The following is a 119,392-nucleotide window of genomic DNA, read 5'->3' on the forward strand; positions in this document are numbered from 1 at the left end:
CAAGCCAGGGCCTAGCAACTGCTAGCCTGTGTCCACTGGGCTAAAACAACAAAAACAGTAGTAAACGCCAGAATAGCAGATTGATGTCCATTAAGTATCCTGCAATAAATAAGTCTGGTCTAGGTTAAAAGGGGACGTCACAATGTAAACGGGAGAACAGGGGAGAGACTAAGCCACAACAAAAAGAAAAAACTCTCCGTGTAAAATGCAATTTTAACTTGTTGTGAATAATAAGTATCAAAATACAAAATGAATAATATCAGTACATATCACCAAGTTAAAACCTCATACTCAGTGCTCCTACTGTCCTTATGTGGCTGAAAGCCACTAAATAACATTCAGTCCAGTATTAAAAGTAGGTTGTCCAAAGGAGAACCGGTCCGCTTTGCAAGCCGTTTCAGATGCGGGCGCCTGCATTGCTGATAAAGATAGTACTTACTATGGCATTCCCACTATTATGTGTGCTAATTAGAGAAAGCTAGGAATACTTTTGGCGCTACTGGACCTGGGAAATTGTACAGCACTTATAAGAATGGTCCCTGGAAGAAGGATCTGAGATCCGAAATGGCTTGCAAAGCGGACCAGTTCTCCGTTGGACCACCTACTTTTAATACTGGACTGAATGTTATTTAGTGGCATTCAGCCACATAAGGACGGTAGGAGCATTGAGTAACGTATGAGGTTTAACTTGGTGATATGTACTGATATTATTGGTTTTGTATTTTGATACTTATTATTCACAACAATTTAAAATTGCATTTTACACTGAGAGTTTTTTCTTTTTGTTGTGGCCTAGGTTAAAAGGAGGGCATAAGGTTCTCAGAGGCTTAATTTAAACGTGTAACACACATAAAAAACATCATTCGTTTGCTATTTTAAATTTTTTTGTTGGTCTTAAAGGTGCTAGTTGACTCTGCTTTGTTCTACTGCTTCAGACCAACACGGCTGCCCACCTGGATCTATGATTATATGAAATTGTCCCTAGTGGTGTATTTGTTATCATGGCTGTAGAGTGCAGCCTCTATGGAGAACAGCCAGGGATAAGATGCCTGAAAAAGAGGGGAGACTAAGGACTAGAGGTCTAATATTGTTGGCGTAGAAGGTGTTAAAGGTGCATATTGCAAAAATATAAAAATGGGTTGTAATTACAAAGTTGTGAAGACATCAGCATGTGTCACGGTAACAGTGATTAGGATCACAGAAATTAATATTCTTTTACAACATCAGCAATCACATATAAAATTGTGTTGTAAGAAATAGACAGGATCCCAGCTATACTCCTGTTTTGGTGTGAATCTTCATCAGTTGTAAGCAATGTTCCCTCTAAGCTGTGGAGTCGCATAAGCAAAAATTCTATTTGAGCTACTGGTATTAAATCAGTTTACTCTCGAGCCGTTTTTTTCTGAATTTAGACAAACATCTGTGAGCCGGTGGCTAAAAAACTGTGAGCTAGCTCATGCTAACTCAGCTTAGAGGGAACACTGGTTATAAGAAAACTTTTACAATCAATTTGAAAGACAAGATTTAAAAAAAATAAACAGCGGTATACAGTGCAAACATCAAGACTTCCATCGTCATTAGATCCAAATAGGCAGCCGTGTTAGTCTGAAGTAGTAGAACAAAATAGAAGTCAATTGCACCTTTAAGACCAACGTAGTTTTATTCAGAACGTAAGCTTTCGTGTGCATGCACACGTCTTCAGATGGGGAATGAGGTCCAGTAAGCAGAGACACGTATAGCTGGTGGGGTTTGGAATGCCAAGTGATACAAAGTTAAAAACCAATAGCAGAATAGTAAAATTAACAAATTCAGAAAACCTTTGATCTGTTTGCATTAGTGTGGGAAATGTATTTTTAATATATTTAATGTATTTTTTCCTAATGGCAAACTAGAATGATGTATATATTTTTGTTACATGTTAAAAGGTAAATTAGTTGAACAGGAAAAACTTCTGGGAAAGAAATGCCTTCTTTTTGACCCAGGTTTATTAGCAATAGAATAATTAACAGGCGTTCTCACATTCTGACATGTTACTGTTTTATGGTTTCCCATGCTAATGCAACCCAGATCAAAGGTTTTCTGAATTTGTTAATTTTACTATTCTGCTATTGGTTTTTAACTTTGTACCACTTGGCATTCCAAACCCCACCAGCTATATGTGTCTCTGCTTACTGGACCTCATTCCTCGTCTGAAGAAGTGTGCATGCACAGGAAAGCTTACGTTTTGAATAAAACTACGTTGGTCTTAAAGGTGCAGTTGACTCCTATTTTGTTCCATCGTCATTAGTCACGTGAACTTGCATTGGTAAGGTCCGCTCCGTCCTTTTTGCCAGCCTCCAGTGGGCTGGTGCAGACAATGAGAGATGTGTAGCCGTCCATGAGTGCCCCCTCCTGGGAAAAACTGGGCCTGCTGCTGCCCGCTCTGCTGCCCGCGGCTGTCTCCCTGCAGCTGTGTTGAGGGGAACAATGTCTCTCATTGGCTGTTAGACCCAAGCGGGAGCCGTGTTGATCTGAAGCAGTAGAACAAAGTAGGAATCAAGTTCACCTTTAAGACCAACAAAGTTTTATTCAGAACATAAGCTTGGAGCACACGAAAGCTTACGTTCTGAACAAAACCTTGTTGGTCTTTAAAGGTGCACTTGACTCCTACTTCGTTCTCATTGGCTGTGTGAGAACACATCCATGAAATGCAGCCGATGGCACTGTACTGTTCTGTATCAATATGCAGAAAGTAACCTACTGAATGGGTAATGTCCCTTCCAGTGACATCAGGAGGTGTGGCCTAATATGCAAATGAGTTCCTGCTGGGTTTTTTCTACAAAAAGCCATCTATCTATCTATCTATCTATCTATCTATCTATCTAGATATATCTATCTATATAGTTAGATAGATATATGGCTTTTTGTAGAAAAACCCCAGCAGGAACTCATTTGCACCAAAGAAGAGGTACAAGGACTCCTTGAAGAAATCCCTTGGCACCTGTCGCATCAACCATCACCAGTGGTCTGACCTAGCCTCAGATCGCAAAGCATGGAGACACACCATCCACCAGGCTGTCTCTTCCTTTGAGAACGCACGCATAGCTGGTCTTGAGGACAAAAGGAGATTGAGGAAGAATCGCACTGCTACAGCACCAACCCTAAATCAGACTTTTCCCTGCAGCCACTGTGGCCGGACCTGCCTGTCCCGCATTGGTCTTGTCAGCCACCAGCGAGCCTGCAGCAGACGTGGACTATTGCACCCTTCTTAAATCTTCGTTCGCAAAGCCAAGCCGAGATATATATATATATATATATATATATATATATATATATATATATATATATATATATATATATATATATATATATGGGGTGAGTGTGTGGCGACCTCTAGTGGGGCTTGGACGTTTCAGAGAGGTGGCTTCCTTGCCTACCTCTGCATCCCAGCCCTAGTACTCCTTGGTGGGTTCCCATCCACGGCTTTTTTGGAGCAGGAATGCAGTTCTGGCTGGCTTGGCATCAGGGGGTGGGGCCTAATATGCAAATGAGTTCATGCTGGACTTTTTCTACAAAAAATCCCTGAGTGAAACAATAGTGACATCAGGGGGTCTAATATGCACATAAATTCCTGCTGGGCTTTTTCTACAAAAAAAGCCCTGCTCCCATCTAAGTACCTGCCAGGATCAGCCCTGTTTAGCTTCTGAGATCTGAGCAACCACTAATACCAAGGACATATAAGTTTATGAATTACTTATATTTTAATGAGTTGGCAAAGGACTATACTGTTCTTCATTACAAAGTCTAAACAATCACAGGTAAGTTGTAACAAGAAGACATTCCAACTCCAAAACAGAGACAAATAGTAGTCTTTCTTTAGGAGACAGTAGGCCTACACAGTTTTTCCAAAGACACTGGACCCAAGAAATCCAGAAGATGGATGCAGATGACGTTGAGGTCCCTCTGCCCGATGATCATTTTGATGTTCAAAATAAAGATCTTTTTAAAAGGCTGAGAATAATCTTCTCTAAAGGTGAATAGCCTGGAACAGTGAAGCCATCACAATTACAAAACACGAAGTCTGCACCTTGTCCAATCATAAACCAGCTATCTGCTCTGTGGCAGCAAGAAGCAAAGAGCACCCCCCCCCCCCCATTTCTCACTCTTGGGCAGGGCTGAGAGGAGAACCAGACCACAGTGAATTGGAGACAGACCCTGATTTTAAATACCATGCTTCATCATGTTCAACCCCCAGCATCTCCAGTTAGAAGGTCCCACCACTAGGTGATGTGAAAGACACCCTGGAGAGCCGCTGCCAGGCTGAGCAGGCAATACTGACCTAGGTGGTCCAAGAGTCTGCTTTTGGGAGGCGGACTTGATCCAAGTGGGCAGTCGTGTTGGTCTGAAACAGTAGAACAAAGCAGGAGTCAAGTTGCACCTTTAAGTTTTATTCAAAACGTAAGCTTTCATGTGCTAAAAGCACACTTCTTGTTGGGATTTGCAAGTCTGCAACACTTCAGTAATTATAGAGTTAGCCTTGCTGTTACTATTAGTCAACAGGAAGTCACGTGTGTTTACTGTAACCTGTCTGTTAGCTAGAGAGAAAGTCTGCAGGAGGTCTTAGTTAAATGACCAGTAATCGAGTGCTGTGATTGAAAATCAATGTATTGCCTCTTCTGCATTTTGTGGCATCTCTTCCTGCCTTTGTCTAAGTTTGGCGAAGAGAGGCCATTCCTAGCTTTGTACTCAAAATGTAAAGATGAAGGAGTTAGCGTCTGTTATTTTACTCCCAGTTTACCCTTCTCTTGTAGTTTTAAGTAAAGCGATCGTATTCCTTTTTAAACACACAAATGATCTCTGCGTGTTCTCTGCTGTGCTACTCGCTTCTAACTCCGCTAAATAGTATTTTTCTCTAAGAATACCCAATACTTCTTCAGATGAGGGGATCAGGTACAGTGGGCTGAAAGACCTGCAGTTTGTTGATCAAGAGGGCAAACTGATACAGAGCTGGGATCACACGGTGGAACGGTGTGGCAATTTAGAAGGCCATTTGGCCTGGATAGCCATAAAAGGTAATAAAAGTTGCTTGCCAATTGGTGTTTCTGCAAGTCTAGGTAAATTACAAAAGGACATGTATTTCCTTGTTGTCCACCTAATTTACTTCTCAGCATCAATCTATACATTATAAACATCATTCTCGTTTACCATTAGAAAAAAAATACATAAAATGAAAGTGGGTGAAGTATATGTAATGAGATAAACAGCCAATATCCCTATTTGAGTATGTGTGTCAATATAAAACATCATTCTGATACACTATCATTAAAGAGAAATACACTGGAATACTGTGGATGTATAGCTATACTCACTGAGAGTGGGTTTAGCATATGTAATGAGATAAAAACCCAATATCCCTGTTCAGTCCTGGGGAGGTGTGTGTTCCAAGTGTCATAATAATTTGTAATTCAGTTAATGAAACCAATGTCCAGGGGCGCCATAAAGTTCACATTTTTTCACAGCCCTCTTCATCAGAAATTCTAGGGCTGCCAGGTTTGTGTTGGGAAATACCTGGAGAGTTTGGGGGTGGATCCAGGAGAGGGCAGGGTTTGGGGGGGGGGGGGCTCAGCATAGGGCATAGAGCCCACCCTTCCAAGGAGCCCGTTTCTCCAGGGGAGTTGATCTCTGCCAGCTGGAGATCAATTATAAAAGCGGGAGATCTCCAGGCCCCAGCTGGAGGCTGGCAACACTGTGACCTACGGAAGCTCATGTTGAAATAAATGTGGTTCAGTCTTTAACCTGCCGCTAGACTTGTGGGTTCATTTTGCAACCGCAGAATAATACAGCCTTTGCATTAGCAATCAAAGCCCATGCAACGTTACTCCATACCCGAACACGCCGGGCGCGGAGCCCATTGAAAGCCAGCTCAGTCCACAAACGTCTCTGATTGGCCGCCGACTGGATGGGCTTATAATCAGTCCAGCTCGGATGTTGCGCGCTGCATCTTGGGAGTTGTAGTTCTCGTGCAGTAACACAGCGGCGCTCCTTGCCGTCGAGGACTGCTCTACCCGGCATGCCCCGCGCTTTCGGGGCTGTCCCTATCTAGGCAGTCTGGCAGGGGGAGGCGTCCTGCTTGCAAACCCAGCGCTGCTGCAACTTTTTCACCTGGCTGTCCAGCTGCGGGTGCCATCAGGAGCCAGGATGGCCGAGTCGTGAGTAGGGCAGGAGTCGGGCGCTGCAGGGCAAGGGGGGGATTCACAGCATTCACAGCCTGCCAAGTTTCTAGTCCTCTGCGGCTCCTGGAAAGCTGCTAAGCTTCTCACCTGCTTTTGCTCGGGGGGTGTGGATGGGGGGGGGGGGAATCCTTCCTCTGATCATGCTTGAGCATCTTTCTTTTTTTCAGAAGATGGGAAATTAACTGTGGGGTTGGGAGAGAGAGGGTAGGACTAGCACAAGGGTGGACAAACTTGCTTAACATAAGAGCCACATAGAATAAATGTCAGATGTTTGAGAGCCACAAGACATGGACACCAGATGTTTGAGTGTCGCAAGATGGGAGGGAAGGCAGGCAAAAAATGGGAGAGAGGGAGAGGTGGAAAGAAAGCAACTTCAACTTTAAATGCCTTCTCCAAGCTGGCTGATGGAGCAGGAGTGGGGGCTTTGAGAGCCACACAGTATGTGTGAAAGAGCCACATGTGGCTCCTGAGCTGCAGTTTGGCCACCCCTGGACTAGCATCTGGGGGACATGGATTCGAATCCCCGCTTGTACCATGGAAGCTTGCTGGGTGACCTTGGGCTAGTCACTTTCTCTCACAGAGCTGTTGTGGGAGGATAAGATGAAGGGGAGGAGAATGATGTTAAGCTGCCTTCGGTCCCCTCTGAGGAGAAAGGCAGGGTACAAATGAAGTGAAATGATAAATGTTGATTTCCCCACTTCATAAAACCACACACACCCATGTGAAAGCCCTGGAAAGAACCTGCCCAAGAGTTTGGGGAAAGGTGGATCCTTCTGCTCACAGGGGCTCAGGGCTAGCCCTAGACTGTCTGGCACCCTAGGCAAGGCTAACTTCTGGCATCCCCCCCTCCCGCACTGATGGGAGGGACTGTGGCTCAGTGGTAGAGTATCTGCTTGGGAAGCAGACGGTCCCAGGTTCAATCCCTGGCATCTCCAAAAAAGGGTCCAGGCAAATAGGTGTGAAAAACCTCAGCTTGAGACCCTGGAGAGCCGCTGCCAGTCTGAGAAGACAATACTGACTTTGATGGACTGAGGGTCTGATTCAGTATAAGGCAGCTTCATATGTTCATATGATAGCATCACCGAGTCACAATTTGGCACCCCCAGAAGGCTGGCGCCCTAGGCAATTGCCTAGGGGCAGGGCTGTCATTGAAGAGGTTGAAATCCTTAAAGGAATAAGCCTGCCATGCACACACCCATTCACTAGGGTGGCATCTTCTGTTTTATTTCTGCACTTGCACCCTTACTGTCCCCGGTTGATGGAGGTGTAAACTATCATTTATGATGGGCTGAAAGTTGCTTCTGCAGTCTTGGAAGTCTTGGTGTTGCTTGAATGTGCTTCAAGGTTGCATTCTTTTTGGACACCTCTGTTGGGGCTTCACTGGAGACGTCAGGTGTTTTTGTTTATCTACTTATAGCCTGCCTTTCTTGCTGAGACTCAAGGTGGGTTATAAAACTATGCATTTGGATAGCACGAGGTTTCTCCTAAGCCCATGCGATAAAACTAAGAATGGACACTTGTAGAAATAGGTTTGAAAGAAGGCCAACCTGATAGATCATAAACAATGTGAAATATGGAATTGCAACAGAACGAAGAATTGCAGCGGAACAGAACAAAGAAATTGCAACAGAACCAGCCCGTCCACCTTGATCTATGGAATTGCAACTGTAGAAGATAATGCAGACAACAGCCTCTAATCCTGTTCCCAAGGCTTTTTTTGACTGGGAACGCAGTTCCGGCTGACTTGACATCAGGGGTGTGTGGCCTAATATGCAAATGAGTTCCTGATGGGCATTTTCTACAAAAGAAGCCCTGTGTGAAACAATGGTGACATCAGGGGGTGTGGCCTAATATGCAAATAGGCTCTTTCTACAAAAGAAGCCCTGCCTGTTCCCTTTATGAAAGTGCCTATTTGAACTATTCCATTATAAGCAGTCCTGTTTTCTTTATTAAAATGCTCTCCTGAACAATTCTGTTTTACACCAAGTTTTTTAAAAAACTCTTTAAAATGCTTTTTAAAAAAACTATTATGGGTACATGTATAATGTATCTTGTCTGATTTATTGTGCTATTCTTGTTTATTGGTCTATATGTAGAACTTGGAGAGACTATTTTGTTTGTCTTGTCTGGAAGCTGCTAGTAAAATGTGTGTGCATTTCATATGCAGAGAAAGAATGAATGGTTGATCAGGTTTGCTTGGAATTCTAGGTGCTGTGTGATTCAAAGATTACTTTGGGATGCGGCAGCTATGGGTTCCCTTAATCCTTCAGCCATTTAGCAATCCCAGTGTATGAGATTTCAGGTGTGTGCAGTGTTCTTTCTAAACTGAGTTAGCATGAGCTAGCTCACAGATTTTTAGCCTCCAGCTCACACATTTTTGTCTTAGCTCAGGAAGGATGACCCCAGAGCACAATAATTCATGTGGTAGCTCACATGCTAGTAGCTCACAGCTTTAATACCAGTACTCACAAAGTAGAATTTTTGCTCACAAGGCTCTGCAGCTTAGAGGGAACTTTGGTTGTGTGTGATGTTGTGTTTTGCACAAAATCCACACTTTGGACTGTGCTCCGCTGTGGAATGCTTTTGGGTCTCAAATCTCCTGATTCTATGGATAGATTATTTGCTATGATCCAAACCTCATTTTTGGATGTCAGCTGATGATGGTATTTAAATGTTTGATGGCTGGACTGAAGAATTAGGAAACTGGGGACCAATTTCAGCCTTCTTAGCTGCAGTCCCTTCTAAAGCGCCTGTCATTTTCTGCCAGGACTCTTCTCCATGTGAGAGACAATTTTTCTAGCCCTTTTTTTTTTTTATTGTCCAGCAAGGCAGTTCAATAAAGTTCCTTTCTGTCCACTGTGCATTTCATTCCACAAAGTTGTAAGCATTCTGGATACTATGAAAGCCCCAACAAAGAAACAGTGTTCGTTCTCTCTCTCCCCTCCCCTCCCCCTTCGCTTGTCCCCAGACCTTTCCCCTCTACAGATGGAAATTTGAAATAGGCAGCAGCTTCTAGTTGTATCTTCTCTTTATTCTGCAAATATCTGTGTAATCTATTACATTATTAACCCAATTTTTCTCCAAGGAGCTCAGGGCAGTGAATCTAGCTATTCAGTCTCCACTTTATCCCCAGTACAGCCCTGTGAGGTAGGTCAAGTTGAGAGAGAGAGAGAGAGAGAGACTGTGAGGTCTCCCAGTGAGCTTCCTAGCAAAGTGGAAATTTGAACCCAAGTCTCCCTGTAACTACTACATCTGCACTTTACAACTTACAGGCAGGGAACCCCCAAGCGCTTGTGGGAAGGGACACCTTGTTTTCCTCTGTAGTATGAACCAGTACCGCTGTATTTAAAACTGTTCCTTTGGATCACGAAGCCTACATTTCCTACTGCTCAGCGATTTGTAGCCTGAAACATGCTAGGTGTTCATCTCTAAAAACAAAATGGTTTTCTGTGTCACCCCGCTAGGTGTTTGCGGAGGAGAAGAGGGGGTCCCTATAAAACGGAACCTGCTACGGACCTCACCCGCTGGCGCCTGAGTAATGAAGAGGGTCGGCAGCGATGGCATTATCTGGAGGACGGCGAGGATTGTAGCTGGGAACAGAGTGCGCTGGAAGCCCACTCTCTAGGGCTGGACACGGTAGGGGGCAGATGCTGACGGCCTAGCTAGGGGGTAGAGGACACCGAGAAGTACAACAACTGTGTTGCTGCTTCCTCGTTCTTTTTATTTATTTGTTAAAAAACTTATATCCCATCTTTCCTCTTGGTTCAAGGCGGCTTACGATAAAAGTTTAAAACATTTCCAAAATAAAATAGCAAACCCCAGATCTCTTCCTCCCTGGCAAAGATGGCTTCCTGTCAAATCCTGTCAAAGGCCCTGGCAAACTGACAGGCCTTGTGGTGCCTCCTGAAGATCTCCAGGGAGGTGGAGGTTCCTTCTCAAGGATCCCATTCCACAGAGCTGCTCTCAAGAGAGATCTGCTGCTTTCTGGTTCCAAGAGTGGCTATTCAGTGGCTATATCCCTCCTCCCCAGTGGTAGGCCTCAGCGAGGGAGATCTGGGCAATTACTTTGGGGGTGGGTGGGGGCGCAAGACCCTTTCTGCCATCTTCCAGGTGGGGAATGAGGAAGGCACTGCCTCTGTGAAAATTGTCCTTCAACTAAACTTGACAAGGATTTCCCCGCCCAGGAGGTTCCCAACCTGCCGGCTCACATTGGGCCGGTGGGGGGAACTTCCTCCTACATTGCCGGTGCAATGACATCACTTGGAAGTGACATCATTGCGCTGGCAACACTGCGCACAGCCGCTCTAGGCATTTCCAGGAAAACTCTATGGTTTTCCTGGATGTTCTAGCCATTTGGGAGGAAAAACCCTATGATACAATAGGTACCTAGAGTTTTTCTCTCCCAAATGACTAGAGTGTCTGGGAAAACCATAGTTCCCTGGAAATGCCTAGAGTGGCCGCGTGCAGCATCGACAGCATGATGACGTCACTTCTAGGTGATGTCATTGTGTCGCATGCGCTTCACACATGCGAAAGTTTCCTGCTCCGGGATGAAGGGGACTTGGCAACCCTAACTTAACACCTCAAACAAACTCAGAATACTTAGAACCAGGGTGGAATTCTTGCAGGAGCTCCTTTGCATATTGGGCCACACACCCCTGATGTAGCCAATCCTCCAAGAGCTTACAAGGCTCTTTTTTGTAAGCTCTTGGAGGATTGGCTACATCAGAGGGGTGTGGCCTATTATGCAAAGGAGCTCCTGCTAGAATTCCACCCTGCTTAGAACATAAACATACAACACTCATTCGTACAAAAACAGTTGAATAAATAATTCAACTAAGGCAAACTAAGAACCTGCTTGTGTCAGACACTGGATAGCTTTTATGCTATGATATGATGCTGTGTTCAAACTGCAATGTGTTGCTTGACTTAACTGACTCCATTTTCTAACATTTGTTACTAACCCCAAATAGAAACCTTGCATATCAAAGTAGAAGTGAAGCTGTTACTAACTCTACTGTGAATTCCTGTCCTTAATACTAACAAAGGCAGCAATCCTTTGAAGATAAAATGCCCCAGGGAAAGCCAGCAGAGCTGTTCCTGTGAGAATGGGAACCACAACGAGATAAGGGAAAGCAAATGTGTGAAATGTATCACTCTAGTGTGGGAATGTAGATTTGTTTAGAAAACCTTTGATGTGCATCTAGTTAAAACATCTATGCTCTAGGAGAGAGTATCAGTTCCAATGTATCCATGCTCAGAAACTATGAACTATCAAATAAAGTCTTAACATTGTAACAAATGGAAGTCTGCCTAATTTGAAGTTCCATTGTCTGACAGCTTGGAACTTTGAAGTGTGAAAGAGGTGTAGGATCTGTGAGAAGTCTCTTTGTAAAGAATATAGCTTCTTGCTAAAACAGGATTCTAGCTATTCCTGGAAATATTTGTTAGCTGTGTGGCTGTATGCCTGAAGTTTCTAATTTGCCTGGAACAGAATCCTCTCCTTCAGTGGCTGGAACATGAGTGTTGACGTGTTCTTCAGGGACCAGTGTGGTGTAGTGGTTAAGAGCGGCAGATTCAAATCTGGAGAAACGGGTTTGATTCCCCACTCCTCCACCACCTGAAGCCTCCTGGGCCACCTTGGGCCAGTCAGAATTCTTTTCAGAACTCTCTCAGCTCCTCAGAGTGCCTGTTGTGGGGAGAGGAAAGGAAGGGGATTGTAAGCTTGTTTTGAGGCTCCTTAAAAGATAGAGAAAAGCAGTGTTTGAAACCAGCTCTTCTTTTCCTTTATTTTCCTTTGGCAGAGTAAAGTCTTCCTAGTCTTACCTCAGGCCTGTACCGCACAGGAGGCGGCAGCAAACGGAATGAAGTTTTATTCTCGCCTCCAAGCTGAGGATGGCCACTGGGCTGGGGACTATGGTGGGCCTCTCTTCTTGCTGCCAGGTACGGAATGATGAATAAGGAGGTGAATGGATGAGAAGTGTCTGTCCTACCTCTCCACACATTCAAGGCAGTGAACAGCAAAAATGTAATTGAATTACGTTGCTGGCAACTCCCTATTTTCTCCAAAGGTGAAAGAACTCGCCTGCAAAGGCTTACTGGAAACAGGTGGGGAAGAAACTCTGCAGAAAGCAATAGTCAGAACAGCAACCAAAAAAGGTTATTATTCTCACAGCAGAAGACAGCCAGTTTGGTGTTGTGATTAAGCGCTCAGAGAATCGGGTTTGATTCCCCACAGCTGCTGATGTGACCTTGAGTCAGCCACAAGTTCTGCTCAAGAGCAGTTGTGGGAGAGCCTTCTCAGCCCCACCTTCTCAGACAGTTTGGTGTAGTGGTTAAGTGCGCGGACTCTTTATCTGGGAGAACCGGGTTTGATTCCCCACTCCTCCACTTGCAGCTGCTGGAATGGCCTTGGGTCAGCCATAGCTCTTGTAGGAGTTGTCCTTATAAGGTCAGCTTCCATGAGAGCACTCTCAGCCCCACTTACCTCACAGGCTGTCTTCAGCCATCATGGCTAGTAGCCACTGATAGTCTTATCCTTCATGAATCTATCTAATCCTTTTTTAGAATATTCCTGTGGCCATCACTATATCCTTTGGCAGTGAATTCCACGTTTTAACCACTTGCTGTGTAAAGTAGTATTTCCTTGTGTCCATCCTGAACCAACTGCCCATCAGCTTGACTGGATGCCCTTGAGTTCTAGTGTTTGGGGAGAAAGAGAAAAAAAAATGTTTGTCAGCTCTCTCAGTCTCATGCGTAGTTTTATCAATCTCTATCCTTGCCCCCCCCCACCCCCTTTGTTGTCCTTTGAGCGTGTGAGTCCTTGGTCCTAAACTGCTTTGCAGGTGAGAACCAGCACTTGAATTGAACAAGAAACCAACTTAATTTTTTCAAAATAGGAATAATAAGCTTCTGACATCCTGCATCAGCCAACAAGCAAGCAGCAGTTCAAGTTTCCAACACCTTCAAGGGCAGTCCCATAGAGCACATATTACAGTAGTCTAACTCAGAAACTACAGAAGCTTGGATTAGTGCAGGTGGGGCAACTATGTCGAGGAGGGATATGATTTTATTTATTTACTTTATGCTGTCGGTAACTTCTGGTTGTGTGTATGGCACCGTTGTAAGCTCTCTGCCCTTCCCTTGAACACATGCTCCTCGACTTGTTTGTTTTTGCTGACTGAACAAATGGTGTTGTGATGCTCTTGGTCCTGCAGGGCTCCTGATTACGTGCCACGTTGCCAAGATCCCGCTGCCTGAAGAGAGCAGGAAGGAAATGGTGCGCTACTTGCGTTCTGTGCAGCTCCCAGACGGCGGATGGGGCTTGTGAGTGAAAGGAGGGCGCCATTGCTTCTGAAACAGCTGAGGAAGATGTTTCAAGCTGCTTGCAGATCTCACATTTCAAAGTGGATCGGGGGGGGGGGGCAGGGTTGGGATCAATGTTTCCTCTTAGCTGCAGAGTCTTGTGAGCAAAAATTCTACTTGGTGAGCTACTGGCATTAAAGTGGTGAGCTCCTGCATCAATTATTGTCTCCTGGGGTCATCCTTCCTGAGCTAAGACAAAAATATGTGAGCTGGAGGCTAAAGATCTGGGAGCTAGCTCACGCTAACTCAGCTTAGAGTGAACACTGTTTGGGACTGGGATGAGCTGTATCCTTTTGAGGACTTCCAGGACAGTTTGAAGGCAATTCCACCCCAGTCTGTCATTTCCCTTGCAAACGTCAGTTACTGTCTCTTTCGAGAGGTAGTTGAGCGAGACAGAAATTGCAATCCTTGCTCTTTCTCATTTTGGCCTTTTCAGCTTCCGTAGGTGTTGATGAGCACCAGGCTAGTGGGGGGAAAACAGACTTCTGTCCAATAGAGGCAGCATCAGACTTCCTAATTTTCTTCTAATTTGTTTCCGGGTAGGCATATTGAGGACACATCCAAGGTGTTTTGTACCGCTCTCAACTACATTGCCATGCGGCTTCTGGGAGTCAGTCCTGATGATCCGGATGCAGTTCGGGCTCGGAACAACCTCCACAGCAAAGGTGAGTCACTGTCTGGAGACTGTGAAGTGGCAGAGAAGTAAAGGTGAGGTGGCTCTGTTCCTCTCAGACCTTGGTATTGTTCGGAGCAGTGTCATCAGGGCTGGCGTGTGGGATTCAGCAAACTAGGCAATTGCCTAGGGCACTAGCTCCCAGCGGGGGTGGGCGCCCCCTCTCCGCTCACACCCTCCCTGAGCCTCCTGCTCATTTTTTCTCAGCTCTGAGGGGTCGGAGGAGCTCCCCTGATCCCTCAGAGCCCAAAGAGCAGCGTTTCCCTTCCCCAGCATCCTGAGGACGCTGGGGAAGTGAAGGGCCATGATCTGGCCCTGCTTGGCTTTCCCACACTTTGGGAAGATTTTTTTTTTATTTTATTTTTTATTTATTTATGATTTATATCCCGCCCTTCCCACCAAGGTGGCTCAGGGCGGCTTACAACAGATAAGTCAACATAATATTAAATTGGTATTTAAATATATAAACATTCAAAACATTTAAAACCTTAAAAACATTAAGCATTTCGGCAGTATGCATAGCAAGGATCTGATAGAGCTACATTTAATTTCCTATATCAGTTAGATGTAAGCTAGCCGGAAGAGGGTTGTCTTACAGGCCCTGCGGAACTGAATAAGGTCCCGCAGGGCCCTCACCTCTTCCGGCAGCTGGTTCCACCATGTAGGGGCCATAACAGAGAAGGCCCTGTCCCTAGTAGATTTTAGGTGGGCTTCTTTTGGCCCAGGGATAACGAGAAGATTTTGGGTTCCCGATCTCAGTACTCTCTGGGGAACATGTGGGGAGAGATGGTCCTTCAGGTAGGCAGGTCCTAGGCCATATAGGGCTTTAAAGGTATAACCAGCACCTTGTACCGGACTCGGTATGTTATTGGCAGCCAGTGCAGAGCCCGAAGACCCGGCCGAATGTGCCCCCATTCAAGCGGGGGCATTTGCGCAGAGGGCTCCTCAAGAGGAGCCCTCTGTGCAAATGGGGCCATCTGGAGGGCGGGAGGCGGAGCTTTGCCTGGAACAGCAAAAACTCCAACACCAGCCCTGAGTGTCGTATGCTGTGGGTGTGTAGGTGAGAAAGGACAGAGGCCTGTTTGACTCTATAGTGATGATTCTCATGTCAGGTTTACATCTACCCTTTGGGTTATTTTGTTTTCCCTTTCCGCTTTTGGCTATCCATGCAATAACAGAACCCATTTTCACATGCCTCCAAGCCTTGCAGCTGTTTCATTCCATATTTGCAATAAAAAAACCCAAAGACAGGGCAACAGACCAGCTGAAGGCCTCTGACTACAGCCAGGCTTTCTTCCAGATGAAGACATTTCCAGATTTCAGCCAAGAACGTCTTTCCCTTACTGTTCTGGGCTTCACCTGAGGGTTGAGAAGTTGTCCTAGAGATAGGACATAAAAGTTATAAACGTGTGTGCCATATCCGCAGAGCCTGTTTTACTCTTATGACCTCTGTTTCCCTTGCATGGGGTAGATATTTCCGTGTGTTTGGCTTTTCAGGTGGTGCTGTGGGAATCCCTTCTTGGGGTAAATTTTGGCTGTCTGTCTTGAATGTCTATAGCTGGGAAGGCATGAATACACTTCTCCCGGAAATGTGGTAAGTATTTGTTACTGTGGTATTTGTTGTTGTGGTAAGTATTTGTATAGCCACCTTCAAGAGGGGTTTAGATAAAAATATGGAGCACAGGTCCATCAGTGGCTATTAGCCACAGTGTATGTGTGTATATAACATTTTTTGCCACTGTGTGACACAGAGGGTTGGACTTGATGGGCCGTTGGCCTGATCCAACATGGCTTCTCTTATGTTCTTATGTGACACAGAGCGTTGGACTGGATGGGCCATTGGCCTGGTCCAACAGGGCTTCTCTTATGTCCTGATGTTATGTTCTTACTTACTATTAATAGTCACAAATGACTTATTTGAGGCATTTTCTCTCAGAACCCAGTGACAAGAGACCCCCTTGGGCAGGTGGGCTGTCATGGGGGAGGGGGAGGAAGGGTGTTCTGCTTCAATTTTGAGTTCTGGCACATCCAGTCAAAGCACACTTTAAAAAAAAAATGTATCAAAACTGGCACTCGCAGTAATTTTTTCCTCAAGAAAATTCAACACGTATAACATTAGAAGAAAATACTGCGATAGTGCCAAGGTGAATTAAAATAAATTTAACTCTTAAGTGAAAATACTATAAAGTGCATAGGAGCAAAAATACTACTTATACACAAGAGGATAAAGCATTATTCTTTCTGGGAAATCTAAGGAAGAAGCAAGAAAATATTGGGAGAAGTTATATGTGTGGCTAGATACTTAAGATATACTGGTGTGAACTTTTATCTATATCTTATATGACATTTATTACATATACTATATATACTAGAAATACAATCTAAAACAGTCTAAATGAAGACTTACAATTAGGGTTGCCAAGTCCAATTCAAGAAATATCTGGGGACTTTGGGGGGTGGAGCCAGGAGACGTTGAGGGTGGAGCCAGGAGCAAGGGTGTGACAAGCATAACTGAGCTCCAAGGGAGTTCTGGCCATCACATTTAAAGGGACAGCACACCTTTTTACATGCCTTTCTTCCATAGGAAATAATGAAGGATGGGGCACCATTTTTGGGGCTCATAGAATTGGACCCCCTGGTCCAATCATTTTGAAACTTGGGAGGTATTTTAGGGAGAGGCACTAGATGCTATATGAAAAATTTGGTGCCTCTACCTCAAAACATAGCCCCCCCCCCAGAGCCCCCAATACCCGCAGATCAATTCCCCATTATTCCCTATGGGAATCATTCTCCATAGGGAATAATAGAGTGCCAAGTAGACATTTCCCTCCCCCCCTCCCGCTTTCTAAAGCGGGAGGAGGGCCTCCGAACCAGGGAATCCCCTGCCCCCTCCCTCTCTCATACACACAAATACTTACTGGGTCTTGTTCCTGCAGAACTTTACTTGATCTGAAAACAAAAGCAAAACAAAGGGAGGGACCATTCTCCAAAGCCCTTGCTGCTTCCTGCTTCCTGCTCAGCCTTAAAGGCACATTTTAAAAACGTACCTGCAGGAGCTCTAAAACTACATGGTGATTGTGGGGGGCGGGGCTTCCCCCGTCAGCCAGCTGGCTGGGGGCGGGGAGAAGCCTATAAAAACGGGGGATCCCCCACTGGGACCTGGGGATTGGGAAACCTACTTACAATCTTATAACATTTTACATAGACTATGGTGATGAGTGGTAATACAAGTAATAACATTCTAAAAATATCTTATTCTAATGACTTATTGACATGCAGATTGTACTATAATTGTATTGAGAGTTGTATCTTTACTTTTTCTATTTCCACTTTCCCTGTTGCCTCTTTTTTTCTGAAAACTAATAAAATTGATTTCAACAGAAGCATTATTCCTAATAATACAAAAGTATTTGAGAATAGTTAAATACAAAAAATCATTATGTTTACAAGCTAATACAGCATAAATTCATCAGTAAACATTGCATCAACAATATACTTGTCTGTGCATGAGTTCACTAATTGATAAATTCATCTATTAGCAAATCAAGTTCAGTTGTTCAGTTCACACTTAAATAGTTCATACTTAAACAGTTCCATGGTTCACACTTCAACAGTTCACATGAGGAATCCCAGGTAAAAAACCCATTCCGGCCACCTTCATTAGTGAACCCATTTGCGGTAAGCGCATGATAATCAGACCTATTTTGCAGAGTTCTAGGAATGAATCCACAGGAATTTATAATTTCTTTTTGTAGGCGCCATACAAAATTATTTCAAGCATGACTGAAGCAGCATTTCCCCTTTATGGTATAGCCTGGGAGAAGTTTAGCATTGGGGAATTTCAGACTTTGCCTCCCCCTCAGCATTTTAAAATCCAGAACTCAGTCTTGAAAGAAACCAGAACATCTCAGCACGTGTGCCTGCCACAGGCTAGCTCGAGGGAACTTTGACTCTTGAAAGCTTATAGCCCCAAAATCTTGTGGTCTTTAAGGTACTGCTGGTCTCAAATCTGGTTGTTCTACTGTAAGCCAACATGGCTGCTTTCTGAAATTTTGTTCCTAAGATGTCACAAGACTCCTGTTTGCGTTTGCTTGATGCTAGGGCAAGCAGCAACGTTCTGTCCTTAACCTGAGGTAAACTTTTTGTTTCGTGGTAGGCTGTTTCCTTCCTGGATGCCGGGCCATCCTGCCTCTCTCTGGTGCCACTGCCGTCAAGTCTATCTGCCCATGGCCTACTGCTATGCCGTGCGCCTGACCGCAGCAGAGGATGAACTGGTCCTGAGCCTCCGACAAGTACGTCCTGCCTCGCCTCTTCCTTCCTTTCTGCCCTTCTCTCAGCAAGGCTATTGGCCTTCTGTAATTTCATGGCTACCCATGATGTTACTTATTTAGAATAATGTTTTGTTTAGGCATGATCACAAAACCTTGTTAGCTTAGTGTGGATATTCTGCCCACCCCCCACCAACTACGTCCAAAGCAGGATCCAAACGGTGTCACTCTGCCTAGGATTCTCTGCTTTACTCCCCTCTCCCCACCACCTTCCCCATAGGTTTTGTGGATGAATAGGGAGTCTAAGGGGAGAGAAGAAGACTGCAGATTTATACCCCGCCCTTCTCTCTGAATCAGAGACTCAGAGCGGCTCACAATCTCCTATATCTTCTCCCCCCACAACAGACACCCTGTGAGTGGGGGTAGGGCTGAGAGGGCTCTCACAGAAGCTGCCTTTTCAAGGACAACCTCTGCCAGAGCTATGGCTGACCCAAGGCCATTCCACCAGCCGTGAGTGGAGGAGTGGGGAATCAAACACGGTTGTCCCAGATAAGAGTCCGCACACTTAGCCACTACACCAAACTGGCTTTACACCAAACTTCTCCTGTGCTCCCTACATAGCAAGATTTTGGAAGTGCACTCACGTACTCCTAAAAAAATAATTTTCTCGGGGTCAGTTGTAGGGGGGCAAATAGGAGAAGAGTGTGACGGAGCAGAGGACCGTTTTCTCCCCCAGTGGGATTCTCCTGGGAAGGTGTGAATTTCAGACCTTTTCCACAGTAGTGACATTCCCAGCATTGACTTTTTAAAACTGTCGTCGTGTGAAATTTTTGCAGTGGGTTTTTCCTTACTAGACACAAACCTGAAGTTTTCTCCTTCGAACGCTGCGTTTTCAGATTCCCCAGTTTTAGCATTTTTTTAAAGATGCGAGGTAAGGTGAAAACATCAGGTTTGTGCCTGGTGAGGAAAAATGCACCACAAAAATTTCAACATCGCAGTTTTAAAAACGTCAATGTGGGGGATTTCACTAGTGCAGAAATTGTCTCAGTGAACATTGCTGGAGTGAATCTGGAAGAGAAGCTTCAAATCCCAAAATAAGGACAGAGTTTGGAGAACCATTCTCCCTGTTGTATGGAACACCATTATTTTGGTGACATATGAGAGCGTGTATCCACAGACCCATTTCCAAATTTAATTGCTAGTGATAATTCTGCTCATACTGACAGTGTCCTGTGACCTTTTCTTTGTAGGAACTGTATGTACAAGACTATTACAGCATCGACTGGCCATCGCAGAGAAATAACGTGGCTGCATGTGACATTTATACCCCACACAGCTGGCTACTAAACGTTGTCTATGGTGAGTGGGGCATGACCTCTGGTGCCAACAACACAGCATGATGGACTTTTGGTGAGACCCAGTTTGGTGTAGTGGTTAAGAGCAGCAAATTCTAATCTGGAAGAACCGGGTTTGATTCCCCACTCCTCCACATGCAGCTGCTGGAGTGACCTTGGGTCAGCCACAAGTTCTCAGCAGAGCTGTTCACTCAGAGCTGTTTTCGCAAGAGCTTTCTCAGCCCCACCTACCTCACAGGGTGTCTGTTGTGGGGAGAGGAAGGAAAGGAGACTGTAAGCCACTCTGAACGGAGGGCAGGGTATAAATCCAATATCCTCCTCTTCTTCATTATCCCCTGCTCTTGCTTACTTCCATTTCATAATCCCAACAGTGCCATTGGCTAAGCTGGGATCTGCATCGCCCTTGAGATACAGAAGAAACTTTGCAGGTTGCTCTCTGTTGCGATTCCTTGTAGAGGCGTCCCGGTATTGCTGCAGGTGGGAGCGCAAGCAGTTCCGGGTAGTTTTTATGAGAAAGAACAGAATGCCCAGCCCTCTCCTCATTTCCTTGGAAGTAAGCATTCCATTTGCAGAAACTGATCTTTATGCTCCTTGCAAGGAGTTTGGGCTGGCATTTCTTCTCTTCTCCCTGCCCTGCCTACAACGACCCTGCGAGGTACACTAAGCTGCAAGGTAATGACTGGCATGAGTAGTGTTTGCTTATTATAAATGACAAGTGAATGGTCTGATAAAAGGTTCTGCCTGGGGAGGGGCTGTGTGACTCAGTGGCAGAGCCTTTGCTTGGTATGCAGAAGATCCCAGGTTCAATTCCTGGCACCTCCCATTAAAGATCAAGCAGCAGCTGATGTGAGACCCTGGAGAGCCGCTGCTGGTCTGAGTAGACAATACTGACCTTGATGGACTAGAAGAAGAAGAGTTTGGACTTATGCCCCACCCTTTGCTCGGAGTCTCAGAGCAGCTTACAGTCTCCTTTCCCTTCCTCTCCTCACAACAGACACCCGGTGAGGTAGGTGGGGCTAAGAGAGCTCTGACAGAAACTGCGCTTGAGAGGAACAGTTCTGTGAGAATGGTGACTGATCCAAGCTCACTTCAGCAGCTGCAAGTGGAGGAGTGGAGAATCAAACCTGGTTCTCCCAGATAAAAGCCCACGTACTTAGCCACTCTGAGTGGAGGGCAGAGTATAAATCCAATCTCCCTCTTCACCCCCTTCCACCCCTTGCCCCCTTCCCTGGTTCTCTCAATATAAAGCACCTTCATGTGTGTTTGTAGTCAAAGAATTATCACAGCCTGGAGCTTTCTTTATGAAGTTGTGTTGTTCTGCCTGCTCTGCCTTTCTTGGCCTATCAGTTGAATCTGGACTTTTGTGGAGCCTCCTGAACACCTCAACAACTGGCACTGGGAGAAGAATAAATTGGATGTGTGGTGGTTGTCCTAGGAGAGGGATATTCTTAAAATAAAAATGATTATGCTTTCCAAACCTGTGGAGAGGAGACTTTTTTGTGGTTGCTTGTGCTTTTGATGGTAGAGCTCTGAGTTCACAGCCCTTGGGGCTGAACAACTGGGGCGGGGAAGCCTTAAAGCTTAGAATGGGTTTCTTTCCTGCCATGTGACTTTGGACTTCTCTGGTAATATCAAGGCCCTTCTCTCTGTCTCTCTACTTCTACCGCAGAAAAGGGTTCTTAAAAGCCTCCAAAATGATAAAAACAGCACCTGTTTTAAGATATGAAAGCTATTAGTGACTGTTGCTAGGTAACCCCAATGTCTTGAGTTTGCATATAGAGGTAAATGGGGGGGGGGGGCTTCTTGAGACCCAGAACCGTGCTGTTCATTACCCTTGAGTCTGGCTGGGTCCTGTACACCTCACATATTGTTGAGCTTGACTCTGCTTTTTCTTTGTGTGGGGTGTCTATGTTTGGAGATCACAACAGAATCTAGTTTTAAAAATAACTGAGGTGAATAAACAAAGAACTTTTCTCACAGTGGCAGTCCTTTTTTGTTCTTTACCTCTCAACTGTCATTTGCTCTCTTCCTAGTAGAGCCAGTTTGGTGTAGTGGTTAAGTATGCGCACTCTTATCTGGCAGAACCAGGTTTGATTTTCCACTCCTTCACATGCAGCTGCTGATGTGACCTTGAGTCAGCTACAGGTCCTCTCAAGGCTGTTCTGCTCAAGAGCAGTTGTGGAAGAGCCTTCTCGGCCTCACTTGCTCCTGCTGGAATGGCCTTGGGTTAGCCATAGCTCTTATAGGAGCTGTCCTTGAAAGGGCAGCTCCTGTGACAGCCCTCTCAGCCCTACCCACCTCACAAGGTGTCTATTGTGTGTGTGTGTGGGGGGGAGGTAAAGGAGATTGTGACCACTCTGAGATTCAGAGTATAGGGTGGGATATAAATCCAATATCATCATCACCTACCTCATAAGGGTGTCTGTTGTGAGGAGGGGAAGGGAAGAAGATTTGTAAGCCGCTCTGAGACTTCTTTGGTTAGCAAAGGGTGGGGTATAGATCCAATCTCCTCCTCTTATTTTCTCTTCCCTTCCAGCAATATTCAACACTTATGAGAGTTACCACAGCAAAACTCTGAGAAACCAAGCCGTGGAAGAACTCTACGATCACATCAAGGCCGACGACCGATTCACCAAGTGCATCAGCATTGGCCCTGTAGGTTTCATCTGCGGTTTAGGGTTATAACTAAAGCACTGCAGGGCTGGGCTTCACTCTGCACATGCCAGAGACTCTGCCCTGGTTTTCCTTGCCATGGCTCTTGATCGAGATGCCATTCCTTGATGCGATGGTGGCATTTGGGATGTTTGTGATATGGATGAATGCAGGGGGTGCATGGACTCACTCGGAGTAGCCCCTAAGCCAGAAATAGGTGTTGTAATAATTCGCAACTTGCCACCATGTAACAGGCGTAGCTAGCTGATCAGCTGGGAGTGAAACTGACCAGAAGCGGCAGGGCAGCTTCCCTTGCCTTCGCCAGCCTCCACCACCACTGCAGGGGTGAGGTCACGGGGGTGGGGGGTCTGGCATCTTTCTGAGGTAGGGCAGGGCTCATTGGTGGTGGAGCTCTGCCCCCAAATGCCCTCCCATGTCTGTGGGCCTGCTTCAGAGGCATCTCCCTTGTCTTTGCCCAGCATTTGGCTTGGACATACGACCCGCTGAATTCAGTGCTGCTTTCCTTGAAGTGCCAGAAATTGGGCTTAACTTGCAGGGCTCTTTTTCTAGCAGGAGCTCCTCTGCATATTAGGCCATGGCCCCTGATGTAGCCAATCATCTTGGTGTTTACAGTAGACCCTGTACTAAGAGCCCTCTAAGCGCTTGTAAGATTGGCTACATTAGGGGGGGGGCATGACCTAATATGCAGGGGAGCTCCTACTAGAAAAAGAGCCCTGGGCTTAAGTGTCAGGAAGGATAAGGAGAGACTTGGTTCCAAGTAAGCACCAACTGGCCAGTGGAAATTGCTTCTGTGGGCTGGTCCCTGAATCCATGAATCTCCCCATCCTAAGAAGTTTTGTTTGGGTTTTGTTCTCCTGATTCAAGATTTCAGTTTGTCAAGTGGCACAAATACAGGATTCTTTAGCTGTCCAATAGGAAAAGAACTAACTGTTGCCCTTTTGCTGGCCCTCCAGATATCGAAAACCATCAACATGCTAGCTCGCTGGTATGTGGAGGGGGATCAGTCTTCTGCCTTTCGAGAGCACATCTCCAGAATCCCTGACTACCTCTGGTAAGCAAGAAATTTGGATTCAATCGAAGGGGACCAAATAAGTAAAATTATGTTCAGTAGAAGTAAAGTCTCGATTTGGTTGACCGTGGTCAAGGAAAGTATCTTTACAAAAGTTCAAGGCACTGTCACCTTTACAGGCAAAAGCAGAAGCATTTATAGCAGGGGTCATTATGTAGGAAATAAGGTGCTGGAGCTCATTAGCACAACTTATTTGCATATGCCACACACCCCTGACATCACTGGAAGGTGTGCTAAATTATATCAGCTCAGCATCTACCTTTAAATGCTTCTTGAATTATAACGGTCACAATAAAACCTTACTCCCGTCATACTTTTTAAATTACTTTCTCATCTGTGGCCTTAGTGGCATGATGAAGATTTTCCATCTGCCTGCTTGATATATTTTGGTTATTTTCCCATTTTTTGTGGGGAAAATATTAGAAAGTTTGTCAAATCCTAGAGTTCAGCAAAATTCCCACAGGGGGTTTGAACAAAGGAGCCCAGAAGCAAGTGTGTGTGTGTGTGTGTGTTTGTGTGTGTGTGTGTGTATCCAGGGCTTTTTTTGTAGCAGGAACTGCTTTGCATGGTAGGCCACACACCTCTGGTGTAGCCAATCCTCCTGGAGCTTACGGTAGGCCCTGTACTAAGAGCCCTGTCAGCTCTTGGAGGGTTGGCTACATAAGAAGAGTGTGGCCTAATATGCAAAGGAGTTCCTGTTGCAAAAAAGCCCTGTGTGTGTGTGTAAGAAAGAAAGAGTACAATAAAATTTAGAGGTTCCGGAGCGCCACTCCTGTGAGCTTCTGCCCAAAATGAGACCTGGTGGCTAAAACCTGTAAGCTCACACTAACTCAGCTTAGAGGGAACATTGGCTGACCTGCTTAGCTTTCAAGATCGGAAAAGATCAGGACGTACCATGCTGCCTGCCCACCGCTCCATCCATACAGCTGCAGCTATTTTTTGGGAAGGCTCTTGTACTGCTCAAAGGGTGCTTAGATCATGGGCTGCTTAGCTGGAGCGCTGTTGTCTGGAGGCAGTTCCTTCCACAACTGTTCCATGAATGAGGGGAGCTTGCAAGGTTATGTTTTTTTTCTCTGTGCAATTCATGTATCCTTTAGAAGAAGATGATACTGGATTATACTCACCCTTCACTCCGAATCTCAGAGTGGCTTACAATCTCCTTTACTTTCTCCCCCCACACACACACGCACAACAAAGACCCTGTGAGGTCAGTGGGGCTGAGAGGGCTCTCACAGCAGCTGCCCTTTCAAGGACAACCTCTGCCAGAGCTATGGCTGACCCAAGGCCATTCCAGCAGCTGCAAGTGGAGGAGTGGGGAATCAAACCCGGTTCTCCCAGATAAGAGTCTGCACACTTAACCACTAAGAGTCCGCACACTTAACCACTACACCAGACTGGCTCTCTTAAGGCAGGAGGGCAGCCATCTATCTTCACAGTCACCCTGCAACACAAGTTCAGGGGGGAGAGAGAAGTGAGCTTTATTAGCTGAACAGGAATTTCAACCTGAGCATCCCACATTCTGAACCTGGACTCCTGCCATTGCAGCAGCGGGAGCGTTCCCTCAGCGACTTGCAGGGGTACTCATTTATCTCAGGCCCACCAGGAGAATTCCGTTCACGGCCTTCTTGCCTGTATGGCTCTGCAAAGTTCACGGCAGTTGAGTGGAGGGCTGCATTCACCTGTATTTTTTAAATCTCCCTGCAGGCTGGGACTGGATGGCTTGAAGATGCAGGTAAAGCACTGGCGGACAAAGGAAAAGAGCGTCCTCTGTTTCTTCTTCTTCTTTCTCTTCCTTCTGGAAGGGAGATCTGAGTAAGAGAGGTGGGCCAGGGAGGGAGGGGGCTGCATCCTTCTCCCCCTCCATTTCTCTCTACCAAATTTCTGCCTTTTCCTCTGCTGCAAATGTGGGGGGGAGCCTTTGGGAGGGAGCACAGAAAGGCTAAAGCTGGGGTGTCAAACATACAGCATGGGGGCGGAATCAGGCCCTCAAGAGGGCTTCTGTCAGGCCCTTGAAGAACTGGCTGTGATCTGCTTCCTTCTCCCTCTCTGTTTTCCTTCCTTCTGCATCACAGCTTGCTTTGCAAGGCTTGCTGAATCGCACAGCAGCTACAGAGCAAAACCTCTATTTTCACCATTGGCTGAGGCTCTTCCTTTGGGGAGGAAGAGGAGAGAGAGAGAGAGCTTGCTTTGCCAGGCTTTCTTAACTGCATGGCATAGCTACTGAGCCAAGCCTCTCTTCCTTCTATTGGCTGAGGCTCCTCCCCCTCCTGGTCCCCTGGGGAAGGAAGGAAAGAGACAGAGCCCCCTTTGCCCAGTTCCCTAGATCCCATGGGAGAGAGAAAAATAAAACATCTTTAAGACCAACGTGCTAATGTTTTAAGCATGTTTTATTTTAAGTTTTTTTTAAAAAAATCTTTGTGTTTGTCTGTGTCCTTTATAAAGTTTATATCTCTGCTACCTAATCATAAATAGGTGCACACACAGCCTGGCCCAACAAAGTCTCATTTATGTCAGATCTGACCCTCATAACAAATGAGTTCAACACCCCTAGGCTAAAGCCTTTCTGCATCCCCCTCCACTCGCAGCAGGGGATCAACCAGGGAAGTCAAATTGGCCCTGGAAATCCATCCCCCCCTCCAGTCCATGTTGAGCAACTCATCATTTTTTATTTTTTTAAAAATATTTTGTTTCATTTGTACCCTGCCGTTCTCCCCAGCAGAGACCCGAAAGTGAATTACATTGTTCTCAAAGTACCTGAAGTCTTCTTCAAGTACTTGAAGGGCTGTCATATAGGTGCGGAGCTGTTTTCTAAGGCCCCGGATGGTCAGACCAGAACCAGCAGCTTGAAATTAAATCAGAAGAGTTTTCAACTAAACATTAGGAAGAACTTCCTGATGCTTAGAGCCATTCCTCAGTGGAACAGGCTTAAAGAACATAAGAGAAGCCATGTTGGATCAGGCCAATGGCCCATCCAGTCTAACACTCTGTGTCACACAGTGGCCAAAAAAAACAAGCACCATCAGGAGGTCCATCAGTGGGGCCAGGACACTAGAAGCCCTCCCACTGTGCCCCCCCCAAGCACCAAGAATACAGAGCATCACTGCCCCAGACAGAGAGTTTCAGTGGTTTCCTTGTGAGGTGATGGGCTCGCCTCCTTTGGAGGTTTTTAAGGAGAAGCTAGATCGCCATCTGACAGCAATGCTGATTCTGTGAACTGAGGCAGTTAATGAGAAGGAGGGCAGGAAGGGTCGCATCAGTGCTTAGTTCTCGTGACCCCCCTCTTACATGCAGATGGCCACTTTTGGATCAGGCAGCAATTTTTCTCCAGGCCAATTTGGCCAGGGATCCTGGAGGGGTTTTTTGCCATCTTCTGGGCATGGAGCAGGTGTCACTGGGGTGTGTGAATGGGAGGTATGTATGAGTTCCCTGCGTTGTGCAGGGTGTGGACTAGATGACCTTGGAGGACCCTTCCTCTCGTCCATTTTTTCCTGGGCTCACAGGCAGGAGTCAGCTGTAGGAAACAATATCGGGGAAGAAGTCTCTCCTTGTGGGTTCCTCCCCACCCCACCCAGGACAATAATAAAGTTTATTTATCCTTTGCAAAAAATAATTACAAAGTGTCAACAATTTAGCATACATCAAATCTGACATATGAAAATCACAGTAAACAAGGACAAAACAAAAATTAAATGCAGATCAAAAATAGATGAGAATGAATTGCTAGGTACAATGTCATATTCAGTTAAATATTTTTCCAGAGGAAACCAGACAGCTACCACACGATGTTCATATTGCTCACAATCAAAAGACTTGCATGCAGTTTTATTCAGAACAAACAATTCCCACAGCCTGTGAAGCCATTGATCTAATAAAGGTGGAGAAGAGTTTGCTCGATGTGATTACAGTGTTAGTCTTTTGTAGCTGAAAAACCGCAAAAGCTCAGCATCACTTTGAAGACTAAAAGCAGTTATTACAATAGAAGCATTCAGGAATCACAACCCTCTTGGTGTTATTTATTTATTTATTCATTTCATTAATACCCTGCCTTTCTCCCCAATGGGGACTTACAAAGTGGTTTACGTTGTTCTCCGCTCCTCCGTTTTAGCCTCAACAATCCCTGGGAAGTCAGTTAGGCTGAGAGAGTGTGACTGGGCCAAGGTCAGCCAGCCAGCTTCCATGGCAGAGTGGGGATTCGAACCTGGGTCTCGCAGATCTTACTTTGAAACTCACGACCACTGCACCACTGGTTGAGTCTGAAACCACCGATCCTAGTGTGAGCCAGCTTGATGTAGTGTTTAAGAGCGGCGGACTCTAATCTGGGAGAACAGGGTTTGATTTCCCCACTCCTCCACATGCATCTGTCGGAGTGACCTTGGGGCAGTCACAGTTCTTGGAAGAGCTGCTTTCTCAAGAGCAGTTCTGGGAGAACTCTCTCAGCCCCACCTACCTCACAGGGTGTCTGTTGTGGGGCGAGGGAAAGGATTGGAAGCTGCTCTGAGACTCCAAGTGAAGCGTAGGGCATAAATCCAGTCTCCTCCTTCTCTTCTTCACTTCACCACAGATCCTAGTCTGAGACTCTTGACCACTGTACCATGACATTTGTTGGGTATATGTCTTTTGACATATACCCAGCAAATCTCCATTTGACAAATACTCAAATATAAAATGCATTTATGAATTATAAAATAGTACAATTATACCAAAAACCATTGCATTTACCATCCATGATATAATATACAATCAGTCTCTACACCCAGTCATATAAATATATTCCTTCTTACCTACTACTACTAACTATCCCACAATGCATCACAGGTCCATACAAATAGTACAATAGATGACTTTTAAAGATTATTGTCTGCAGGGCTTTTTTGGTAGAAAAAGCCCAGCAGGAACTTATTTGCATATTAGGCCACACCCCCGATGACACCATTGTTTCACATTGGTCTTTCTGTAGAAAAAGCCCAGCAGGAATCATTTACATATGAGGCCAAACCCCCTGACGCCAAGCCAGCCAGAACTGCATTCCTGTGCGTTTCTGCTCAAAAAAAGCCCTGATTGTCTGTATTCTAAAGAGAAACAAGTCAGAATTTTAAGGGGGGGAAAAAGGTGTGTTTCAACTGTGCTTTCCTTCTCTTTCAGGGTACCAATGGATCACAGGTTTGGGATACAGCATTTGCAGTCCAAGCTTTCCTGGAGGTACTTTTTTACAAGATCTTCCTGCCTGTGTCATGCCATAAGGTCTGGCAAGAGCTTGCGAAACCAGTTTCTTTTCTTCACTTTGGTGGGAGAACTGCTTGAAGGGCTTTATGGGTAATTTTAAGGGAGCTAAAATGCAGCGGCTTGAAGATCAGGATGTGGGCTCAAGCATGGAGAGAACCATTGGGATATTACCAGTTAGTAGGCCAAAGAAGAGGTGAGTAAGAGTTAAGGGACTCCTGTGGACAAAAAGGCCTCTAATATCAGTGAGAAATGCATGTGATTGATCCACAAAGGCATTCATGGAACAAAGCTAAGTAAGAACTAACACTGGAGGCATCACAATAGCAGGGATGCAGATGGTAATTTTGTGTTGAGAGGGTCTGGTGCCTGGTCATCAGAAACAGTGCAAAGGATGGACATCCGGGCTTCGTCGCCTTAAGCTCAGTGGGGGTCTGCAGAGCTTGTCTCTAGTGACCCTCCTGAACTGGGCGGTTGGAGAGGTGCCGCAGTCATAGCATCTCTAGAGAGACCCTGGGGGGGTTTCCTGTTAGCATGGAGCTTTGCAGGGAGCCAGGGAAATGGCAGCTGTTCCCTGTCCTTCTTGTGTGCTCTAGTGCTCTGCCGTCATGGTCGCCATTACAGCAGAAAGAGGTGAACACCCGGCCGCTTGCTTTCTTCTTCTAACAAGCTTCTGATGCATCACTTTTCTACCTTAAGCACTGCAATTCTACTTCGCAAGTAGGTTTGCTCTTCAATACCATCGGCTATTAGATCGTTTTACATAACAACAAATGGGACAGTTCAAAGGAAGGGAAAGAGGTGAATCCCCCCCCCCCCACTTTTCTGCGAGTGTGGCTTCAAAAAGACAAAAAACAACTTTGAGCATTTGCAACAATCTGAATTAGACTGAATATAGATACTTAAATCAACTTGGGTTCTGATTGAATAAGTGATAAGGAGACCATTACCCGGTTATAATTTGGTCTGAAGAAAAACAAGATATATTTTAGAGAGATTTGTGTTTGTTGCCTGAGTGGAACTGAAATGACAACAATCAAAACACATGGCTGGAGGAGATTTGGAAGGATAGACTAACTGGGTTTCTGAGTTACTTTTCAACTTTGATTACTAGGCTAAGTTATTCTATGGAGAAAAATGGCATTGCAAAGCGAAATGTTTCATAAAAAAGATATAATGGATATCATAATTTCTCTAAAGCAGGACCTTAGTTCATTAACAGAGTTGATGAAAAAGCAAATGGGAGCTTTTATTCTAAAAAGCAGCGAAACTTTAAACCTACATTAGCAGAGTGTTAAGGAGATCTTGGTGAAGTCTGTGGAGTTGAGACAAATGGAGAAAGATCCGCTGCGGAAGGTGCCGAAGAAAATTAAAATGGAGCCAGATTGCGCAGTTTTTAAGAAGTACCAGAAATCAAGACTGACTAAAGCTTTTCTGAGAGGAACCGATGGCTTGGGAGCCTTATTATTTTTACCAAGAGGGGCGAATGCACTGAGAGAGGAGGCACATTTCAGTAAAAAAATCAAGATGCGGAAAACTTTCAAGAAGAGGGAATTGTTTTTCTTTCTGTAGGTAATTGGCTAATATGGAACTCTTAACAAGAACTGACAAGCGATTTCAAAAGGCCAAGTGATCCTCAGGACATGGATGCTTCTCTTTTGTCTGTTATTTTCTATATTCTTTTTTTAAATAAAGATAATTAGAGCTATGTATTAGAGAGTGAGCTATAGAGATAATACGTTTGACTGGAGAAACTTTATATTGAGACAGATAAACTATTATGTTTTTTGCTCGCCACTTTTTCTCTCTCTCTACGTTTTATGTTATTTTAAATTTGCTTTCTTTCTCTCCATTTGAAATAAGTTAGAAGGATAAAGAGATGATATTTGTTTTTTATGCTTATCCAAATGATGACATCGCTAAAATAACAAGTCAGCTTGTACTTTTAATATGGTTAAGTTTAGCCAGTTAGTTTGTGTTGTGACCTCTCTGACTTTTTATATCTATATGTGCTGAAGAATCGTTTAGAGTCGTATCTTAAGCAACAGATTAGTAAAAAGTGTATAATGGAAAATGATGACGGTAGAATATAAGGGGAAAATTCGTTGCAGGTAGAAAGAATTGGGTATTTAGTTTTGAGGTAGAAATGTAACTGATATATTTGCAGCTTTCTTTGTTTCTGGTTTCTGTATCCACCCCTCCCTCTTGTTTCTGTATCTATGCATATGCTTTCTCTTTATAGCTAAAATCAATAAAAATTATAAAAACTGGAGAAACAATGCAAAGTATGAGCATCCTGAGCATAAGTCATCTACCATTTTTAGTGTGGCTTAGTTTGCTACATTTTTATCTTGTTGTTCCTCTGAGGGTTTATTTTATTTAATCACTGCAAGTAAAATCCCATCTTTCTTCCCACTGGGGGACCCAAAGAGGTTTACATCGTTCTCCTCTTCTCCATTTTGTCCTCACAACAATTATCCTGTGAGGCTGACGGCTTGTCACTGGCCTGAGGCTCCTTGGTAGGTTTCCATGGCAGCGTGGAGATCAGGGCCTGCATCTATTCTAGTCCAGCGTTCTGATCTTCACGCAACACTGGCCTCCCATGTAATTCTGCCCTCTTCCATCACCAGAACATTATGAGGGAGCGGGGACTGGCCCAAGAACACACACAGTGCATTTCTTGGGCAGGGGGAAGCCGAGCCAGCGTGGTGTGGTAGTTAAGAGTGTCAGATCTGGGAGCTCCGGGTTCGACTCCCCACATGTGCCGTGGAAGCTCACTGGGTGACCTTGGCCCAGTCACGCTCTGCCAGCCTAGCCTACTTCACAGGGTTGTTGTGAGGGTAAAATGGAGAAGAGTAGAATGACATACAGGGGTCATTTTGTAGAAAAAGAGGTGCTGGAGCTTATTAGCACAACTCATTGCATATGCCACACACCCCTGACATTACCAGAAGGTGTGCTAAATTGTATCATGTCAGTATCTACCTTACAAGGCTTCTTGAATTATAATAATTGTCAAACTAAAACCTTACTCCCATCATACTTTTAAAATTACTTTCTCCTCTGTGGCCTCTGGCATGATGAAGATTTCCACCTGTTTGCTTTATAGGTTTTGGTTCTTTTCCTGTTTTTTTTGTGAGGAAGAATATGGGAAAGTTTGTCAAATCTTAAGAGTTCAGCAAAATTCTCACAGGCGGTTTGAACAATGGAGCCCAGAAGCAAGGTTTTTTGGGGGGGCGGGGGGTGGTTAAGAAAGAAAGCGCAAGAAAATGTAGAGGTTTCAGAGCTCTGCTCCTGTGAGCTCCTGCCCCAAATGAGGCCTGATGATATAAGCTGCCTTGGGGGTCCACAATGGGAGAAAGGTGGGAATACAACTAAATGAATTCTACAGCCCAGTCTAACTAATGCACCATACACTGGCTTTTGGTTGATCAAATACAGTTAACAAAATCTACTTTTAACTCCACTTACTGATAACTGTTTCACAGATTGCTCTGGATCTTGTGTGGTCTGTTGACTTCCCAAAACACTCTCAAGTGTTTAAAAACAATATATTTTGTCTTTGTAAAGGCTGGTGCTCAAAAGAAGCCTGAATTTACTTCCTGTCTGCAAGATGCACACACGTTCCTCCGAATCACTCAGGTAAGAAACAAAAGTGCCAGTTGTATGCAGACTCGTGAACTAAATTCTCATCCTTCAGTTCTGATGCCATCTCACCCTTCTCTTTAAAGAAGCAAGTACATTTACATTTTGGAATGTCCTCTGTAGTAGTCCCTGTGGACTAGGCAGGCAGACCCAACCATGACCTCATCTGCCATATCCCACATTTTTAATAATTTTCTGCAGGCCCGACTTATCTATTAGGCACAGTGCCTAGGATCCACAATACTTTTAGGAGCCCATAAAAAGTGTTTTAATTTCTTTTAAATCAGAAGGGGGAAGAATGAACTTTTAGGCTCGAAGAAAATGTTATTTTTTTCTTACCTCAGAAAAAAATAAAATTTTAGGGCCCAGGAAAATATACTAAATTTTGCCTACAGCAGGAAAAAAAAGTTGAAGTTTTTAAAGTTATATCAAAAATAATTTTAATATTGATATGATTATGGTTATGTTCATATTATGATCATATTATGATTGTAATTATTAAATGTTGAAGTATTTAAAGTTATATCAAAATAATTATGGTTATGATCAGGTTATGATTATGATTATGGAGGCTGTCAAAAAATTGTGTCTTACGCAGTAACAAAATTCTGTGTATTAGCTCTTAGAAAGTGAAAGTGTCTGACTGAGGAAAATGTCATATGGATTTCCTTTTATCTGTGATACATTTTTGTATCTTTTTTTTTAAACTGCTTTTTTATCTATTTGTAAACTTGCTGGTCTTTCAACTGTAATAAACCTGATTGTTTGGCGGGAGGGACCCATGAAGGCAAAAGTACCTAGGGCCCACAAAAGTCAATGTGGCCTTGATTCTCCATATAAGAACACACAAGGCTTTTTTTGTAGAAAAAGCCCAGCGGGATCTCATTTGCATATTAGGCCACACACCCCTGACACCAAGAACTGTATTCCTGTATATTCTGCTAAAAAGAAAAAGCCCTGAGAACACATGAAGAACCCTGTTGGGTTAAACCAGTGGCCCATCTAGACCAGCATCCTGTTTTACACAGCTGCCAACAAGTTTCTCTGGACATCCAACAACAATGCATAGAGGCTGAAACCTTCCCCTGATGTTGCCTCCAGGCTCCGGGATTCAGAGGTTTTATTGCCTCTAAATGTGGATGTTCCCCTCAGTCACTGTGGCCTGTAGCCACTGATAGGCCTATCTTCCATGAATCTGTCTAATCCTCAGGGAAACCTCCCTGGTGTTGGTCACATGCAGGAACGCATAGGTCAGGGTGGTCAAACTTGCTTTACATAAGAGCCATATAGAATAAATGTCAGATGCTTGAGAGCTGCAAGACATGAACGTTAGATATTTTGAGAGTTGCAAGGAAGGAAAGAAGGTATATGGCAGGAGGGAGGTGGAAAGAAAGCAACTTTAACTTTAAACACATTCTCCAAGCTGCCGACTGGCTTGGCTTGAAGAAGTGATTTAAAGAGACAAATGCCTTCTCCAAGCTAGTCAACGGGGCAGTTGGGGCTTCAAGAGCCACACAATATGTGTGAATGAGCCCGAGCTGCAGTTTGGCCACCCCAGACCTAGGTCATCAACTCATGCCTGTGAGGCAGAGCACTATGTTGCATCTACTGCTTCTCCCAGCTGAGTAAAAACATTGGAGGAGTTCGTTGCCATTGTGGCCCAGCAGCATCCCTGGTCTCTTCTCCCTTGCCTGTGACACCCAGTTCAAACGAAGACTCCGTGCTCAAATCACTGCCACAGGAGGTGGCGGCAGCTACAAGCATAGACAGCTTCAAGAGGGGATTGGATAAAAATATGGAGCAGAGGTCCATCAGTGGCTATTAGACACAGCCTATTGTTGGAACTCTGTCTGGGGCAGTGATGCTCTGTATTCTTGGTGCTTTCGGGGGGGGGCAAAGTGGGAGGGCTTCTAACCCCACTTGTGAACCTCCTGATGGCACTTGGTTGTTTGTTTGTTTTTTGCCACTGTGTGACACAGAGTGTTGGACTGGATGGGCCATTGGCCTGACCCAACATGGCTTCTCTTATGTTCTTATGTGACACAGAGTGTTGGACTGGATGGGCCATTGGCCTGATCCAACAGGGCTTCTCTTATGTTCTTATGTGACACAGAGTGTTGGACTGGATGGGCCATTGGCCTGATCCAACATGGCTTATGTTCTTATGTTCCTATGTCAAAATGTGTTGATCTTCAGGCTAAAACCTGAAAGAACAAAAAGAAGCATGCTGGTATTGTTTCCCCTGAATATCCAAGAGTCCAAGAGTGTGGGGACTGTCCCTTCCCAAGAGCATGTGGACTGTCCCTTTCTTGATATTTGGGATCACTTCTTTCTGCCACTGTTGAATGTATGGCTGAGGACCTGTTTACCTTAGGGACCGTCTCTCCCCACACGTTCCCCAGAGGGTACTTAGATCTGGGATGAAAAATCTATTAGTGATCCCTGGGCTGAGGGAGGCAAGATTGAAGTCCACCAGAGAGAGAGAGAGAGCCTTCTCGATTGCTGCCCCCTATTGGTGGAATCAGATGCCGGAAGAAGTTAGGACCTTGCAGGACCTCGCCCAGTTCCGCAAGGCCTGTAAGATGACACTATTTCCGCTGGCCTTTAATTGATCTGGAATGACTGATAAGGTAGTAGGGAATGACATCTAATATATACTGAACGCCATCTGAAATGAAACAGTGTTAACTGATATTAGCACCAAATTGTTTTAACTGTTTTAATCGTTTAATTTTTAATTTATGATGTAAATAAGGTGGGTGAAGTGTTTTGATTTTACTGGTTGTGAGCCGCCCTGAGCCTGCTTCTGTGGGATTTAAATCCAGTAAACCTTAAACCTTAACGTAGCTTTGTATCTTTTCCAGATTCCCGAAAACCCACCTGATTATGAGAAGTACTACCGCCAAATGAACAAGGTATCCTCTTGCAAAGAAGGTATCCTCTTCTGTAGATGAATGGGAGCTTCTGAAGGGCTGAACGGGGCAGTAAAAAGAAACCTTCCCACCCCCCCCTCCCCTCCCCTGGTCCACTGTCATGACCAGGGTTGGAATTCTAGCAGGAGCTCCTTTGCATATTAGGCCACACACCCCTGATGTAGCCAATCCTCTGAGAGCTTACAAGGTTCTTTTTTGTTAGCTCTTGGAGGATTGGCTACATTGGGGGGGTGCGGCCTAATATGCAAAGGAACTCCTGCTAGAATTCCAGCCCTGCTTGTGACTAAATGCTAGAATAACCTGGAAGGTGCGCTGGGAAGGAATTGTAGTTCTTTTGCTTTTATCACTCAAATCTCTGGCGTCTGATTTATCCTCCAGGGTGGATTTCCCTTTAGCACCCGCGACTGTGGCTGGATCGTGGCTGACTGTACGGCGGAAGGGCTGAAGTCTGTGATGCTGCTTCAGGAAAAATGCCCATTCATAAAGCAGCATATCCCACCAGAGTCCCTCTTCGACGCTGTCAATGTGGTAAGCACAAGGAAGTGGAAGGAGCATCTTTCATGTTCTGCTGCAGAGTCCATTCTGCTTTCCAGCGCTGAATTCTCCTTGGTCCTTCTTGGTTGGTTAGTGGTCATAAATTGCAGAAAGAGACTTCTGGGCACTCTTCCCTCTAAGACAGGGGTGGCCAAACTGTGGCTAGGAAGCCACATGTGACTCTTCCTACAAATATTGTGTAGCTCTCAAAGCCCTCACCACCTCGTTGGTTGGCTTGGGGGAGGCATTTCTCTCTTTAAATCATTCTCCAAGCCAGCTGGCAGCTTGAAGAATACATTGGAAGGTGCTTTCTTTCCACCCCTCCTTCCCTCCTCTTTTTCCCATCTATTTTCCTTCCTTCCTTCCTGTCTTGAGCCTCTCAAACATCTGAGGTTTGTTCTTGTGGCTCTCAAACATCTGATGTTTATTCTATGTGGCTCTTACGTTAAGCAAGTTTGGCCACCCCTGCTTTAAGAGGAGTTAGTGTGAGCTAGCTCACAGATTTTTAGCCTCCAGCTCACACATTGTTGTCTTAGCTCAGGAAAAATGGCCCCAGAGCAAACTAATTTATGCAGTAGCTCACCACTTTAATGCCAGTAGCTCCCAAAGTAGAATTTTTCGCTCACAAGACTCCAAAGCTTAGAGGGAACATTGCTTCTGGGTAAGATCCAGAGCCAACTCAGTTGGTTTGGTGGCCCATGCATTTTTTTTTTACTGTAGGTTAGTGGGCTATTCCATGTGATGCTGGACCTCCATCCCGTGGCTCTTTAGTGGGGGACAGGATTCTGCCTCTCAGCTGTTTGAGAGATGACATCCTCGCCCTCACTTAGCCACCCACCAGAAATTTTCCTGTGACCTTCCAGAGGCTCACATCTCAGGGGTTTGGCCTAGGAAACTTCTGCTACACCCAGAACAGTGTTCCCTCAAAGCTGGGAGTGTGAGTGGCTGCTCATCAACAACCTTGTTAGCCAGGGCTGGATCTAGGAAGGGGCGGAGGGGGTGCTTGCCCTGGGCGCCACACGAGTGGGGGGCACCAAATTTATGGAGTCCATTCTATTCTATGAGCTCATAAGTGGAATGGGCCCACAAGGAGGGATCATTTTTAAATTTTGCCCCCCCCCTCAAAAAACATGTAGATCTGGTCTTGCCGTTAGCAGCAATTTCTTTCTTTCCATTTATATTCCACCCACGAGTGGGTTCAGGGTGGATCACAGAATAGGTTCTTAAAATACATTGAAAACATAAATTAATTAACAAATTGGATAATTGAATGTAGTTTAAAATGACATCATTTAAACCAGGAAACGCTGATGGTTTCCCAAGCTGGTGCAACGGGGTCTCTGAAGTCTTTCTTGATCTGGCCTGTGTAGAAGAGGTGGGCTTCAGCAGGTCAGATTTTATTGGACGTCTGCAGCGTCAACCAAAGGTCTGGCGGAACACCTCCCTTTACAAGCCCTGCAGAGCGTTAAGTCTTGCAGGGCCCTGATCTCTAACAGGAACATGTTCTATCAGGCCAGGGCATAAGAAGCTCTGGCCCTAGTCGAGGCTTGGGCCGGGGACAACAAGTGGATTTTGATCTGCAGAATACAAGGGGACACATATGGGGAGAAAAGTTTTCCGATGGCTTTCTGAATGCCTCCTTTGCCTCTGTCGGGAGGGAAGAGGAGCAGGTGAGATGGGTGGCCAGGCTGTGGGCCGCAGGGCAGTGTACCCCTTTGCAGGCTGTAGGTTGTACACTCGAGGTCAGTGTGGCCAAACTGTGACTTTTTCACACATACGGTGTGGCTCTCAGAACCCCCCTGCCCCATCAACCAACTTGGAAAAGGCATTTCTCTCTTTAAGTCACTTCTTCAAGCCAAGCCAGCCTGTGGCTTGGAGAATGCATTTAAAGTTAAAGTTGCTTTCTTGCCAGCTCTCTCCTCCTCATTTATCTTCCTTCCTTCCTTCCTTCCTTCCTTCTCTTGCGGCTCTCTAACATCTGACATTTATTCTATGTGGCTTTTACATTAAGCAAGTTTGGCCACCCTTGCTCTAGGTCTACAGTTCCGTTCCTTGCATAAAGGAGACAATTTCAATGGGAGTCATATATGGCAGAAACAGTTTCTATTGCATAAGATTTTTGTGTATCTCCTTACCCTTTCAGTTGCTGAACATGCGGAACGCAGATGGTGGCTTTGCTACTTATGAAACGAAGCGTGGGGGCTGGCTGTTGGAACTGCTGAACCCTTCGGAGGTCTTCGGTGAGAGCGAGAGTTCGGTTTCTGGAATTTGTGCGAGGGTTCAGTTTCTGGAATCTGCAAGGGTTCAATTCCTGGAATCTCTGCGAGGATTCGGTTTCTGGAATCTGTGCCAGAATCTGTGCTCTAGAAGCTTTTGTCTGGGGCTCAGGTTGTTGGGCAGCCAGAATGGGTCTTCAGAGACCATTTCAGGGGGGACCTAATCACATGTCTGTTGAGCAGCCATGACCAGCCGATGACCCATTGGCAGATCAGCTGCTCCTCTTCCTTTCCTTCTGACTCTAGGTAGCTGAATTAAAACTATAAAAATGGGGGTTACAAGTTTCACTTGAAAAATGGCAGCAAGTTGCAAGAACTGAGGATACTTTGTACTTAAATGCATCATCACTTGTGGGTTTTGTGATACATACAGGTGCGTCATGGTCAGACATGCTGTGCCTGTGTGTGTGTGTGTGTGAGACAAGACACCAAAGAGGCTGCCAAAATATATGTCAAAATACCCTTCTGGCCCATGGAGAATGATATCTAGAGAATGTAGTAGTTCACGAGGATACAGCAATTGGTTGTCTTTTATGCAAAGCAGGGTTCCCCAACGTGGTTGGGGCTTTTGCCAAGCAAGGCTTCTGATTGGCCATTGGAGATTTGATTGTCTGTGCAGGTTTTTAAGAATGTTTTGGCCTCAGCCGCCACCACCACGCAAGGGTCTTCTCTATGTGAGAAGGGTAAGCTGTGGCAGCACCCACCACACTTGACCCAAAGTCCAAAAGGTGTGTTTGTCCGCAAAAAGGTTTGCCTGATATGGATCAATGACATTTTTCACATGGTCTCTGCCCCCTCCCTCCCCCGCACTTCTGCTTATGGCTGATTTCTTTTCGTCTGCTTTCTTGCCTGTGGTTTGCAGGTGATATCATGATAGACTACACATATGTTGAATGCACCTCGGCAGTGATGCAGGCACTAAAGCATTTCCATGAGAGGTTTCCTGAGCACAGAACGCATGAGATCAGGTAAAAAAAGGAACAAAAAAGAGGACAGAGACAAATCATGGGGGCGGGTGGGCAGTGGCATGCTAAACAGTCTGTTCAATAAAATCAAGATTGTCAGCAGAGTGTACCAGTTGTGTCTTCATGGTGGGGATTTAGGTGGGGACGTGAACGTTACCAGGGCTTTTTTTGGTAGCAGGAGCTCATTTGCATATTAGGCCACACCCCTGCTGTAGCCATTCCTCCTGGAGTTTACAGTATGCCCTGTACTAAGAGCCCTGTAAGCTCTTGGAGGATTGGCTACATCAGGGGTGTGTGGCCTAATAAGCAAAGGAGCTCCTGCTACAAAAAAAATCGTTCGTTTGATTTTCATACAGTCAATGACCAGCACAAATCAGGACAAGTTAACAAAAGCTAAAAGACCAAGCTAGAATACTTACAAAATATTCAAGTATCACTTAAAATAACAATAGAGGAATATTTATAAAATAACAATTAAAATTTAGCTTCAGAACATAATATATCTTTGTGAACTTTACAAGCAATTGAAAAAAAACTTTGCACATGGACCCGTAATCTGTGGGTTCACACCCAAAAGAAACTTCCTCGTGACCTCAGAACAGAATTGCATCTTGGCCTTTTGACTAAGATTGTGTAGTACAAAAAAAGCCCTGAATGTTACAATTCTTTCAGTGGGAGCAATGAAGGAAAGCCGGTTGACCAGGGATGGCAGTCCTCCTAACCAGGGTTTCCTCTAGGCTGAGTTAGTGTGAGCTACCAGCTCACACATTCTTGACTTAGCTCAGGAAGGACGACCCCAGAGCACACTAATGAATGCAGCAGTTCACAACTTCAATCCCAGCGGCTCACAAAGTAGAATTTTTGCTCCCAAGACTCCACAGCTTAGAGGGAGGGCGCATTGGTCCTAACAGCCCCGACTAGGCTGATCTTGGAAGTCCAGCAAGGTCGGTGCTCAGATGGGGGAACATCGAGGAAGCCCACGGTTGCTCTGGCAGTAGCAAACCACCTCTGCTCATCTCTTGCCCTGAAAACCTCATGAAGGGGATCTTTACGGGGCTGCCATGAGTCACTTCCAACTTGGACGGCACACTTGACCTGAGGCCAGGGATGCGGGAGGAGGTTGGTGGTCGCAAGGGTTTCCAATGACTTCCTCTTTTGCTTAGGGAAACGCTACAGAAGGGTTTGCAGTACTGCCGGAATACACAGAGGGCTGACGGCTCCTGGGAAGGGTGAGTGTCTTTAGGCAGTCCAGTGCCACTTGAAGTGGGCAGACGGTGGGGAGAGTGGCTCTCTAGCAGCCCTTGGCAGGGTCCCAAGGAGCAAGACACTGGCAATTTGAGAATGAGAAATGATCAGTAGTTGGAAGGCCTTTAGAAAGCCTTTTTTTGTGGTGGTTTTATGCAGGGGTCAAAGAGTCCTGTGGCGCAGAGTGCTAAAGCTGCAGTACTGCAATCCTAAGCTCTGCTCACGACCTGAGTTCGATCCCAGCGGAAGCTGGTTCAGGTAGCTGGCTCAAGGTTGCCTCAACCTTCCATCCTTCTGAGGTCGGTAAAATGAGTACCCAGCTTGCTGGGGGGAAAGTGTAGATGACTGGGGAAGGCAATGGCAAACCGCCCCGTAAAAAGTCTGCCGTGAAAACGTTGTGAAAGCAACGTCACTCCAGAGTCAGAAATGACTGGTGCTTCCACAGGGGACCTTTCCTTTCCTTTATGCAGGGGTCATTTCATAAAAAAGAGGTTTAAGGTTTATTTGATTTATATCCTGTCCTCCCCACCAAAGCAGACTCAGGGCGGCTCACAACCAATAAAACCACCAAAATTCAGTTAAATTAATTACATCATAATTAAAATTAAATAGTTAAAACAATTAAAACAGTCTGGTGCTAATATCATTTGGTAATTTCATTTCCGATGGCGTTCAGATTTATTAGATGTCATTCCCTATTAGGTGCCAGAGCTTATTAGCACAACTCATTAGCATAACTCATTCGTATATGCCACCCAGCCCTGACATCACTGGAAGGTGCACTAAATTATATCAGCTCAGCATCTACCTTAAAATGCTTTTTGAATTATAGAATTGTCATCATAGAACCTTCCTCTCATCATACCTTTTAAATTACTTTCTCCTACGTGGCCACAGAGATATGAGGAAGATTTCCATCTGTCTGCTTTATACGTTTTGGTTATTTTCCCATTTTTGGTGGGGGAAAATATGAAAACGTTTGTCAAATTTTAAGAGTTCAGCAAAATTTTCACAGGGGGATTGAACAATGGAGCCTAGAAGCAAGTTCTTTTTTTGTGTGTGTGGGGGAGGGGGATAAGAAAGAAAGAGCACACTAAAATTTAGAGCTTCCAAAGCTCCACTTCTGTGAGCTGCTGTCCAAAATGAGACCTGGCCTTTAGAAAGCCTTTTTTTGTGGTATTTTTTTATGTGAAAGATTGTCATTCAGGGTTTGGAAATCCCTGAATGAAATCCCACCTTGGGCAACTGGGTATCTCTCAGCTTCTACCCCAGCTTCCCCAACAATACAGACTTATCTTGTTCTGAGAGTTACTGAAATAGTTTCAGTACCTTCAAGCAGGGCCAGTTCCAGTTTGGGGGAGCCCCTGACCATAAAGTGCTCAGTGCTCACGTCTCTGCTCCTGCCTCATAAGAACATAAGAGAAGCCATGTTGGATCAGGCCAATGGCCCATCCAGTCCATCACTCTGTGTCACACAGTGGCCAAAAAACCCAGATGCCATCAGAAGGTCCACCAGTGGGGCCAGGGCACTAGAAGCCCTCCCACTGTGCCCCCCAAGCACCAAAAATACAGAGCATCACTGCCCCAGACATAAGAACATAAGAGAAGCCATGTTGGATCAGGCCAACGGCCCATCCAGTCCATCACTCTGTGTCACACAGTGGCCAAAAAACCCAAGTGCCATCAGAAGGTCCACCAGTGGAGCCAGGACTACTAGAAGCCCTCCCACTGTGCCCCCCACCCAAGCACCAAGAATACAGAGCATCACTGCCCCAGGCAGAGAGTTCCAACAATACGCTGGGGCTAATAGCCACTGATGAACTTCTAATAGCCACTGATGGCCTCCCTTTGCACCTACCTGCCACCTGCCTGAGCATCCTTCCTCCACACACTCACACGTCTTTTCACAGCCCATGTTCATAGAGGCCTGCACCGCTCACATGTCTTTCCCCTGACTGTGCTGGAAAGGGTGTATGGCTGGGAGTATGCAGGATGGAGTGCTTGCAGGGGGCTACACCAGAAGCCCTGGGCCCCCGGGCAGCTTCCCCCCCTCTCAGGATATGCTAATGCCAGCCCTGCCTCCAAAGAGCCACATAAGTTTAAACGGGGCTTTTTTTGAGCAAGAAGGCACAGGAACTCAGTTCTGGCTGGTTTGGCATCAGGGATGTGGCCTAATATGCAAATGAGTTCCTGCTGGGCTTTTTCTATGAAAAAAGCTCTGGGTTTAAGCATTGTTTGCAATACTACTGCTTCTTAGACATTGGGCTCCCAGTCATTTATTAAAGGAGAGGGAAAGGGCTTGTGGGCTTTCACTTTGAGAAACTTGTTTTTTGCTCGAAGTGGCTTTGCTGACCAGTGAAGACACAAACGTGCAGTCTGCACATTGATTAGGCAGGAGGAGTGCAGTTTGGGGTGGAGAAACAGCATCAGGAAGAAAGCTAAATAATTCTCTGCCAGTTCTGTCTTTTAAATAACACATTTTTGTCCAGAAGGAAACATCTTTACACCTGAGGGGTGGGGGGAGGAAGATGCCCTGAGGCAACATGTAACCCTTGATTGGGCTTTTGAAAGGGAATGGTAGAGAAACCGAAAATGTTGTTCCAGCTCCCTCCTGTATGGTTTTGGGACCAGACTTCCCCAAGGAGCATGGCTGCCGACAACTCCCCAGGGGCCCAATTGTGCTCTCTTTTCTCCTCTGCTTGTGTTTCATGTGCTTCCATTTCTCTCCCCTACTAGGAGCTGGGGGGTTTGCATCACCTATGGCACCTGGTTTGCTTTGGAGGCATTTGCTTGTGTTCAGCACACCTATCAGGACGGGTGAGTGGAAGGGGGATTATTTGCAATGAGGAATGCTTTTTAGCCATCAAAGTATGTCTGGCAATTTGTGCTGGGCCTAGAGCCCAGTTGCCTGGAACCTGAGGGGTGACATGATAGAGGTGTACAAGATTATGGATGTGATAAAGAAGGTGGAGAAAGAAGTACTTTTCTCCCTTTCTCACAATACAAGAACTCGTGGGCACTCATGGGCACTGAAATTGCTGAGCAGTTGGGTTAGAAGGGATAAAAGGAAGAACTTCTTCACCCAGAGGGTGATTCACACATGGAACTCACTGCCACAGGAGGTGGTGGCAGCTACAAGCATTGCCAGCTTCAAGAGGGGATTGGATAAATGTATGGAGCAGAGGTCCATCAGTGGCTATTAGCCACAAGATATAGATGGAACTCTCTGTCTGGGGTAGTGATGCTCTGTATTCTTGGTGCTTAGGGGGAGGGGGTACAGTGGGAGGGCTTCTAGTGTCCTGGCCCCACCGGTGGACCTCCTGATGGCACCTAGTTTTTTTGGCCACTGTGTGACACAGAGTGTTGCACTGGATGGGCCATTGGCCAGATCCAACATGGCTGTTCTTATGTTCTTATCAAGATACTAGCCTAGTCCTGAACAGAGAGGTGGGAGCCCACTTCTTGGATGTCCTTTGTGACCTCACTTGGCTCCAATACAAGGGAGAGAATAGGGCTGCTTTGGGGTTGAAGGTAAAGCTAGAAAGGATCATTGTGTGTGGAAGGGGTCTCCCAGGACAGTGTTCCTTTCTGCTCCTTTCTGCCAACCCTAATATATCTCCTGGAGAGGAGGCAGCTGAAAGGTAATAGGATCACTATCTTCAAGTACTTGAAGGGCTGTCATAGAGAGGATGGTGTGGAATTGTTTTCTGTGGCCCCAGAAGGTAGAAACTCAAGAGTTTCTGGCTCAACATTAGGAAAGAACTTCCTGACCGTTAGAGCGGTTCCTCAGTGGAACAGGCTTCCTCGGGAGGTGGTGGGCTCTCCTTCCTTGGAGGTTTTTAAACACAGGCTAGGTGGCGATCTGACAGCGATGAGGATCCTGTGAATTTAGGGGGAGGTGTTTGTGTGTTTCCTGCATTGTGGAGGGGGTTGGACTAGATGACCCTGGAGGTCCCTTCTAACTCTGTGATTCTGTGATATTCCTCCCACAGGGCCTTGGGATCGTCTCTTAAAACCCCTTCTTCTGTCATTTCCCTTTCAGAGTGGCCTGCAAGGAAGTGTCCCGGGCTTGTGAGTTCTTGGTCTCCAAACAAATGGAGGATGGTGGTTGGGGAGAGGACTTTGAGTCTTGCGAACAGCGCCGATACGTCCAGAGTGCCACCTCCCAGATCCACAACACTTGCTGGGCTCTTCTGGGGCTCATGGCTGTTAGGTAAGAGCTTTTTGTTGGAAGCCACACAGTGCCCCCATTGGCTACTTGACGCTGGTGGCTAGCGGTCCCTGCTTGCGGCATCAATGCAGGTAAAAGTGGCCTCTGTCCTTCGTTTGCACTTTGTCAATGCTTCTATTGGAAATCTCAGTTGGGAACCTCTCCCAACTGGGTCTTGTTGCTGTAGTCCAGTAGAGATTCACTAGTTTAGTTTATTTGATTTATATCCCACCCTCCCTGCCAAAGCAGGCTCAGGGTGGCTCACAAACACAATAGAATAACAATAAAACCAGTTAAATTAAACATTAAATAAACAATTTAAAACAGTTTAAACAATTTGGTGCTAATTCCGTATGATTTAGGATGGCATTCCATGTTCTTGGACATCCAATCTAATATTGCGACGGTCGTCATTCAGTTAAAAGCTAACTGAAATAATATTGTTTTGCAAGCCTTGCAGAACTGGGCAAGGTCTCGCAAGGCTCTGACCTCCTCAGGCAGTTGGTTCCACCAGTGGGGGGCAGCAGTGGAGAAGGCACTGTCACTTTGTAGGAAGGAAAGGTCCCCTGTGCAAGCAGCAGTCGTTTCCGACTCTGAGGTGATGTTGCTTTCACAATGTTTTCACGGCAGACTTTTTACGGGGTGGTTTGCCATTGCCTTCCCCAGTCATCTACGCTGGGTACTCATTTTACCGACCTCAGAAGGATGGAAGGCTGAGTCAATCTGAGCCAGCTACCTGAAACCAGCTTCCTCTGGGATCGAAATCAGGTTGTGAGCAGAGCTTAGGACTGCAGTACTGCAGCTTTAACACTCTGCGCCACGGGGCTCTTAGTCACCTCGTAACACACTGCCAAAAGTGGGAGAAGTCTCCTGGGGAAAGATAAATAAACACCTTTTCCCCAGGGACGTCAAATTGAACCTCCAATTATAGGCCTGGGACTGTGGAAGGAGTTTGCCGGAGACCCTAGAGAGCCAAGCTCCATCAGAACAGGATTGTCACCAGGGGTCCTTTTGTAGAGAAAGAGGCTAGCACAACTCATTAGCATAACTCATTTGCATATGCCACACACCCCTGACATCACTGGAAGGTGTACGGAATTATATCAGCTCAGCATCTACCTTAAAATGCTTCTTCAATTACAATTGTCATCATAAAACCTTACTCCCATCATACTCAAAGAAAATACAGATAAGGTATTGTTCAGATAGATTCTGGGAGTAGATATATTAGAAAGTGCATCCCCAGTGGCAAACGCAACAATGACATCAGTGCTGTATGTGTCAGAACCACTGAATCGTTGTCTTGGTGGATCTCGATTGGTGAGAGTCATCCAGGTGTTCTCAGGGGACCGAGCAAGATGGGACAGCATCCATGGGCACAAAACATGGACTCTTTTGCCGTTCTAAAGGGAGTTAGTTTGGTGAGGCCAGTTTAGTGTTGTGGTTAAGTGTGTGGACTCTTATCTGGAAGAACCGGGTTTGATTCCCCACTCCTCCACTTGCACCTGCTGGAATGGCCTTGGGTCAGCCATAGCTCTTGCAGAGGTTGTCCTTGAAAGGGCAGCTGCTGTGAGAGACCTCTCAGCCCCACCCACCTCACAGGGTGTCTGTTGTGGGGGAGGAAGATATAGGAGATTGTAAGCTGCTCTGAGACTATGATTTAGAGAGAAGGGTGGGGTATAAATCTGCAATTCTTCTTCTTAAAAAGTTGGATTTCTGGACATTGTTGCCATTTTGAAGGGATTTAAAAATGCTACAAAGACCCAATCTGGATCAGACCTGCAGGGTGGTGGGCTGAGGTGCTCTTGTTCCCCCCTGGGTGTTTTTTCAAGGCTGAAATAGAGAGAAAGAGAGAGACACACACACACACACACAGAGGGAGACGGAGAGAGAGAGAGCGTTGTTTTGGCATATGAAATGGTACAGTGGGGAACAAGACCACCTCAACTTACCATATTGTGGGCCTGATCAGGACTGGGTACTTGCAGCATCTTAAAATCCCTTCAAAATGACAGCAGTGTGCATCGGTCCAACCCATAGATGCCGGCACATCTAGTTTGACCCTTAAAACTGACATTTGAGGGTATTTTCCCTATTGGGAAACTGTAGCATTGGGCAGACAGATCTGCTTTCCTAAATTCGGGCATTGCCTGCCATAGCTTTTCCTCTGTATGAACCTATTTTTATAATCCCGCTGAGGCAAAACTACACTTCTTGCTTTTCAGGTATCCAGATGTGCAAGTCCTGGAAAGAGGGATCAAAGTGTTGATTGACAAGCAGCTTCCCAATGGGGACTGGCCACAGGTAAAGGGACACTGGGGGGGGTGTGTCTTCCTGACTTTCTTTTTTTTGCCCTTGGTTCTCACTTAGCCAGTGACTGACGGTTAGAATTATCATACATTTTTGTACATCTCAGTGCCAGTCTCCAAGTGTTTTCTTGGCTAGGTACTTTTTGCATTCTGGGACTGTGTCAGAACTCAAGAACTTCAAACGGATCCCATACTTAGTTAAAAAGCTAGGATTTTATTGAAGAGAACTAGGTGCTGGAAAAGGCAAGATAACAGTAATGGCGAGAGCCAGCATCAGCTTGATTTTATACACGTAAAGCAAACATCTCACAAAGCCACAATTCACATTGTAGGGCGCAGCTGTCTTCTCACCATCACTATCAGTAGAGAGGATGCCTCCCTACTCCGAAGGCCATGCTGTTCGGCTTCAAAGGGTCCCAGTGTGAGAATGTGCAGAGACAAGACATAATTCATTCTACAGCCCCAAATATTTTGGATACCAGTGGGGCAAGGTTAATTACTATTCAGGCACTCTGGGTTAAGCAGAGGTTACAACATGGAGTCAGTCTGGTTCAGTAACAATACAGCTCTAAGTTGCAATAAAACTACCATACAGCATTGGTCACATTATAAAGGACCAGCAGCAAAGATACAAGTTCTGACATACTGCCCCCCCTAAGCGCCCCCTCCCGCGGGGCCGGCCTTGGGCTTGTGCGGGTACAGCAGGTGAAACTTTTTCAGCAGTTGCGGAGCCACTACATTCTGAGACTCGACCCACTCGTCACAGCTCGGGGGGAAGTGTTTCCACCTGATCAAATAATACAGTTTCCCCCGTTTGACTTTGGAGTCCAGGATCTCCTGGACTTCATGGTGACTCTGACCCCTCACTGTCGTCGGAGGGGGCGGTGGGGCCCTGGGATGGAAGGACGTAGCACCAGGGTCTTTCCGAAGCAAGCTGCAATGAAAAACAGGATGGATCTTACTTAGAGATTTGGGTAGTTCGAGTTCCACCGTTACTTTATTTATCACCCTTTTGATTTTGAAAGGTCCGAGGAATTTCAGTGCAAGTTTGCGGCAGGACTGGGGAAGGGGGAGGTTTTTTGTCGACAGGAAAACTGTATCCCCCACCTTTAGATCCCACTCCGGAGAGTGTTTTTTGTCAAATTGTTTTTTGTAGGCTTTTTTCGCTTCCTCCAGGTTTTCTTGAATTCCCTTCCAGCCTTCACGAAGTCCCTCCCACCATTGTTGGCATGATGTTGGCTGGGATGGGCTGGCTGGGAGGGCGAGTGTGGGAAACGGCTTGCCCTCGTAGCCATTGATGATTTGAAAAGGGGAGGTTTTGGTTGAGCTATGCAGGCTATTGTTGTAGCCGTATTCTGCAAAAGGGAGGAGATCAACCCAGTTGGACTGTTGGAAATTAATGAAACAGCGGAGGTATTGTTCTAGAAGGCCATTAACCCTCTCCGTCTGTCCGTCCGACTGGGGGTGGTAGGCAGAACTTAGTCCCTGCTCAATGCCAGCTAGTTTGCAGAACTCCCGCCAGAAGTTGGCAACGAACTGCGTTCCGCGGTCACTAATGACCTTGTCTGGGAATGAGTGTAGGCGTACAATGTGAGTGAAAAAGAGCTGGGCAAGTTTTTTGGCTGTAGGTAACTGTTTGCAAGGAATGAAGTGAGCTTGCTTTGAAAAGGTGTCGACTACGACCAAGATGACTGTTTTGCCCTGTGAAGGCGGGAGCTCTACAATGAAGTCCATGGAGACTACCGACCAAGGCCGGGTGGCCGTAGGGAGGGGAACTAGGTGGCCCGGAGGTTTGCCCCCCCTTCGTTTTGCCATGAGGCAAGTGGGACATGACAGTACAAATTCTGAAACATCTTTTTTCATTCTCGGCCACCAAAATTGGCGGGTGAGCAAGTTGAGTGTTTTGACATAGCCAAAGTGGCCGGCCAAGCGACTTGAGTGGCAGCGGTCCAAAACCTCCTTTCTGAGGGGATCGGGCACATAGATTTTTTCATTATGTAACCAGAGCCCGTTCTCGGCTTTGACCAAGTTGGGGGGGCGGTCAGTTTCTCGTTTGTACTCTGAGAGGAACCGAGAAAGTAATTCTAAGTCCGGAGGGTTGGTCTGTTTACCGGAGCGGGTGGTGACCCCCCCCGCGATGGCCGAGGGGGAAATTAGTGAGTCCACCACCTCCTCTTTGAGACTGTCGTGTTGGGGCATGCGGGAAAGGGCGTCTGCTAAAAAGTTCTTTGAGCCTGGGATGTGTTTCAACACAAAATCAAACTTAGCAAAGAAGCCTGCCCACCGGATCTGTTTTGCAGTCATTTTGCGACGCCCAGTGAGGGCTTCCAGGTTTTTATGATCGGTCCAGATTTCGAAGGGGACTCTCGCTCCTTCAAGCCAGGAGCGCCAGGTTTTTAAGGCAAACATGACTGCAAATGCCTCTTTGTCCCAGACCGACCAGTTCCTCTGTTCATTGGAAAATTTCCTGGAAATATAGGCACAGGGTCGGAGCACCCCATTTTCCCCCCTCTGCATTAATATGGCTCCTACAGCGGCGTCGGAGGCGTCGCATTGGACCACGAAGGGCTTTAGTTCGTCAGGATGAGCCAGCACGGGTTCGGAGGTGAAGAGGCGTTTTAGCTCAGTGAAAGCTTTCTGACAGTCAGGCGTCCACGTTAGGCGTGCGCCGGGTTTTTTAGCCTCGTCACCCTTCCCTTTAGTTTTGAGGAGTTCTGTAAGGGGGAGCATGACCGTGGCGAACCCCTTTATGAAGTCGCGGTAAAAGTTAGCGAACCCGATAAAACTTTGTAACTGCTTGCGGGTTCGAGGGGGTTCCCAGTCTAACACCGCTTGGACCTTTGCGGGGTCCATGGACAATCCCTCCCCCGACACCCGGAAGCCCAAGTAATCCAGTTCGGTCTTGTGGAATTCACATTTCGACAATTTGGCATACAGTTTGTGTTTACAAAGGGTGCTTAACACTTTTCTGACCAAAGGCACATGAGACTTTAGATCTTGCGAATAGATAATGATGTCATCAAGGTACACCACCACCCCCTTGAACAGGAAGTCCCGCAGCACTTCATTAATAAAGTTCATAAAAACACCCGGGGCTCCCTGTAGCCCAAACGGCATGACAAGGTACTCAAATTGTCCCAGTGGGGTGTTGAAGGCTGTCTTCCACTCGTCCCCCTCTTTTAGGGTGGCCAGACCGTCCCGGGCTCCCGGGAATGTCCCGGTTCTGGCCCCCTATTCCCACCTCCCGGGCTGGCTATACCGGGACCATTAGAGATCCCGGTTTAGCCAGCGGGGAGCCGGCGGGCCGAGCGTGGGGTCAGGGAAGGTGGCGAGTGAGGGACCGAGCGTCCCTGCGCGTGCGCACGGCGGTGTGGCGGGCTCTGCGCATGCTTGCTTCCCGCCCCCTCCCCGTCTTCAGGAGCTCTGCCGCCTGCCAGCTGTCCCGCTGCCCGCCGCCGCCACGTGCGCTGAGAGCGGCCATTTGCAAGGAGCAGGCTGGCCCAGCCTGCTCCTTGCAAATGGCCGCTCAGCGCGCGTGGCAGCGGCGGGCAGCGGGCGGCAGAGCTGGGCTTTCACCTCGGCGCCTGCTGCTTTCCGCCCGAGAGCAGCAGCAGCAGCAGCCTCGCGCCTCCTCGCCCACCTACCTGCCGCTGGAGCAGCCGCCGGCCGGCCCCAAAGGGCTGCAGTCGCCCAGCGCCGAGCCTTCTCCTGCCGCCGCCCTGCAGGAGCCTTCTAAGGCAAGTATGAGACCAGAGTAGACAGCGCGTCCCGGCAAACGGGGGGGGGGGGGTAAGATGCAACACCGAAGAGGGGACTTCTCCTTCGTGCTAACATTAGGGTCTGCTTTGTTTAATTCATGCTCCTCCTTAAATTGGGGGCTCAAATCCCCAGTACTTCAGATAGAGTCACACGGCCCTCCAGAGTGGGGGAAAGGCCCTTTCACTACCGCCCCCTGCCCAGCGTGGCCTCCTGGCTGCGCCCCCCCCCCCCAAAAAAACCCGCGCATATCCAGAGAAGGGAGAGAACCCCGCCTTGGGCTGCACTCGGGAGAGGACCCGACATTGCCCCGGCTGGGTAGGATCCGAACCAGACGGCAAAAGGAGACAGGCCACAGCTAGGGATGGAAAAGCAGAGGCGCTCCCCGGCGACAGCCAGCCCAGAGACCACAGGTACTCTTCCTGCCTAGTCGGTACCGTCCGGGCAAGGGCGGCTCTCTCATGCGGGGAGCAGCGATCATGGAACTGATCTGACCCCCCAATTAAGTTCAGCTGGCTGGCCTTCATCCCTTCCCTCCTCCTCCTTCCATTCTGTCTGCGGGTGCGTTTTCTCCCCCTCTTCTTTCCTTCCCTCCCTCCCAATAAGCAGCACCTCGGCCTGTTGACGCGGCTGGAGAGTTTAAGAGGCAATGTGCACCTCTGCGGCCCTGGGCAGGAAGTGGCTGGCGAGCCCTAATGGCAGCTAGTCACTCGAGCGCCGCACAAGCTGAGGCATTTTCATTCAAATTGTGCCCGGCACGAGCGCCAGGCGGGCTTCTTGGGCTGCCGCCGCAATTAGAGCTGGAGGGCCCCATTCAAAGCGAGCAGCGGGAGCTGCTGCAGCCGCCGCCATGGCGACTGCAAGGAGGAGGAAAAGCGCGGGAGAGCCGGGGCTGGTGAGTGAGAGCCTGCGGCGGGTTAGAGAGGCTCCGAGGGCATCTCGAAGGGAGTGCTGCCTCTCGGCCCCTCTTCCCTCCAGCGCCGCCTCTCCCCGCTTTGTGCCCAGGGAGATAAAGAAGTCGAGCGCGTTCGAACTAAGTAACACCCCCAGCAACAAGTCCGAAACTTCTCCTCCTCAGGGGAGCAAAGTGTGGCAAGGAGCAAGGCGAGCGCGGCTGCATCCTGCAGGTGGGGTCCCAATGCCCGCATTTTGCTTTGCCGTGTGTGTGTGGGGGGGGGGGAGAGGTTGAGCTCGAGCCCTTTGGCGCCACCAGCTGGGATCTGCCTGCCTGCTCCCCAGCCAGGCGAGGGGAACAAGTGCGCTAGTAACTTTGCAAGCGGCGGGGGTGGGGTCTCCACAGTACCCACGCTTTGCTTTGCTTTGAGGGGAAGAAGCCCTTTGCCACCCAGCAGCTTAGCTGGGGGAACTGATCCGGGGCTACGCTCTGTGTGTGGGGGTAGGGTGCGTGCCAATGCCTGGGCCGCCAGCCTGTGTGGAAAGCTGCCTCTTAACTCTGCCTGGTAGGGAGGAGAAGATGAGAGGAGCTGGCTGGAGGCAGCTTGTCCAGGTCTAACCCTGGCAACAACAACTCCAGAGAATGGCCCAGGAAGAGGTAGAGCGTGGGTGGGAGAGAGAAGGAACAGACTCCTGTTTGTATGCATGTTCTCTCTCTCATTTTTGTTGCCTTAACTAGCCCAACAAACTAGCTGTTAGGAGAGCCTTGCAATTCCCCCCACCCTATGACACTGGCCCTCCTCCCTTTCAGCTACTGTGATCACATTTTTAGAAGTATTTATTAAGTGGCACCAGGCAACAAATCTCCCTTGCTTCCAAAGTCACAGCCTTTGATCTAGTCTGCTTGTTGTTTTTCTCTCCTCCCGAGCGAGGACTGTGGGGGAGCGGGAGAGGGGATGCAAAGTGTTCCTTTTCACAGAATGCAAGCTTTTATTGCTGTAATAAGAAATGTAAATGCCCCATGGGGAAAAAAAAGTCTTTCTTAAGAGTCTGGTCTGGGGGTTATCCTGGTTTAGTTTTGCGCCCTGTAGCCAACTCCAAACGTCAAGGGTGATCGTCTCTGTGCTGGCTATTCGGTAGACTTGGAGCTTTGTGACTGGTTGCAGTTCTTTATTGCGCCTTTGTTTAAATGGTAATGACAAGGAAAAAGGAAAGGTTCCCTGTGCAAGCACCGGTCGCTTTCCTCCTCCTCCTCCTCGCCCTCCCACTTTTCTCTTCTCCCTCCCTCCCTCCCGCAGGGGCCGGCGCTGCCTGCTTAGGTGTGAAAGAACCTCCGCCTTCCCTGCCTCCCCTGCCGTGCCATCCCTCCCTGACCCCCCCTCCCCCGTCGTCGATGAGTGAGCGAAGGAGCAGAGCGAGGCAGCCCAGGGCTGGGGTGGGGGGCTTGTGAGCGGTGGCGGCAGCGCTGAGGCCAGGCGAGGCTGAGGGAAAGGTGCCCCTATCCTTCATTATTTCCTAGGGAGGGAAGGGATTTAAAAGATGTGCGGTCCCTTTAAATGTGGCCATAACTCCCTTGAAGTTCAATTGTTTGTCACACCCTTGTTCCTGGCTCCACCCCCAAAGTCTCCTGGCTCCACCCCCAAAGTCCCCAGATATTTCTTGAATTGGACTTGGCAACCCTAAGGGGGGTGGGATATTTGGGGTGGATGCGGGTGGGCGGGGAGAAGCTTTCTCCGTGGCGTTGGCACATCAGACCGCGGATTAGACCTCTCAGTTCTGGTAAACACCATTATATAGAAGAAGTGTGTGTGTGGAGGGGGAGAAGCAGAATTGTATGGACTTAAGAAGAGACTGCTTAGTTTGAAGTGCTCCCCCTCCCTCCGTGTGCTTGTTAATGATTTCTGTTCGAAAATGTATAGGCTAGGGCAGCAGGCTTTAGAGTGAGTATTTTATCATTGTTTGTTTTGTAGCTTTTTGCCTTCTTGGTGAGGAGCTGCTACATAGGATACCCAGTGCAGCCTTCCAGGCAACATGCAGTCCTGTATGTTAAAACTTAAGTGTGCGTGCCCCCCCCTCCGGGGGTGTTGTGTGTGTGCATGTTGTTTTGTTTTCTCAAACTCAGGCTTTGGACCGCAAGCTCTTGTCCCTCAATTGTCAACCAACCCTTTCCCCTCCCCACAACACAATTACTTCTGTTAAATACAAAGCCTGCATGGAGGTTATGTATATTTCATAAGATCAACAGCACAGCATGAAAACCTCTCTAACCTAGATTTGTCTGTTTGCTACAGCAAGAAAGTGCACCCTTTTAGAGTGTGTTTGTGTGAGAGAGAAATAGAGGAGGCAAAATGTTTGGGAGTATTTGAGACTACAGCTGCCTTTTAAGATTGTAGTCAACTGAGAGCAGCCAGCAGAAATGGTGCTAATAATGAGGATCATGCATTTTGGGCAACATTTTAATGAAAGAAGAATTTTGTTGAAACTGTAGAATTTGCTGTATTTAATCAGTCTTTTATAGCTAACTGTTTAGTCAGATTCTTAAATTGCAGGGCTTTATCTGCATGGTCTACTGATTTAATTTCTGTGGTTTACAGAGTTTTCTAAAGTAATCTGGTTTTGAAATTTTTAAAGTTCCCTACTTTTAGTAATGTGCACCTTTACACTTTCGCCACTAGTTCAGCAGTTAACACTTACAACTGGTGTGCATAGTGTTTTGTATAAGGAGTTTAAAGCTCTCCAAATTGTCTGATGTGCAGTTTTTGTTCCCAGATGTGAGGTGTATTGAAAGTTCACTGTTTGTTCACAAAACATCTGTTGATCTGAAAAATGAAATTTAATAGAGCCAAATAGAATAGAGCATCAATACATCCCAGCACACTGGGAACTGCCTATATAAATCATGATTGATTTTTTTTACGCAGCATGCTCTTAAGAGCTACATTATACAACTGAGGAAGCAAACAAAATCTATGTTTCTTTATTTAGGCATATTAAAGAATGCACTTTCCACCCACGTTCATTGCACTTTCCAACTGGGCTTTGCCAGTTTGCACAATGAAACCCAACTGGAAAGAGCATTGAAAGAGCATTACTTTGCATGTGTTATTGCAGCCTTATTTTGTTTAACTTATAGCCATTGTTCCTTCTAAGCTGTGGAATCTTGTGAGCAAAAATTCTGCCTCATAAGCTACTGGAATTAAAGTGAGCAAGTGATTTAGCTACTGCATAAATTAGTTTGCTCTTGGACTATATTTCCTGAGCTAATACAAAAATGTGTGAGCAGGAGGCTAAAAAACGGAGCTAGCTCACACTAACTCAGCTTAGAGGGAATATTTCTCAAGAGCTTGATGTCATGTCTGACTGAAATTCAATACCAACTCAAACATGTTACTGTACTGAACTATGAATGACATATTTCACTAGAAGATTAAATGGAGACACCTAAAAGAAGAGTTGGATTTATACCCTGTCCTTCGCTTGTCTCAGAGCAGTTTACAATCTCCTTCCCTTCCTCTTCCCACAACAAGCACAGAGGTAAAGTGAGGCTGAGAGAGCTCTGAGAGAACTGCTCTTGAGAGAGCAACTCTAAGAGCTGTTGCATGTGGAGAAGCAGGGAATCAAACCCAGTTCTCCAGATTAGACTCCACTGCTCTTAACCATTATTCCAAACGGGTTTGTCTGGTTCTGAAGTATCAACTACTATTCATGTTTCCGGCGGTGATATTTGGGGGAAATGACATCACAGGAAGTGCTGTCAAAGGAGGTGATGTCACTTCCTGCTTCTGGCAGGTGGCGCGGGGGAAATGATGTCACAGGAAGTGATGTCACTTCCTGTTTCCGGCAGGTGGCGGCGGGGGGGGGGAATGACGTCACAGGAAGTGATGTCACTTCCTGTTTCCGGCGGTGGCATGCCGTCGCCGGAAGTGACGTCACTTCCTGTTTCCGGCGGTGGCATGACGTCACCGGAAGTGACGTCACTTCCTGTTTCCGGCGGCGCACGCGCTTCGCGCGCGCACACCCCTACCTTCCCCCCCCCCTAAGGTGTCCCTGGCTGGCCTTCAGACATTATGGCCACCCTACCCTCTTTGATGCGGACACGGAAGTATGCGTCTCGGAGGTCGAGTTTGGTAAATATTTTCCCCTTTGCTACGGTGTTTAATAAGTCCTTTATCAACGGGATCGGGTAGGCGTTTGACATGGAAATCCCGTTTATCGCACGAAAATCTGTGCAAAGCCTAAGAGACCCGTCCTTTTTCTTTCGGAATAGGACGGGGGCGGCATGGGGAGCTGTGGCGGGTCGAATAAAGCCACGCTTTAGATTTTTGTCCAAAAACTTTCGGAGTTCAGCCTTCTCCGCCCAACCCATGGAGTACAGTTTCGCTTTGGGAAGCTGCTGCCCAGGGATTAGTTCAATGGCACAGTCTGTAGGGCGGTGGGGCGGTAGCTCATCCGCTTCCTTCTCGCTAAATGCCAGCTTTAAGTCTCGGTACTCCTTGGGGATGGAGGCGACTTCCTCGAGTGTGAGGCACGCCCGCATGTTTTGGGGGGGAGCGTGCGGTCCCCACTCGGGGCGCCAGTGGTGATGCTCGCACCTCCAATCCGGGAACCGGACGATCTGTTCCTCCCACCTTATGTCGGGTTGGTGGCGGGCGAGCCAAGCTGAGCCTACTACCACGTCGAAAGAGCAGGAGGGGGCGATTACGAAAGTCTCAATTCCCCAATGCTCCTCGGTCCCTACCGGGACCGCCTGAGTTTCTAAAGTACATGGTTCCCCTCGCATGGGCCCCCCGTCCATTTGCTGGAACTGCATCGGTTGTGGCAGGGGCGAAGTGGCTAATCCCAGCGCCTCAACTAGGCGGGGGGTGATCAAGTCCCTGTTACACCCTGAGTCGATTAGCGCTCGGGCGTGCATGAATCTCTTTAGGTTCGGGTTAAGGAGGGTGACGGCCATAAAAAGTAAACCCCCAGTTGCTCTCACCGTGAGGAGTGCCGGCTGTTGTTGGACCTGCTTTGCGGCACCCATTAAAGCAGGTCGCTGTCGTTTCCCGCCGACTCGGTGTCGTCCGATTCCTCGGTCGATTCTTCGACTGCCGCCAGGCTGGTGGTAAAATCCTCGTCAGTCGCCAAGGAAGTGGCGACGGAGCCCCGACTGGGCTCCTTCGATCGGCTGCTCTTCTTCTTCTTCGGGCCCGGGGTGGTTGGCCGCGCCGTGGGTGGTGTGGAACCCGCTTTCCCAGGGCAGTTAGCAGCAAGATGATTTGGGTCCCCGCATTGGAAGCACTTGCGGGCGGGAGACGGGGTGGAGGTCGTCGGAGCCTTCTTCCCTTCGGATTTAGTTGGGGTGTGTTTGGCTCCCTTCCTCGCTAGTTGCTGTCTCCTCATCCCCACATGTTGGAGGTTGGTCTCCACCTCCCCGGCCAGTTGGATCCAGCCGACCAACGTGTCGGGCCTTCCCTGACTGTAGCAGCGGTCGAGGATGCTCGGATTCAACCCGTTGATGAACGCGGTGTATTTCATGACCTCGTTCCATCCCCTCGCTGCCGCACAGTACCCCAGGAATTCGGTGGCGTACTCGCGGGTGGAGCGGTTGCCCTGTTCGATGCGTTGAAGGGCAGCGACCGCCTTCTCCTCCCGTAAGGGATCTCCATACTGGCGGAGCATCGCGTGCAGGAACCCTGCCACGGTAGCTAATTCGGGCTTTCTCCCCATGAAAAGCCCCACATACCACTTGCGGGCCGCCCCTCTCAGTCGAGACGCGATGTGGTACACTCGGCTGGCCTCGGTAGGGTAGTCGGCGCCCCAGTGGGTGAAAAACGTGTCGCACTGAATGGTAAAGTATTCCACGTCCTCCGGATTCCCATCGAACGTAATCTTCAACTCTCTTCCCCGTCCCTCGGCCCCTCCTGGCGCTCGCGGCGCCCCAGGTGGCGGTGCTGGGCCCGGCAGGGCCGGCGGGATCGGAACGGGAGGTGCAGGCGGCGCCGGGGCGGCCGGGGCCCCTGGTGCAGGTGGCGCCGGCGGTGCCGGGGCGGCCGGAGCCGGCGGAGCCGGGGGTGCTGGGACCGCTGGGGCCGCTGGGGCCGGCGGCGCCGGGGCAGCTGGAGCCTGCGGGGCGGGGGCCGGCGGGGCGACAGGCGGTTGCCCCAGTGGCAACACTCCATACGGTATCCCCAGGACCGCGGTTTGCAACGTGCGGAGCTGGTCGTGGATAGCTCCCAGGTTCTGCTGCATCTCCTCGGCCATCGTCACACGGGAACGGTGCACATCGCCGTGAATTTCCCGCACCCAATCGAATAATTCGTTGCGGAGGGTCCGGATCGGGTCTTCCCCCCCTCGGGGCTCCGTGCCCTCCGCCTGGCCCTCGTCGTCGTCTCCTGCCCCTCCTTCGCCCAACATGCTTCGGTACCGCTGCTCCGCGGCGTCGATTGCTGCCGTGGACTTCCGCGGGCTCCAGGTTCGCGGGGCCGGGAAGGCGGCGTCGACCGAGAAGGGCGCTGGAACCTTAATTTTGCGTCGGACCCCCGTCACGTTTGGGTCGAGCGGCGGGTCCTCCGATGGGGTGGTGGGCTCTCCGTCGTCTGGTACTTTTGCCGCCATCGGGCCAAGCCTCCAGTACAGATAAGCCACGAACAATGGGATTACTGTTATAATGTCAGAACTCAAGAACTTCAAACGGATCCCATACTTAGTTAAAAAGCTAGGATTTTATTGAAGAGAACTAGGTGCTGGAAAAGGCAAGATAACAGTAATGGCGAGAGCCAGCATCAGCTTGATTTTATACACGTAAAGCAAACATCTCACAAAGCCACAATTCACATTGTAGGGCGCAGCTGTCTTCTCACCATCACTATCAGTAGAGAGGATGCCTCCCTACTCCGAAGGCCATGCTGTTCGGCTTCAAAGGGTCCCAGTGTGAGAATGTGCAGAGACAAGACATAATTCATTCTACAGCCCCAAATATTTTGGATACCAGTGGGGCAAGGTTAATTACTATTCAGGCACTCTGGGTTAAGCAGAGGTTACAACATGGAGTCAGTCTGGTTCAGTAACAATACAGCTCTAAGTTGCAATAAAACTACCATACAGCATTGGTCACATTATAAAGGACCAGCAGCAAAGATACAAGTTCTGACAGACTGTCAGGGAGATGACAGGAAACAAATTAGAGTTATGTCCACTCCAATGTTCCCTCTAAGCTGCAGAGTCTTGTGAGCAAAATTTCTGCTTTGTGAGCTACTGCCATTAAAATTGTAAGCTTTCGTTTGCTTTTAGTTGGTCTTAAAGGTGCACTTGTCTACTTCTTTGTTCTGTTGCTTCAGACCAACACGGCTGCCTGCTGGGATCTATCTGCCATTAAAGTTGTGAGCTACTGCATAAATTATTGTGCTCTGGGGTCATCCTTCCAGAGCTCAGACAAAAATGTGTGAGCTGGAGGCTAAAAATCTGTGAGCTAGCTCGTGCTAATTCGGCTTAGAGGGGAGCACTGGTCCATGCCGAAAAACTGAGAGGTTAGCTTCTGATCTTCTGTTGTTTTGTATCTCCATCCCCCAGGAGAACATCTCTGGAGTATTCAACAAGACCTGCGCTATCAGCTACACTTCGTACCGAAATGTCTTTCCTATTTGGGCCCTTGGACGGTTTTCTCACCTGCATCCTTCCAGCCCACTGGCTGGCAAGTGTTTGACTGAGGAAATGAAGAAACAGCCAATGGGTACAGATGTCCTGCCCGCTCCAACTAAGCTGGCTTCCTGATTAGATCTTTCTGTGAAATTTCTCAACCACAGGACTTTTGAGGATGACTAAAAGGCTCTGCTTGGTTCTTAAAGAATCATTGAGGATAGAGAGCTGATAGAGGACACTGAAGGCTTCTCCAAACGGCTTGTCCTCCCTGCAAGCTGTGTTGTTGTTTTTTCCTGCTGTGTACTTTTTTGTATATATGCAAACGCACAGTAAGAGGGAGCAAAAATAGTTTGTACCTGTTGCCAACTATGCAACCTGCGAGCCAACTGACGTTAAAGGCTTAAATCCAGAGATAGCAACTACAGAGAAACAAGATAGGTGTTTCCTCAAACCTGAAAAAAAACAACTGGGTTTGCAGAAAAATCTGAAATCTTAAAAATAAGAACAAAGCAGGGGTCTTAAGAGTCTCCAAAATGATAGAAACAGCTATTAGTGGCTGTTGCTAGGTAACCTCAGCGTTTCGGGGTTGTGTGTGGCGGTAAGGGGAGTGCTTCTTGAGGTTCAGAACTGTGCCGATCTTCTTCGTAGTCCCTGTGCAATCCCACACTTGGGTTTTTAACCCCTCAGTCAATTTTGTGCACCTCACGTATTGTGGAGCTTGTCTCTTGTGGGGTGTCTCTGTGTGGTGATGGCAACTGAGTCTAGTTTTTAAAATAACTGAGGTAAATAAAGAACTTTTCTCACAGTGGCGGTCTTTTTTATTCTTTACCTTTCAACTGTAATTCTATTGCAAAGTTGTTTGTGTAGCTGTAATTTTAGGAGGTCTCTAAATGGAATAGAAAGAAACCTCTTTGCATACTCTGTTTTCCTATTTATGAGCCTTTTAAAATTGCTGTCTATGAAGATGGAAGTAGATTGAAGGAGTGAGAAAATATGCCATGCTCTGCATTCTTCTGATCTAGTTACCTGTTCCTGACATCCTAACTTCTGTTTATTCTGTGACTTGCCATGCTGAGATTCAGTAAACCTGCCCAGTTTTTGTCCCTCTAAGAAAGTTTTTTTTAATGTAGCCCTCATCAGCATGTAAAAACCAGTGTGCCTAAAAGTGCTCACAGATTGCCTGTTTTATTCACAAGAAATATAAACACACATTGTGATATACTGGCTAACACATTTAGTAAACCTTTTTAAAAGAGTCAATATAAATCTTTTGTACACATTATAAAGAAATACAACTTTACAATATTACAAAGAAAAGTCCATCCAATGAACACCAGGATTTAGGCTCATTTTGTCAAAAGTCTTCCTCTGGAGTATTCCTATTTTCTTCAAAGTTATCAGCCCCTTGTTATAATTCAGTGTTGATATTGGGAACAAGCCAGGCCTTAACCTCTTCTCTAAACAGATGTTTTATTCACAAAGCAAATTCTACAACAAACGTGTAGAGGTAGGCAGGTCTGTATATCCCAACTGAGCTATTCAGTGTCAAGTCACAACCAGAGGATTTATTTTTGTAGCAGGAACTCCTTTGCATATTACGCCACACACCCCTGATGTAGCCAATCCTCCAAGAGCTTACAGGGCCTACTGTAAGCTCTTGGAGGATTGGCTACATCGGAGGTGTGGCTTAATATGCAAAGGAGTTCCTGCTACAAAAAAAGGCCCTGGTTCCCTTAAGAACTGGTGACATCATAAAGGTATAGAAACATTCTAAGCCCGTGAGGCTTTTCAGAGCCTTGGAATCAACTGACTCCTTTCCATCCAAGTCTGCCTCTTAGAGGTTATTAAATTAGCTCTTTCTTGTTAAGAAGAAAGAAGAAGATGACCGATGAGTGGATGAAAAGAATACAGGAAGAAAATGCAGAACTAAAAAGTCAAATCCGGTTACTCAAGGAGAATTACGAATTGCGTGTGTTGTTCAGTCAGCAGCAGTATGAGAACAACATCCCAGGCCAGTCCTCAGCCTTTCCGGTCCCTCCTACGTATCCTGAGGTTTCTTCACTGGCAAAAGGAGGTAAAGGGCAAGCCATGCTATTTTGCTGAGCACTGCTCTTAAGTACGTTTCTGTTTTTAAATTCGCCTGTACAGCTTATCCCTCTCTGAAGCTCTTTTTCTGCAATCCCCTCAGCCCAGGCTGTTGAGTAGAGAGGGAATCAGTATGAATGTGGGAGGCAAGCCAAATGAAAAATACATTTTTGGGACAGGTTGAGACAACTGGGTATCCAAAAGATCTTAGCCCCCGCCCCCTCCCCCCGCCTTTGCTGACAATCAGGGCTTTTTTTGTAGCAGGAACTCCTTTGCATATTAGGCTACACACCCCTGATGTAGCCAATCCTCCAAGAGCTTATAGGGCTCTTAGTACAGGGCCTACTGTAAGCTCCAGGAGGATTGGCTACATCAGGGGTGTGTGTCCCTATATGTAAAGGAGTTAGGCTTCCCAATCCCCAGGTCCCAGCAGGGGATCCCCCGGTTTTACAGGCTTCCCCCCTCCCCCAGCCAGCTGACCGGCGGGGGAAGCCCTGCCCCCACAGCCATCATGCACCTCCATGAATGATTCTCATAGGGAATGATGGGGAATTGATCTGCAGGTATCAGGGGCTCTGGGGGGGCTGTTTTTTGAGGTAGAAGCACCAAATTTTCAGTATAGCATCTAGTGCCTTTCCCCAAAATACCCCCGAAGTTTCAAAAAGATTGGACCAGGGGGTCCAATTCTATGAGCCCCAAAAGAAGGTGCCCCTATCCTTCATTATTTCCTATGGAAGGAAGGCATTTTAAAAGGTGTGCTGTCCCTTTAAATGTGATGGCCAGAACTTCCTTGGAGTTCAGTTATGCTTGTTACGCCTTTGCTCCTGGCTCCACCCCCAAAGTCCCCAGATATTTCTTGAATTGGACTTGGCAACCCTAAAAAGAGTTCCTGCTCCTGAAAAAGCCCTGCTGACAATTAAGTATTATTTTATGCAGCCCAGTTTATGAAGTTTGTGGACTAATGATCCCAGCTGGAAACCCTGTGTTCTATAAATTTATACTGTTTTTATTGGCTTTAAATTGTTATTTTTCTTTGAAATGCAAATAATTTTATTCAGTTAAAGTTACAACAAGGGCAAAGTACACATTAAAGTAAGTAGTCAAATATACTATATTGCTTCATAGGACAACGGTGATATCAAAAGGATATATGAAAGATTACCTCAAAGGCATAAAAAAAAAAATCCCGGAAAAATGCATTTTTAGGAATGACATTTTGCTTTGTTAAATAGTCCACTGCAGGATACCAAAGTGCTTGAAATTTTTGTTGGCATTTCATTATGACATTAGGGAGTTGTGCGTGATCTTACCATATATAAAAGTTTCGCAGGTTTTGTTTTGCCACTGTTGAATCATTGGAAGAGCTTTGCCTCTCCATTTTTGTGACACTAAATTGTTATTTATACAGATTTTTATGTTTTTATTATTGCGTTGTGATCTGTCCTGAGCCCACTTGCGAGGAGGGCAGAATATAAATTTGAATAATAAAAATAAAATAAATAAATAATAGGTTCCTGATGCCCAAAACTAATGCGCAGGGTTAACTTGCTTTGTTGTTCATTTATCAAGGTTTGGGCACTTTGTGTGGAGGTACCATCCTCAAGGCTGATCGTCATGAACATAACACTATTTTCATTATGATTTAAAAAAAAATCATTGCCAGCCATTTTCTTTGTTGGCGACTAAGGAGAAGCAGGAGACCTTTGAAAGGGCGGCAACCATGTTGCTCCCCACAATACATCCAGCCTTTTTAATGATGTTATCAGTGTGGAATTTAACAGGAGCTCCTTTGCATATTAGGCCACACACCCCTGATGTAGCCAATCCTCCAAGAGTTTACAAAGCTCTTTTTTTGTAAGCTCTTGGAGGATTGGCTACATTAGGGGTATGTGACCTAATATGCAAAGGAGCTCCTGCTAGAATTCCACCTCTGGATGCTATGATGTTATAACATTACCACACATATGCAAAAAATACAGGAGGTTCTGTCACTGACAAAATACATGACAACACAGCCGCACAACTCCTTTTCAAAGGAAGTGTGCAACGCAAGGGAAAGGCTGGATCTGAATTCAAGATAAAATCCCCCCAAACAAATACACTTTTGCAGAAGGAGTGATGCAAAGTTGGAGCATCAGCTAGGGATTCAACAGCAGCAATACTAAGGTGCAGGAAAGGTCCTTGTCTGTTTCCTGATTGCTACTCTCAGGGCAATTTCCCCCTTCTTCTCAGAAGTGCCATGCCTAGTTTTACCCTCTCAGCTAGAGATGTAGATCAAAGTTTGAGACCAGTGGCACCTGGAACTTCTCTCCCTCCCTCCCTCTTTCCTATCAAGTACATTAGTATCTAAATAAAACTTTATCGACTCTTTAATCAGGTTGTGCACCGTTGCTGTGTTAATTACTCTGCCAACAGGGACCCACTCCATTTGTAAATCACCAGTAGACAGAACATAAGAGCATAAGAGAAGCCATGTTGGATCAGGCCAATGGCCCATCCAGTCCAACCCCCTCTGTCACACAGTGGCCAAAAACCCCAGGTGCCCTCAGAAGGTCCATCAGTGGGGCCACGACACCAGAAGTCCTCACACTGTTGCCCCTCCCAAGCAATTACAAATATAGAGCATCACTTGACAAATACAAGACAAATACACAGTATCACTTGCCCCAGTCAGAGAGTTGCAACAATACGCTCTGGCTAATAGCCACTGATGGACCTCTGCTCCATTTATTTATCCAATCCCCACTTGGAACAGAGGTTCCACAGGAGTAGCTGTGTTGGTCTGTTGTAGCAAAATTAAACAGCAGTCCAATGATGCTCACCGAATTTATCCCAACAGAAGCGTTTATGACCAAAAGTTCAGTTCAAGCATTCATAGAAGCTGTATTTATTCCTAAAACTACAAGCGACAGAAAGGTATAGTCCAATCTCATCCAATCTGAAAAGCTAAGCAGGATTTGTACTTGGATGGGAGACCACCAAGGTAGACTATGCAAAGGAAGGCAATGGCAAACCACCTCTGCTTCTCACTTGCCATGAAAGCACCATAAATCTAGGGTCACCATAAATCACCTGCAACTTGACAGCACTTTACATACACACACACACAACTCCACAGCTAGGCAAATTTGCCATCTGGTTAATTCCTGGGTTGAGAACTGTGCTCCCACATAAAGTAAGATACTAAGGCTCATGCAGGAAATGAAATTGACTGATGTCTTCAGCTCCCAATAAAGCTTTGGTCAATTTAATTTTCCATTCACTGGGCTAGCACTCTTGGAACATGGAAGCCTTACATGATACATAGGAACTTCAGCTGAAAATGCAGGCGTCATTTTGTAGAAAAAGAGATGCCAGAACTCATTTACATAACTCATTTACATATGCCACACACCCCTGACATCATCAGAAGGTGTACTAAATTATATCAACTCAGCCTTGACCTTAAAAAGCTTCTTGCGTTATAATTGTCATAATAAAACCTTACTCTCATCATACTTTTAAAATTACTTTCTCTTATGAGGCCACAGTGGCAGGATGAAGATTTCCCTCTGTCTGCCTTATATGTTTTGGTTATTTTCCCATTTTTTGTGGAAGGAAATATTATAAAGTTTGTCAAATCTAAGAGTTCAGCAAAATTCCCACAGGGAATTGTTCAATGGAGTCCAGAAGCAAGTATGGGGTGGGGGGAGGAGAAAGAGCACAAAAAAATTTAGAGGTTCTGGAGCTCCGTTCCTGTAAGCTCCTGCCCAAAATGAGGCCTGTGAAAATGGATCCTAGGACGGCAGGGTTTGGAGAGGGGAGGGACTTCAGTAGCCATACAATTGACTCCTCAAGGCAGCCATTTTCTTTAGGAGAACCGACCTCTGTGGTCTGGAGATCAACTGTAATTCAGACTACACAAAGGATTGGGATGAGAAGTTTGAAAAGTCATCCTGCTGAATCCTATATCTTCTGGGAAGGGCAATGCCGCTAACCTACAGCCAATATGGATGCCAGTCTCTGCTTTCTTTGGTCACGCCGCCACGGTTTCCTTTTTATCATAGGTTGGTGTCTTGGAAGAATGTTTAAAAAAACGGAACCTGAAGCTCAACAACAGCTGCCTCTGCCTGAGAATTTCAATTATTCCCCTCACACAGTCTGTGAGGAAAACGTGGTTCTATTTAATCCTGGTGCCCAGATGCAGCCAAAGCGACTCCCCAGTGATCCCCCCTTTTTCCAGCCCAGAGGTGGGGAAAACAAGTTAACACCCTTGTTGAACATGTCATGTTCAGCATTTGGCAGGCAACAGCTGGAAGAGTTCATGGACATCGCAGGGATCAAGAAACCTTGGCTCATAGACAGCCCTTTGCCAGGGGATGACAAAGCTCAGGCCCTGTCCCCCCTCAGACTTGGTGAGTAAGGGTCACTCCACAGATGTCACTGCTGTGTGGATATATCTGTGGGGCCAAGGTGGGCCTTATGGCATGCATGGGTCCAATCTGTGGGTGCCGTAGAGAAGAATCCAGCCCTTTACAAATTCTGGGAGGGCTCAATCTTAGTCTTACTTGGGCCTCTTGGCATGGCAGGACCAGGCCATTTTGTCTCTGCTAGGGTTGTCAACCTCCAGGTGGATACAGGCTATGGTGGGTTGATCCAGTACGCCGTTTCATATCTTCCTCAGGTCCAAAGATGAATAGGTTGAAGTAAAAAAACCCTTATAGTCCTGTTTGTTGCTATTACTTTGAAACGGGACCAAACTGGACTCCTAAGAGGTTACAATTTTAAGAATTGTCAGGCCTCATTTTGGGCAGGAGCTCACAGAAGTGGAGCTCCAGAACATCTAAATTTTATTGTGCTCTTTCTTTCTTACCTCCCCCTCCCCCCCCCCCCAAATAACTTGCTTCTGGGCTCCATTGTTCAAACCCCCTGTGGAAATTTTGTTGAACTCTTAAGATTTGAGAAATTTTCTAATATTTTTCCCCACACAAAAAAAGGGGAAATAACCATAACATAAAGCAGACGGATGGAAATCTTCATCATGCCACTGTGGCCACATAGGAGAAAGTAATTTTAAAAGTATGATGGGAGTAAGGTATTATTATGACAATTATAATTCAAGAAACACCTTAAGGTAGATGTTGAGCTGATATAATTTAGTACACCTTCTGGTGATGTCAGGAGTGTCTGGCACATGCAAATGAGTTGTACTAATGAGCTCCGGCACCACTTTTCACATAAAATGACCCCTGATAATTGTTATCACTTTGGAATGGGGCCAAACCAGACTCCAAGGAATTTACAGTCTTCTTTGCAATAATGTGTACTGGATCAACCCACCATAGTCCATATTTTTTATTTGGGATTTATATGTTGTATATTGGTAAACAAATGATTGGCTGTTACTAAAATTGTCGGTTGTTGTGCCTAGAGCAGTGTATTTTTGATTTGTGTTCTCCACACTGCAGTCCTTTGTTCTGACAACCTCCAGGCAGGGGCTGAGATCTCCTGGAATAACATGGAGAAAATGGCCACTTGGCTGGGTGGACGCTGTAGTATTATACCCTGTTGAAGTCCCACCCCCCTCCTCACACCCCACCCACCTCAAGTTCCACCCCCCAAAAAATCTCAACGTTATTTCCCAATCCAGAACTGGCAAATTTATGTCCCCCCCCACCTCTTCTAGTGCAGGAAGCTGGCTTATACTAAATCTTATACTTGGTGCTTGGGAGGGGCAACAGTGTGAGGACTTCTAGTGTCCTGGCCCCACTGATGGACCTCCTGATGGTAACTGGGGTTTTTCGGCCACTGTGTGACACAGAGTGTTGGACTGGATGGGCCATTGGCCTGATCCAACATGGCTTCTGTTATGTTTTATGTTCTTATGAATCAGAAATAACAGAATAGGGAAGACAGTACAAAGCTGTAATCAACCAGAAAAATTACAATGTGAATCCAAAAAAAAATTATAATATTTCATCAATTGTATTCATCAATGTATACTGTAATATTATATGAATAGACTACAAGATCATATTACAAAGCCATTCTTAATATCAAAAACATATATAAAACACCATTCATGAACATTACAAACTTCACATGGAGAAAGAAAATATATATCTGCATCAGTTGCAAAGAAAGGTGTATAAATGAGTGATGTAGAAAGTGTTTTGCCCAAATTCAAACTTGCCCAAAGGTAATTAATAAATTAATTATAATCCTTGACCAGATGAGGAGCCAACTGCTTCACACTCGCCAGGGACAATAGAAGGTTTTATAGTCAAGGACCTTGTTAATTGTTTGCACCTGTGTATTTACTAGGGTTGCCAAGTCCAATTCAAGAAATATCTGGGGACTTTGGGGGTGGAGCCAGGAGACTTTGGGGGTGAAGCCAGGAACAAGGGTGTGACAAGCATAATTGAACTCCAAGGGAGTTCTGGCCATCACATTTAAAGGGACAGCACACCTTTTTAAATGTCTTCCTTCCATAGGAAATAATGAAGGATAGGGGCACCTTCTTTTGGGGCTCATAGAATTGGACCCCCTGGTCCAATTGTTTTGAAACTTGGGGGGTACTTTGGGGAGAGGCACTAGATACTATAATGAACATTTGGTGCCTCTACCTCAAAAAACAGCTCCCCCAGAGCCCCCGAAACCTCCAGATCAATTCCCCATTATACCCTATGAGAATTGATCTCCACATAGGGAATAATGAAGTGCTCAGCAGATGTTTCCTTCCCCCCACCCCCTTTCTGGTGACTCTGAAGTGAGGGTTTGGCCTCTCTACTCACGAGTTGTTGTCAACTTCTTCAAAGTAACACAGACACCCCATCCCAAGAGGAAGCCTTTCAATTGGAGACTGAAGCCTCTGGAGGTGGAAAGGCACATGGTCCTCTGGGGGCGGGCTTCCCCCCGTCGGCCAGCTGACTGGGGGTGGGAAGGAGCCTGAGAAGGCGGAAGAACCCCCACTGGGACCTGGGGATTGGCAAGCCTAGTATTTACAGTCACTGATTTAAAGAGCCAGGCACAAACCACACAATCACAACAAAACTTACCAAAACCCCCACTATAAATCTACAAACTTATTTAAAACCCTATCCATTATGCACCTGAAATTGGTACTCTCAGGGAATAGTTTCTGGTATAGACGGAGTCTAGAGAGTACAAAGTAATGTAAATCCTCTGGTGTATGTTTATTTTCCAAAAAATTATTTACGAGGGTCACCTCTAGAACTTGATTTTTGATGCTCCGTGTATGCTCCAGGATACAGGCCTTGACTAATCTTATGCTGTTTCCTATGTATAATAAATTAGTTTAGTTTTAGTTTAGTTTATTTTCGATTTATATCCTGTCCTTCCCACCGAAGTGGCTCACGGCAAGATGATGACATAAATGACCCGTTTGTATTATTACTTGGGAAAGGATTGGATTTGAACCATGCATCAACCCTGAAGATGAGAAAACTCTCAGAGTTCCAATGTTTTTATTTCTTCCAAATTTTATTTGAAACATAAATAACACAAAAAATAATATTAGACAAAAGATATTATGAAATATGAAACAAAATTACAACCAATCTAAAACCCTAAACAAAATTTATTTTCCTCTAATTCCAATGCTAATGGACAAACTTTACAAACTCCCCCCCCCCCCCCACATTTAAAATGGAAAAAGTGCTGTTTATTAGACTGATTTTGCACTAACTTTGCTCTGCAGCAGGCTTCCCTTTGTCTCTGGAGCAAGCTTAGTCATTTCGCACAAGCTGCTCCCGCCGCCATTTTTCATTGTGGCAACCCCCAATTCGATGCATGGCAACGTAAACCTGTTTTTTCAGGTTTACATTGCCACATGTCAAATCAGGGGTAACAGTGATGAAAATGGCGGCACTAAGCTTGCTCCGGAGAAAAAGGGAAGCCTGCCGCAGAGCAAGGTTAGTGCCCAAACAGTCTTATTTTCTTAAGACAATATGTAAAAGTCACTGGCTCTCCAGCAGTCTCCTAAATAATAACAATGGGAAACTGTTGCCACGCAACTTAAAAAAAAGGTGTGTGTGTGGGGGGGGGGGGGGATGAAAGGTGTGTCGGTTGGATGCTTCTCATGCTACTCACAGTCAACACAACATGGAAGGACAAAGGACTGTGGGAACTTGGGTCACCAGCTCTGGGGCGGGAAATTCCTGGAGATTTGGGGGGGAGGGCGGATCCAGGAAAGGGTGAGGTTTGGGGAGGGGAGGGACCTCAACAGGGTATACCACCATACAGACCACCCTCCAAAGCAGCCATTTCCTCCAGGGGAAGTGATCTTGGATGCCTGGAAATCCATCACAATAGCAGGAGATCTCCAGGTGCCCCCTGGAGGCTGGCAACCCTAGTGGGAACTCTACATTGGGCTGTGATAGGAAGGGATCACATATTTTCCTCTTAAAGTGTGCCATGTTTATCCTACGTGGAGATCGATTCTCATAGGGTATAATGGGGAATTGATCTGGAGGTTTCGGGGGCTCTGGGGGAGCTGTTTTTTGAGGTAGAGGCACCAAATGTTCGGTATAGTATCTAGTGCCTCTCCCCAAAGTACCCCCCAAGTTGCTGGGTCAGGGTGGGGAAATACCTAGATATTTAGAGGGTGGAGCTGGGGAAGGGGAAAGTTTCACCAGGGGTTGCCATCCTCCAGGTGGGGCCTGGAGTTCCCCTGGAATTACTACTGCTCTCCAGTCTGCAGAGTTCAGTTCCTCTAGTGCAGGGGTGGTCAAATTTGCTTAACATAAGAGCTAAATAGAATAAACATCAGATGTTTGACAGCCACAAGACATGAAAGGTAGATGTTTGAGAGCCACAAGATAGAGGGAGGGAGGATGGATGGATGGATGGATGGATGGATGGATAGATAGATAGATAGATAGATAGATAGATAGATAGATAGATAGATAGATAGATAGATAGATAGATAGATAGATAGATAGATAGATAGATAGATAGGGGAGGGGGGAAGGGGGGAGGGAAGCAACTTTAACTTTAAATGCATTCTCTAAGCTGCTGGCTGGCTTGGCCTGGAAATATGATTTAAAGAGAGAAATGTCTTCTCCAAGGCAGACAACAGGGCAGTCCACTATGAGAGCCACACAATATGTGTCAAAGAGCCACATGTGGCTCCCGAGCCGCAGTTTGGCCACCCCTGCTCTAGTGGGAAAGGGAACTCAGGAGAAGAGACTCTGAGGCATCATATCTCTACTGAGCTCTCTTCCTCCCCTCAGGGTGTTGCCCCCAAAGCTGGAGTTATCAGCTTTATAAGGGAGCAGTCTCCAGCATGGAAGTAACCTGCCACTAAATTCTCTCTCTGTCTCTGTCTCTCTATGTTGGTCTTTGTCTCTCTGTGTCTGTCTCTGTCTCTCTGTGTCTGTCTGTCTCTCTCTCTCTGTAGCTTACAGCAAAGCCGGGAGATTACTTGGTTCCAAAGACACAGTAGATCACTCCCCATACCCGACAGAAGAAACGGCTCCCTCAACCTCTGGGAGTGTTTTGCACAAGGGTGATGTCCAAGCCCAGGCTGCGTTTTCAGATGACCTCAGAATTCCCAAAGGAGGTTCTTCACCTGGGATTTTGGACAGGCAGGCCTATCGCATGGCAGGCCGATCTCTGGAATCAAGGACAGACAAAGCACGGCCTGAAACGGGAGAAATGCCCCGGAAGAAGCGCGTCTCGTTCTCCGATGCACCGGGCCCAGACAGAACGAGGAACTTCTACTTCAGCGGTAGTACGGAAGTGCCGGTAGCATTTGGGGTTAAAGATGTCGGTGGTGCACAGTGGCCTCAAGGGGCTTTCAAGGCAAGAGCTGAACAGAGGCCGTTTGCCATCTCCTGCCTCTGTGTAGCAACCCTGGACTTCCCAGGTGGTCTCCCATCTAAGCAGCAGCCCAGCTGGACTCTGCTTAGCTTCTGAGATCTGATGAGGCCAGGCTAGCCGAAAGCATCAGGACTAAAGATGTCAGGAGGCGAAAATACTGTGAGAGATGTAAAGCGATGTGTACACACAGGGGGCTATTTGGGATGCAACTACGATGCAGGAAAACTTATGGGTGACCAAGAGGTTCCAAAGTTAGGGTTGTCAAGCTCCAGGCAGTAAAAATAGACAACTCTAAAGTTATAGTGACCAAAATTACTAAATTCTAATATACAATACTAAGCCTACAATAAACATATAGGGACTTAAGAATAAACAGTAATACAAAAGTCCATTTTAAAGGAGTCCCGAAGGCTTCCAAAAGAATATGATGTAGAAAAGCATAGAGCACCAAAGTGCAGGGTGTCGACTTATACCTCCTGCTTCGAGGAGTCTTCAGGCTGGATGTATAAGTCGACACCCTGCCTGTTGATATCAACAAAAGCACATTTGTTGAATTCTAAATACAATTTGCCTTTTGTGAAAATAGATTCAAGTGAGTAACCAAGTTGGCCTGAAGCAACAGATCAAAGTTTAAGCCCACCATTAAGACTAGCAAAGTTTAATTCTGGGTATAAGTGTGCCTGAACATGAAAGCTTATACCCAGAATTAAATGTTGTTGGTTTTAAAGGTACCACAGAGCTGAAACTTTGTTCTCTTTGCCTCCTGGATACTGTATTCTATGACGGGAATGTACAGAAGGGTGCCTAGTGTATCTCTCTCCCTCCAGCACAAAAGGACTCACACAGACTTTGCTTCCAGAGTGCCACATTCATTCGGCCAAGGCCAACAAATTAAGGGACCAGTTTTCCATGTTTATTTCCCTCTTCTGGCTGTAGATCCATTTTGTTAGTCCTAGCCGGGGGGGGGGGGAGGGGGTTGAGTAGGAACACAGTTCTGGCTGGCTTGGCGTCAGGGTGTGTGGCCTAATATGCAAATGAGTTCCTGCTGGGCTTTTTCTACAAAAAAGCCCTGTGCAAAACAATGGTGATGCCAGGGTGTGTGGCCTAATATGCCAATGAGTTCCTGCTGGGCTTTTTCTACAAAAAAAGGCCCTGGTAACTCCTACTGTGTGATGGACAATAAGAGGCATGCTTTCCCTACTGAGGACCTGGGAACATCATCTGTGGCATGGGGAAGAAGATGGAGAAAGCAACCTTGGAGGCTGCAGCAAAATAACAGAGTGGCTGCACAGTGATAGACCAAAGCAAAAACAACTGTGCCAAAACAATTACAAACAGTCTCTATTTCATTAGAAAATATATACCCAGATATTCTATGAACAATATATTCAACAAGGGGTAGGTTCTATGGCAATAAAGTCCATAAATTCATGTGGCAACAAAAGTGCTCCTGAGAAGTTGAGGAACCAGATCCCCTCAAAAGAAGGCTCCAAAGCTTACATCTTTCAGTTCCTTTTGGTCACGTTACACTGCATATGTATCTGTCATAAGCAGCACATAGGGTGCTCAATAAGACCAATAAAATCTAGGATTTTGGAACATATTTCTAGACTTCATTCATCAGTGGAAGGTGCCCGTTTGGTGAATCACATATTGGAAACTGGTCATGATGTTAATAAACTAAGATTTTTTGTGGTACAGACTTTGGATAAATCTAGTTTTAAAGGTGGAAATGCTCAAAAGACTGTTACAAATAGAAGCCCGATGGATACACCGGTTAAAAAACTGTAAAACCATTTGGTTTGAATGTGAATAATGATCTTTCTTGTTTTATATGATTCCAAGGTTTTGTGCTCTGATGCATGTAAACATTCTGTAATGGTGAAAGTTTTTTCTGTTTTTTGAATACCTTTAAGAGGCTAATGTGCAACACCCGTCCGTTTCCTTAAATGGAGGCAACTGTGGTTGGAGTTATGAGCATGTGCCTTTTTGTAAGTTGTGTGAAGACATAGCTTGCCATCAGTGGAGAAATATTTCTGTTAAAAATTTCATTCAGGTATGTGTGTATGCCTGTTGGTTCTGATATTATATAATTTTAGATGGCAATTTGTGTGTAACCCGTAGTGTTGCGTTTTTTAAGAACAGGACTGACTCTACGAGAAAGCATCTTGATGCGAAACGTGTACCAAGAATCAACAGGCACGTTAACGTTATATCAACCTCTGGAGCCTTCTTTTGAGGGGATCTGGTTCCTCAGCTACTCAGGAGCACTTTTGTTGCCGCATGAATTTATGGACTTTATTGCCATAAAACCTACCCCTTGTGGAATGTATTGTTCATAGAGTATCTGTGTATATATTTTTTCTAATGAAATACAGACTGTTTGTAATTGCTTTGGCACAGTTGCTTTTGCTTTGGAGGAAGCAGGAGCTGTGTCTCTCTTGCAGTCCAGCAAGAGCCAAAGGGCAGAGAACTCCCCATCATCACAGCCAAAGAATGCTCTCTCAGCCAGGGAGAGGTAAAGGCAGGGCCGGCCCCACCTCTAGGCAAACTAGGCGATTGCCTAGGGTGTCAGCCTTCCAGGAGCACCAAATAGGGTGCCCCCCCATGTGACTCGGTGACATTATCAGTGCAGGGTGGGGGGCACCAGAAATTAGCCTTACCTAGGGTGCCAGACAGTCTAGGGCTGGTCGTGGGGGGCTGGATCTCACAGATCTATTGCACTAGTGAAGGTATTTTCCTCCAGAGGAAAGGAAAGGAAAGGTCCCCTGTGCAAGCACCAGTCGTTTCCGACTCTGGGGTGATGTTACTTTCACAGTGTTTTTATGGCAGACTTTTTACGGGGTGGTTTGTCATTGCCTTCCCCAGTCATCTACACTTCCCCCCCAAGCAAACTGGGTACTCAGAAGGCTGAGTCAACCTGGAGCCGGCTACCTGAAAACCCAGCTTCTGCTGGGGATCGAACTCAGGTCGTGAGCAGCGCTAAGGACTGCAGTACTGCAGCTTTAACACTCTGCGCCACGGGGCTCAGAGGAAAGACCATTAGGCATTGTGGAATGGCTTTTTGCACCAGAACAGAGATTTAGCATCAGGGCTTTTTTTTTTGGTGGAAAAAGCCCAGCAGACACTCATTTGCATATTAGGCCACACCCCCTGACACCACACCAGTCAGAACTGCATGCCTCTGTGTTCCTGCTAAAAAAAGAACCACACCTTTCCCCCCTAACTGGATGAGTCGCTCCTGGAATGAAAAAATTATATGTGGTGAATAACGTGTAGGGTTGGGGGCAGGATATCTCCCGGTTTGGAGGCCCTTCCTCTGCTTCAGGGTCATCAGAAAGTGTGGAGGGGGGAGAGGGAAAAATCTGCTGGGCATTCCATTATACCTTATAGAGACTGCTTCCCATAGGGTATAATGGAGACTTGATCCATGGGTTTCTGGGGGGCTGTTTTTCGAGGTAGAGGCACCAAATTTACAACATAGCATCTGGTGCCTCTTCTCAAAACACCTCCCAAATTTCAAAAAGATTTGACCAGGGGGTCCAATTCTAAGAGCCTCAAAAACAAGGTACCCCTATCTTCATTATTCCAAATGGAGGGAAGGCATTTAAAAGGTGTGCGGTCCCTTTAAATGTGATTGCCAGAACTCCTTTCAGAGTTCAGTCGTGCTAGTAACACGCTTTCTCCAAGCTCCACTCCCAAAGTCCCCAGATATTTCTTGAGTCAGACCTGGCAACCCTAATAATGTGTCAGATTTGTACCAGGAAGTCTGGATTCGAATCCATGCCCTCATCTACAGGGCTGGCCTTGAGCCAAGTGATTTCTCTCAGTCTATCCAACTTCACAGGGTTGTTGAGGGGACAAATATCTATAGGAAAGCTGGGAGACCTGTGACATATACAAATAAACGAACAATCTTGTTTATAATCAGGCTGTTTTTAATGACTTTCTGCTTCACGTTGCTTTATCCCTAATCCTTTCATTTAAAGGGCTTGTTATGCTTTTCTTCCAGGATTTTGGGGCTGAAGGAAAAGAGTCAAAGAAGCAGGAGTGGAATTCCAGAATATTAGGCCACACACCCCTGATGTAGCCAATCCTCCAAGAGCTTACAAAAACGAGCCTTGTAAACTCTTGCATAAGAACATAAGAGAAGCCATGTTGGATCAGGCCAATGGCCCATCCAGTCCAACACTCTGTGTCACATAAGGACATAAGAGAAGCCCTGTTGGATCAGGCCAGTGGCCCATCCAGTCCAACACTCTGTGTCACACAGTGACCAAAAACAAAACAAAAAAACCCCAAATGCTATCAGGAGGTTCACATGTGGGGCTAAAAGCCCTTCCACTTTGCCCCCTCCCCCGCAAGCACCAAGAATACAAAGCATCACTGCCCCAGACAGAGAGTTCCAACAATATGCTGTGGCTAATAGCCACTGATGGACCTCTGCTCCATATTTTTATCCAATCCCCTCTTGAAGCTGGCTATACTTGTAGCCGCCACCTCCTGTGGCAGTGAATTCCACATGTTAATCGCTCTTTGGGTGAAGAAGTACTTCCTATTATCCATTCTAACCTGACTGCTCAGCAATTTCATTGAATGCCCACGAGTTCTTGTATTGTGAGAAAGGGAGACAAGTACTTCTTTCTCTACTTTCTCCATCCCATGCATAATCTTGTAAACCTTTATCATGTCACCCTGCAGTCGACTAGGGTTGCCAAGTCCAATTCAAGAAATATCTGGGGACTTTGGGGGTGGAGCCAGAAGACATCAGGGGTGGAGCCAAGATCAAGGCTGTGACAAGCATAATTGAACTCCAAAGGTAGTTCTGGCCATCACATTTAAAGGGACGGCACACCTTTTCAATTCCTTCCTTCCATAGGAAATAATGGATAGGGGCACCTTCTTTTGGGGCTCATTGAATTGGACCCCCTGGTCCAATCTTTTTGAAACTTGGGGGGTATTTTGGGGAGAGGCACTAAATGCAATACTGAAAATTTGGTGCCTCTACCCCAAAAAACAGGCCCCCCAGAGCCCCAGATACCCGTGGATCAATTCTCCATGATTTTCTATGGGAATAAATCTCCATAGGGAATAATAGAGTTCCCAGCAGACATTTCCCTCCCCTCCCCCCGCTTTCTGACGACCCTGAAGCGGGGGGAGGGCCTCCAAACCGGGGGATCCCCTGCCCCCACCTGGGGATTGGCAACCCTACAGTCGACGTTTCTTAGGGTTGCCAAGTCCAATTAAAGATAAACCTGGGGACTTTGGGGGCGGAGCCAGGAGACTTTGGGGGTGGAGCCAGGAACAAGGGTGTGACAAGCATAATTGAACTCCAAGGGAGTTCTGGCCATCACATTTAATGGGACAGCACACCTTTTTAAATGCCTTTCTTCCATAGGAAATAATGAAAGATAGGGGCACCATCTTTTGGGACTCATAGAATTGGACCCTCTGGTCCAATCGTTTTGAAACTTGGGGGGGTATTTTGGGGAGAGGCACTAGATGCTATACTAAAACTTTGGTGCCTCTACCTCAAAAAATAGCCCCCCCAGAGCCCCAGATACCCATGGATCAATTCCCTATTATTCCCTATGGGAATCGTTCTCCATAGGGAATAATAGAGCGCCCAGTAGACATTTCCCTCCCCTCCACGCTTTCTAAAGGGGGGGGAGGGCCTCCAAACCAGGGAATCCCCTGCCCCCTCCCTCTCACACACAAATACTTACTAGATCTTCTTTCTGCAGAACTCTACTTGCTGTGAAAACGAAAGCAAAAGAAAGGGAGGGGCCGTTCTCCATGGAAACTATTACTGACCCTTTCCAATGAAGCCCTTCCTGTTTCCTGCGCAGCCTTAAAGGCACACATTTTACAAACGGATCAGGAGCTCTACAACTACATGATGCCTACACGCATGTTCCCCCCTGCTTCCGGATTTTTGGAGAGTGGGGGAGGAGGCTGCAAATTCAGGGGTTCCCCGCCAGGGTGGGGGTGGGGGTTGGGAAGCCTCATGTTTCTCCAACCTAAAGAGCCCCAAGCATTTTAACCTTTCTTCATAGGGAAAGTGTTCCAAACCTTTAATCATTTTAGTTGCCCTTTTCTGGACTTTTTCCAGTGCTATAATATCCTTTTTGAGGAGCAGTGACCAGAATTGTACACAGTATTCTAAATGAGACCACACCATCGATTTATACAGGGGCATTATGATACTGGCTAATTTGTTTTCAATTCCCTTCTTAATAATTCCCAGCATGGCATTGGCTTTTTTTATTGCAATCGCACACTGTCTTGACAAAGGAGCTCCTGCTAGAATTCCACCCCTGTGAAAAATATAAATGAAACTGCTTAACTCTAATTCTTCCCCATGTCTTTCATTTCTTGTAGATCTCGAGATGGCTCAAAGCAGCAAGAAAAACGGGCGTGTCGTGGGAGAGATTGCCTTCCAGTTGGATAGGCGCATCCTGGCTCATGTGTTTCCTGGTGTCACACGCCTCTATGGATTCACAGTGTCCAACATTCCAGAGAAGATCAAGCAGGTAACTCTCCCAGTGTTTGAAGTTAAATCAGTCTTTGGCCAAGACTCTTAGGCTGGGTCCAGACCCGCAGCTTGGGGCAGCAAACGAGGTGGTGGGAGCTTTGAGAGCCACATAGTTTATGTGAAAGAGCCACGTATGGCTCCCAGCCACAGTTTGGCCACCCTTGGTGTAGTAGGGTTGCCAAGTCCAATTCAATAAATATCTGAGGACTTTGGGGGTGGGCCAGGAGACTTTGGGTGTGGAGCCAGGAAACATTGGAGGTGGAGCCAGGAGACATTGGGGTGGAGCCAGGAACAAGGGTGTGACAAGCACAATTGAACTCCGAAGGGAGTTCTGGCCTTCTTAAATGCCTTCCCTCCATTGGAAATAATGAAGGATAGCGGCACCATCTTTGGGGACTCATACAATTGGATCCCCTAGTGCAATATTTTTGAAACTTGGAGGGTATTTTGAGGAGAGGCACTGGATGCTATGCTGAATATGTGATGCATCTATCTCAAAAAACAGCGCCCCCCCCCCCCAGAGCCCCAGAGCCCACAGATCAATTCTCCATTCTTTCCTATTGGAATCTGTCTCCATAGGGAATGATGGAGTGCCCAGCAGATATTTCCCTCCCCCTCCCCGTTTTCTGATGACCCTGAAGCGGGGGGAGGGCCTCTAAACCAGGGATCCGCGCCTGAGGATTGGCAACCCTATGGTATAGTGCCGTAGAGTCCACTTTTAAAAGCAGCCATTTTCTCCTGGGGAACCGATCTTTGTTGGCTGGAAATCAGTTTAATTCCAGGAGATCTCCAGCCAGAGCCTGGAGGCTGGCAACACTATGTATTAATGATCTGCGGAGCAGAACCATAAGTTGTTTTTAGTGACTCTTCTGTCTCTTTCGTATGAGGAGGGTGGGACTGGCAACCCTACAACTTGGAGTTGGCAGCTCTTATCACCTTTCCCTGCTTCCTTATCTCCTTCACCTCTCCTAGGAACCTTCCTGTTATCTCCCCCCTCATCTCTCCCTATGTTAATTTACCTACTTCATTATTTCCAGCTTGCCTTTTTCCACAATGAAGACTCAGTCATTCTTTTCTCTTTCATTTCATCCTCACAACCAACCTGTGAGGGCTATGAGGCTTAGTGAGTGTGTGTAACTGGCCCAAAGTCAACCAGTCGGCTTGCCAGTCCCCAGGTGGGATAGAATGATCAGAAGCAAAAGCTACCGTGAAATCCAGCCTCTATCCAAATAATGTAAACTTAGTCCACTTTAAAGAAATAGTTCATATATTTATTTTAAACAAGTACAAAACATTAGTGAAAATTTTTGTAGAAATAAGGAATGGTAGCACCAGTACACCTGTCCCTCTTTATCCCATAACACAAAGTCGTAACTTTCTTGGGAAGGTCCCAGTGAGTTGAATGATGTTTAATCCGTTCAACGTCTTTAAAGATAAACAGCCCACAATCCGTCAGGCTGTGCAGCCAATCAGTCCACAGTACAACAGGTTTGTATTAGTTTTTCCTGTTTCGCTTTTAGCTTTTGCAAGCTGCATAAAATAAACATCCATATTTCTACAAAAAATTTCACTAACGTTTTGTACTTGTTTAAAATGAATATATGAACTATTTCTTTAAAGTGGACTAAGTTTACGTTATTTGGATAGAGGCTGGATTTCACAGTAGCTTTTGCTTCTGATCATTCTATTCCGGTTTGCCGTGATTCTCTTTTCTGGTTACACAATCCCCAGGTGGGGGCAGGGGATCCCCCAGTTTGGAGGCCCTCCCCCTGCTTCAGGTTCAGCAGAAAACAGGAGGGGGGGGGGAGGAAGGAGTCTGCTTGGCACTCCATTATTCCCTATGGAGACCGATTCCCATAGGTTATAATGGAGAACTTGATTCATGGGTATCTGGGGCGGTGAGCTTTTTTTTGAGGTAGAGGCACCAAATTTGCAGCGTAGCATCCAGTGCCTCTCCTCAAAACATCCTCAACGTTTCAAAAGGATTGGACCAGAGGGTCCAATTCTATGAGCCCCCAAAGAAGGTGCTCCTATTTATTATTTCCAATGGAGGGAAGGCATTTAAATGTGATGGCCAGAACTCCCTTTGGAGTTCAATTATGATTGTCACAACCGTGCTCCTGGCTTCACCCCCAATGTCTCCTGGCTCCACCCCCAAAGTCCCCAGATATTTCTTGAATTGGACTTGGCAACCCTATCAACCAGTGAGCTTTCATGGCAGAGTGGAGATATGAACCTCAGTCTCCCAGCTCCTAGCATGAAATTCTAACCACCACAGCACACTGGCTTGGGGGGCAGGCTGTTGTTGAATTGTAACAAGCAGCTTGGCCTGGGTGAGCCATGCCAGGGGCATGGTAGCAAGCAAGTTAGCCAGTGGTTGCCACTGGCTGTGGCTCTACTAAGTCCTCTCTCTGAGGCCCAAACTAGAAAGGGTCCTCTCTCCATCCTCCCCCCCCCCCGCCTTTCCTGAATACAGGGGTGGAATTCTAGCAGAAGCTCATTTGCATATTAGGCCCCACACCCCTGATGTAGCCAATCCTCCAAGAGCTTACAAAAAATAGCCTTTCAGCAAAAAATAGCAAAAAATAGCCACCACCTTTCAGCCCCAGGCTGCATCAATAAATTAAAGGACCAGCCTGTTCCTAAACTTCGTGTTGTTGGGTGTTTTTTAAATCCCCCCAGGTCTCTATGAATTGCCTGGGTGGTTCTGTGGATGAGAAAAAGTTTCGAGCCATGACCCAGCGCTATTTAGACCTGATCACTCACCTGGAAAAGATGGGCTACAACATTGATGTCCACCCAGTCTTCAGTGAGTTTCTCATCAATACCTACGGCATTCTGAAGCAAAGGCCGGATTTGAATTCTAGCCCAATACACAACAGTCCTGCTGAACTCCGGAAGATGGTAATTGATACGGTGCCACCCAGGTTCCTTGGTGATACCTTGCTTCTTTTAAACTGTTTGTGCGAACTTTCCAAAGACGACAACAAGAGCCTCTTCGCCTGGTAATGCCAACTGTGATTCTTGTTCCTAAATCTCCAACAGGAATAGAAAACCTGCAACATCTCTCGAATACAAACCTATCTGCTGAAAGAGGACATGACGGGTTCTTGTGTCAGGGTCTTGCCAACTGACTTATTGTCTTAATATTGCTTTTGATTAAATATGTACTTTTTCTGTTTCTATCCATACTGCTTGAAATATATATATTTAAATCATTGTTGTTAGCTGCCACAGGAGCCGTGTTTGGGCTAGACTGTGAGAGCTGAATATTAGAATAAATAACAAATAAAACATTGTTAATGTTCACATCTTGGATGCTGCCTATCTTGTTGCTTGGGAGACACAGTTGCCAGCCAGCCTGAGCCAAATGCTGTTCTCCCATTCAGTTTAGGATATATCCGCACATTACCTTCAGGTAGGTTGCCATGTTCGTCTGAAGCAGCAGAGCAAAGTTCGAGTCCAGTGGCACCTTTTAGACCAACAAAGTTTTATTCAAGGTATGAACTTTCGTGGGCACGCACATTTCTTGAGATACAATGAAATGGAAGTTACCAGTCCATAGGTTAGCAGTTAATTGGCATAATGAAGATGTTTACAGATTCAAGGATCAAACAGGAATAATGAGCTTTGTTTATATGGTGTTAACATTTGTTTGGGTTTAATTCTGGGGAAAACATCATGAAGGAAACAAATATGCCAAAATTGGAGACAGATGTGTAAACATGCCTTTCTTAATTGTGGGATGCTGAGGGTAATTAATCGAGACCCTGTCGTTACGCTCCATCCATCTCCTCACAAACATTCTCTTGAGGGAAGACCGATGGAGCGTAGCAACAGGGTCTCAATGGACTCCACTCCGATATTTTGTGAGAAAAGTTTTGAGATTTTGATGAGTTTTGGAGTGTTTTTGCTGAATTACATTGGCATGACAACAAAGAACAGAGTCAGGGTCAGGTAGGGTTGCCAATTCCAGGCTGGGTAATTCCTGAAGATTTGGAGGGAGAGCCTGTGAAAGATGGAATTCAGGAAAGTGAGGAAACTCAATAGGGTATAATGCCACAGAGTCCACCCTTCAAAGCAACTAATTTCTCCGGAGGCATTGATGTTTACAGCAGGGTGGTTTTTTTTTTTTAGTTTAAATTATTTATTAAGTCGAAGAACAGAACAATAACATGCAAAAAAGCGTTCAACACGTATAAGAAACATATATAGTTATTAACATGTCATTTATCCTTAAGGAGGATCATCTGTGGTTTGAATCAGAACAGGCAATATTTCACTGGAAAAAATGTAAAATTACAAGAGTTAATTCTATAATTATTGTATATAGATATCATTAACTAATAGTATAAAACAAACCATTTCTGCCCAGATTTGTGCCATTTTTCCTCATACCATTTATAAAATTTATCCCATTTCTTACTGGCCTCATGTTTGGGCTCTCCTTTTAACATGTTCGAAAGTACATCCATTTCAGCTGCGTTCAGGATTTTATCAACCACCTCATTTACTTCAGGACAAAACCTTTGTCGCCAACATTTGGCAAAAACTATTCTTGCAGAGGTGAGAGTATATATCGTCATATGTATATCTTCAGTGGGTACTTCTTTTCTAACAAATGCCAACAACATCAGTTCCGGTTTAAATTGTATATCGATTAACAATATTGCCTTTAAATTTCCATATACTTTTATCCAAAATTTTTTAGCGACCTTACAGTTCCACCAGATGTGGAAAAAAGAACCCGTTGCACGGCCGCATTTCCAGCATTTAGGTGAAATAGATTGACTAATTTTAGATAATTGCAGGGGAGTGATATACCATCTATGAAATATTTTAAAGACATTTTCTCTAAAGTTAATAGGTTTGATATTCTTATAATTCAGTCTCCAAAAAGAGGCCCATTGTTCCAGATCGATGTTCCTTTGCAGATTTTGGGACCATTTTACCATTGATTCCTTTACTGACTCATCCTCCAGTTTGATTTGCATCAGGTAATTGTATACTTTCTTAATTACTTTATCATCCTCTTTAAATAGCAGTTTATCAAAATCAAAATTGCTTTTAGTAAATCCCTTAGGTTTATCAGTATTATACTTAGCTATTATTAAGTTCATCGTCCACCAGTCAAGTTTTATCCCCCTAGATTCAAGCTCATCCTTCCGTCTGAGATTATCTTTCTCATCTAGTAGATCAATATATCTGGTCTTCCTATTAGAAATCCTTAGTTGAGGCTGAATTGAAGCTTCTTCAGGAGATAACCATCTCGGCGTCTTAGTGTAGATTATTTTTCTAACCTTCAACCAAACTTCATATATAGTTTTACGTATTAAGTGGTTCTTAAAATCATTCTGCCCCTTACTGACGTACCAAAGGTTCGCATGCCATCCTACAGCAGGGGTTTTTAACTCATTTGTTATGAGGGCTGGATCTGATATAAATGAGACCTTGTTGGGCTGGGCCAGGGCATGTGTATACCTATTTAAGATTAGGTAGCAGAGATATAAACTTTATAAAGGACACAGACAAAAACAATTAAATACATTTTCTAAAAACTGTTAACATGCTTAAAATGTTAACACTTGTTGGAATTAAAGGTGCTTTCTTTGTCTCTCTCCTATTGAATCCAGAGAACTGGACAAATGAAGCTCTGGCTATTTCCTTCCTTCCCCAGGAGGAGGAAGGAAGAGAGGCTTGGCTCAGTAGCTCTGCTGCGCGATTGAGAGAGCCTGGAAAAACAAGCTCTGCCTTCCCCCCTTCCTCCCCAAGGGAGGAGCCTCAGCCAAGTGAGAAAACTGCGGTTTTGCTCTGTAGCTCCTGTGTGATTGAGCAAGTCTTGCAAAGCAAGCTGTTATGCAGAAGGAAGCAAGCGATAGGAAGAAGGAAGCAAATGACAGCCAGTTGCTTGGGGGACTGACAGGAGCCCTCCGGGGGTCTGATTTGGCCCTCGGGCCATATGTTTGACACCCCTGATCTACAGTCTAGAAATCAGTAGGTATCTTGGGAGATCTCCAGGTCCCACCTGGAGGCTGGCAATCCTAGTTTGGTAAATAAAGTTTCTTTTTAGTTGGTTCTGTTGGGAGTAGTTAATGAGAAACTCTGCAGATCAGAAAGGTCATGGGCAGTTTGCTGGGAAGTTTCTTGATCCTCCAACTAAAATTTTTTTAAGCCAAGACAGCTGAGAACGTGAACAGCCAGTCACCCCCAGTTCCGGGAGTCCCCACAAATACAGGGAAAGATTCCAGAACAATGTCAATGTTAGTAGAGTGTGTACCCAATTTTTCTGAAGGCAACAACCAAGAGGTAAGTTCTGAATTATTTTCTCCATAAAAGCTCCCTTTGAAGCATGGCTCAGATAACGGCCAAGCAGACATGTTTGTTTGTTTTTCTGTCATAAGTTTCTCTTGTCGACTTGTTGGGAGTCAGCATGTTTCTACAAAGTGGTACATGAGAAAAGAACTTGGGAAGGAAGGAAAAGAACTTGTCACCCTGGCAATGACTTCACAAAACACAGGCAATATTCATCACAAACTTTAGTTTGTAAGCAGGTCCCTGCCAATCCCTGAAATTACGGTAATTATCCAGTTGAAAGATTGCCTAACAAATGTGAATCAAATATAAATGTATCTCAGGTTTTGCAGTCATGTGCTGTAGACTGTGATCTTTTCTGAAAACTTTTTGTTTCAGCTCTTACACAGATTTGGTGTTACCTCATTTTCAGCCCAGGGAAAGCTGTTTTCCCTTATGGCTAACTGGAATTTGCTGGGATCCCATTTTAGTCAAATTGATATCCCTTCCACTTTGGGAAAGGAACTGATGTATCTGTCGGCAGAGTGACTGCTCAGCAGTTATCAGGCAAATGAATTAAAGAGCAAAGAAAGCTTTATTCAGGAAACAACATACTTGATAGCAGTGGTAGTTTTGGTAGAAAAAGCCCAGCAGGAGCTCATTTGTGTATTTGTGGCAGACTGGGTCGAAAAATACTGGTTGCCAGGAGACAAAGAGGCATTTAAGAAATAAATAACTTTTTCAAAAAATACATAAGTGGAAAAAAGGTACAATTAAAACTTTTCTGAAATAAATGTGTGTGTATATATAGATATATTAGTAATTACAGTGCACATATATTGGATATTTTACTGGCAGTATGCAGTAGATATTAAATGTAAATACAGATTGCATTTCCTCCAGGGGAGCCGATCTTTGCCAGCTGGAGATCAGTTGTAAAAGTGGGAAATCCCCAGGCCACATCTGGAGGCTGACAACCCTAAATACAATGTAAATTTTACTCGTATTAATAATACAGTAATAATATTGGAACTTCTATTATATTTTCAAGCTACTATAAGGACATTAACATTTTTAACATATTGTCTAACGTTTAAGGGGGCCCACTTCATCAGGGGCCCATTTGCCATGGGGCAAGCTGACACCCTGGCCAGTCCGCCACTGGCCACATCTCCTGGCTTGGGAGCACATGGCTGCCGCATGATGGGTTGGGCCAGCCCTGGACCTCCACTCCTGTGGGCTCTGGCAGAAAAAAAGCCCTGCTTGATAGTAAAGAGAAGAGACAGAGTTCTAGCTACCTTACTAACTGGGCGAGAGTTCTGTTCTGTTGGACTTCAAGAAGGAGAAAGATATAGCCCTAACAGTAGCTATTCAGACAGACAAGGAATTGCACTTAACAGGGGGAAAGGTGCTGACCCCACATTTCTGTCTGACTAGACTTTCTTCTTGCTGCCCCCAGAAAAGTTCTTCTTTTGTACACCAGATATTGTTTATCCCAGCATCTGTGAACAGGACTTCTTAAAGGCATTTTCTTCTATGGAGGGAGTTTCCTGTATTGCTTCACTCCACTCTTCAAGTGGATAGTCCACTTTTCTATGATTTCTATGATTTTTACAGAAAATTTGCTCATCTTTGAAAAGAAATCCAGTTCTAGGAATTAGGGGTAGGTTTGTGATATTACAAACACTAACCAATCAGTGCTGTGTACAGCTGATGGTCACAGAATTAGGAGGGGTGGCTTCCGCTGCCCTTGGCCAAGGAATTGTCCTTTGGTATTGTTATGTATGTGGACTCAAGGGAAGACTTTGGATGTTTCCGCCTGGCTCATTGGAGCCATATGGACTGAGCTTGGGGACTTGGGAACAAAGGGCTGCAGGATTCAAATCCCTGCAGCCCAGGACCAATCACAAGCCCCCACCGGTTTGAATGACCCAATAACGTGCTTGCGCGAGAACCCAGATATGTATATAAGTTTGGCCCGTGGGCCCCAATGCCAGTCTTGTAATGTGACTTTATACTATGTGCCACTCCTATTAAAGAGCTTGTTATCACTGACTCTGAGACTCTGCCTTGCATAGAACCCACTATATTATAGTGGCGATGAAGGTGGGATCCGGATGAGCGAGGTCCAGGGCACCCCAACATCGCCAAGCGCATCGAGCTCCAGCACCGCTGTGGAAGAGGCACCGCTGCCCAGCCCGATCATGGCTGCTGTGTCCGGATCGAAAAACTCCATTCCGGAGTTTGACAGGCACAGCTTGAGGCCTGGGAAGCCTGGGTCAAAAGACTCAAGTACCACCTCGTGGCGCAGTGAATCAAGGATGATGAACCTGAAATTGAGAAGGCCATCCTGCTGAGCAACTGCAGCATCGCCACACTACAGCTAGCAGAGGACCTGGTCGCGCCGGAGACGCTTGAGACGTCTTCCTTCGACAAGATCATCGAGATGCTGACTGGCCATTTCATCCCGAAGCCTACTCTCCTCACCCGAAAACTACAGTTTCTCAACAGCTTCCAGGAGCCGAACGAGACCGTTGCGACCTTCCTAGCTTGCCTACGAGACCTGGGCAGGAAGGCGGAGTACAGTACACAACTGGAAGAGGCCCTGCTCATGAAGTTCACTCACAGCCTCAGGGACGTGAAGGCACATCGGAAAATTGTGTCAGAATCAAAGCCCTACAAATAGCCACCGCAGGCCCTACAAATAGCCACCGCAGCCGAGGACGCGCAAAAGGAGAAGGCCCGCCGCCTGGGAACCAGCGCTCACCAGCTGCGACCGGCTGCGGAATCGGACGACTCAGACAGGGATGATGCCCTCAAGCTGCACCAGGCGGGCCAACAAAAGCCAAGGCCACGAGCGACAGAATCGACCACCCCCAAGACTTGAGCCAGCTGTGAGGAGCCACACAAGTGGCGCACATGCAAGTCCAGGAGCACGACCTGCCATACATGCAGGAAGGCCGGATACTTAGCTCGGGTGTGCCAGTCAGCGGTGCTGCACCAAGGAAAACTTCCTCACCAATAGAATGGCTGCTGCCATGAGGTCACACTAGTGGACGACATCTAGGCACTCACCACTTCGGGGACCCAGGTATGCCAGTTGCCCCTTCCCTCCCCGGATAAATATTACGTGACTGTGTTCATGGAAGGCAAGCCCTGCAAAACGGAGGTAGACTCCGGGACTGGCCAGACGGTCATTTCAGTCCGCACGTTCAGGGAGATGTGCCCTGGGGAGGAAGCTCAGTTACAACCAACCTCATTCATTGTCTGGGACTTTCAGAAGAAGGAGGTTGCAGTCCTGGGAGTGGGTCTGGTCCACATTAGGTACGGAAAGTTCAAGGGTGAGCTCCCCCTCACTGTGTTGGAGGGCGATCTGGGCAGCCTTCTAGGTCGGTCCTGGTTCCAGGCCCTGGGCATCCAAGTGACAGGGATCCATTACACCCCCATTCAAAGAGACTTTCAAAAGGTGTGCGAAGAGTTCCCCGCTGTTTCTGATGGGACTCTGGGGACATACACCGGGGCCCCCGTAGCATTACAACTGGATCCCAACGTGCAGCCCATATGGCTGAAGGCCAGGCGGGTGCCACTAGCTCTTAGGCCCAAGATCGAAGAGGAGCTGGACCGCCCTGTGGCCCAAGGATGAGGACGAGAACGCAACCACTCCGGCGCCTGCTCTAGGCAAAACAACCCATGAGCCGGAGGAAGCAGAAGAGCCCGCAGCTACACCCGTGCCAGCACCAGCGGAACATATGGGACCACCATCAGCGCAAGAGTCCTCGAAGGACCCAGTCCAGCCAGCAGATTTCCCCTCGGCACCAGGGTCTCCACCAGTAACGCCTGAAGCAGAAACCGCATCGCCGCCAACTCCAGTGCTCAGGCGGTCGACACGAAAGCACCGCAAGCCCACATACCTTAAAGACTATGTTCACTAGGGGCTTGCGAACTAAGTGGGGAGGGATGTTATGTATGTGGACTCAAGGGAAGACTTTGGATGTTTCCGCCTGGCTCGTTGGAGCTGTACGGACTGAGCTTGGGGACTTGGGAACAAAGGGCTGCAGGATTCAAATCCCTGCAGTCCAGGACCAATCACAAGCCCCCACCAGTTTGAATGACCCAATGACATGCTTGTGCGGGAACCCAGAGATGTATATAAGTTTGGCCCATGGGCCCCAACACCAGTCTTGTAATGTGAGCTTATACTATGTCACTTCTATTAAAGAGCTTGTTATCGCTGACTCTGCATAGAACCCACTATATTATGGGTATATAATACGTTCTTTTCTGGTGACTTTGCAGCTCAATGAATGTACCCTGTTTGGAGTAGTTTAAAGCCACAAAGAGGAACACTTCCAACGTAATTGAGGAAAAATAAATTGAATCAGAAGGATGTAAAGTATTCATGGTGTTTCTTATTTTAAAAGTAGATGATAGGGCCCTGATTTCTAGGTTGACTCTCCAAGGTCTCTAATTGTCAGAACTTGAAGAACTTCAAACAACGCTTATTACTTTGTTGCAAAAGTATAAGGCATTTATTGAGAACTGTGTTCGGTGAAGCACAAGTTGACTCTGATAACAGGCTCGGTTATCGATACATCCTTTAAGGGGTTGTAACAGAAACAATAAAACCATTTCTCACACTCTAGGAGACAGTTGTCTGTTCCCAGGGTCCCTTATCTCCATGTAGGAGGAAGGAGCCCTGCTGCACCGTTCTAGCAGGCCGTCTTCAAAGGACACCTGCAGATGTTTTCCAGAGGCTATCTGTCACCCTTCAGTGGTTACAGTTTGTTTGAAATGCAAGGCATTTGGTTAGTAGGCTTTATTACAAGGACATGTATTAGTGAACAGTTACAATATGGAGTCGGTTAGGCTAAGAATACCAAGCTCAGCATACACAACAGATACAAGTTCTGACACTAATGGCCTGTGTGCTCTGATTCAGGTGATCAATGGGATTGCCAAGGCCATCTCCCAGACGGAGGGCTGCAAGCTCCTGGATGTGGATGCCGGGCCTTCCACCAATCGGACCGTTTACACCTTCGTGGGGAGTCCTGCAGCGATTGTTGAGGGTGCACTGAATGCGGCCAGGACAGCTTTCCAGCTCATCAACATGGAGAACCACAAAGGTGATCACAGTGGAATGAGGGGATTGGAGGACTCTGCAACCTTTCCCATGTTTGGGACAGTATATTTTGTCCTGGTTCTTGAAAGTGTTGGCCAGAGCCATCACACATCATAAAGGGCCAGTAATATGGTGGTATCACAGCAGGGGATGAATTCAGATGAAGATGAAGTCACCCTCTGTTGTGGGGTTCTCTGGACTTTGACACTCTAATTGCCTCTGACATTGGGGGTTGGGCTTGGAAAACCAAAGATTCAAATTATGGGTCAGCCATGAAACTCACAAAGTTGGCTTGTACAAGTCACTTCCTTTCTGCCCAACTTACTTCTTGAGGTGGTTTCAAAGTCAAATATGATAACTTGCCACGTTCAACTTGCTGTGTGCCACTCTGAACTCCTTAGAAAAAGATCAGGATAGAAATGGAATAAACGAGCTCACCCACCATGTGGACGGCTCAGTCTCAAGGGTGCAAATTCCAATGGTTTCCAAATTCTTCTTGTAATATATATGTGACTGTATCTTTAAGAGGACTGGGACATTTCTCATCTCACACATGAACACACATGAAGCTGCCTTCTACTGAATCAGACCCTTGGTCCATCAAAATCAGTATTATCTACTCAGACTGGCAACGGCTCTCCAGGGTCTCAGGATGAGGTCTTTCCCATCACCTCCTACCTGATCCTTTCAACTGGAGATGATGGAGGATCGAACCTGAGACCTGCATGCCAAGCAGAGGCATTTCCTTTGAGTCACCACCCTTTTCCACACCATCTTAAAGAACTGTAAGAACATCTGGATAGTTAAGACAAATTTGTTTTCCATCAGTTTGTCATTAAAAGGCCTGAAACGGTATTCATATAAATACCAAGATAATTTGTCCCAACATTCTGAAATTTAGCAGAGCAGCTATTGGTGTCATCTCATGAATAATGGCAGTTATGGAAATTTTAAAGTATTATACTATCTTAAAGTATGCAACCAATTTTTTTTTGCTCACCCAAAACATACTTTCATCTTCTATTTTTTTCTCTTCTAGCATAGCACTGCTGTTCTTAGTATAAAAGGAAAGCAGGGTATTCCAGTGGCTTCAGAAACAACTAGAGGCCGTTAGAGGCCATTCTAGCAATGTTCTAGTAGAATTTGCAGCCTTGGATGGGACAGGAAGATGGGTTGGGGGTGCAGGAAAGCCAAGGAAATATTCTGCGCAACTTCTGCCACAGTTCTCAGACACAGTTTCTGAAACTAATACAGACACCTGAAACTTCAGCTTTGTCCAAATTCCGTTTTCCCATGTCTGCTCCACGGCATTCTTCCAGCCTCACAATGTCTCTCTGAAGCCTATCTTTCCTATCTCAGGGGAACATCCCCGGATGGGAGCCCTGGATGTGTGCCCCTTCATCCCAGTGAGAAATGTCACCATGGCGGACTGTGTTCATTGTGCCAATCTCTTTGGCAAGCGTTTGGCAGACGAACTCCATGTGCCTGGTAAGTTGGCTGTAGCAAAAGATTGGGAGATCTTCTGTCCTGCTCAAGGCTAAGGAGTCAACAGTGCTGGAGCTTAAATGTTGTTCCAGCAAAGGTTGAGAGTGAACTGAGGCCTTAAATACCCCTGCAAGTAGGTGGACATGTGAGCCCTGCCCAGGGCTTCTTTTGTAGGAGGAGCTCCTTTGCATATTAGGCCACAGCCCCTGATGTAGCCAATCCTCCAAGAGCTTACAGGGCTCTTCTTACAGGGCCTACTGTAAGCTCCAGGAAGAGCTACATCATAACCATATGAATACTTTTGTTTGGCCTGATTGGCCGTTATCCATGGTGATGTGATTGTCTAGGATTAGATGCCATTTAGGGAACGTCCTTTAGGTTAAATTGATCCGGTAAAATAACAGACAGGTGATGGAGTATACAAACAAAGCGAAGTAGTCCTGTTAGTTGCATGGAAAAGAGGAGATGAGAAACAGCTAACCTCTGGCAAATGCCTTCAAGCTGTGGTTCATTTAGGGTTGCCAAGTCCAATTCAAGAAATATCTGGGGACTTTGGGGGTGCAGCCAGGAGACTTTGGGGGTGGAGCCAGGAGACATTAGGGACCAATATCAAGGCTGTGACAAGCATAATTGAACTCCAAAGGGAGGTCTGGTCATCACATTTAAAGGGACGGCACACCTTTTCAATGCCTTCCTTTCATAGGGAATAATGAAGGATAGGGGCACCTACTTTTGGGGCTCATAGAATTGGACCCCCTGGTCCAATCTTTTTGAAACTTGGGGGGTATTTTGGGGAGAGGCACTAGATGCTATACTGAAAATTTGGTGCCTCTACCCCAAACAACAGCCCCCCCCAGAGCCCCAGATACCCGCAGATCATTTCTCCATAATTTTCTATGGGAATAAATCTCCATAGGGAATAATAGAATTCCCAGCAGACATTTCCCTCCACTCCCCCCGCTTTCTGACGACCCTGAAGCAGGGGGAGGGCCTCCAAACCGGGGGATGCAGTGCCCCCACCTGTGGATTGGCAACCCTAGGTTCATTCCTCCACAGTGACAACCACATCCTGATATAGCAAGAGACAGACAGCATGCATACGTTTTGCTGATGGGTGCAGAAAACATCACTCTCGGGAGACCCCATTTTAAGTAGTTCTCTGCTTCGTGGTGTATAAAGGGAGAATAGTAAGACAGTGGGGGGATGCATCAGTGATGTGTGCAGGGCTTTTTTGTAGCAGGAATTCCTTTGCATATTAGGCCACATACCCCTGATGTAGCCAATCCTCCAAGAGCTTACAGTAGGCCTTGTACTAAGAGCCCTGTAAGCTCCAGGAGGATTGGCTACATCAGGGGTGTGTGGCCTAATATGCAAAGGAGTTCCTACTACGAAGAAAGCCCTGGCTCTGCCCCCTCTAGGAGCAAGGAAGCTACTAGTTCTTAAAGGTGTTATGCCTGGTTATAGTGGCAAGTTCTTTGAGGGGATCGCAGGAGTTCTTGGTTTTGGGGGGCCTGAGGGATCAGTTGGGGAGAAGGCTGTTGTTATGCTCTGCGAACAACTCACACCAGTTGGCAGAGGAGTTGCTTCCCTATACTGGACTGAGCTTTATTCTTTGTACTGAACCAGCCCCACATTTAGATTTCCACTAATCAAAACCTGGAACAAAAGAAAATGCTCAGCACAAATATCATTATATTTATTATTTGAAAAAAATATTGGTATCCCACCGCTACTTGCTCAGAGTGGCCAACAGCAAAATAATGGATTGAGCTTCCATTTATTGGCGGCCATCCTTGACTCACTGGGTTTAGGTAGAAAGGAGGGAGGAAGAGTTGTGCCCTGAGCAGTCTCTTTATACTTGCAGTGTATCTGTACGGTGAAGCTGCTCTGAAGGAGAGCAGAAGGTCTCTGCCAGCCGTCCGAGCAGGAGAATATGAAGCCCTCCCCAAGAAAGTAAGTGTTTGGGAGGTACTGCCCTGAGGATCCAGAGCAGGCCGGCGCTGGGGGTTCTTCCGGAGCCTGGCTCTGAGTGCGCCCGCTGCAACGCCTCCCCCAACCTCACTCAGGCTTCCCGCGATCGGGGCAGCAGTGGGCGTGCTCAGAGCCGGACTCCAAGCGCACTCGGTGTTTGGCTGCTCCACCAACCCCATGGGTCTGACCCAGGGAATGTGAAAGCGACCGGGCAGCGCCTGTGCACTGCAGTCCTGGGAGCCTGCCAGGCTCCAAGGAGAACACTGCGCAGGCAACCCTGCCTTTGTGTTTCTTGGGTCTGTAATAGCCCCGGGGAACATGAAACTCGCCGGGCAGCGTCTGCGCTCCATGGAGCCTGCTTTCCATTGGGGAAAGCAGGTTCCCCATGCTGCACATGGGGAGAAGGTGCGCCTAGCAGTGGTCCATAAGTGTCAAGTATCTTGTTTCTGTATTAGTATTCCTGTATTGTTAACTGTAATTCTAATGTGTTGCACATCAAAGCCATGTAACTTCTTCCTTAGTTCTCACTAGTAGCAAATGCAAGAATGTCCTCTTTGAAGATAAGGCCTCCTGAGACGCTTTCCCAGGCACAGACCTGGACCCAGGATGTTGCTAAACTGCAAGAATAGATAAAGTAGCAAGCCTGAGTAGGAATTCCTAAGGTATCTTTGATGTGCCCCCTTAAAGTTAGTATTCTAGAGTTACACTGTATCACTTCCGATCTGGTGCCTACCCGAGCACAATGGATTATCAATAAACCAATACTTTGTTTCAAAATCAACGGCTGGTTATTTTGAGATCTGATGCTTGACAATAGGCCTGGTGGTGCCCTAGGCACTACCTACTTGGCCTACTCCCACGCGCCAGCCATGATCCAGAGCAGGTGCACTTTCATTTTGTTGGGGTTGGTCTACCATGACTGTAAGGCAGGGTCCCCCTGTAACCATCATGGCTGCTGCCTCAGGCAGTCATCTAGTTCAAGGTTCATCACAACACAGTTGGGCTAGATGGCCTGCATGGCCCCTTCCAACACTGTGATTCTGTGAGGAAGACGCAGGGCTTTTTTTGTAGCAGGAACTCCATTGCGTATTAGGCCACAGCCCCCTGATGTAGCCAGTCCTGCAAGATCTTACAATAGGACCTGTAAGAAGAGCCCTGTAAGCTCTTGGAGGATTGGCTACATCAGGGAGGTGTGGCCTAATATGCAAAGGAGTTCCTGCTACAAAAAAAGCCGTGGGAAAAGGAATCCTTTGAGATGAAATAGTATAGTTAGTATTACAGGACATCAGGTTTTTTCTCCTTGGGGAAGACACTGAAGCGGAGTTCCGGAACCTCTTTGTGGAAACAAAATCCACAAAAAATGTTTAAAAGTTCATGAGGGGCACTTGTGTGTTTTTCCTTCATTTGCCTCTTGAGAGTTCCAGCACCTCTTTTACCAGGGGGGGTGGGAAAAAGCCCTGCAGTACATTGTGATATGTGGACCGTCAACCAACTACCTGGTTGGTTCCTATTCAAGAGTATGTTCCTGTTGGCTGAATAATACCTGTCCCTTTCTTCTCTCCTATTTTTCAAGCTCAGAGAAGCAGAATGGACTCCTGACTTTGGCCCTGCACACTTTGTTCCAAGATGGGGAGCAACAGCAACAGGGGCTCGAAAATTCCTTATAGCGTACAACGTCAATCTGCTGTGCACGAAGGAGTTGGCACACCGGATAGCCCTGAACATCCGGGAGCAGGGCCGTGGGAAGGACCAGGTACCCTGGGTTCTGGGGAGAAAACTGTCCTGCTGATGCTTTTGCTCCACTTCAATCCTTGTTCAAAACAGGCACAGTGAAGAGGGATCTTCCCAGTATTTTAAATGGAGTAGTATGGGATGATATTGGAGTATTATTAGAAATCTCTTTTGCACCACATTGGAGAGGCTTTGTTTGGGAGGGTGGGGTTGGATAGGCATTTCCAGAAAAACTCTATGGTTTTCTCAGACGCTTTAGCCATTTGGGAAGGAAAAACCACCATGGTATAATAGGTACCATATGGCATAATAGGTACCATTGAGGTTTTCCCCTCCCAAATGGCTAGAGTATCTGGGAAAATCATAGAGTTTTCCTGGAAGTGCCTAGAATGGCCGTGTGCAGTGTTGCCAGCGCAATGACGTCGCGTCCGGGGATGTTATCATGTCGCGCGTGAGCGAAAGTCCCTCATTCCGGAACGCAGGGGACTTGGGAACCCTATCCTGAACCCTGGCTCCCTCACTGATTTGGCATCTCCACAAATATTGTTGCCAGCTCTGGGTTGGGAAATACCTGGGGATTGGGGTAGGGCAGAGTCTGGGGAGGGCAAAGTTTGGGGAGGGACCTCAATGGTGTGTAATGCCATAGAATCCACCCTCAAAAGCAGCCATTTTCTCCAGCAAAACTGATCTCTGGTCACCTGGAGATGTTGTAATCCCAGGAGATCTCCAGCAGCCATCTGGGGGTTGGCAACTCTATCTATGAATGTTCTTGCACAGCAGGGCCATAGCCAGGATTTCTCGTCAAGTGGGGCACATGGCCAGGATTATCTGTTTAGGGGGGGCAGGGGGCTGCCTGGTTGTGTGGCTCTGACTGGGCTCTCTACACTGGCTGCAGGGAGAGAGAGCTGAGCTGCAGCACAGCAGCTGGATAGGCAGAGGGAGGCGCAGCAGTGGCAGCCCCTTTCTTCTGGGCCTGTCAGCAGTGTCTGGCTCTGGACCAACACCCCTCTCCCCAGAGCCCATGGGAAGGATGCTTCAGTAGTGGCAAAGCCACGGTGGTCTTCTGCTGTGGCTCACAATGAACCTGTCAAGTCTGCAGATTCAATGATGAGTCGATGTAGATACAAAGAAACTATTTTATTGATACTGATACTTGTGGCCTAAGCCAAGGCTTGAAAAGACTAAATTACATACAGTAGATACATTGCATATAAGGGATACTTCAAAAGGATTCCTATGGGAGGGGGGAACTGCGTAAGGAACATTCACACATAGATGTTACAAATACATTCTCATGTTGATTAGAGGCCAAGTGGCCTTGATGCTCCTAGGCTCCTTCCTCTCCCCCTGAGCCTGGGCTGAGAAGGCACAGATAAGACTTTTCACACATTTCCATTTCAAAGCAGGAACACTCTCTACTGGAAGGGAGGGGGGATAGGAGAGGGTTTGCTAGCAGCATTTGGTTACACTTTGGTTTTACCCAGCATGCTCCTTGGTTGAGCCAGAGTTATAGACAGACTTGACAGAACCTCAACTTGGTGCCCCCACGTCTGAGCTGCTGTGGCCCCACCACCCTCTCAAAAGTGAAGAACAAGACAACCTGTCAGTGAAGGGGCATTGAAGTTTCAAGAAGGAACAGACTTGTCTTTGTTCAAAACTAAGGTTCCATTTATTGATTGCAACAATGCTGTTCTCTGCACAGGTTCATTGATACTAATAGCGAAGTAAGCTTAAGCATAGGCATTTATGGACATACATCAAAGCAAAGGGGTTTTAAATCACTTCTCATAATAAAGCTGGGGCCTTTCCGCTGAAAGTAACCAGTTCACATATCTGTTATCTTCCCACATGCACAGCCTGTCTCTCCTCCCCTGCTGTGGCCTTGCTCGTCCCTGGCAGGCGCCTGAGAACCAGCTAGATGTTTTGCACTTCAAAGACCTTTGGCACCTTAATCACCCCCTCCCGTCCATCTTTCACATTCCCCCTGTAATACTGGTGTTAGTGAAGCAAGAACTTATAGGGTTAGTTAGCAATAAACATGCATTTCAGATAATAAAGTAAACTTCAAAGCGTACAAGCTGACACAACCATGCCAATAAACTACAAAATGAGTACACTCACAAACTTGTCAGTATCATATCATTTCAATCCATTTCATTATGCCTCAAGGCAATGTAAAATAATACAAAGCAATATCTATCAATAAATCAGAATTCCAAAGATGCACTCTCAGTAATTCAAAGTAGCTGCTGCCACTTCTGTGTAGTCACAAATTCCAGTGATTTCATTCAATACAGAGTCACTCAAGTCCATATAAAATTTCTCTTAAATTGGAGGTCAATTGGCTCTGACCCAGGCAGGAACGAGGATAATCTTGCAGAAGAATTGTTTTCTTGACACTTCCACTAGCTCAAGATAGTGTCCAGAGAGTTTCACTGGTCAGTTTCCTCAGGAGGTTGGCAGAAAGTTTTCTTTGCTGGCATTCTTGCTTGCATGCGTAAGACCAGGGGTTTTTTTGAGCAGGAACGCACAGAAGAAGAAGAAGAAGAATTGCAGATTTATACCCCGCCCTCCTCTCTGAATCAGAGCGGCTTACAATCTCCTATATCTTCTTCCCACACAACAGACACCTTGTGAGGTGGGTGGGGCTGAGAGGGCTCTCACAGCAGCTGCCCTTTCCAGGACAACCTCTGCCAGAGCTATGGCTGACCCAAGGCCATTCCAGCAGGTGCAAGTGGAGGAGCGGGGAATCAAACCCAGTTCTCTCAGATAAGAGTCCGCACACTTAACCACTACACCAAACTGGCTCTTCCGGCTGGCTTGGTGTCTGGGGATGTGGCCTAATATGCAAATGAGTTTCTGCTGGGTGTTTGCAAATGAGATGCTGCTGGGCCTTTTCTACCAAAAAAGCCCTGTGTAAGACCAAGGATGGGTGTAACAAGCAAGAGGCTTCTCCTTGTTCTCTGCAGCCGGGGCGACTGAGGCAGGTGCAAGGCATTGGCTGGTACTTGGAAGAGGAAAACATTGCTCAAGTCTCCACCAATCTGTTGGATTTTGAAACCACCCCTCTCCACGCTGTCTACGAAGAAGTCTGCAAAGACGCTCGGGTGAGTTTTCTGGATTTGCTTGTTTACCTTCGGAAAACAGAAAGAGTTCAAAGCATGCATGTGTGAGCCCTCATAGAATCATAGAGTTCGAAGGGATCTCCAGGGTCATCTAGTCCACCCCCCTGCACAATGTAGGAAACTCACAAATACCTCCCCCTAAATTCGCAGGATCCTCATTGCTGTCAGATGGCCATCTAACCTCTGTTTAAAAACCTCCAAAGAAGGAGAGCCCATCACCTCCCTCCAAGCCCTCAAGAAGCCCAGAAGAGACAACGGCTTCTGCTCTTGGAGACAACGCTTCCCATAGCTGGGGTTGTCCACTCTGGGTTGGAAAATTAGTGGAGATTTTGGGGACGGGTTGGGGAGGGGGAAGGCTTCTGCATGGTACAATGCCATAGAGTCCAACCTCCGAAGTGGCCACTCCCTCCAAGGGAAATGATCTCTGTAGTATGGAGATTAGTTGTAATTCTGGGAGATCTCCAGACCCCACCTGGAGGTTGGCAACCCTACATTATACATTCTTAATGTCACGTGGACTTGTGCAGCACAGTGGTTGAGAAGCTGAGCTGCCCATCAGAGCATCCTGAGCCACAGTCTCTCCTCTGCTACCTGTAAAATGGGGGGAAGCAGGGCTTTTTTGTAGCAGGGACTCATTTGCATATTAGGCCACACCCCCTGATGTAGCCAATCCTTTTGGAGCTTATAGTAGGCCCTGTAAGAAAAACCCTGTAAGCTCTTGGAGGACTGGCTACATCAGGGGTGTGTGGCCTAATATGCAAAGGAGCTGAAGTATCATGTTATTCAATTTGATAGGGTTGCCAGCCTCCAGGTAGGGCCTGTAAATCTCTCGCTTTTTCAACTGATATCCCGCTGGCAGAGATCAGCTCCCTTGAAGAAAATGGCAAGAGCAAACCAAGGCACAGTGAGAACCAGGGGACCAAACAAACTGTGCCAAACAAACAATAACACTTCTCTCACAAATTTAGTAGAATTATCAAAAATTAATTCAAAGAATTTCACAAATTCTGCAGGATAGTACACAAGCACAGTACCATATATAGCACAAAGAAAATATTCAAAGGTATGGCTCCAGAACTTTCTTCTATCACTGAAAAGTGGGGAAATGTTCAATGTCCAATTATTCTTGTAAGTGGAGTCCATACATGATGGTCTGCTTGAAAGCTTGAACTTTCCTTCATGTGATCGCTGGCTTAAAGAAATCACGTTTTGCTGCGCAGAATAGCCAATTTACTGTAAAAAGTCAGTTACACACACCAACTCCTCAAAGCATTCTCTCCAAATGGACATTGGACATTTTTGATAATTCTACTAAATTTGTGAGAGAAGTGTTATTGTTTGTTTGGCACAGTTTGTTTGCTCCCCTGGAGAAAATGGCTGCTTTGAAAGGCGGACCCTACGGCATTGTACGATGCTGAGGCCCCTCCCCTATCCATACTCTGCCCTCTCCCAGAACCACCCTCAAAGTCTCCAGGGTTTTTTTTCCCAACACAGACCTGGCAACTCTAAGCAAGTATCAAATTCCTGGAGATTTAGCCCTTTAAATAATACATTTGGCACATAGAAGTCCTTTTTTCAGTAACTGATTATTTGTTTAAATGGTTATTTATTGTTCTTATTGTTTTATTGCTGTGAGCTGCCCTGAGCCTGCTTCGGAGGGGAGGGCGGGATATAAATCCAATAAACAAACAAACTAACTCGCTCGTGGGTGACTGCAAGAACAGCAGTGCCCTCAGCATCAATGCACTAGGAGAAAGACCCTCATATGGGCCTGTGAGAGGTACAGCAGTGAAAATAACTCCACAGTTCCTGGAAATAACCAATCTCCAGAGGCATGCTGGCAAGAGGGAGTTAAGATTTTGGCAATGTGGTTTAGGAGTCGGAATGGAAAGTGAGCGAAGAGAGTTGAGTGAAAAGGGTCAACGTTAACAGGAGAACAGCCAAAGGACAGAGTCCTAGAACTGGAAAGGAGAAAGTTTCAAAGTTGTTCCTGGCGCGCTAGATTAAGTGTAATGTTTAACAAGAAGGCTAATGAAAAAAACCTGCCTGGAATGTCCCCCCTCCCCCTGTGTGAAACAATGGTGACATCATGGGGGTGTGGCTTAATATGCAAATGAGTTCCTGCTGGACTTTTTCTACAAAAAAGCCCCAGCTGCTTCCCAGATAGAAGGCTAGGGTAAAGTTTCAGCTCCTTGGTATGCATTTGATCTTGTTGTGCAATTCACTCTTGATCAGATACTGGTAGTTGCAGTCTCATTTGGATTATGTATAAAAGTCCACAGGCAGCCGGATTCATACTAAATGGCTGAAGAATCTACGGCAGGGTGGAGGTTACTGGGTGTGATTAGCAATCCATGCAGTGATGATACAATCCTGTAGACAGAAAATTGCTTAGTTTGTGGAGAACTGGGTCCCTATCCCCTTTTCCTCATGGATTCATTGGCCCCAAATCCCCCAATTTAATCTCTCTCAGTAACTGGTGTGCATGTGCTCTGTCCCGGATGGTGTTATGTTTGCCAAATCTGACTTGAGAAATTCCTGGAGATCTGGGAGTGGAGATGGGGGAGGGCAAAAGTTTGGGGAGGGGGCAGGTGGGATTTCAGCAAGTATAATGCCATACAGTCCCAAGTGAAGCTGTTTTCTCCAGGGGAATTGATCTCTGTAGACTGGAGATTTGTTGTAATTCTGGATCTCCAGCTGCAGTTTGGAAAAGCAAGGAGAATTGCGGTTGTGCGCTAGAGAGAACAAAACCCAAAGGTTTCTGTGAAAAAATAAACCTCCAATCAATATGCCAGCTTTATATGATAAACTGAAACTTGCATGTAATTTCTCCAAAGATCATAACAACATGAGTAAAGGACAATGGCCCTTACGAATATTTAAAAGCAAATAAATGAAAAGGAAGATTGGCTTTGTTTTGAAGATACTACTTGGATGTTACCTAGGGCTGCCAAGTTCCTGGGCTGGGCAGGGGTTCTCCCGCCCTGGAGGTTCCCAACCCACCGGCCCACATTAGGCTGGCATAGGGGATCCTCCCCTAATGTCACAATGATGTCACTGGGGCCATTCTAGGAGAGTCCAGGAAAACTCTATGGTTTTCCCGGATGCTCTAGCAATCTGGGAGGAAAACTCTATGGTGCCGGAGGGCATGGCGGTCTTGGCAACACTAATGTTACCCCTGATGGACTTTGCATTTATTTGCTTTTAAATATTTGTAAGGGCCATTGTCCTTGTAGCATCCTTTACTCATGTTATCATTATCTTGGGAGAAATTACATGCAAGTTTCTATGTATTGTTCTTTCCAACAGCAGTTTGGCAACCCTAAATGGAGTAGATTGCTGACCACACCATGTGTAACTCTGCTAGATTATAAAATTTTGATTCTCGCTCCTAGGATCTCAACCTGCCTGTGGTGGGATCTCAACTTGTGGGCCTTGTCCCCAAAAAGGCCATATTGGATGCAGCAGAATTTTATATAAGCAAAAATAATCTCTTCATTCTTGAGGAAGATCACAAAATTAGACTGGTAACGTCTCAGCTTTCATTTAACTGTGTGTTAGACAAAGAAATGTTAAAGGAGTTTAATGCTTTATGTGCTCGTAATACGTATTTTGGCTTTGGTTTAAATTGGTTTCATGAGATGCTTTTATAATGTTTTGTTTTAAATGTTAGCTGCTTGGTGGGCAGCAAGGTGGTGTACAAATTTTGCAAATAAATATAATAAAGATTTGGAATGTCAAGGAAAGAAATGGAGCAGTCACACCTTTCCCCTAAAACAAATGGTCCCCAGTTGCTTTTGATCCCAGGGGGGCAAGGGCAGGAGGCAGATCATGGGCAGCCCTTCTGGTTTACATGCAAACACTGAGTGGAGGGGATGTCTCTTTTAAACAGAACTGGTCCCCCATGCCTAGCTGCAATGCTTTCAATATTTGAGGCAGAAATGCCAACAGCAATTTATGTGGGGGAGTGAACCTATAGAGTTTGTCTAGCTGTCACATATTCAGGAAGGGGAAGAGGCTGCCTGGGAGGGGAACCCAGAGATGAATGGTGACGCTTCTTGTACTGTGACTTAGATGGGCAACTGATCCTTTTCCACTTGGGTTGCCAACTCTGGGTTAGGAAATTCCTGGAGATTTGGGGGTGGAGCCTGGGGAGGGCAGGGTTGGGGGAAGGGAGCAAGGTCGAGTCTGCCCTTCAAAGCAACCTGGAGCTCAGCTGCAATTCCAGAAGGGTTGCAGACCCCTGCTGAAGGTTGACAACCCTCTTTTGGGGTTTTAAGCCTCAGGGCAGCAATCTGCTCCAGGAGGCAGGGGAAGAGAGGTGTCATAATGGAGATTACCTCTATGAATCCACTGATGGTAGGGGCCTTGAGGAGGTCGTAGAGAGTCTGAGCCAGTTATCAGGTGCTGAGGTGCAATACTGGTCAGGTAGGGAAGAGTCTTCAAAGTAGGTCAGAGGTCAGTCAGTTGGAGGGTCAGGAGTGCAGTCGGAGTCAAGCTCAGTCCAGTAGTAAGAGCTCTTTCAGTTTGGTGTTTCATCTTCTAGTTTACAAAAACATTGTCTTTGGCTCCTGTTTTTCAACTGCAGGTCATCAGCCGCCTGGGGCTGGATTCTTTGGGTCCATTCAATCCCAAGGAGCGCATCATTGAGTATGGAAATTTCCCTTTCTTTTGCCATCTCTGGAGTTAGGCTGTAGATCTGTGCCCCTTTGCTTGTTACAGGACCTACTCTGAAGTTCCACATGAGTCCTTGCCTTGGTAGCAAATGGGATGAAGGGAGGTGCCGGTGGAGAATGGGGTAGGAGCAAAGTTCTGCCACGTTTTCTTCCTTTCTCCAGAAGGTGTCTCTGGAGAGAGTCTTGGCCTCCCCATGTGGCTTTAGGCACAACCAGGTGATGGAATCCAGTCCGTGTTTTGAATAATTTCAGGGTTTTGCTCAAAGATCATCTGACACTGTAGGGTTGCCCTGCTTGGCAACTGATGGGAGACTCAGGGCAATCGGGGGGTGGGGGGTGGGCATAACATCCTATGAGCCATGGAGGAACATGGAAGTGACATAGGGTAGCTCTAGGAATCACTGGTAACTCTATGGTAAAGCCATAGAGTTTCAGGCCACTCCTAGCACTATCCTATATCACTTTCCTGGAAGTGATGTAGTGGTGCAAATTCTCCCCTTTCTATTCCCAGAAGCTGGGCGCAAAGGATCTTCTGGCCCCACCAGGGGAAAGTCAAACCTAGCTGACAGCCTCCAGGCAGCTTGTTTGAATATCCTGCTTTCTTCAGTGCATTAAATCCCAGTTGTCTAGAAGTACACGGGTATGATTTTGCTCTTTTCTTTTTGTGTTCTGAAGGGAGATGGTACAGGATGAGAAGGAGAGTGGCTGCCTGGTCTCTCTGCCTTTTCGCACCTTGGTGCAGAAAGTTGGGTCCCGCTCAGCTGCTCCTGGTGGAGGATCTGTCTCAGCAGCCATGTCTTCTTTGGTATGTGATCCTTAAACAGGGCAACCCTCAACCAGAAATCTCACAAGCCCAGGACTTTTTTTTTTGTAGCAGGAACTTCTTTACATATTAGGCCCCACTCCTTTGATGTAGCCAATCCTCCAAGAGTTTACAGGTCTCTTCAGTAAGCTCCAGGAGAATTGGCTACATCAGGAGGGTGTGGCCTAATATGCAAAGGAGTTCCTACTATAAAAAGAGCCCTGGCTCTGGGACTGAGCTCTGCCCCCCCCCCCTTAGCTTCATTAGTGTATTAGGTAGGAGAGGAATGATGTCCTCCTGTATGTCATGCACACAACGCCCATAGCTCCTTCTCTCTCCCTGTTTTGCTTAGTCTCAGCAGACCTTAACACTCTTCTCCTGGGGGCCTTATACTGTGTCTCCCTCTAGGGGGCAGCACTGGGCTGCATGGTGGGACTGATGACCTATGGAAAGCGGCAATTTGAAGAACTGGACCCAGTGATGAGGCAGTTAATACCTCCCTTTCATCAGGCCATGAATGAGTTGGTGGCCATGGTGGACGAAGACGCCTTGGCTTTCAGCAGCTACATGGTGAGAGATATGTCTGTCTGTCTGTGTGTCTGTCTGCCTGTCTACCCTGGCCTGGATAGCTCAGGCTAACTCAACCTTGTCAGATCTTGGAAGCTAATCAGAGTCAGTCCTGGTTAGTATTTGGATGGGAGACTACCAAGGAAGTCCAAGGTCACTACAGAGGCACAGGCAATGGCACATGACCTCTGAATGTCTCCTGCCTTCAAAACCCTACAGCCTGAAGTTGGCTGCAGCTTGATGGCACTTTCCACCATCACATCTGTCCATCCATCCATCTGTCCATCCGTCTGTTATCCAGTGTTCCCTCTAAGCTAATGTGAGCTAGCTCACAGCCTCCAATTCACACATTTTGTCTTAGCTCAGAAAGAATGGTCCCAAAGCAAACTAATTTATGCAGTAGCTCACAGCTTTAATGTTAGTAGCTCACAAAATAGAATTTTTGCTTACAAGACTTCACAGCTTAGAGGGAGCATTGCTGTCATCCATACATCTGTCTATCTGTCTATCTATCTGTCTGTCATTCAGCCAACCAGCCAACCGTCTTTGGTGGTGGCTGGTGATGCTGTGACATAATCCCCCCCCCCCAATTTTTGCTGCTGTGGGACTGAGGGCAGGGGCCAGAGTGTGGGGGCAGGAGGCTGCTGCAGCAGGCAACCAGATGGCTTTATTCCACACAGTCCATTCTCCAGAGCCCCATTTCATTTAAGGAAACTGGTCTCAGTAGCCTGGAGTTCAGTGGCAGCTCCGGTAATGAGGTAAAATGCAATTTGAGAAATGCGTATTTCTTCCCTCTTCACAGGATGCCATGAAACTTCCTAAGAGCACACCTGAGGAGAAAGAAAGGTATGTAATATGGAGTTGCCTGAAAAATGATTCTGTATTCCAGTGTTTTACGTACCTCCAAACCTTTGTCACCCTGAGACAAAGTTTAAGTGTGTGTGGTCACCCACACTAAATAATGCACTTCCAATCCACTTTCAAGGCACTTTCCAACAGGATTGTTGTGTGAAATGGCAAAATCCACTTTAAAACAGTTTCTGAAGTGGATTGAAACTGCATTATTTCGCATGTGTGATCACACCCATAAACAGCAGTTCCCTGAGGGGGTTTGAGAATTTTTTGTAACAGATCTGCAGGCCCTGTGTTCCCATGGTTCCTGGGAAAGAGAGACATGAGCTGTGCGGATCCATCCAAGGTGCCATTAACTAAAGAATCAGAAGAGGCTCTTGGTGGGTTCTGTAAAGGAGGGCAGGAAATGCATTCTGCTCAAGCCACATGCAGGTCACATCTACCTGCTCCTGGAGGTCTTAGGGGTTCCAGGTGGGAGGACAACAGGCTTATAAATGCTTTAAAGAAAGAAAGAAATCTTCTGGGAAAGTGCCAAGGTGTAGAAGTGGGTGCAATTTTCAAGGATTTTATTTTCCTATTATTTTCTCAGGTGTTATTTAAAACACACACACACACATCAAAATGAGCAAGAGTGACAGTCTGCTCAGAGGACTTCCACCTATTATAAAAATAACTGTTCCATTTTTAGCAAAATAAATGTAGCTTTCAAAATGATTTTTTAATTTTTATTGCAAATATATAAAATTGCAAAACCCCAGAAATCTACATAACTAGTTACAAAGTTCATTGTCATCATCACTGTTATAAATGAAGAATCTATATTATTATTGCTGTTATTATTATCAACTGTCAAATTAACGCTCCTGTTTTCCACATCACTTCTTGGCTGCGCAAACATTCTCCGTTAAGTCAGTCTGTTCTTATTCAAGAAACGCAGCCTTGTTACTTATTTATCCACACATCTTCCATGGAGTTGCCATTCGATTTGCGGGCAGGTTGCATTTCCAGTACTTCTGGTGTTAAAACCTTTCCTATACAGCCTGACAGGAAGCTTCACAGCAATCTGGGAAGCAGGACTGTAATGCTGCCCTCCTGAATAATTCTGTTTGATACAGTTTGTGGAATGGTGGAAGTGTGGGAGCCTTCCTTACCTCCTCAGGCAGGTCATTCCACAAAGCAGGGGTTACAACTAGGGATGGGCACGGATCGGACCACGGACAGGGGCCTAGTTCATGGTCCATGAGCCCAGTCAGTGCCATCCTGCTGACATGGATCTCCCAGGAGGTTTGTAAGGTCTACGTGCCATTTAAAGGGAATTTGTTCCCTTTAAATGGCTTTTGCAAAGTTGTGCGGTGTGTGAGTGGAGGCAAAGAGGCTACTTCACCCACCCGGAAGTGGGTGAACTTGCTGCTCGCCTTCCCTCTCGTACAGTGCCACTTTGCAGAATGTCCATTTAAATTTTAAATGGCTTTTGTAAAGCCATGAAGCCATTTTAATCTGTGGTGGAGCAGGCCTGCATCAGCTGGGGCCCCCCTCCTGGGATTCTGAACCTGAAGGAGCCGCTCCACCTTACTTCCTCTGGGTATTGCTGCCACCAATGTCCTGGTCTTGGGCTCTGGTTAGGCAGGACCGCCTCCTAACCTCTTTCTAGTGTCACTTGGAACCTACCTTGGGACTTCCCCACGGATCTTTGGAGCTCCCCTGGAGAGTTGTCAACTGGCTTTGGCCCCTTTTCTCCTTCCTAGGGATTCTTGTCCCACTCCTAGCATTCCAAGCAGTTGGGGGAAATATGTGATGCAGAAGGACTCAATCTTTTAACAATCAGAAGATTTATTTAAAGCTTACAACTATTTACAGGCATATTCGCAAGTGAGCAGAAGAATTAAAGTAGGCAAAAATGTCCCATCTCTCTCCTGTTTAAACTCATGCTCTAACTAGATGGCATGCAGGGCAGGCACCGTTGTCTGTAAGATCGTTATACACAGGGGTGGAATTCTAGCAGGAGCTCCTTTGCATATTAGGCCACATACCCCTGATGTAGCCAGTCCTCCAAGAGCTTACAAAAAAGAGCCTTGTAAGTTCTTGGAGGACTGGCTACATCAGGGGTGTGTGGCCTAATATGCAAAGGAGCTCCTGCTAGAATTCCACCCCTGGTCATACATACTCTCCAAAATGGCCACCGACTCTGGCCCAGGAGCAGAGCACTGCCTGTTGTTAGCAAGCAGCAACTGATGACTGAATGAATCTTTCCACCCAGAAAACATTAATATTGTTGTGTATGTGGACTCATGCTTATGTTCTTTAATAGTGTTCCTGCCTGGCTCATTGGCGCTTTAAGGACCGAGCTTGGGGGCTCGGGAACAATGGACAGTAGGTAGGGTTGCCAATCCCCAGCTGGGGGCAGGGGATCCCCCAGTTTGGAGGGGCCCCCCCACTTCAGGATAATCAGAAAGCGGGGGTGGGGGAGGGAAATGTCTGCTGGCCTGGGAACTCATGATTCCCTATGGAGGCTTATGCCCATAGAAAATAATGGAGAAGTGATCCGCGGGTATCTGGGGCCCTGGGGGCCCTGTTTTATGAGATAGAGGCACCAGATTTTCAGTACAGCATCCAGTGGCTCTCCCCTACTCTCTAAGTTTCAAAAAGATTGGACCAGGGGGCCCAATTCTATGAGCCCCCAAAGAAGGTGCCCCTATCCTTCATTGTTTCCTATGGAAGGAAGGCATTTAAAAAGGTGTGCTGTCCCTTGAAATGTAATGGCCAGAACTCCCTTTGGAGTTCAATTATGCTTGTCACACCCTTGCTCCTGGCTCTGCCCCAATGTCTCCTGGCTCCACCCCCAAAGTCCCCAGATATTTCATGAATTGGACTTGGCAACCCTAACAGTAGGATCCAAATCATAGGCCCCCTGCCGGTTCAAATGACCCAATGGTGTTCTAGCGCGGGAACCTTGAACTGTATATAGTTGGCCCCGTTGGCCCAGTTAACGAGTTCAGCCGTTACCATGCTGTAACTCAATAAATGAACTATGATCACTGCAACCACATATTTTCTCTGCATCGAACCCACTATATCGGGGGTGGCCAACGGTAGCTCTATAGATGTTTTTTGCCTACAACTTTCATCAGCCCCAGCCAGCATGGCCAATGGCTGGGGCTGATGGGAGTTGTAGGCAAGAAACACCTGGAGAGCTACTGTTGGCCACCCCTGCACCATATTATAAATATAAACAGCAGATCCCACCCAGGAACTGGCTCATCCTCCTGCAGCATTCTGGGGCAGATCTTCTCCTAGTTTTGACGGACTTCCTGTCCTCTCTAGGGAGTTGCCCTCTGGTTACTGGTTGAAGACAGGAGGGGAGGGGGAAATAAGGAAGAGACTCGGCCAAGGCCTACCTAGGGTTTGACAGTTTCTCCCCATCCAACTCACAGTTTACACACACACAAAATGGCATTTCTCCACACTTTCCACATTTACTTTTTCCAATCAGAGCATTTTAGGCTTCCCAACCCCCCCGCTCTGGCGGGGGACTTCTGGGTTCGCAGCCTAATCTCCCGCCCCCCAGAAATCAGGAAGCGGGGGTGGGGGGTGGAGGGGGGGGGGAGAACATACCTGCAGGCTTCATATTGTTGAGATCCTGAGCCGTTTGTAAAATGTGTGGCCCCTTTAAGGCTGGGCAAGAAGCAGGAAGAGCTTCGGAGAACAGCCCCTCCCTTTTTTCTTTCGTTTTCACAGCAAGTAGAGTTCTCCAATCTGGTAAGTATTTGTGTGTGTGAGAGGGAGGGGGTAGAGGATTCCCTGGTTTGGAGGCCCTCCCCCCCTTTAGAAAGCGTGGGGGGGGGAGGGAAATGTCTACTAGGCACTCTATTATTCCCTATGGAGAATGATTCCCATAGGGAATAATAGGGAATTGATCCGTGGGTATTGGGGGCTCTGGGGGGGCTATTTTTTGAGGTAGAGGCACCAAATTTTTAGTATAACATCTAGTGCCTCTCCCCAAAATACCCCCCAAGTTTCAAGAAGATTGGACCAGGGGGTCCAATTCTATGAGCCCCAAAAGATGGTGCCCCTATCCTTCATTATTTCCTATGGAAGGAAAGCATTGAAAAGGTGTGCCGTCCCTTTAAATGTGATGGCCAGAATTCCTTTGGAGTTCAATTATGCTTGTCACATCCTTGTTCCTGGCTCCACCCCCAATGTCTCCTGGCTCCACCCCCAAAGTCTCCTGGCTCCGCCCCCAAAGTCCCCAGATTTTTCTTTAATTGGACTTGGCAACCCTAGAGCATTTCTTCTTTTGTTTTTTTACTGCCTGCAGGCGCACAACAGCCATGCAACTGGGCCTGAAAAAGGCAGTTGGTGTTCCCTTCTCACTGGCAGAAAAAGTGAATTCCTTGTGGCCTTTCCTAAAAGAAATGGCTCGTCATGGCAACTTAGCCTGCAAATCAGACATTCAGGTATGCTGTTCAACTGAGGATCACGCTAGGAAGGAAAAGTCTCTTCAGTTTGTTTGTTTGAATAGATTGTGTAACTAACTATTTTGTCACCTAAAAAAGAAGAGGGTCCTAAAGGAATGGATGAGTGGAAGAGTCTGTAAAAATTAAATGCGCTGCTATCGCAGGGTGGCCAAACTTGCTTAATGTAAAAACCACATGGAATAAATGTCAGATGTTTGGGAGCTACAAGAGGTGAATCTGACGTTAATTCTGTGGCTCTTATGTTAAGCAAGTTTGGCCACCCCTGGTTTAGATATTCTAAGTCCCTGTCCAACTCCTGAAGCTTAGTGGCAAAGGTATTACCTAGTTCATGAGTTTGCTGCAAAGGTCAACAACGTACAAACTGCAAATCATTTTGGCTATTCAAAACCACCTTATAGACACTAGATAGATAAGATCCAAGGGGGCAGCCAGGTTGGTCTGAAGGAATAGAACAAAGCAGTAGACAAGTCGCATACGAAAGCTTACATTCTGAATAAAACTTAGTTGGTCTTAAAGGTGCTACTTGTCTACTGCTTTGTTCTATTACAGACACGAGGTAATTCTGTTCGAACGCACATGGATACACAAACTTGTCCTATAATGAATCAGACCTTCAGTCCATCAAGGTCCATACTGTCAACTTAGACTAGCAGTGGCTCTCCAGGGTCACAGCCTGAGGTCTTTCCCACCCCTTGCTACCTGATCCTTCATGGGATATGCCAGGGATTGAACCTGGGAACTTCTGCCCACCAAGCAGATGTTCTATCACTGAGCCATGGCCTCATATTTGATGTATGAACTGGCTATTTAGGATCTACCCTGCAGGGCTTTTTTTTTGGAGCAGGAACTCCTTTGCATATTAGGCCACACCCCCTCTTATGTAGCCAATCCACCAAGAGTTTACAGGGCTCTTCTTGCAGGGCCTACTGTAAGCTCTTGAAGGACTGGCTACATCAGGGGTGTGTGACCTAATATGCAAAGGAGTTTCTGCTACAAAAAAAGCCCTGCTACCATGTAGGATAGCAGGCTCAGCCTCAGTCAAGTGTTGCAATACCAAGAGTGACTGCTCAGAAGGATGGGTAGACTCTGTTGGAGACTGGCCCGCTGCAAGTCACACAACAGAGCAGCAGATAGAAATAGGAAGGATTTAGCAAGCTGTGCCGAACCCTAAAGCAATCCCTTACGAAACTAATAGCCTTGTGTACCATAACAGAAAATGCACAACTTCTCAGGTTACAGTTCAAGTGCTACAGTATGGGACCAACTATATTCTTATCAGTGATTCTAGCGGTGTCATCCTGATGATGACAGTTCTTGTCGAAGGCACACACGTTCTTACTCCCTTTATGTAGGTGGCCACAAAAGCTCTAGAAGCTGGTGTGTTTGGGGCCTCTTTCAACATCATCACCAACCTGAAAGATATAACAGACGAAGCCTTCAAGCAGCAGGTAAGAAACGTTCACAGCTTCATGGCTGCATGTGGTTCCTCCACCAGCAGAGCGTCTCGCTTACTGACAGGCTAGTTGTCTCTGGTATTGTTGATGTTATGTAAGGTTGGAAATCTCTCGGTGGGGCCTGGAGATCTCCTGGAATTACAGGTAGTCCAGAGATCTCCAGACCACAGAGATCAGTTCCTGCTGAGGAAATGGCTACTTCAGAGGGTGGAGTCTATGGCCCTGTATCTCACTGAAGCCCCTCCCCAAACCCCACCCTCTCCAGGCTCCGGACTCAAAACCCCAGGAATTTCCCTACTGGGTCCACTGACATCCCCTATGTATGGTATTAGTTATTGGAGTCAACTGGTGTGGTTACTCTGGAAGGTACCATCCTGTGTCCACCCTGTCCTTTTTGCAGAGCATTCTGGGATAGCGACTGTGGACGGGTGAACAGGTGTGTGGTCCTTCTATGTCAATGGGGAGAGGTTAGACTGGATAGCCTTTCTGGTCTCATAAATATTCTAAACCAGGGGTTTTTATTGTAGCAGGAACTCCTTTGCATATCAGGCCACACACCCCTGATGTAGCCAATCCTCCAAGAGCTTACAGGGCCTACTCTAAGCTCCAGGAGGACTGGTTACATCAGGGGGTGTGGCCTAATATGCAAAGGATTCTTGCTCCAAAAAAAGCCCATAACCGATAATGCCCTGGTATAGTCTGATGGATACATTCCTTGGCACTCCCCCCCCCCCGCCAGTCTTCCAGGTAGACTGCTCTGTTTTGTTGTTCTAAATGTGGAGTTTGTAATTATACCATTTTGATGTCTTTATTTATTTACTTCATTTATATGTCTTTCTCCTTAGTAGGGACCCAGCAGCTTGCCTCCTCTCCTCCTTTTTATGCTCATGGCAGGTTAAGGCAGGGGTGTCGAACCAATTTATTATGAGGACTGGAAATGTCGACTGCAGGGTGACATGATAGAGGTTTACAAGAGTATGCATGGGATGGAGAAAGTAGAGAAAGAAGTACTTTTCTCCCTTTCTCACAATGCAAGATCTCGTGGGCACTCAATGAAATTGCTGAGCAGTCAGGTTAAAATGGATAAAAGGAAGTACTTCTTCACCCAAAGGGTGATTGACATGTGGAACTCACTGCCAAATGAGACCTTGTCAGGCCGGGCCATGTGTGCCATAGAGTGTAATGCCAGATTGCAGAAATATGAACTTTATAAAGAACACAGACAAACACAATTAAAGATTTTTTATCCATCCCATGTCATTGAGGGAACTGGGCAAAGGAAGCTCTGGCTTTTTCCCTCCCTCCCCAGGGGATGAAGAGGGGGCAGAGCCTCAGCCAATAGAAGGAAAAGAGCCTTGGCTCGGTAGCTCTGCTGTGCGATTGAGGGAGACTGGGAAAGCAAGCTTCCCCTCTTCCCCTTCCTCCCCGAGGGAGGAGTCTCAGCCAATGGAGAAAACAGAGGCTTTGCTCTGTAGCTCCTGTGTGATTGAGCAAGCCTGGCAAAGCAAGTGGTGACACAGAAGGAAGCAAGAGAGAGGGATTGGCTACATCAGGGGTGTGTGGCCTAATATGCAAAGGAGCTCCTGCTAGAATTCCACCCCTGCTCCAACCACTACCCCACCCTGGCACCATCCAGTTTTTCATGTTTGTGATCCATCTTGTGTCCCTGGATAGGGGGAGGGGTGGAATATAAATACAATACTAGATCAGGTGCTGCTAAGCTATTTCGAACTGTGCAGGTGCAAATGGAAGTCTCCCATTTTGTGGAGGAGGCCAAGCAAAGTGCCGCATGTGTCCTGCAGCTGCTGGAGGAACGAACGACATGAAAGGAGAGTTGCACCTTGCTCCTTAACGGTGCAAAGGAGACCGCCCCTCCCTGTTTGCAGTGCTGTTGTGTTGTATGCCCTTTGCTGAGTCCTGGGCCATCACTCTCCATCCTGCAAGAAATCAGCTACGAATACAGATTTTGCTGCCCTGCATTCCTAGCCTTATCTATTGCTTCACTCACAGGATCTGAAGCATGGATTCTGTTGGTCGCTATCATGTTTGAGAGCCACATAATGTTTGATCAGGACCAACAAAAATGACCCAAAACAGCAGGTTTTTGAGTTCTTTTGTTACAAAAAATAAGGGAGGGGGGCTAAATGATTAGAAGACATTGCCCTACTTTATTTTTGTAAGATCCATCCTAATAAAGAACTCTGGACAACTCAAAGGCTTTGCATATTATTTTGTGTTATTATTAAAAGACGTTTGCTCCTTGGGAGGACAGCTATGGCAAAACTAGGCAGTACAATAAAAAGTAGAGACATCACCCTGCCAACAAAAGTTCGTATAGTCAAGGCAATGGTATTTCCAGTAATAATGTATGGCTGTGAGAGCTGGACCATAAGGAAGGCGGAGCACAGAAGAGTAAATGCTTTCAAGCTGTGGTGCTGGAGAAGACTCTTTAGAGTCCCTTGGACTACAAGAAGATCCAATCAGTCAGTCCTAAGGGAAATCAACCCAGACTGTTCCCTGGAAGGTCAGATGCTGAAGCTGAAACTCAAATAGTTTGGCCACCAAATGAGAAGGGAGCACTCACTGGAGAAGACCCTAATGCTCGGAAAGACAGAAGGCAAAAGAAGAAGGGGACGGCAAAAGATGAGATGGCTGGACAGCGTTACTGATGTAACTAACACGAATTTGAGTGGGCTTCGGAGGATGGTGGAAGACAGGAGGGCCTGGCGTGGTCCATGGGGTTGCAAAGGGTCATATGGCGAATTCATAAGACTTTAAAGGCAAGAGCTTTGTTTGGAGAGGCAAGTTGATAGCAATACTTTGTGAATTTGGATAATGAATGGCAAACTATGCTTCATTATTAACAAATCAACTTGTGTCAGGATAAAGGCATGAGAAGGGCATCTTGTGGTATATTCTCTAATGTGCGTCGAAGGCACTTCTCAGGCAGGTATTACCAGTTTCAGAAGACTGCTGTGTGGTGTGGTGGCTTGGGCAGGGGTGTCAAACATGCACCCAATGGGTCCACGTGGGGGTCCTATCCAGCTCTTGAATAACTGACCATCGTCTGATTCCTTCTCTAGTTCTGCTGCTGCTACTATTTTGCAGCTCCTTTGCCAGACTCTCTCAATAGCGTAGAAGAGATATTACAGCTATTCAGATCTAGGAGGATTCGTTCCCCAGGGAGTCTACAGAATGCTGCTAAGTATGTTCCATTCAGGACCTTCTGAATAATTATTCTCAGCACCTCTTAGCAAAAAATATTTGGTGCCTGTGAGAAATGCCTTCCTTGTTGGAATTCTGAAAACTGCCCCCCCCATCAGCCCCTTCTCAGTCAGCAACATGTTCCGTGACATGGCCTCTGATGTCACAATGGCCAGTTCCTGGTCTCTATGCGGACAGACCAGTATACAGGCATCTGCACAGACCTGAAAGCACAGTTGGCAACCAGGAGGCTTAAAGATCAGAGTGAACTCAGAGGTCTCATCTAGGTTTCCTGGAAAATAAAATAACAAGACTCCCAGCATTTCACAAAAGGTAAGATGCCATTGAGGCTTTAGATAGATAGACAGATGAGAGAGAGAGAGAGAGAGAGAGAGAGAGAGAGAGATATGGATGATAGGTAAGTAGGTAGACAGACAGACAGATGGATGGATGACAGATGATTGATTGGTAGACAATGGATGATAGATTATAGATAGATGATACACAGGTGATAGATGATAGATTGATAGACAGACAGACAATAGAAAGATGATACATAGGTAATAGACCAGGGGTCCTCAACCTTTTTAAATAGGGGGCCAGTTCACTGTCCCTCAGACTGTTGGAGGGCCGGACTGCCGTTACTGTACAAGGCCGCGGGCCGTCAGTTCTCCATCTTCTGCATCTCTCTCCCTTCCCCACACCATACACCCCGGCCTGGGAACTCACCTCACCTCGGTATCACCACACTCTGTCTCCGCCGCCTCAGCCCAGTGCTGGAAGTGTGCGTTGCTAACGCGAGTTTAGGTTGAACATCACTTCCGGTCTGATTTTGCCATAACCCGGAGGGCCGCATAAACGTCCTCAGCGGGCCACATCTGGCCCGCGGGCCGTAGGTTGAGGACCCCTGTAATAGACAGACAGACTTGCAGACAAGCAGATAGATGATAGATGGTGGATGACAGACAGACAGACGGATATATGTATAGATGGATGGATGGACAGATATGTAGGTAGATGGATAAGTGGATAGGTTGCTGGATGGCTATATGGATGGATGGATGGATGGATGGATGGATGGATGGATGGATGGATGGATGAATGGACAGACAGATGTCAGGGTGATATGGGTGTCGTGGAGGTGAGGTGGGGGATAATGTGATGGTGATATGAGTGTGACGTGTGCATGATGTGTGGATTATGTGTAGGTTAGGGGGTCATGTGGAGGTGATGTGGTCATGTTTGGGTAAGGGGTGATGTTGGGGTGAGGATTATGTGGAGGTGATGTGGAGCTGACATGAAGGTGACATTTGTGTAATTTGGAGGTGATGGAGTTTCGTGAAGACAATGGAGAGGTGATGGGAAGGTGATGTGGGGGACATGTGGGGATGATGTACGGGTGATGTGGAGACAATGCAGGCTTGATGTAGGGGTCATGTGAGGGTGATTTGGGGTTGATGGTGATGTGGAATCATACAGAGGTGATGGGGTGATCGGGATGTGATCTCAAAGTGATGACATAATGTGGGGGTTATACGGGTGATATGGAGGTAATATGATGGTGATGTAATCGTGGTGTGGTGGTCATGAAAAATCATGTGGGTGTGATGTGCTGATGTTGAGTGATGTGGGATTGATCACAATGTGATGTGGAGGTGATGTGGGGGTTGTATGCTGGTGATGTGGAGGTGATGTAAATGTGATGAGGAGCGATATGAAGGTAATGTTGGTGTCCTGTGGAGGTGATGTGGGTAATATGAAGGTGATATTGGGGTGATGTGGTGTGGGGGTGATGTGGACATCTGCAGGGGACATGTGGAGGTGACATAGGGTTTATGTTGGGCTGACTTGGAGGTGATGTGCAGGTCATGCTTTGATTAGTGGGAGTGATGTGGAGGTGATGCGTGGGTCATACATTGTCATGTAGGGTGATGTGGAAGGGGTGATTTGGAAGTGATGTGGGTGTGATGTGAAGGTGATATGGAGATTATGTGAAAGTGTTGTGGGTGTCATAAGAAGGTATAGTGGGGGTGATGTGGGCTTGATGTGGAGGTGATGTGGGGGATCTGGACGTGATCTGGAGGTGATGTGGTGGTGATGTAGGGGAAGTATAGATGTGATGTAGGGGTCATGTGTGGGGTATGTGGGTGTGATGTGAGGGGGATGTGGGTGTTCTGTGTGGTTGATGTGGAGGTGAAACGGGTGATGTGGGGGTCATGCAGAGGTGATGTGATGATGTGAGGTCATGAAGATGATGTGGGGATGATGTGTGGGTGAGGTAGGGTTGATTTGGAGGTGATGTGGAGGTGCTTTTGGAAGAGATATGGAGGTTGTGTGTTGGTAATGCGAGGTGAGGTGAAGTTAATGTGGAGGTGATGTGGAAGTGATGTGAAGGTAGGTGTCATATGGTGATGATATTGGCAAATGTGGTGATATGAGGGTGATGTGAGGGTGATATGGAGATGATGTGATGGTAATGTAGCAGTTATGTGGGGATGATGTTGGGATGATGTGTGGTTGATGTGTAGGTGATGTGGGGGTCATGTGGAGGAGATGTGGGGACATGTTGTGGTGATGTAGGCATGATGTGGCGATTATGTGGGGTTAATCTGGAAGTGTTGTGGAGGACATATGTGTTAAGCATGCGGATTCAAAAACGAGTCAAGTGGATACAAAACTATGTTTATTGATAGATCGATATGCTCTCCTGGTACAGGTCCTTGAGAGTGATACTGAAAATACATTGATACAATTCTTTTAAGGCATACTTCAAAGGATTCCCAAAGGTGGGGGTGAGGGATGCTCTCTAACACATAAACTATCATAAATGTCTACATTCTCACAATGTTATCATTGTCTCATCCTTGCTTTCCCCAGATGTCTCACACTCCATGCAGGAATGTATGGGAAGGTGTTGATTATTCTTTCTCTTACTAGTTTCAATTCTCACTACTCTACTTCACAAGCAATAAAGCAAGAAGGGGGAGGAGGAAAGAATAACAGAGCCATGATGTTTCGCAGACCAGTTTTATGGAGGACCCTAAAACCATTATTTACCATTAGAATTTTACCATGTTTGACATACTGCCCCCCCCTTTACTCAACGCCGGGGCTTCTGAGGAAATGCTTTATAAAATTTGTTAATCAAATCAGGGGCCAAGACATTCTGCTCTGCCACCCATTCATTTTGGCTGGCAGGGAAATGCTTTCATTTGATCAAATAATACAGTACTCCATGTTTAAATCTTGCATCTAAAATTTCTTGTACTTCATGATGACTCTGATTCCCAATTTGGATAGGTTGTGGAGCTGGTTGTCGAGGGTGCCAAGGAGTACCGCCCGGGTCTCTTCGCAAAAGACTGCAATGAAAGACAGGGTGTATTTTACTAAACATCTTGGGTAACTCCAGTTCCACTATCACTTTATTGATTACCCTCTTTATTTTGAATCACCCCAAAAACCGATAAGCTAATTCCCTCGAGGGCTGATTCAATGGGAGGTTTTTGGTTGACACAAATACAGTATCCCCCACTTTGAAATCCCACACGGGGACGTGTGAGATGTTTTACTGTTTCTTGTAGGCTTCTTTGGCTGCTTCCAGGTTTTCCTGTATCCCATTCCAGCTTTTCCCTAACTTTTCCCACCACTGTTCAAGGGATGTGGGGTCTCTGGTTCTCGCTCCCCCTGGCAACAACTGGATGGGCTTGCCTTCATACCCATTCACTATCTGAAATGGACAAGCTGAGCTCAAACCTTGCTCTATACTCATCAGTTTACAAAACTCCCGCCAGAAGTTGGCAATGAATTGCGGGCTACGGTCGCTAATTATCTTATCAGGGAATGAGTGAATTTTCACAATGTGGTGGAAAAAAAGATAGGCTAGTTTTTTTGCTGTTGGCAATTGGGCGCATGGGATGAAGTGCGCCTGTTTTGAAAAGGTGTCCACTACTACCAGGATTATGATTTTCTCTTGTGAGATTAGCAGCTCTACTATAAAATCCATTGATACTACTGACCATGGCCGCGTTGCGGTTTCCAGAGGTTTCAACAGACCAGGGGGCTTCCCTCCCCACCTTTTGGCCATCAGACATATAGGGCAGGAGGCCACAAACTCAGAAATGTCCTTTTTCATAGAGGGCCACCAAAACTGCCTGTTAATCAAATTTAGCGTCTTTACATACCCAAAATGCCCTGCCAGTTTGTTAGAGTGGCCGAACTGCAAAACCTCTGCGCGGAGGCTCGTGGGGACATATAGTTTGCCATCTTTGTACCAGAATCCATCCTCCCCCTTTTGCACTTTGCCCGGCTGATCCTCCCCTTCGTTTTCCGTTTCTGTGGCCAGCCGTTCCCCCCCCCCCCCGCCCCACTTCTCTGCCTGGGAATTCTGCTTTGATTTAGAACGGGTGGTCACCATAGCGGCTACTTGAGTGGGGGAGATCAGGGAATCTACCACATCCTCCTTTTGGCTATTGTGCTGGGGAAGGAGTGAAGAGGGCATCTGCCAAGAAATTTTTTGTTCCGGGGATGTGCTTCAAGCTGAAATCGAATTTAGAAAAAAAACCTGCCCACTGAATTTGCTTCTCTGTGAGTTTACGGCAGCCGGTTAGTGCCTCCAAATTTTTGTGATCAGTCCAAATTTCGAACGGTAACTTGGCACCTTCTAGCCAGGACCTCCAAGTTTTTAAGGCATAAGTTACCGCGAAAGCCTCCTTATCCCACACGACCAATTTCTCTGTTCAGGGGAAAAAAATTTTAAAATGTAGGCACAGGGTCTTAATTGCCCCTCCTCATCTCTTTGCATGAGGATGGCTCCGATCGTGATGTCAGAAGCGTCACATTGCACAATGAAGGGTTTTAGTTCAATGGGGTGGCTTAGAACGGGCTTGCTAGTGAACAACCGCTTAAGCTTAGTGAACGCCTCTTGGCACTTAGGTGTCCAGTTTAGCTTCGTGCCCAGTTTCTTTGCATCTGGACCTTTCCCCTTTGTTTTCAACAGTTCAGTGAGGGGCAACATTGTTTGGGCAAACCCCTGTATGAAGATGCAGTAAAAATTTGCGAATCCGAGGAACGATTGGAGCTGTCTACGTGTCCTCGGGGGAGCCCAATCTAACACTGCCTGGACTTTGCTCGGGTCCATGGCTAACCCTTTCCCAGACACTCTGAAACCCAAGTAATCGACTTCGGTTTGGTGGAACTCGCATTTGGACAATTTGGCATACAGCTTATGTTTCAACAACGTGCTGAGCACTTCCCACACCAATTTCACATGCGATTGGAGGTCTTGTGAATAAATAATTATGTCATCCAGGTACACCACCACCCCCTTAAACAGGTACTCGTTCAGCACTTCATTTATAAAGTTCATAAAGACTCCCGGGGCCCCTTGTAACCCAAACGGCATCACTAGCTACTCAAATTGTCCCATGGGTGTATTGAATGCCGTTTTCAATTCGTCCCCTTCCTTTATGTGCACCCTAAAGTACGTGTCCCTCAAGTCCAATTTAGTAAAGACCTTTCCCTCCGACACCGTACTGAATAAGTCCTTGATGAGGGGTATTGGGTACGTGTTGGAGGTTAAAATCCCATTAATCCCACGAAAATCGGTACAACGTCTGAGCGAGCCATCCTTCTTTTTCTGGAAAGGGACTGGGGCTGCATGCGGGGCCGTGGCCGGTCGTATGAAATTTTTAGATTCTTGTCTAAGAATTTTCTCAGTTCCATCTTTTCAGCCCACCCCATCGAATACAGCTTTGCTTTAGGCAGGGTTTGCACCGGGATTAATTCTATGGCACAGTCAGTGTCTCTATGGGGTGGAAGTTCATCTGCTCCCTGCTCACTGAACACTCCCTGTAAGTCTCAGTATGCTTTGGGGATCGCTTGAACTTCCTCCACCGTCAGGCAAACCTTCTCATTTCGAGGCGGAGGGTTCAGCTCCCACTCCCTTTTCCACTAATGGTTTTGAAACTTTACATCAGT

General features: G+C 46.5%; 3 protein-coding genes across 3 annotated transcripts; all 3 read left to right on the top strand.

Annotated features, from left to right (window-relative positions):
• The first annotated feature begins 9,680 nt into the window (after positions 1-9,680).
• Positions 9,681-60,027, top strand: LSS (lanosterol synthase). Its single transcript, XM_060232087.1, has 21 exons — positions 9,681-9,848; positions 12,017-12,155; positions 13,430-13,538; positions 14,121-14,242; positions 15,748-15,844; positions 18,407-18,542; positions 19,769-19,877; positions 22,410-22,528; positions 23,500-23,597; positions 25,320-25,347; positions 28,758-28,814; positions 32,406-32,477; positions 35,345-35,395; positions 35,792-35,941; positions 38,091-38,187; positions 39,086-39,191; positions 40,352-40,417; positions 43,170-43,250; positions 44,476-44,646; positions 46,869-46,947; positions 59,154-60,027. Exons 2-21 carry the CDS (start codon positions 12,077-12,079, stop codon positions 59,352-59,354), a joined length of 2,028 nt encoding a protein of 675 aa, XP_060088070.1. The 5' UTR covers positions 9,681-9,848; positions 12,017-12,076; the 3' UTR covers positions 59,355-60,027.
• Positions 60,028-73,068: 13,041 nt separating this feature from the next.
• SPATC1L (spermatogenesis and centriole associated 1 like) lies at positions 73,069-80,973 on the top strand. Its single transcript, XM_060232103.1, has 3 exons — positions 73,069-73,185; positions 77,511-77,662; positions 80,347-80,973. Exons 2-3 carry the CDS (start codon positions 77,519-77,521, stop codon positions 80,671-80,673), a joined length of 471 nt encoding a protein of 156 aa, XP_060088086.1. The 5' UTR covers positions 73,069-73,185; positions 77,511-77,518; the 3' UTR covers positions 80,674-80,973.
• Positions 80,974-83,824: 2,851 nt separating this feature from the next.
• FTCD (formimidoyltransferase cyclodeaminase) lies at positions 83,825-112,427 on the top strand. The gene is made up of 14 exons (XM_060232118.1): positions 83,825-83,970; positions 88,895-89,078; positions 90,434-90,562; positions 92,424-92,512; positions 94,104-94,283; positions 97,231-97,368; positions 100,782-100,913; positions 101,975-102,036; positions 102,738-102,867; positions 103,273-103,434; positions 104,234-104,277; positions 108,599-108,737; positions 110,111-110,206; positions 111,952-112,427. The coding sequence occupies exons 1-14, from the start codon at positions 83,917-83,919 to the stop codon at positions 112,036-112,038; spliced, it is 1,626 nt and encodes a 541-aa protein (XP_060088101.1). The 5' UTR covers positions 83,825-83,916; the 3' UTR covers positions 112,039-112,427.
• The last annotated feature ends 6,965 nt before the right edge of the window (positions 112,428-119,392 follow it).

Source organism: Heteronotia binoei, chromosome 1 (genome assembly GCF_032191835.1).
Source record: "Heteronotia binoei isolate CCM8104 ecotype False Entrance Well chromosome 1, APGP_CSIRO_Hbin_v1, whole genome shotgun sequence".
NCBI lineage: Eukaryota > Metazoa > Chordata > Lepidosauria > Squamata > Gekkonidae > Heteronotia > Heteronotia binoei.

What these genes read in the sequence shown, in the direction of transcription:
- LSS (XM_060232087.1), top strand. Translation starts at nt 12,077, where the DNA reads ATGAAGTTTTATTCTCGCCTCCAAGCTGAGGATGGCCACTGGGCTGGG. An exon ending in TCTTCGACGCTGTCAATGTG is followed by an intron (nt 35,942 to 38,090) that starts GTAAGCACAAGG and finishes TTACCCTTTCAG; the next exon opens with TTGCTGAACATGCGGAACGC. An exon ending in CAGCACACCTATCAGGACGG is followed by an intron (nt 43,251 to 44,475) that starts GTGAGTGGAAGG and finishes TTTCCCTTTCAG; the next exon opens with AGTGGCCTGCAAGGAAGTGT.
- FTCD (XM_060232118.1), top strand. Translation starts at nt 83,917, where the DNA reads ATGTCAATGTTAGTAGAGTGTGTACCCAATTTTTCTGAAGGCAACAAC. An exon ending in AGACGAACTCCATGTGCCTG is followed by an intron (nt 90,563 to 92,423) that starts GTAAGTTGGCTG and finishes TTATACTTGCAG; the next exon opens with TGTATCTGTACGGTGAAGCT. An exon ending in ATGAAGCCCTCCCCAAGAAA is followed by an intron (nt 92,513 to 94,103) that starts GTAAGTGTTTGG and finishes CTATTTTTCAAG; the next exon opens with CTCAGAGAAGCAGAATGGAC.
- SPATC1L (XM_060232103.1), top strand. Translation starts at nt 77,519, where the DNA reads ATGGCTCAAAGCAGCAAGAAAAACGGGCGTGTCGTGGGAGAGATTGCC. An exon ending in TTCCAGAGAAGATCAAGCAG is followed by an intron (nt 77,663 to 80,346) that starts GTAACTCTCCCA and finishes AAATCCCCCCAG; the next exon opens with GTCTCTATGAATTGCCTGGG.